This window comes from Triturus cristatus, chromosome 5_1 (genome assembly GCF_964204655.1).
Source record: "Triturus cristatus chromosome 5_1, aTriCri1.1, whole genome shotgun sequence".
In the NCBI taxonomy this organism is placed as follows: domain Eukaryota; kingdom Metazoa; phylum Chordata; class Amphibia; order Caudata; family Salamandridae; genus Triturus; species Triturus cristatus.
In genome coordinates, this window is record NC_140587.1 from 762037618 (window position 1) to 762181796 (window position 144179).

Consider the following 144179-nt stretch of genomic DNA (forward strand, 5'->3'; position numbering starts at 1 on the left):
GCGACTGTGCCATGCCAGTGACGCATTGCTCAACAAGTCTGTACTACATGCACACATGTCAAAGGTGTGAAGGGGATGTGTGGCATATAGTGCACCTTGACACATGACATGTGTACACAGCTCATCACACATCTATTGGGTTCAAACATGAGGAGATTTGTGCCACATCACAGCCTGACACACCTAGGCCCGATACATGTAGGACTGCACTGACAATGACTTGATGTCCAGCCTCGGCCAAGTATGACAGCTCAATTCCTTTCTGTGTGCCGCCTGTCACCAGTGTAAGGTGTGAAACGCACCGTACACATGCTCTGAGGGCGTGTGTAGGGTCCTTATCACTATGGTTGTGTCGCCGTAGGCGTACGCCCTAGGGATGCGGTCCGTACACGCGTGTGTAGGGTCCGTACCACTATGGTTGTGTCGCCGTAGGCGTATGCCCTAGGGATACGGTCCGTACACGCGTGTGTAGGGTCCGTACCACTATGGTTGTGTCGCCGTAGGTGTACGCCATAGGGATACGGTCCGTACATGCGTGTGTAGGGTCCGTACCACTATGGTTGTGTCGCCGTAGGCGTACGCCCTAGGGATACGGTCCGTACAGGCGTCTGTAGGGTCCGTAACACTATGGTTGTGTCGCCGTAGGCATACGCCATAGGGATACGGTCTGTACACGCGTGTGTAGGGTCCGTATCCCTATGGTAGTGCAGCAGTAGGTGTATGCCCTAGGGATACGGTCCGTACACGCCTGTGTAGGGTCCGTACCACCATGGTTGTGTCGCCGTAGGCGTACGCCCTAGGGATACGGTCCGTACAGGCGTCTGTAGGGTCCGTACCACTCTGGTTGTGTCACCGTAGGCGTACGCCATAGGGATATGGTCCGTAAACGCGTGTGTAGGGTCCGTACCACTATGGTTGTGTCGCCGTAGGCGTACGCCATAGGGATACGATGCGTACACGCGTGTGTAGGGTCCGTACCACTATGGTTGTGTCGCCGTAGGCGTACGCCATAGGGATACGGTCCGTACAGGCGTCTGTAGGGTCCGTATCACTATGGCGTACGCCTACGGCGACACAACCATAGTGATACGGACCCTACACACGCGTGTACGGACCGTATCCCTAGGGCGTACGCGTACGGCGGCACGACCATGGTGATACGGACCCTACAGACGCCTGTACGGACCGTATCACTGGAGTAGTGGTGCCCTAGGGGCGTGGAACGCACCGTACCTGTGTGTGTATAGTGAAATTACATAGGGGACACATGAGGGACAATTATAAGGGCCTAAATGCATGCTGGTTGTCATGGAGACCCAGTTTCAAGTTCAAATTTTTTCAACAGGTGGCCAGCAGAAGTTGGTTGGAGACCATACACAAAGTTGCAAAGTGGTTGTTGACTTGACATCATGCTCATTTTTTAAAACATGCAAAGGCACCCACTGGGGTAGGTTTAAAGGGATTGGAGGAAACGTAGGATGCAAATGAGATTGACCAATCACTCTGTACTCCTGTAAATGTAACTGGCCAGCAAGGCAAATATAAGGCAGCCAGGCCCCATGAGAGAGCACTTGCCTGCACAACCTTTCATTCCACACCACTGCTGCTGCTCGTGATTCCTCTGGCACCATGTCCAGGTCTGTGGAGAGGGCCCAGCCATTCACCCAGGAGGAGAACCAGGCCCTGCTGGATGTGATCTTCCCACAGTACCCTTGCCTGTATGGGAGACCAGGGGAGCAGGTGAGTGCTGACTCCATTAGCTTAGACTTTGCCCCTTTTTCGTGACTGTCACTTCTGGCATTGTGTCCAGGTGTGACAGACATGCAATGTTCTTTGGAGTGGGTCCCGGGGGGGGGGGGGAATGCCTCATGTCTCCCGTGCAGAGCATGCTGTAGTGCATGTCTGCACTCCTCACTTGCATAGTGCTTACTGTGACAATCACTGCATGGTGCATGCCACATTCAGCCTGACTAATCCTCTTGGGAATGTTGTTTCTACAGTCCTGATGTGATTCTGTGGTCCCCCCCAGTGTGACAGGTGACTGTACCCACAGATGTGTGTGAGTTGAGTGTACCTGTGGTGAGAGTGTCCAAATGATGTGTTCGTCCCCTGGACATTGGTGTGTGTGTAAGTCCCCTGTCATGTGGGTGAGTGTCTATGTGGAGTGTTGCACCCCAGCTGCATGAGGGATGCATATACCCTACCCATCTGATGTGTGCAGGGAGCAGTGCTGTATGTCTGACGTGCTGAGCCTGCCCCACACCTGTAACACCCCCCAGTCTAGTGGCACATGTGCAGAGTGATGTTTGTACCAGCTGTTGCCAATGGCAGGTGATTGTCCTGTGCCTGTGTGTGTCTGTGTACCCTGCTGAGGTTGCGTCAGTGGCCTGGGGCATGTGACTGCTTTGAGGTGCTGTAAATATTCATGGTGTAACTTGTGATGCACAGTGTGAGCCGGGATCAGTGATTGTGTTGCACCCCTCATTCCACCTGTGTACTTTCAATGCCACGTAGTGCATTTGGCTATCCCCAGAGGATGATGTCCCAATGACAAAGGTGCAATGAGTTTGCTGCATACTATGCCCTGTTCAAACCAGCTAAATTGTTCAAATGTGTGTCTCTGTGACATGGAGCAAGTGTATTGATGTTGTCTCACTTTTCATCCTCACAGGTAGGCGTCTATGCCAAGGGGGAGATCTGGAAGCAAGCCGTCAGTGCCGTGAGGTTGGTAGAGGGTCGGAGGCGGCGCCTCGCCCAGGTGAGGAAACGCTGGCAGGATATCCGGTGCTGGACCAGGAGGATCGCCCAGGTCCTGCTGGGGGACTCACCAGAGAGCCATAAGAACCGTTGTTGCCGGCGTCTGACCCACCAGATGAAGCGTGTCCTGGCGGTGGTCTTCCCTGACTTGGATAGGCGCTTAGCGGAGAAGCAGCAGCAGGAAGGTGGTAGGTACATGTGTGTTTGTTGTGTGTCACCAGCTTTTGGAAGTGCGCAGTTGCATGGATACACTGCCAGGGTTCATATGTGCAGTACATATCCTGTTCCCCCCAGTTAACCGGTGCTTCTTCCTCCCTTCCCCTCCTTGACATGTGTTCCCTGGTCTGTGTGTAGTCACTGTTGCACAAGGTTATCTAGGCTGCCAGTTAATACAAGTGCCCAATGCTTGCAGCATCATGTGTGGGGGTGGTGTGTAACATGTGTTGGGTCCTTGCCTGTGCCCTGGCCAGTTCAGTCAATGTGGGGTCCATGTTAGTTGGCACTGATGCTGAGTCCCGACATAGGAGTGTGTCTGAAAAGTGTACTGCCTTACAGCATGCATGACCAATGTTGTGCCCTCAGACATGATGTGCATGAGTGGGAGATATGCATAGTGCAGGGACGTTTGCTTCTGTTGCAGTCATATCCATCCAGGACCATGGAGGTGTGTGGCCACTACAGTTCCCTGGGGCACCTTTTCCTAGGTATCATGTGTGTCACCCAACAATGTGGACATTCTCTGTGTCTTCAGCATAGGTTGGGCTCTGTGGCATTGTACCCTGGCCTCATTTGTATTTACGTTAAGTGTGCTACATGTGTCCACTGTACAGGGTGACACAATTTGGCTTGTGCATACTCACAGTGGCCGGTGCCTGTGTGTTTTGGTACAACTATCTGATGATGGTTGTTTGTCAATTATATGTGTGGACAGGCGCACAAGGGTTAGTTCGTGTACATTCAGGATTCATTGAAGGGCATTTTAGTAATCCCCGAATAAGAGGTGTAAGTACTTCCTCTGTGTCACTCATATTGTCTCAGGTAGGGGGTGGTTTGTGCGGGCAAGGCCTACATGTCCAAACCGTATGTGTCCTTGCCAGGTCTGGCCTGTGTGTGATGATTGTCTGAACATACACTCAACATGCAGTGACCCAGTAATGTTGGGCAGGGTTTAATGTATTTGCTAAGCAGCATGTGCCAAAAGTTAAAAGACATGGTTCCTGCTCATCCCTTTTTTGGCTACGGTGTGTGGTCCAGATGGAGTACTCGACTGTCTCCAGAGGCTAGCTCCTCTGTCTAATTTGATATCAAGTTCGTTGCTGTTGTGTCATGCTCTCCATTGTGGCATGGTGGGTCAACCAATTGTGTGGTGCAGGGCCTACATATGTGCGTAGTATTGTAGATGTTACTCATGTTGCTTTTCATGCTATGCACTATGACCTATGTAGTTTTGAATCATGTGTCAAATGTATACAGGTGTCTGATTATTTCCTGTCTCTTCACCTTGCCCACAGAATCGTTGGGGGAAACCGAGGGAGACACTGGCATGGACCTTAAGGAGGGATCCAGCAGCGGTGCCACCAGTGCTGGCGAGTCTGGCTCAGCGAGTGGCACGGAGGCGGAGGGGAGTGCGGCGGAGGACCTGTCCAGTCCCACCACCGACTATGACGCTGACGGGTCCGAGGCTGAGCTCCCAGAGGGGGCGGACGCTGCTCCCAGAGCTGAAAGCAGCACTCCATCTGTCGCCGCCCCCTCCATTCCCATCACCCGCCTCCCAGTTGCTCTGGTCCCTTCCCTCCGTGCTAGGCGCCAACAGGTCTCCTTCGGGCCAGGCACCGCACCCCCTGCCACTGTCTCCCCTGCTGCCGTCAATGCCGAGTCTGTGGACATTCTGCGGCAGTTGCAGGTTGGTCAGACATCGATGCTTACTGTCCTCCATGGCCACACCACATTGCTGACACAGATGGTGTCGTACTTGGAGGGCATGTCAGCAGCGATGTCTGATCAACGGATGTTGCTGAGGTCCATAGACTCATCCCTGACTGCATCAGTGGATCTCCAGCAGCGCTCCGTCCCCCCTACCCCTGCACCATCCACACTTCCCACTCCCATGCCTGTCCCACGCACACCCAGACGTCCCATTTGCACGCACCCCACCAGACACAGGCAGAACACCACCAGGGAAGGCCAAGCGCACTCCTCCAGTCATGCACACACAGGGGGAAGTAGGCACACTCACTGGGTCTGGGGGCAAACGGCAGGCACGGAGCCACAGTGGGAGTCCGCAGTCCTCAAGACCCACTTCCTCCAAAACCACACCCCTTAGCTCCCCTGCCAACAGTCAGACAAGGAGTCCTTCATGGCCAGTCTGTCCCTCAGCCCCAGTGTGACACCACCCCGCAAGCGGTCGAGAGAGTCCCCGGGCAGGGGAGTTGAGTCCCCCCCCGTCCACACCCTCCCCCAGTAGCGCTGCAACCCATCTGTTAGACCCGGCCCTCGTAACATAGTCAGACCTGACCCCTGCACCTCACACCAGCCCTGAGCCCCTGGCCTGGCCGATCCTTCCCACCAGAACACACACACCCGACCCGGACTTCCCCCGTCCGTAGGCCTTCCCCCCTTCGGCCACCCCGGGCCCGCGTGCCCACTTCATGCACCAAGATGGCCGCCCGGCCCCAGCGCGACCCTAGCCTACAGGCGCCACTCCGGCTGGAGGACATCGCGCTCCCCTTGGGATGAGAAAGGGAGGAGCAGTTTCCATCACACCTCTGCGCTTCCCTGGGAAGGTGGGTTTCGATCGACCCGCCGGCCTCCCCGAGGGCTGGCTCCACGCCTGCTGGGTGTCTGGGGCTCCTCCCGACCCGGCCCTGAAAGGATCAAAGGACAATGGCAGGAAACCCCCAACAAGCGACCCCCAGGTGACAAGACCCCTGCCTGCACAGACTCCGGACATCAAAGGGGAGTAGCCCTATAACAAGGGGTGCCCTGGGACTGTCCGGCAGATTCGCCTTGGAAACACCTGAGCCCTGCTGAGTGACTCGCGGCTCCCTGAAGATCGTAAGACCTCCGAACCTGTGCTTGAGCCCTGCTGAGTGACTCGCGGCTCCCTGAAGATCGTAAGACCTCCGAACTTGTGCTTGAGCCCTGCTGAGTGACTCGCGACTCCCTGAAGATCGTAAGACCTCCGAACTTGTACTCGAGCCTGCTGAGTATCTCGCAGCGCCCCCAGACTCCCTTGGTCCCTCCGGAGGCCACGACGACAAGCGCATCCCCCAGCTCGAGGATTGTGAGCTGTGCACCGGATACGCTCCTGCCTTTGATCCATTCCCCCAAAGACTGTCCCGCTACCTCCTAACCACCCTCCAAGACTTTGTGAGCCCGCGCTCTACTTGTATATATATTGCCTTGCTGATCATAAAGATCTTACCACTCCGACCTGATAAAGATTTGTTCTTAAGAACTCTCGGTGTGGTGTCTCTTTGTCGTGTGGTGCCGAGTGTACGATCCTAGATACGAGATTCCTCCCCTGAGGAGTCTCCCGCCAGTGCCCGGCTACGATACCTCGAGGGTTGGTCTCAGGACACTCAAACAAGAAGGAGGAAAGGAGGGGCTTTTGCAATAATAAACTAACTAAATGATATTGCAGGTCCAGCATACATGCCCAACAATCAATACTTAACAAGAGGGTATGCAGTTCCTAATAATAACGTAGTGTGTGTTAGAATCACTAGGTCCCAAGGTGATGGTGTGAAACAGTCTAGTTACGCGGAGTAAAAGGTACTCCTACTGGAAATGAAGACCCTCACACACCCAACAAGCGGGTGTCTTGCTTCATCACCGGGTCTTTGCTCCTTATCGGGCCGGCGGTGCAATGCCCGATCAGGCACCCCAAGGGGGCCTTCCTGTCGGAGATCTTTATTTCCAAACGCCGGTGAGTGAGATGTGTGGGGAAAACGGTTAGTTGGTATAACTAGTGTAGGTGCAAGTGGAGTGAAAAGTAAGTGTACTAAAACAGGGTAGGTGATCCACTTCAAACAAATTTAATAAAGTATGGTCAACACCCTGATTAAAAACAATCTGCACATCTCTCACCATTAGGTGTATGAGTGATATGTGCTACAACAATAATAAAAAAGGTCAACATGTTTCTTGCCTGGATATTAATTAAATGGCAATTCTTCAGGACCAATATATACGGCTACCTGCACCTTTTTGGTGGTGGCCACAACCTCTAAGAGGTGTCAATGGTAGCCACACGTACAGCACCCTAAAAACGTGTGGTGCCGTGTAAATCAAGAACACACAACCTGTGAAGGAAAACACACAATTTTAAAAAAACATTGTTATTGTACATCAGTTCGAGGCATCTGGTTCAGTTAAAGCAACAAATTATGTCAAACATGAAACCGTGGCATGCGTCGAATGTGAGCAGGTATTAAAAGGACTTTGTCGAGGCAAACAGCAGAATCTTATAGGCGGACTTAATCTACACTTCTTAGAAGGCATGGTACTCTTGGTTATATGCAAAACTCACCCCATTAGGCTGTGGAGACAATGTGGTCAGGGTAGGAACACACTAATTATTAGTGTCCTAAAAAGGAGGAAGAGAAATAACAAACAAACAACAAGTGCGTCAGAAAAATCCGCGTCAAGTGTACTCAGAATCAGATGGAAAACCCATATGGTAATTATTCTCATGGGGAACAACAGCATATAAAGTTGTTTGAAATGCAAAAAGATATATGTAAAACAAACTCCCGGAAGCACTCTGGTAGATGTTTACCACAGTTATCACAAATACTTGAACATATTGAAACAGTGCCAGCCCAGTGCTAGTAGCGCGGGTGCAAACCCTGTCAGTGCTACTTATATAGCATCGCCCATGCATGGGACTTGAAAAGTGGCAGAATTGGTCTTCGCGTGTTGAAAGAAGGCGTACAGCGGTTGTAGCAGCCAGTAAATCAAAAGATTTACACACGCAATTGGTGATGGGAAAGTAAAGATGGACTAATCTAAGCCCGAGACACGAGAGCGCTGTGGAAACCGCCGACAGCAGTGACTGTACATGCTCTCTACGAACAGTATCACCTTTGAAGCGTGGTGAAAACTAAGCTCAATGAGCCGCATACCAATTCCCTCGGTCATGCCGAAATTGACGAGAGAAACAAATTAAATATACTCACGGTTGCGTTGAACTAACGTTACCGTCAACCTATGACCCCGCCAGCCGCTCAAGTCTGGTGAAGGTCCAACAGGGAGGCTCCCACATATACGAGCCGTTAAGCGTGTTTCGTCACTCCGTCACGGACGGTAACCAGTGTAGGGGGCGTGGCTACGTCCCAGAAACTAGACCACCACCCGTTATGCCTGTACAGAATGTCCGAGACGCCGGAAGTGATACTATGGGGATTTTGTTACAAGAAAGTCTCCCCCTCTTCCGCGAGAATGACGCGTGAGGGCGGGGACCCCATTGACCAATACGGTGGTCCCCTCAAGGATTATCAAAGAGTGTTTACTAATGTGATGTTGTCATGTTAGCATAGTGGTGACGCGTGCTCACAACAACCAGACATTGCACCCAAAAGTGAGGTTAAATGATGTCTAACTGTACGCTGTAGTGTTCAGTAAATATCACGCGCAACATATACTGATGGAGCGCGGAGCGCAATATGCACACAGTCTTGGCAACCCTAATGTTCGGGAAAGGGCTCGTGAGTCCTAAATATAAAAATTCATATCAATATTTATTATATGACCACTAACCGACTTAAAAGTCAAGAACAACCGAAATCAAAGGCATGCTCAGCAATGGTTGTTAAAAATATCATAATGGCCAAAAAGAATACGCATTATTGTGCAGAGGAAAGGCTCATCGAGTATGGATATAAATAAAGTTACATTTACAGGAAAAAACTAGTCTAAGTCAAGTTAGACTACTCCACGGAATGTCCTCATTCAGGCCAGTTGTATCAGCTGTCAATCTCAGGACCCAACGTTGTTCAAGTCTGAAGAGGGCGTTTTTTGACATGTGGGGGTGAGATTCCAGAACCACCCATTTGAAAGAGGTGGGTGCATGACGTACCAAGTTGTAGTGGGTCGTCATTTTGGTGTTGGTCTTGGCGCATCTGAAATTACTTTTGTGTTCCAGCATACGCGTTTTAACTGCGCGTGTGGTCATACCTATGTATGGTAAGCCACATGGGCATGTCATCAAATAAATGCAATTTGTTGAATTGCAATTTGTATGCTTATTGATCTGCCATGTCACGTCATTAGGGAGTGCCAGTTCTTTACTGATTTGTGTCTGGGGACACATCGAGCACATCCCGCAGGGGTAATGACCCTTAACTGGGGGAAGGTTCCATAGTAGTCTCTGAGACCCAGTAGCTGGTTTCTTAGGCCTAGTGTGTATTAGAAGGTCCTTAAGGTTGCTCGTGCGTTTAAACGCAAATCTGGGGACTTCCAAATCTAGATCTCCAGTGTTGAGAATACCCCAGTGTTTTTTAATGATCGCCTTAATCCTGTTAGAATCAGGGGTAAAGGTGGTGACACAGGTTAAGGATTGATCAAGTTCTTTAGTGTTAACTTCTAACAGACTCTCTCTGTTGTTATTTCTCGCTCGTTTGCGAGCACGAGACACAACCTGTGCGGGGTAGTCGCGCTTGATTAAGTCATTCATAAGCGTTAAGGACTCTTTCTGATAATCAGCCACAGAACTACAGTTCCTTCTGATTCGTAGAAACTGACCAAAAGGTAAATTTGCTCTTAACGCTTTGGGATGGTAACTGCTGAATAAGAGAAGGCTGTTTCTGTCAGTGGGCTTACGATACAGACTCGTGGAGATTGTACCCCCTTCCAGGTGGATGAGTAGATCCAAGAAAGGTACTTCTGTAACAGAGATGGTATGGGTGAATCTCAAATAGGGATTAAGAGTGTTGATCCACGTACAGAATTCTGTGCAATTCGTATAGTCTCCCTTCCACAGAACCAGGATGTCGTCGATGAACCTTTTCCAGAGCAGTACATTCGCAGAGTAGGGGTTGGAGGGATGATGTATCACCCTACTCTCGAAAGCTGACATGTACATGCATGCCAGACTCGGCGCGAATGTACTGCCCATGGAAGTGCCCTGGGTTTGATGGTACAATTGTGTGTTGTACTCGAAAAAGTTCTGTGTCAAAGCCAGGCTAGCACATTCCATGATGAATGATACTGGTGTGTTGGAGCTAATCTCACTGCTGCTTAATGCATCCTCGATAACTTGGAGGGTTGCTTGTTGGGGTATGTTGGTATACAACGCCTCGACATCTAGTGTCAGCAAGAGATTTATTTCCTGTGGGTATTGGAACCCTTCCAGAAGACGGAGAATATCAGATGTATCCTGGATGTAGGAGGGGGTTGCTTTAACCAGGGGCTGGATAAAATGGTCAACAAATTGTGATAATGGTTCCAAAATAGAACCTATACCAGAAACAATCGGACGTCCTGGAACAGGGGATATTCCCTTATGAATTTTAGGCAGACAGTAAAAGAAGGGGATCACTGGTTCTTTAGCTATAAGAAAATTGGCTTCTTTTTTAGTAATCCACCCTTCTAACTCAGCCGTAGAGACCATAGAGCCTATGGTACGTGTAAGGCGCGGGGTCGGGTCTTCTTGGATGGGTGTGTAATATCTAGTATTGGTAAGTTGCCTGCGGCATTCAATGTCGTAGTCAACTGCAGACATGATAACCGTCGCCCCACCCTTGTCAGCTTGTTTTATGACGATGGTGTTATCGTTTGCCAGGTCTCTTATGGCTGCCTTCTCACTCGTGGATAAATTCTGAAAAGGAATGGGACCAGTATCTGTATTGAGATCCTTCAAGACTGCCTATTCAAAGGTCAGTACTTCCGGTGGAACCATGCTCCTTGTGGGCGTGAAGGTAGAAGGCCTATGGAGGCCAGAATCTTCGTGATTGGGCGGTGGATGATCTTGAAAGAATGCCTTTAACCTGATTTTGCGGAAAAGGTTCTGGATCTCACACGTGTCACGGAATCTATCTGTTTTGGGTGTGGGGACAAACCCTAACCCTTTCTGGAGCACACTTACTTCCACTGGGTTGAGTGGTCTAGAGGACAGATTCAGCATCAGTCTCTCTTGTCCCTGGTCTGGCTCCTGGTTTCCACTGTCCTCGGCGGTTGTTCCTGCCATTGGACTCTTTTTTGTTGTCGCCCTCTTCTGCGCCCTCTTCCTCTGCCCCAGCCTCTGTCTAAAAAAGGTTGATCATTCCTGGGTTGGAAAAAGGGCGGAGGGGGGCCTTGGTGGTACATCGGATATTGCCAGAAGGGGGGTGGTCCCTGAAAAGGAGGCATATTGTATGCTGGGTAGCCTGATTGTTGGAAAGGTCTAGTCTTCCTATTGTTGTTATTCCAACTACCTGTACTTGAGTCACTGTTAGTTGAGGAACCTCGTCTTGAAGGTCCTGAGTTTTCATCTGATGAGTAACTAGTGACTGTGGACGTATAGTCTGCCTTCAAGTAGGGATAGACCTTTTCTTGCGAAAACTTCTTGATATCTTTTTGAAGTTTAGTTATTTTCTGCTTCATCAGATATTCCCTATTTTCAGCAAGTTCGGCGTTGATCTCAGCTAATTTCGTCTTGTATGTGGTTGTTTGAATAATGACTTTAATAGCTCCCTCTGCTGTTTGGATCTTAATTAATAAAGCATCTGCTATTCTTTTTGCTGTATTTATTATAAGAATAAGCCAGTCCCTGGTGCATTTCCATGCTACCAGGGACCACTCCTTCTTAAATAGTGCATCTTCCAAAAACAAGCGAGGAAAATTGTTTACAATGAGTCCATTGGGAGCTATGTTTGCCCTTAAATATTCCGTCATCATGGCTCCATGGAGTGTTACTTTGAGCCACTCATGTTTGAGGTTAGACAGTGAAGTCCAATCTTCTGTATGGCTCCCAGAGGCAGCACTGCCATCGGCAGCCAACAGTGATGGTGTTCTAAGAATAGCTGCTGCTGCTTCATCATCGAAGCTCAGCCCTTGAAAGTCCTCCATCTACAACCGCGAGATGGGGTCCGCAAGGACCGATATTCAAAAGAAAAAAGAAGACAAGGACACGACTGAGTTCTGCCTACTAGTAAAATGGTCCAAACAGATACATTCAGCTGCTTGGTATCCTAAATTTCCCACGGGACGAACCCGTGCAATGACTCTCAAACAAGAAGGGGGAAAGGAGGGGCTTTTGCAATAATAAACTAACTAAATGATATTGCAGGTCCAGCATACATGCCCAACAATCAATACTTAACAAGAGGGTATGCAGTTCCTAATAATAACGTAGTGTGTGTTAGAATCACTAGGTCCCAAGGTGATGGTGTGAAACAGTCTAGTTACGCGGAGTAAAAGGTACTCCTACTGGAAATGAAGACCCTCACACACCCAACAAGCGGGTGTCTTGCTTCATCACCGGGTCTTTGCTCCTTATCGGGCCGGCGGTGCAATGCCCGATCAGGCACCCCAAGGGGGCCTTCCTGTCGGAGATCTTTATTTCCAAACGCCGGTGAGTGAGATGTGTGGGGAAAACGGTTAGTTGGTATAACTAGTGTAGGTGCAAGTGGAGTGAAAAGTAAGTGTACTAAAACAGGGTAGGTGATCCACTTCAAACAAATTTAATAAAGTATGGTCAACACCCTGATTAAAAACAATCTGCACATCTCTCACCATTAGGTGTATGAGTGATATGTGCTACAACAATAATAAAAAAGGTCAACATGTTTCTTGCCTGGATATTAATTAAATGGCAATTCTTCAGGACCAATATATACGGCTACCTGCACCTTTTTGGTGGTGGCCACAACCTCTAAGAGGTGTCAATGGTAGCCACACGTACAGCACCCTAAAAACGTGTGGTGCCGTGTAAATCAAGAACACACAACCTGTGAAGGAAAACACACAATTTTAAAAAAACATTGTTATTGTACATCAGTTCGAGGCATCTGGTTCAGTTAAAGCAACAAATTATGTCAAACATGAAACCGTGGCATGCGTCGAATGTGAGCAGGTATTAAAAGGACTTTGTCGAGGCAAACAGCAGAATCTTATAGGCGGACTTAATCTACACTTCTTAGAAGGCATGGTACTCTTGGTTATATGCAAAACTCACCCCATTAGGCTGTGGAGACAATGTGGTCAGGGTAGGAACACACTAATTATTAGTGTCCTAAAAAGGAGGAAGAGAAATAACAAACAAACAACAAGTGCGTCAGAAAAATCCGCGTCAAGTGTACTCAGAATCAGATGGAAAACCCATATGGTAATTATTCTCATGGGGAACAACAGCATATAAAGTTGTTTGAAATGCAAAAAGATATATGTAAAACAAACTCCCGGAAGCACTCTGGTAGATGTTTACCACAGTTATCACAAATACTTGAACATATTGAAACAGTGCCAGCCCAGTGCTAGTAGCGCGGGTGCAAACCCTGTCAGTGCTACTTATATAGCATCGCCCATGCATGGGACTTGAAAAGTGGCAGAATTGGTCTTCGCGTGTTGAAAGAAGGCGTACAGCGGTTGTAGCAGCCAGTAAATCAAAAGATTTACACACGCAATTGGTGATGGGAAAGTAAAGATGGACTAATCTAAGCCCGAGACACGAGAGCGCTGTGGAAACCGCCGACAGCAGTGACTGTACATGCTCTCTACGAACAGTATCACCTTTGAAGCGTGGTGAAAACTAAGCTCAATGAGCCGCATACCAATTCCCTCGGTCATGCCGAAATTGACGAGAGAAACAAATTAAATATACTCACGGTTGCGTTGAACTAACGTTACCGTCAACCTATGACCCCGCCAGCCGCTCAAGTCTGGTGAAGGTCCAACAGGGAGGCTCCCACATATACGAGCCGTTAAGCGTGTTTCCCCAGACACAAATCAGTAAAGAACTGGCACTCCCTAATGACGTGACATGGCAGATCAATAAGCATACAAATTGCAATTCAACAAATTGCATTTATTTGATGACATGCCCATGTGGCTTACCATACATAGGTATGACCACACGCGCAGTTAAAACGCGTATGCTGGAACACAAAAGTAATTTCAGATGCGCCAAGACCAACACCAAAATGACGACCCACTACAACTTGGTACGTCATGCACCCACCTCTTTCAAATGGGTGGTTCTGGAATCTCACCCCCACATGTCAAAAACGCCCTCTTCAGACTTGAACAACGTTGGGTCCTGAGATTGACAGCTGATACAACTGGCCTGAATGAGGACATTCCGTGGAGTAGTCTAACTTGACTTAGACTAGTTTTTTCCTGTAAATGTAACTTTATTTATATCCATACTCGATGAGCCTTTCCTCTGCACAATAATGCGTATTCTTTTTGGCCATTATGATATTTTTAACAACCATTGCTGAGCATGCCTTTGATTTCGGTTGTTCTTGACTTTTAAGTCGGTTAGTGGTCATATAATAAATATTGATATGAATTTTTATATTTAGGACTCACGAGCCCTTTCCCGAACATTAGGGTTGCCAAGACTGTGTGCATATTGCGCTCCGCGCTCCATCAGTATATGTTGCGCGTGATATTTACTGAGCACTACAGCGTAAGTTAGACATCATTTAACCTCACTTTTGGGTGCAATGTCTGGTTGTTGTGAGCACGCGTCACCACTATGCTCACATGACAACATCACATTAGTAAACACTCTTTGATAATCCTTGAGGGGACCACCGTATTGGTCAATGGGGTCCCCGCCCTCACGCGTCATTCTCGCGGAAGAGGGGGAGACTTTCTTGTAACAAAATCCCCATAGTATCACTTCCGGCGTCTCGGACATTCTGTACAGGCATAACGGGTGGTGGTCTAGTTTCTGGGACGTAGCCACGCCCCCTACACTGGTTACCGTCCGTGACGGAGTGACGAAACACGCTTAACGGCTCGTATATGTGGGAGCCTCCCTGTTGGACCTTCACCAGACTTGAGCGGCTGGCGGGGTCATAGGTTGACGGTAACGTTAGTTCAACGCAACCGTGAGTATATTTAATTCGTTTCTCTCGTCAATTTCGGCATGACCGAGGGAATTGGTATGCGGCTCATTGAGCTTAGTTTTCACCACGCTTCAAAGGTGATACTGTTCGTAGAGAGCATGTACAGTCACTGCTGTCGGCGGTTTCCACAGCGCTCTCGTGTCTCGGGCTTAGATTAGTCCATCTTTACTTTCCCATCACCAATTGCGTGTGTAAATCTTTTGATTTACTGGCTGCTACAACCGCTGTACGCCTTCTTTCAACACGCGAAGACCAATTCTGCCACTTTTCAAGTCCCATGCATGGGCGATGCTATATAAGTAGCACTGACAGGGTTTGCACCCGCGCTACTAGCACTGGGCTGGCACTGTTTCAATATGTTCAAGTATTTGTGATAACTGTGGTAAACATCTACCAGAGTGCTTCCGGGAGTTTGTTTTACATATATCTTTTTGCATTTCAAACAACTTTATATGCTGTTGTTCCCCATGAGAATAATTACCATATGGGTTTTCCATCTGATTCTGAGTACACTTGACGCGGATTTTTCTGACGCACTTGTTGTTTGTTTGTTATTTCTCTTCCTCCTTTTTAGGACACTAATAATTAGTGTGTTCCTACCCTGACCACATTGTCTCCACAGCCTAATGGGGTGAGTTTTGCATATAACCAAGAGTACCATGCCTTCTAAGAAGTGTAGATTAAGTCCGCCTATAAGATTCTGCTGTTTGCCTCGACAAAGTCCTTTTAATACCTGCTCACATTCGACGCATGCCACGGTTTCATGTTTGACATAATTTGTTGCTTTAACTGAACCAGATGCCTCGAACTGATGTACAATAACAATGTTTTTTTAAAATTGTGTGTTTTCCTTCACAGGTTGTGTGTTCTTGATTTACACGGCACCACACGTTTTTAGGGTGCTGTACATGTGGCTACCATTGACACCTCTTAGAGGTTGTGGCCACCACCAAAAAGGTGCATGTAGCCGTATATATTGGTCCTGAAGAATTGCCATTTAATTAATATCCAGGCAAGAAACATGTTGACCTTTTTTATTATTGTTGTAGCACATATCACTCATACACCTAATGGTGAGAGATGTGCAGATTGTTTTTAATCAGGGTGTTGACCATACTTTATTAAATTTGTTTGAAGTGGATCACCTACCCTGTTTTAGTACACTTACTTTTCACTCCACTTGCACCTACACTAGTTATACCAACTAACCGTTTTCCCCACACACCTCACTCACCGGCGTTTGGAAATAAAGATCTCCGACAGGAAGGCCCCCTTGGGGTGCCTGATCGGGCATTGCACCGCCGGCCCGATAAGGAGCAAAGACCCGGTGATGAAGCAAGACACCCGCTTGTTGGGTGTGTGAGGGTCTTCATTTCCAGTAGGAGTACCTTTTACTCCGCGTAACTAGACTGTTTCACACCATCACCTTGGGACCTAGTGATTCTAACACACACTACGTTATTATTAGGAACTGCATACCCTCTTGTTAAGTATTGATTGTTGGGCATGTATGCTGGACCTGCAATATCATTTAGTTAGTTTATTATTGCAAAAGCCCCTCCTTTCCCCCTTCTTGTTTGAGAGTCATTGCACGGGTTCGTCCCGTGGGAAATTTAGGATACCAAGCAGCTGAATGTATCTGTTTGGACCATTTTACTAGTAGGCAGAACTCAGTCGTGTCCTTGTCTTCTTTTTTCTTTTGAATATCGGTCCTTGCGGACCCCATCTCGCGGTTGTAGATGGAGGACTTTCAAGGGCTGAGCTTCGATGATGAAGCAGCAGCAGCTATTCTTAGAACACCATCACTGTTGGCTGCCGATGGCAGTGCTGCCTCTGGGAGCCATACAGAAGATTGGACTTCACTGTCTAACCTCAAACATGAGTGGCTCAAAGTAACACTCCATGGAGCCATGATGACGGAATATTTAAGGGCAAACATAGCTCCCAATGGACTCATTGTAAACAATTTTCCTCGCTTGTTTTTGGAAGATGCACTATTTAAGAAGGAGTGGTCCCTGGTAGCATGGAAATGCACCAGGGACTGGCTTATTCTTATAATAAATACAGCAAAAAGAATAGCAGATGCTTTATTAATTAAGATCCAAACAGCAGAGGGAGCTATTAAAGTCATTATTCAAACAACCACATACAAGACGAAATTAGCTGAGATCAACGCCGAACTTGCTGAAAATAGGGAATATCTGATGAAGCAGAAAATAACTAAACTTCAAAAAGATATCAAGAAGTTTTCGCAAGAAAAGGTCTATCCCTACTTGAAGGCAGACTATACGTCCACAGTCACTAGTTACTCATCAGATGAAAACTCAGGACCTTCAAGACGAGGTTCCTCAACTAACAGTGACTCAAGTACAGGTAGTTGGAATAACAACAATAGGAAGACTAGACCTTTCCAACAATCAGGCTACCCAGCATACAATATGCCTCCTTTTCAGGGACCACCCCCCTTCTGGCAATATCCGATGTACCACCAAGGCCCCCCTCCGCCCTTTTTCCAACCCAGGAATGATCAACCTTTTTTAGACAGAGGCTGGGGCAGAGGAAGAGGGCGCAGAAGAGGGCGACAACAAAAAAGAGTCCAATGGCAGGAACAACCGCCGAGGACAGTGGAAACCAGGAGCCAGACCAGGGACAAGAGAGACTGATGCTGAATCTGTCCTCTAGACCACTCAACCCAGTGGAAGTAAGTGTGCTCCAGAAAGGGTTAGGGTTTGTCCCCACACCCAAAACAGATAGATTCCGTGACACGTGTGAGATCCAGAACCTTTTCCGCAAAATCAGGTTAAAGGCATTCTTTCAAGATCATCCACCGCCCAATCACGAAGATTCTGGCCTCCATAGGCCTTCTACCTTCACGCCCACAAGGAGCATGGTTCCACTGGAAGTACTGACCTTTGAAAAGGCAGTCTTGAAGGATCTCAATACAGATACTGGTCCCATTCCTTTTCAGAATTTATCCACGAGTGAGAAGGCAGCCATAAGAGACCTGGCAAACGATAACACCATCGTCATAAAACAAGCTGACAAGAGTGGGGCGACGGTTATCATGTCTGCAGTTGACTACGACATTGAATGCCGCAGGCAACTTACCAATACTAGATATTACACACCCATCCAAGAAGACCCCACCCCGCGCCTTACACGTACCATAGGCTCTATGGTCTCTACGGCTGAGTTAGAAGGGTGGATTACTAAAAAAGAAGCCAATTTTCTTATAGCTAAAGAACCAGTGATCCCCTTCTTTTACTGTCTGCCTAAAATTCATAAGGGAATATCCCCTGTTCCAGGACGTCCGATTGTTTCTGGTATAGGTTCTATTTTGGAACCATTATCACAATTTGTTGACCATTTTATCCAGCCCCTGGTTAAAGCAACCCCCTCCTACATCCAGGATACATCTGATATTCTCCGTCTTCTGGAAGGGTTCCAATACCCACAGGAAATAAATCTCTTGCTGACACTAGATGTCGAGGCGTTGTATACCAACATACCCCAACAAGCAACCCTCCAAGTTATCGAGGATGCATTAAGCAGCAGTGAGATTAGCTCCAACACACCAGTATCATTCATCATGGAATGTGCTAGCCTGGCTTTGACACAGAACTTTTTCGAGTACAACACACAATTGTACCATCTAACCCAGGGCACTTCCATGGGCAGTACATTCGCGCCGAGTCTGGCATGCATGTACATGTCAGCTTTCGAGAGTAGGGTGATACATCATCCCTCCAACCCCTACTCTGCGAATGTACTGCTCTGGAAAAGGTTCATCGACGACATCCTGGTTCTGTGGAAGGGAGACTATACGAATTGCACAGAATTCTGTACGTGGATCAACACTCTTAATCCCTATTTGAGATTCACCCATACCATCTCTGTTACAGAAGTACCTTTCTTGGATCTACTCATCCACCTGGAAGGGGGTACAATCTCCACGAGTCTGTATCGTAAGCCCACTGACAGAAACAGCCTTCTCTTATTCAGCAGTTACCATCCCAAAGCGTTAAGAGCAAATTTACCTTTTGGTCAGTTTCTACGAATCAGAAGGAACTGTAGTTCTGTGGCTGATTATCAGAAAGAGTCCTTAACGCTTATGAATGACTTAATCAAGCGCGACTACCCCTCACAGGTTGTGTCTCGTGCTCGCAAACGAGCGAGAAATAACAACAGAGAGAGTCTGTTAGAAGTTAACACTAAAGAACTTGATCAATCCTTAACCTGTGTCACCACCTTTACCCCTGATTCGAACAGGATTAAGGCGATCATTAAAAAACACTGGGGTATTCTCAACACTGGAGATCTAGATTTGGAAGTCCCCAGATTTGCGTTTAAACGCACGAGCAACCTTAAGGACCTTCTAATACACACTAGGCCTAAGAAACCAGCTACTGGGTCTCAGAGACTACTATGGAACCTTCCCCCAGTTAAGGGTCATTACCCCTGCGGGATGTGCTCGATGTGTCCCCAGACACAAATCAGTAAAGAACTGGCACTCCCTAATGACGTGACATGGCAGATCAATAAGCATACAAATTGCAATTCAACAAATTGCATTTATTTGATGACATGCCCATGTGGCTTACCATACATAGGTATGACCACACGCGCAGTTAAAACGCGTATGCTGGAACACAAAAGTAATTTCAGATGCGCCAAGACCAACACCAAAATGACGACCCACTACAACTTGGTACGTCATGCACCCACCTCTTTCAAATGGGTGGTTCTGGAATCTCACCCCCACATGTCAAAAAACGCCCTCTTCAGACTTGAACAACGTTGGGTCCTGAGATTGACAGCTGATACAACTGGCCTGAATGAGGACATTCCGTGGAGTAGTCTAACTTGACTTAGACTAGTTTTTTCCTGTAAATGTAACTTTATTTATATCCATACTCGATGAGCCTTTCCTCTGCACAATAATGCGTATTCTTTTTGGCCATTATGATATTTTTAACAACCATTGCTGAGCATGCCTTTGATTTCGGTTGTTCTTGACTTTTAAGTCGGTTAGTGGTCATATAATAAATATTGATATGAATTTTTATATTTAGGACTCACGAGCCCTTTCCCGAACATTAGGGTTGCCAAGACTGTGTGCATATTGCGCTCCGCGCTCCATCAGTATATGTTGCGCGTGATATTTACTGAGCACTACAGCGTACAGTTAGACATCATTTAACCTCACTTTTGGGTGCAATGTCTGGTTGTTGTGAGCACGCGTCACCACTATGCTCACATGACAACATCACATTAGTAAACACTCTTTGATAATCCTTGAGGGGACCACCGTATTGGTCAATGGGGTCCCCGCCCTCACGCGTCATTCTCGCGGAAGAGGGGGAGACTTTCTTGTAACAAAATCCCCATAGTATCACTTCCGGCGTCTCGGACATTCTGTACAGGCATAACGGGTGGTGGTCTAGTTTCTGGGACGTAGCCACGCCCCCTACACTGGTTACCGTCCGTGACGGAGTGACGAAACACGCTTAACGGCTCGTATATGTGGGAGCCTCCCTGTTGGACCTTCACCAGACTTGAGCGGCTGGCGGGGTCATAGGTTGACGGTAACGTTAGTTCAACGCAACCGTGAGTATATTTAATTCGTTTCTCTCGTCAATTTCGGCATGACCGAGGGAATTGGTATGCGGCTCATTGAGCTTAGTTTTCACCACGCTTCAAAGGTGATACTGTTCGTAGAGAGCATGTACAGTCACTGCTGTCGGCGGTTTCCACAGCGCTCTCGTGTCTCGGGCTTAGATTAGTCCATCTTTACTTTCCCATCACCAATTGCGTGTGTAAATCTTTTGATTTACTGGCTGCTACAACCGCTGTACGCCTTCTTTCAACACGCGAAGACCAATTCTGCCACTTTTCAAGTCCCATGCATGGGCGATGCTATATAAGTAGCACTGACAGGGTTTGCACCCGCGCTACTAGCACTGGGCTGGCACTGTTTCAATATGTTCAAGTATTTGTGATAACTGTGGTAAACATCTACCAGAGTGCTTCCGGGAGTTTGTTTTACATATATCTTTTTGCATTTCAAACAACTTTATATGCTGTTGTTCCCCATGAGAATAATTACCATATGGGTTTTCCATCTGATTCTGAGTACACTTGACGCGGATTTTTCTGACGCACTTGTTGTTTGTTTGTTATTTCTCTTCCTCCTTTTTAGGACACTAATAATTAGTGTGTTCCTACCCTGACCACATTGTCTCCACAGCCTAATGGGGTGAGTTTTGCATATAACCAAGAGTACCATGCCTTCTAAGAAGTGTAGATTAAGTCCGCCTATAAGATTCTGCTGTTTGCCTCGACAAAGTCCTTTTAATACCTGCTCACATTCGACGCATGCCACGGTTTCATGTTTGACATAATTTGTTGCTTTAACTGAACCAGATGCCTCGAACTGATGTACAATAACAATGTTTTTTTTAAAATTGTGTGTTTTCCTTCACAGGTTGTGTGTTCTTGATTTACACGGCACCACACGTTTTTAGGGTGCTGTACGTGTGGCTACCATTGACACCTCTTAGAGGTTGTGGCCACCACCAAAAAGGTGCAGGTAGCCGTATATATTGGTCCTGAAGAATTGCCATTTAATTAATATCCAGGCAAGAAACATGTTGACCTTTTTTATTATTGTTGTAGCACATATCACTCATACACCTAATGGTGAGAGATGTGCAGATTGTTTTTAATCAGGGTGTTGACCATACTTTATTAAATTTGTTTGAAGTGGATCACCTACCCTGTTTTAGTACACTTACTTTTCACTCCACTTGCACCTACACTAGTTATACCAACTAACCGTTTTCCCCACACACCTCACTCACCGGCGTTTGGAAATAAAGATCTCCGACAGGAAGGCCCCCTTGGGGTGCCTGATCGGGCATTGCACCGCCGGCCCGATAAGGAGCAAAGACCCGGTGATGAAGCAAGACACCCGCTTGTTGGGTGTGTGAGGGTCTTCATTTCCAGTAGGAGTACCTTTTACTCCGCGTAACTAGACTGTTTCACACCATCACCTTGGGACCTAGTGATTCTAACACACACTACGTTATTATTAGGAACTGCATACCCTCTTGTTAAGTATTGTCTCAGGACAGTCAGGGCCCCCCTCCGGGCCCCTCTGAGGTCGCCTTCTAACATTGGTGGCAAGCGACGGGATACGGGCCCATAATCTAGAGATCGTACCGTGAACGGCTGACGCACTACCGACAAAGATGGCAGAAGGAAACGCCGTGGCTCTCGTAGAAGACGACGCCAGTACCGTGTTCCAGGTGGAACAGCTGGAAGAGTACACTCACAGGGAACTAAAGCAATTCTGTAAGGAACTCAGAATCGCTACCACTGGTCTCAACACCAAAGAAGATATGCAAAAGGCACTGAAAGCTTGGGTGGATTCTGGAGCCTCCCGCCCAGAAGGAGCGGTGGAGCCCCACGACGAAGCAGGACCCTCCCAAGGAGAACGCAGCAGCAACCAAGTGCGAGGCTTCGTACCAGACGGGGGCCTATCCCCGGAGGAACTCGCAGACAGAGAAAAAAGTCGCCATCACGAGCTCGAATTAGCCAAACTCAAAATTGAGGGCGAGTTGAAATTAGCCGAGAAAAAGCTAGCAGAAGAACAGTTGCGAGTGCAAGGAGAACTGGAAGAGAAGAAACTCCAACGAGAACACGAGGGAAGGAGACTTCAACTATAACATGAACGCAGTTTGAAGGAAATAGAACTGAAAGCAAGAAGCGAAGAAGCGCGGCCCCCGGGGAACCGAGAGGCGGCCGCCCCGACGGAACAGAAGGTCCACATCCCAAGGATATGGTCAAGGAATATTACAAGAATGATGACATTCAGCAGTGGTTTCGGGCCTACGAGGTCGCCATGACCTCCCATCGGGTCCCGCAGAAAGATTGGGGGGCTGGGTTATGGGGACGGTTCCTGAGCGAAGGAAGAGACACCCTGCTCGACCTACCCACCTCCATGCAAACCTCATATGAACACATGAAAGCGGCCCTCCTCACAAGGTACGGCCTCACCCCGGAGATGTACCGCCAGCGGTTCCGGGACTGCCGGAAGATCCCGGGTACCACCTGGGTGGAATATGTGAATTTCTTCAGCCGTGCCTTCGATGGGTGGATCAAGGGCAGCAAGGTAACCACCCTGGAAGAACTAACTGACCTTATGTTATGGGAACACCTGGCTGCCAACTGCTTTGTGGAACTACGCCAGCATCTGCTCGACAGCAAGCTCACGGACCCGAGAAAGCTGGCTGTCGAGGCGGATCGCTGGACCAACACCCGGGTCTCCCGGGGCCCTGTAGGAGAGTACCCCCGAGCCAGTCAGGGACCACCCCGCCAGAGATGGGGGGGAAACCAGGGAGGGCAGAGAGAGCCCCAGACTAGTCCCCCGAAGTCCCAACCTCCGCCTTTCCCGGCACCCCCACCGGGCATTACGCCAACGACCCTGAATGCCCCATGGCCCCACGCACCAACCAGGCAGCACCCCCCGCTAGACAGATAGCTAATGTAGCCCTGGGGGAGGAGGTTGAGGAGGCCGAGGAGTGGGAACCCGCCGCTACGGCCCTAGTGTCCTTAGGAGATAGAGAGATGGTCCCTGGGAGCCTCCTGCCCTCGAACACAAAGAAATATGGGCAGCTCGTCACGATCAATGGCCACCAAGTAGAAGCCCTCCGTGACACCGGGGCCAGCATCACCGGTGTCCTCAGCCATTTAGTCCACAAGGACCAGGTCCTCCCCAACGTATTTTGCCCGGTCCTTTCAGCCGACAACACAGAAAGCCTATGTAAGGTAGCCCTGGTGCCTTTCGAGTGGGGAGGGGTGGTCGGTAAACTGAAGGTCGCAGTGAGAACATCCCAGCCCGTCGACTGTCTCCTGGGGAACGACCTGGAAAGTTCCCCCTGGGGGCAAGTTGAGCGCAAGACCCACCTAAGGATGATGGGCCTCCCTGAGTGGGTGTGCGCCACCACTCGATCCATGGCGGCTCGACTGACCCCCCTGAGGGACGTCAACGACGCCCCGACCCCTGAAGATGGGATGGTCCCGGCCGAGGGCCCCCACATTCCCCCACCGGAAGAGTCGCTCGCCAGTGACGAGCCGCCGCCTTCCGACTCCACCCCAGACACCGAGTTAGGCGACCTGCCCAAATTAGCACAGTGGCGCCACGAAGGGGGCCCCTCCCGAGAGGAGTTCTGCCGAGAACAGGCTACCTGTCCCTCCCTGGTCGGGCCCCGGCAACAGGCAGAGGCACATGCCGCAGGTGACCAGACGGGGACGCACCGGGTCTATTGGGAGAATGACCTTCTGTACAGCGAACAGAAGTCGGTGGAGCTAGGGTCCGGCCGAGTGCTGGTGGTACCACTACGCTTCCGAGACCTCCTCCTGGGCTTGGCCCACGACGTCCCCCTCGCAGGCCACTTGGGTCAGGACAAAACATACAGTCACCTCGTGACTCACTTCTACTGGCCCCGAATGAAAGCAGATGTAGAAGCCCACTGCAAGTCCTGTCCCACGTGCCAGGCCAGTGGGAAGAGTGGAGGGAAGCGCAAGGCTCCCCTCCAGCCCTTCCCTGTCGTCAGTACCCCTTTTGAGCAGGTCGGGATCGACATTGTAGGACCTCTGGACCCCCCAACTTCCCAGGGGCACCGGTTCATCCTCGTCCTGGTGGACCATGCCACTCGTTACCCTGAGGCCATCCCCCTGCGCACCGTCACGGCCCCCGTGGTGGGCCGGGCGCTGATGGGGATCTTCTCCCGCATGGGTTTTCCCCGCGAGGTCGTGAGCGATCGCGGTACCAACTTTATCTCCCGATACATGAGGTCCTTATGGCAACAGTGCGGGGTGTCCTACAAGTTCACCACCCCGTACCACCCCCAAGGAAACGGCCTGGTAGAGCGGTTTAACTGGACTCTGAAGGGGATGATCGCGGGCCTGGAAGAGCCCCTTCGGCGTAAGTGGGACCTCCTGCTCCCCTGCCTCCTATTCGCATACCGAGAAGTTCCCCAGAAATCCTTGGGGTTCAGCCCCTTCGAGCTACTCTACGGGCACCCCGTCAGGGGGCCCCTCAGCCTGGTCAAAGAAGAGTGGGAGGCGGCGCCCCGAGGCACCCCCCGAGACGTGTTCCGTTACGTCCTGACCCTCCGCAATCAGACCAGGAGGTTCCGGGAAATGGCAGAGGCCAATCTGGAGGCGAGTCAGAAGGAGATGAAGCGCTGGTACGACCAGAATGCCGCGCTCGTCGAGTTTCAGCCGGGCCAGCGGGTGTGGGTCATGGCCCCCGTGAAACCCTGCGCTCTCCAGGATAAATGGACCGGGCCCTTCAAAGTAGTTGAGCGAAAGAGCCCGGTCACGTACTTGGTACACGTCCAGTCACCCCGGGACCCCCTCCGGGTCCTCCACGTGAACCGCCTCAAGCCCCACTTTGTGCGGACAGAGCTGAGCCTCCTACTGGCCACTGACGACGGGTCCGAAGAAGAGTCGGATCCTCTCCCCGATCTTCTATGCACCAAGGAGAAGGACGGCTCCGTAGAAGGAGTGAACCTCTCCCCGTCCCTCACTCCCCAGCAACGTGAGGATTGCCGCCAGCTCCTAGGGCAGTTTCCGGACCTTTTCTCCCTGGTCCCCAAGGTCACCGACTGGTGTGTCCATGATGTGGATACCGGAGACAGCCCACCAGTGAGACACCGAGCCTACCTGTCCCCGATCGGGTCCGGTCCTGTATCCAAGCCGAAGTCTCGAAAATGTTGACCCTAGGCGTGATCAAACCCTCAGACAGCCCCTGGGCCAGCCCCGTGGTCCTGGTCCCAAAAGCAGCCACCCCCGGGGTCTCCCCGGAACTCCGCTTTTGCGTGGACTACCGGGGGCTCAATGAGGTCACCCGAGCCGATGCCCACCCCATTCCCCGAGCCGACGAGCTCATTGACCGGCTCGGAGCTGCACGGTTCCTCAGCACCTTCGATCTCACCTGCGGCTACTGGCAAATTGCGCTCACAGAGGGAGCCAAGGAGCGGTCCGCCTTCTCCACCCCGGATGGGCACTATCGCTTTCGCGTAATGCCCTTCGGGATGAAAAATGCCCCGGCCACCTTCCAGCGACTGGTAAATAGAGTCCTGGCAGGGCTGGAAAAATTCAGCGCTGCATATCTCGACGATATCGCAGATTTTTGTTCCGAATGGAGCGAGCACCTCCAACACCTCCGGAGGGTGCTAACCGCCCTACGCCAGTCGGGCCTCACCGTGAAAGCCAGCAAATGCCAGATTGGGCAAGGTTCGGTAACCTACCTGGGGCACCAGGTCGGAATCGGGCAGGTCGCCCCTCTACAGCCCAAAATCGACGCCATCCTAGCTTGGGAACCTCCCACTACCCAAACAGAGGTCCGAGCCTTTCTGGGCCTCACGGGCTACTATCGGAGATTCATCCGGAATTACGGCAGCCTGGTCGGTCCCCTCACGGGGCTCACGTCCAAGAAGCAGCCCAAGAAGGTACAGTGGTCCCCTGCCTGCCAAGAGGCGTTCAATGCCCTGAAAACGGCCATGTGTACGGCCCCCGTCCTCCAGGCCCCCGACTACTCCAAAGAGTTTGTGGTACAAACTGATGCCTCCGAGCATGGCATCGGGGCCGTCCTCTCCCAAGTAAATGACCAGGGTCTGGACCAGCCCGTGGCCTTCCTCAGCCGACGGCTGTTGCCCCGGGAACAGAGATGGAGTACCATCGAGCGCGAGGCGTTCACAGTAGTCTGGGCCCTCAAGAAACTACGCCCTTACCTGTTCGGCACCCATTTCAGGGTCCAGACCGACCATCGCCCCTTGCGATGGCTCATGCAGATGCGAGGAGAAAACCCCAAGCTTCTGCGGTGGTCAATCTCCCTCCAGGGGATGGATTTCACCGTGGAACATCGCCCTGGTACGGACCACGCCAACGCCGATGGCCTCTCCCGATTCTTCCGCCTCAGCGAAGAGAACCCCCAAGAAGATGGGTAGTTCTCTCCGGCTTTCAGCTGGGGGGGACGCGTGTTAGACCCGGCCCTCGTAACATAGTCAGACCTGACCCCTGCACCTCACACCAGCCCCGAGCCCCTGGCCTGGCCGATCCTTCCCACCAGAACACACACACCCGACCTGGACTTCCCCCGTCCGTAGGCCTTCCCCCCTTCGGCCACCCCGGGCCCGCGTGCCCACTTCATGCACCAAGATGGCCGCCCGGCCCCAGCGCGACCCTAGCCTACAGGCGCCACTCTGGCTGGAGGACATCGCGCTCCCCTTGGGATGAGAAAGGGAGGAGCAGTTTCCATCACACCTCTGCGCTTCCCTGGGAAGGTGGGTTTCGATCGACCCGCCGGCCTCCCCGAGGGCTGGCTCCACGCCTGCTGGGTGTCTGGGGCTCCTCCCGACCCGGCCCTGAAAGGATCAAAGGACAATGGCAGGAAACCCCCAACAAGCGACCCCCAGGTGACAAGACCCCTGCCTGCACAGACTCCGGACATCAAAGGGGAGTCGCCCTATAACAAGGGGTGCCCTGGGACTGTCCGGCAGATTCGCCTTGGAAACACCTGAGCCCTGCTGAGTGACTCGCGGCTCCCTGAAGATCGTAAGACCTCCAAACCTGTGCTTGAGCCCTGCTGAGTGACTCGTGGCTCCCTGAAGATCATAAGACCTCCGAACCTGTGCTTGAGCCCTGCTGAGTGACTCGCGGCTCCCTGAAGATCGTAAGACCTCCGAACTTGTGCTTGAGCCCTGCTGAGTGACTCGTGGCTCCCTGAAGATCGTAAGACCTCCGAACTTGTACTCGAGCCTGCTGAGTATCTCGCAGTGCCCCCAGACTCCCTTGGTCCCGCCGGACCCCACGACGACAAGCGCATCCCCCAGCTCGAGGATTGTGAGCTGTGCGCCGGATACGCTCCTGCCTTTGATCCATTCCCCCAAAGACTGTCCCGCTACCTCCTAACCCCCCTCCAAGACTTTGTGAGCCCGCGCTCTACTTGTATATATATTGCCTTGCTGATCATAAAGATCTTACCACTCCGACCTGATAAAGATTTGTTCTTAAGAACTCTCGGTGTGGTGTCTCTTTGTCGTGTGGTGCCGAGTGTACGATCCTAGATACGAGATTCCTCCCCTGAGGAGTCTCCCGCCAGTGCCCGGCTACGATACCTCGAGGGTTGGTCTCAGGACAGTCAGGGCCCCCCTCCGGGCCTCTCTGAGGTCGCCTTCTAACACCATCCCTCCGACCCCCCCCTCCTTGGGGCCTGTGGTGCATTTGGGTGCAGGGGAGACGCTGGGAGACCTTGCCACCGTATGCAGCGCCATCCTCACCACCACCTTTGGTGCTGCCCCACCCCCTGTGGTGGAGTCGTCCGTCCTTGCACCCACAACACCTACCCTTGCCCCTCCTGTCCCTGCGGTGCCTGGTCCTTCCCCCCCATGATGCCCCCCTTCTGTGGATGAAATGGAACAGTGAACTGTGCAGGCAAGCTAGGGGAGACACGTCCCTAAGTGTCCCCCACCCCTCCTCTGTCTGGGCACTGCTGGGGGGACTCTGCACACACCCCTCCTATGTCTGGGCACTGCTGGGAGGACTCTGCACCTACCCCTCCTATGTCTGGGCACTGCTGGGAGGACTCTGCACCCACCCCTCCTATGTCTGGGCACTGCTGGGAGGACTCTGCACCCACCCCTCCTATGTCTGGGCACTGCTGGGGGGACTCTGCACCCACCCCTTCTATGTCTGGGCACTGCTGGGAGGACTCTGCACCCACCCCTCCTATGTCTGGGCACTGCTGGGGGGACTCTGCACACACCCCTCGTATGTCTGGGCACTGCTGGGAGGACTCTGCACCCACCCCTCCTATGTCTGGGCACTGCTGGGAGGACTCTGCACCCACCCCTCCTATGTCTGGGCACTGCTGGGGGGACTCTGCACCCACCCCTCCTATGTCTGGGCACTGCTGGGAGGACTCTGCACCCACCCCTCCTATGTCTGGGCACTGCTGGGAGTGATATGCACCCACCCCTCCTATGTCTGGGCACTGCTGGGGGAACTCTGCACCCACCCCTCCTATGTCTGGGCACTGCTGGGAGGACTCTGCACCCACCCCTCCTATGTCTGGGCACTGCTGGGAGGACTCTGCACCCACCCCTCCTATGCCTGGGCACTGCTGGGGGGACTCTGCACCCACCCCTCCTATGTCTGGGCACTGCTGGGAGTAATAGGCACCCACCCCTCCGATGTCTGGGCACTGCTGGGGCTGATGGCCACACCCCCCTATGAGTCTGTCCTCTGGCATGGTACGAGCCGTACCCACATCCTACGGCCTGGGTATGGGCCCTACCCCTACGGCACCCCAACAATGGCGGGACGGCCCGTACCCATGCCTTTTGGACGTGGGTACGGGTCGTATCCCCATTGTTGGGGTGCCGTAGGGGTACGTGCCGTACCCATGCCTTTAGGACGTGGGTACGGCTCGTACCAAGCGTACCCCTACATCACCACTGCAATGGTGGTACGGGCTGTACCCATGCCTTTGGGACAGGGTACGGGCCGTACCACCATTGTGGCGGTGACGTAGAGGTACGGCCCATACCCAGGCCTTGAGGATGTGGGTACGAGTCGTACCCCCATTGTTGGGGTGCTGTAGGGGTACGTACCGTACCCATGCCTTTAGGACGTGGGTACGGCCCGTACCACGCGTACCCCTACATCACCACTGCAATGGTGGTACGCTCGGGGGCCTGGGTACGGGCCGTGCCACCATTGTGGCAGTGACGTAGGGGTACGCGTGGTACGGGCCGTACACACGCTCTTCAGGCGTGGGTACGGTTTGTACCCTTACGTCACCCCAACAATGGCGGTACTGCCCGTACCCATGTGTTAGACGGCGACCTCAGAGGAGCCCGGGAAGGGAGTCCTGACTACCCTGAGACCCACCCTCAAGTATCGTAGCCGGGCACTGGCGGGAGACTCCTCAGGAGGAGAAGTCTCGTATCGAGGATCGTACTTCGGGCACCACACGACACAGAAACAACACACCGTGCGTTCTCAGGAACCAATCTTTATCAAGTAGGTTAGCACTGCAAATATGTACAAGGAGAGCGCGGGCTCAATGAGTCTCGGAAGGGATAGGGGGTAGCGGGACAGTCTTTGGCACAAAGGTTCAAGGTAAGGATGTACCCGGCGCACAGCTCACAATCCTCGAGCTGGGGGGTAGGCTGGTTGTCGTGGGGTCCGGCGGGACCGGTGGAGTCTGTGGAAGCCGCGAGTCACTCAGCGGGCTCAGGTACAAGTTCGGAGGTCTTACGATCTTCAGGGAGCCGCGAGTCACTCAGCAGGGCTCAGGTACAAGTTCAGAGGTCTTACGATCTTCGGGGAGCCGCGAGTCACTCAGCAGGGCTCAGGTACAAGTTCGGAGGTCTTACGATCTTCAGGGAGCCGCGAGTCACTCAGCAGGGCTCAGGTACAAGTTCGGAGGTCTTACGATCTTCGGGGAGCCGCGAGTCACTCAGCAGGGCTCAGGTACAAGTTCGGAGGTCTTACGATCTTCGGGGAGCCGCGAGTCACTCAGCAGGGCTCAGGTAGTTCTAAGTTCCAGGAGCCGCGACCGCGTCAGCAGGCTCTCGTTGTTCCAGCGTCGAATCTGCCGGACAGTCCCAGAGCACCCCTGGTTATAGGTCGACCCCTCTTTGATGTCCGGAGTCTGTGCAGGCAGGGGTCTTGTCACCTGGGGGTCGCTTGTCTGGGGTTTCCTGCCATTGTCTTTTGATCCTTTCAGGGCCGGGTCGGGAGGAGTCCCAGACACCCAGCAGGCATGGAGCCAGCCTTCTGGGAGGCCGGAGGGCCGATCAAAACCCATCGTCCCAGGGGAGTTCAGAGGTGCGATAGAAACTGCTCCTCCCTCTCTCAACCCCTGGAAGCGTGATGTCCTCCAGCCGGAGTGGCGCCTCTAGGCCCGGGTCGCGCTGGGGCCGGGCGGCCATCTTGGTGCATGAAGTGGGCACGCGGGCCCGGGGTGGCCGAAAGGAGAGAGGCCATGGACGAGGGTGTCCGGGTTGAGTGCGTGTGTTCTGGTGGAAAGGCTTGGTGAGGCCGGGTGATTGGGGCCGCCGGCACCAGGTTAGGTGGTGTGGGGACCAGTAGAGCCATGTTACGAGGCCGGGTCCAACACGCGTCCCCCCCAGCTGAAAGCCGGAGAGAACTGCCCATCATCTTGGGGAGTTCTCTTCGCTGAGGCGGAAGAACCGGGAGAGGCCATCGGCGTTGGCGTGGTCCGTCCCCGGACGGTGTTCCACGGTGAAATCCATCCCCTGAAGGGAGATTGACCACCGCAGTAGCTTGGGGTTTTCTCCCCGCATCTGCATAAGCCATCGCAAGGGCCGATGATCGGTTTGGACTTTGAAATGGGTGCTGAACAGGTAAGGGCGTAGTTTCTTGAGTGCCCAGACCACGGCAAAGGCTTCGCGCTCAATGGTACTCCATCGCTGTTCTCTGGGTAACAGCCGCCGACTGAGGAAGGCGACGGGCTGGTCCAGGCCTTGGTCATTCATCTGGGACAGGACGGCCCCAATGCCATGCTCGGAGGCATCGGTCTGGACTACAAACTCCTTGGAGTAGTCGGGAGCCTGGAGGACGGGGGCCGTGCACATGGCCTTCTTTAGGGCATCGAACGCCTCCTGGCAGGCGGTTGTCCACTGAACCTTTTTTGGCTGTTTTTTGGATGTGAGTTCTGTGAGGGGGCCGACAAGGCTGCCATACCCCTTGATGAATCTGCGGTAGTAGCCAGTGAGGCCCAGAAAGGCTCGGACCTCCGTTTGGGTGGTGGGGGGTTCCCAGGCCACGATGGCGTCGATTTTTGGTTGTAGAGGGGCGACCTGGCCACTCCCCACCTGGTGCCCCAGGCAGACTACTGATCCTTGTCCAATTTGGCACTTGCTGGCTTTTACTGTCAGGCCTGCCTGGCGCACGGCGGTTAGCACCCTCCGGAGGTGCTGGAGGTGCTCACTCCATCCGGAACTGAAAACGTCGATGTCGTCCAGATATGCCGCGCTGAACTGTTCCAGCCCGGCCAGGACTCTATTTACCAGTCGCTGGAAGGTGGCCGGGGCATTTTTCATTCCGAAGGGCATTACGCGGAAGCGGTAATACCCATCTGGGGTGGGGAAGGCAGACCGCTCCTTGGCCCCCTCGGTGAGCGCAATCTGCCAGTATCCGCAGGTGAGGTCGAAGGTGCTGAGGAACCGTGCTGCCCCGAGTCGGTCAATGAGCTCGTCGGCTCGTGGGATGGGGTGGGCATCGGCTCGGGTGACGTCATTGAGCCCCCGGTAGTCCACACAGAACCGGAGCTCGGGGGCGACACCGGGGGCCACTGCCTTCGGGACCAGGACCACGGGGCTGGCCCAGGGACTGTCAGATGGCTCGATCACTCCCATGGTCAACATCTTTGAGACTTCAGCTTGAATGCAGGACCGGACCCGGTCGGGGACCCGGTAGGCTCGGTGTCTCACCGGCGGGCTGTCCCCGGTGTCCACGTCATGGACACACCAGTCGGTGACTTGGGGGATCAGGGAGAAGAGGTCGGCAAATTGTCCTAGTAGCTGGCGGCAGTCCTCTTGCTGCTGGGTAGTGAGAGCTGGGGAGAGATTCACTCCCTCCACGGAGCCATCCTGCTCCTTGACACACAGGAGGTCCGGGAGGGGATCGGACTCATCTTCGGCCCCGTCATCGGTGGCCAGCAGGAGGCTTAGTTCTGTCCGCACGAAGTGAGGCTTGAGGCGGTTCACGTGAAGGACCCGGAGGGGATCCCGGGGCGACTGGACGTCCACCAAGTATGTGACTGGGCTCTTCCGCTCAATCACTTTGTAGGGCCCGGTCCACCTGTCCTGGAGGGCGCCTGGCTTCACGGGAGCCATGACCCATACTTGTTGGCCCGGCTGGAACTCGACCAGAGTGGCATTCTGGTCGTACCAGCGCTTCATCTCTTCTTGGCTTGTCTCTAGGTTGGCCTCGGCCAGTGCTCGGAACTTCCTGGTCTGGTTCCGGAGGGTCAGAACATAGTGGAACACATCTCGTGGGGTGGTCTGGGGTGCCGCCTCCCACCCTTCCTTAACCAAGCTGAGGGGACCCCGGACGGGGTGTCCATAGAGCAACTCAAACGGGCTGAACCCTAGGGACTTCTGGGGGACCTCTCGGTAAGCGAACAAGAGGCAGGGGAGCAGGACGTCCCACTTGCGCCAGAGGGGCTCTTCTAGGCCGGTGATCATCCCTTTCAGAGTCCGGTTAAACCTCTCTACTAGGCCGTTCCCCTGGTGATGGTACGGGGTAGTGAATTTGTAGGACACTCCACATTGTTGCCACAGGGACGTCATGTACCTCGAGATAAAATTAGTGTCGCGATCGCTCACGACCTCGCGGGGGAACCCTACCCGGGAAAAGATCCCCATCAGGGCCCGGTCCACTACGGGGGCCGTGACGGTGCGTAGGGGGATCGCCTCAGGGTATCGGGTGGCGTGATCCACCAGGACCAGGATGAAACGGTGACCTTGGGAGGTGGGGGGGTTCAGGGGCCCCACGATGTCGATCCCGACTCGTTCAAAGGGGGTACTGATGACCGGGAAGGGTTGGAGGGGAGCCTTGCGCTTCCCCCCACTCTTCCCACTAGCTTGGCACGTGGGACAGGACTTGCAGTGGGCTTCTACGGCTGCTCTCATCTTAGGCCAGTAAAAATGGGTCACGAGACGGCTGTAGGTCTTGTCTTGACCCAGGTGGCCGGCAAGGGGGACGTCGTGGGCTAAGCCCAGGAGGAAGTCTCGGAAGCGGAGGGGTACCACCAGCACCCGTCCGGATCCCAGCTCCACCGACTTCTGCTCACTATACAAAATGCTATTTTCCCAATAAATTCGGTGCGTGCCAGTTTGGTCGCCTGCGGCTTGGCCCTTGGCCTGGCGCCGCAGTCTGACCAGGGAAGGACAGGTGGCTTGCTCCCGGCAAAACTCCTCCCGGGTGGGTCCACCCTCGTGGCGCCATTGGGCCAACTCGGGTAGATCGCCTAACTCAGGGACCGGGGCGGTGTCGGACAGGTAGGGCTCGTCGCTGGCGACGGGCCCCTCCGATGGGGGGACGGGAGGACCCTCGGGGGTTACTGCTCTGACTTCTTCGGTCGGGGCGTCTTCGACTTCTCCCAGGGGGGTGAGTCGGGCTGACATAGATCGGGTGGTGGCGCACACCCACTCGGGGAGCCCCATCATCCCTAGGTGGGCCTTGCGTTCGACGTGCTTCCAGGGCGAACTCTCCAGGTCGTTCCCTAGGAGGCAGTCGACCGGCTGGGAGGTTCTTACGGCCACCCTCAGTTTACCTATTACTCCACCCCACTCAAACGGCACCAGAGCTACCTGACACATACTCTCTCTATTATCGGCGGAAATGACTGGGCAAAAGACGTTGGGGAGGATCTGCTCCTCGGGGACTAAGTGCCTGAGGACACCGGTGATGCTGGCCCCGGTGTCCCGCAGGGCCTCTATTTGGTGGCCATTGATCTTAACGAGCTGCCCGTATTTCTTCGTGTTGGAGGGCAGGAGGCTACCAGGGACCATCTCCCTATCTCCCAGGGATACTAGGGCCATGGCTGCGGGTTCCCATTCCCCGGCTTCCTCAACCTCCTCCCCCAGAGCTACGTTGGCTATCTGTCTTGCAGGGGTGTTTTGGGTGGCCATGGGGCACTCTGGGTCATTGGCGTAGTGCCCGGGCTTCTGGCAACGGAAACAAGTGACGGTTACCCTGTGTCCCCGTCTCCCGGGGGGTCCGGTTACTGGTGGGGGGGCGCTGGGAAAGGTGGAGATTGGGTCTTCGGAGGACTAGGCTGGGACTCTCTCTGGCCTCCCTGGTTCCCCCCTCCTCTCTGGCGGGGTGGTCCCTGACTGGCTCGGGGGTATTCTCCTACCATGCCCCGGGTGACCCGGGTGTTGGTCCAGCGGTCTGCTTCCACCGCCAGCTTCCTGGGATCGGTGAGTTTGCTGTCAAGCAGATGCTGGCGTAGTTCCACAAAGCAGTTCGCAGCCAGGTGTTCCCACAATAGGAGGTCGGTGAGTTCCTCAAGAGTGGTGACTTTGCTGGCCTTGACCCACCCATCGAAGGCCCGACTAAAAAAGTTTACATATTCTACCCAGGTGGTGCCCGGGATTTTCCTGCAGTCCCGGAATCGTTGACGGTACATCTCGGGGGTGAGACCGTACCACGTGAGTAGAGCCTCTTTCATGTGGCTGTAGGAGGTCTGCAGAGAGAGGGGTAGGTCGAGCAGGGTGTCTCTTCCTTCGCTCAGAAATCGCCCCCACAACCCTGCCCCCCAGTCCTTCTGCGGGACCCGATGGGAGGTCATGGCGACCTCGTAGGCCCTGAACCATTGCTGAATGTCATCGTTTTTATAATATTCCTTGACCACATCTTTGGGGATGTGGACCTTCTGCTCCGCTGGGGAGGTCGCCTCTCGGTTTCCCGGGGGCCTCCCTTCCTCACTTCTGGCCTTGAGTTCGATTTCCTTCAAGCTGCGTTCGTGCTCCAGTTGGAGCTTCCTTCCTTCGTGTTCCCGTTGGAGCTTCTTCTCTTCTAGCTCGCCTTGCACGCGCATTTGCTCTACTGCTAGCTTTTTCTCTGCTAACTTTAATTCGCCTTCGATTTTGAGCTTAGCTAACTCGAGTTCGTGATTGCGGCTTCTCTCTCTGTCCGCGAGTTCCTCCGGGGATAGGCCCCCTTCTGGTACGATGTTTCGCACCTGATTGTTGCTGATTTTGCCTTGGGGAGGTTCGGCCTCGTCGGGGCGCTCCCCCGTGTTTTCCGGGCGGGAGGCCCCGGTATCCACCCAGGCTTTCAGTGCTTTCTGCAAATCTTCCTTGGTGTTGAGACCGGTGGTAGCGATTCTAAGTTCTTTGCAGAATTGCTTTAGTTCTTTGTGTGTGTATTCCTCTAGTTGTTCCACCTGGAACACCCTGTTGGCGTTGATTTCTGCGGGGATCACGGTGTTTCCTTCTGCCATCTTTGTTGGTAGTGCGTTCGTCGTTCACAGTACGATCTCTCGGTGATGGGCCCGAATCCCGTCGCTTGCCACCAATGTTAGACGGCGACCTCAGAGGAGCCCGGGAAGGGAGTCCTGACTACCCTGAGACCCACCCTCAAGTATCGTAGCCGGGCACTGGCGGGAGACTCCTCAGGAGGAGAAGTCTCGTATCGAGGATCGTACTTCGGGCACCACACGACACAGAAACAACACACCGTGCGTTCTCAGGAACCAATCTTTATCAAGTAGGTTAGCATTGCAAATATGTACAAGGAGAGCGCGGGCTCAATGAGTCTCGGAAGGGATAGGGGGTAGCGGGACAGTCTTTGGCACAAAGGTTCAAGGTAAGGATGTACCCGGCGCACAGCTCACAATCCTCGAGCTGGGGGGTAGGCTGGTTGTCGTGGGGTCCGGCGGGACCAGTGGAGTCTGTGGAAGCCGCGAGTCACTCAGCGGGCTCAGGTACAAGTTCGGAGGTCTTACGATCTTCAGGGAGCCGCGAGTCACTCAGCAGGGCTCAGGTACAAGTTCGGAGGTCTTACGATCTTCGGGGAGCCGCGAGTCACTCAGCAGGGCTCAGGTACAAGTTCGGAGGTCTTACGATCTTCAGGGAGCCGCGAGTCACTCAGCAGGGCTCAGGTACAAGTTCGGAGGTCTTACGATCTTCGGGGAGCCGCGAGTCACTCAGCAGGGCTCAGGTACAAGTTCGGAGGTCTTACGATCTTCGGGGAGCCGCGAGTCACTCAGCAGGGCTCAGGTAGTTCTAAGTTCCAGGAGCCGCGACCGCATCAGCAGGCTCTCGTTGTTCCAGCGTCGAATCTGCCGGACAGTCCCAGAGCACCCCTGGTTATAGGTCGACCCCTCTTTGATGTCCGGAGTCTGTGCAGGCAGGGGTCTTGTCACCTGGGGGTCGCTTGTCGGGGGTTTCCTGCCATTGTCTTTTGATCCTTTCAGGGCCGGGTCGGGAGGAGTCCCAGACTCCCAGCAGGCGTGGAGCCAGCTTTCAGGGAGGCCGGAGGGCCGATCGAAACCCATCGTCCCAGGGGAGTTCAAAGGTGCAATAGAAACTGCTCCTCCCTCTCTCAACCCCTGGAAGCGTGATGTCCTCCAGCCGGAGTGGCGCCTCTAGGCCCGGGTCGCGCTGGGGCCTGGCGGCCATCTTGGTGCATGAAGTGGGCACGCGGGCCCGGGGTGGCCGAAAGGAGAGAGGCCATGGACGAGGGTGTCCGGGTTGAGTGCGTGTGTTCTGGTGGAAAGGCTTGGTGAGGCCGGGGGATTGGGGCCGCCGGCACCAGGTTAGGTGGTGTGGGGACCAGTAGAGCCATGTTACGAGGCCGGGTCCAACACCATGCCTTTGGGACGTGGGTACGGGCCGTACCGCCATTGTTGGGGTGCCATAGGGGTATGGCCTGTACCCATGCCTTAGGAGCATGGGTATGGGTCGCACCACGCCCACCCCTACGTCACCCCAACAATGGCGGTACGGCCCGTACCCATGCCTTTGTGACGTGGGTACGGGCCGTACCGCCATTGTTGGGCTGACGTAGGGGTGGGCGTGGTACGACCCGTACCCACGCTCTTAAAGCGTGGGTACGGTGCGTACCACAATAGTTGTGATGCCGGTTCGCGTCCATATTGACTTCCGTTGTGGCGGACGCAGGCCTTGGTGGAGACGCCCCCAGCCCCGAAGTGACCAGGCCCTGGGGGTCAGGTATGTACAGGGCATGTGTGATTTTGGTCTTGGGTGGGGGTTATGTTTCCTGCTCCTGCCCCCCCTTTGCCCCTGGGTGTTGTTCTGACCTTCTGCGGCGTCTGTTCCTGTACACAAGGTGGACTGCTATGAGGGCCGGGATGACACTTAGGTTGGGGTCCATGGCTGTCCGTCACGTACAGGTGCTCTTTCTGCGCGTCATCCTGATTTCCCAGCAGTTTTTGGCTGCCGTAAAATATTGTCCGTGCGGAGTGACGTCGGCACAAATCGTACTTGCTGGTTCGTGAAACGTTGCCTGACTCCGTCCGGACGTCACGTCCGCGGTGTCCCGGATCGGAATTGTGGGTATTTTTAGGTCGGTCCGTGTTTCTTACGATTCGTACGCAAATGGTGTTTGCGTACGAATCGTACTTGCATGTTTGTAAGGTATTTTTCCCGGGTACGAGTAAGACGGAGAAAACGCTCCGTCCGACGGTTCGTACCCGGGTTTTAACGGATCGGAATCGGCACCTATATTTTTAACATCGATATTTTTTTCCGTTATTTTTGTACTTACTTGTTTAAGTATAGGGAGCCCATATTTTTGCATTCTATATTTTTTAATCTATATTTTTGTGATACATGTTTTTTTACATCGATTTTTTGTCAGTGAACCGTTTGGCACATTTTACTGGATTCAATATTGACATTGTGATGCTCTGAAGCTGCGGAGACCCCATCTAAATGGCAAAGGGGCCTATTCTGATCCAGGACGGAAAGCTCTCCAACCGAGCCGGATCCGGAGTGTTTTCCAACCGAGCCGGAGTCCTGCAGTCCGACCGAGTGAGTACGATGCGGTTCGGTCGGACTCCCATAGAAGTCAATGGGAGCCGGTCGTACAACACGTACATGGGCTCCCATTGACTGAATGGGAACGTCTCGCACAAGGGCGCTCCCTACAGTGGGTACGCGTTGGTGCCATCCGCACTGTACATGCCTGTGTTGGGGGGACCCTTGGGTCTCCCCCTGTGTCCAAGTCGCAGGGCTGCGGGTGACAGGGGGTTCGACGCGGACCCCCAAATTCAACTTCCCGTATGTTTTGCGACCCGGACACTCCGGCTCGCACCAGCTATTTGACACATGCATCGTACTGGCTCGGTCATAAATCTCATCCATTGCATGCCACGGTTAGCTTACGCCCGAGAAGTACAGAGCGGTTCAGACCAGGAAATGACTTGGTCGGTGAATTTCACGTAGCTCGCATCGTACATGCTCGCTCGTACAGCTGTATGAGTCGGGCGGAAAACACGCGTACGGCTCGTAGTTTTTCCATCCGGATCACGTACGGTGCCCTTCCAACCCGGATCTGAATTGGCCCCTTAGTACTGTAATCAATTATCTGTACCATGGGTGGTTCTTATTTATTATTATTATGCTGAATGATCAAATGTTACAAAGGTACACATAATAATAACTATTGTACAAAACAACCATGAGTGACAATTAGGTCTAGTGAAACAGCAAACAACAGGTGACAAATTTACAAATCTTTTTAAACTTAATTCATAAGGCTGAGTTGTTAGGGTTACGCAGTCACAGAGGTAAAAGAATGGGATCATATTTAAATTGATCAAAATAAAAGAGCAGTACACTATGGTATGAGTAATGAAGGGATACAGTTTGTCTCTCAAGTAAAAGTACAAAGTGGTGGTTGAGAAGATGGTGCAGAATGCATTGACTACTGTAGATGTGGCTTCATTCTAGGTGCACATAAAGATCATTTGAATGAACCTTATAGCCTTATGGTTCTATTTTCATGAATAAAACACACCTCCTCAGTCAAGACAGTTTTCCTTATTGGAAGATTTGGAAGGAATACAGAATTTGGAGGCACACTGGTTTTTATAAATAATGCCCTGAATATTTTCACTTGGGTTCTTATCATCAATGTTCTGTAGAGTCATACACCAAAATATTTTGCACTCAATATATTGTAACTCCTTTTATCAGAAGTTATTTCATATTTAATTTTCAGATATTAGCAGTTTTAATTGTTGAATTCTGCAACTAATGTGCTTCATTTCTTAGTCGAAGCTGGTGGACAATATCTTCAGAAGTCTCTTACTGGTTTTATAATCATTTTAATATATGTAAGGTAACATATATTAAAACTACAACTGTTAGCTTCCCAAATTTGGAGGACAATTTGATGATCAGTGCAGATCCAAGCATTTACAGCACTATTTTTGGTGTTCCTCTCTCTTCAGGCCAACAGATCTTGGCCACCGTGGCAGAATGGAGCTGTAAAGTCAGCATAAAATAAACAGAGTGTTCCATGATTAAATAGTCCCTATCTTAGTCTAAGGGCGTAATTATGATGTCGGTCGACCGACATCGCAGTGGAAACGGACTGCCCGAAAAGGAGTCAGCAGTTCTGTTTCCACAATTAGGATGCAACTGCCTTCACGGGGGTCACAAAGTGTATATTTTCTATTGAGGCTTGTGTTGCGGGTTACAGCACCAGCCTCAAAAGAAAATATACACTTTTAAAACACCCCTGCACTGTGTGGCAGGCACCATGTTGTGCCTGACATTCAGTGCAGGGATGTTTAGGGAAGCATCACAGGTGCCCCCCAGGCCTTATAGTGGAGGACACGGGGGAACCCTGCTCGGGCCCCCAAATTTACTTTCCGACAGCCTTTCCTTGTCAGAAAGGCCAACATGGAAAGGCTAAGGGAAACAGACATCATAATTCCAACAGGCGGTGTCTGAGCAGGTGCTGCCACCATTTGGGGATTATTAGTCCTTCGATGCTCGGATTGGCTCCTTGAAGTGCAGCGGAATCCTCCTGCAGGTTTCCCTCCAACTGCCGGTATTGTAATAACGCTGTCGGAGGGTAACCATTGATGTTGGGCTCATAGAGTCCTAACCTAAATAAGAATCCATAAAGAGTTCACTTGGAAAATGTTAGAAGGCGACCTCAGAGGGGCCCGGAGGGGGCCCTGACTGTCCTGAGACCAACCCTCGAGGTATCGTAGCCGGGCACTGGCGGGAGACTCCTCAGGGGAGGAATCTCGTATCTAGGATCGTACACTCGGCACCACACGACAAAGAGACACCACACCGAGAGTTCTTAAGAGCAAATCTTTATCAGGTCGGAGTGGTAAGATCTTTATGATCAGCAAGGCAATATATATACAAGTAGAGCGCGGGCTCACAAAGTCTTGGAGGGGGGTTAGGAGGTAGCGGGACAGTCTTTGGGGGAATGGATCAAATGCAGGAGCGTATCCGGCGCACAGCTCACAATCCTCGAGCTGGGGGATGCGCTTGTCGTCATGGGGTCCAGCGGGACCAAGGGAGTCTGGGGGCACTGCTAGATACTCAGCAGGCTCGAGTACAAGTTCGGAGGTCTTACGATTTTCAGGGAGCCGCGAGTCACTCAGCAGGGCTCAAGCACAAGTTCGGAGGTCTTACGATCTTCAGGGAGCCGTGAGTCACTCAGCAGGGCTCAGGTGTTTCCAAGGCGAATCTTCCGGACAGTCCCAGGGCACCCCTTGTTATAGGGCGACTCCTCTTTGATGTCCGGAGTCTGTGCAGGCAGGGGTCTTGTCACCTGGGGGTCGCTTGTTGGGGGTTTCCTGCCATTGTCCTTTGATCCTTTCAGGGCCGGGTCGGGAGGAGCCCCAGACACCCAGCAGGCGTGGAGCCAGCCCTCGGGGAGGCCGGCGGGTCGATCGAAACCCACCTTCCCAGGGAAGCGCAGAGGTGTGATGGAAACTGCTCCTCCCTTTCTCATCCCAAGGGGAGCGCGATGTCCTCCAGCCGGAGTGGCGCCTGTAGGCTAGGGTCGCGCTGGGGCCGGGCGGCCATCTTGGTGCATGAAGTGGGCACGCGGGGCCGGGGTGGCCGAAGGGGGAAGGCCTACGGATGGGGGAAGTCCGGGTCGGGTGTGTGTGTTCTGGTGGGAAGGATCGGCCAGGCCAGGGGCTCGGGGCTGGTGTGAGGTGCAGGGGTCAGGTCTGACTATGTTACAAGGGCCGGGTCTAACACGCGTCCCCCCCAGCTGAAAGCCGGAGAGAACTACCCATCTTCTTGGGGGTTCTCTTCGCTGAGGCGGAAGAATCGGGAGAGGCCATCGGCGTTGGCGTGGTCCGTACCAGGGCGATGTTCCACGGTGAAATCCATCCCCTGGAGGGAGATTGACCACCGCAGAAGCTTGGGGTTTTCTCCTCGCATCTGCATGAGCCATCGCAAGGGGCGATGGTTGGTCTGGACCCTGAAATGGGTGCCGAACAGGTAAGGGCGTAGTTTCTTGAGGGCCCAGACTACTGCGAACGCCTCGCGCTCGATGGTACTCCATCTCTGTTCCCGGGGCAACAGCCGTCGGCTGAGGAAGGCCACGGGCTGGTCCAGACCCTGGTCATTTACTTGGGAGAGGACGGCCCCGATGCCATGCTCGGAGGCATCAGTTTGTACCACAAACTCTTTGGAGTAGTCGGGGGCCTGGAGGACGGGGGCCGTACACATGGCCGTTTTCAGGGCATTGAACGCCTCTTGGCAGGCAGGGGACCACTGTACCTTTTTGGGCTGCTTCTTGGACGTGAGCCCCGTGAGGGGACCGACCAGGCTGCCTTAATTCCGGATGAATCTCCGATAGTAGCCCGTGAGGCCCAGAAAGGCTCGGACCTCTGTTTGGGTAGTGGGAGGTTCCCAGGCTAGGATGGCGTCGATTTTGGGCTGTAGAGGGGCGACCTGCCCGCTTCCGACCTGGTGCCCCAGGTAGGTTACCGAACCTTGCCCAATCTGGCATTTGCTGGCTTTCACGGTGAGGCCCGCCTGGCGTAGGGCGGTTAGCACCCTCCGGAGGTGTTGGAGGTGCTCGCTCCATTCGGAACTAAAAACTGCGATATCGTCGAGATATGCAGCGCTGAATTTTTCCAGCCCGGCCAGGACTCTATTTACCAGTCGCTGGAAGGTGGCCGGGGCATTTTTCATCCCGAAGGGCATTACGCGAAAGCGATAGTGCCCATCCGGGGTGGAGAAGGCGGACCGCTCCTTGGCTCCCTCTGTGAGCGCAATTTGCCAGTAGCCGCAGGTGAGATCGAAGGTGCTGAGGAACCGTGCAGCTCCGAGCCGGTCAATGAGCTTGTCGGCTCGGGGAATGGGGTGGGCATCGGCTCGGGTGACCTCATTGAGCCCCCGGTAGTCCACGCAAAAGCAGAGTTCCGGGGCGACCCCGGGGGCAGCTGCTTTTGGGACCAGGACCACGGGGCTGGCCCAGGGGCTGTCTGAGGGTTCGATCACGCCTAGGGTCAACATTTTCGAGACTTCGGCTTGGATACAGGACCGGACCCGATCGGGGACTCGGTAGGCTCGGTGTCTCACTGGTGGGCTGTCCCCGGTATCCACATCATGGACACACCAGTCGGTGACCTTGGGGACCAGGGAGAAAAGGTCCGGAAACTGCACTAGGAGCTGGCGGCAATCCTCACGTTGCTGGGGAGTGAGAGACAGGGAGAGGTTCACTCCTTCTATGGAGCCGTCCTTCTCCTTGGTGCATAGAAGATCAGGGAGAGGATCCGACTCTTCTTCGGACCCGTCGTCAGTGGCCAGTAGGAGGCTCAGCTCTGTCCGCACAAAGTGGGGCTTGAGGCGGTTCACGTGGAGGACCCGGAGGGGGTCCCGGGGTGACTGGACGTCTACCAAGTACGTGACCGGGCTCTTTCGCTCAACTACTTTGAAGGGCCCGGTCCATTTAGCCTGGAGAGTGCAGGGTTTCACAGGGGCCATGACCCACACCAGCTGGCCCGGCTGAAACTCGACTAGCGCGGCATTCTGGTCGTACCAGCGCTTCATCTCCTCCTGACTCGCCTCCAGATTGGCCTCTGCCATTTCCCGGAACCTCCTAGTCTGATTGCGGAGGGTCAGAACGTAACGGAACACGTCTCAGGGGGTGCCTCGGGGCGCCGCCTCCCACTCTTCTTTGACCAGGCTGAGGGGCCCCCTGACGGGATGCCCGTAGAGTAGCTCGAAGGGGCTGAAACCCAAGGATTTCTGGGGAACTTCTCGGTATACGAATTACGCCGGAGGGGCTCTTCCAGGCCCGCGATCATCCCCTTCAGAGTCCAGTTAAACCGCTCTACCAGGCTGTTTCCTTGGGGGTGGTACGGGGTGGTGAACTTGTAGGACACCCCGCACTGTTGCCATAAGGACCTTATGTATCGGGAGATAAAGTTGGTACCGCGATCGCTCACGATCTCGCGGGGAAAACCCATGCGGGAGAAGATCCCCATCAGCGCCCGGCCCACCACGGGGGCCGTGACGGTGCGCAGGGGGATGGCCTCAGGGTAACGAGTGGCATGGTCCACCAGGACGAGGATGAACCGGTGCCCCTGGTAAGTTGGGGGGTCCAGAGGTCCTACAATGTTGATCCCGACCCACTCAAAAGGGGTACTGACGACAGGGAAGGGCCGGAGGGGAGCCTTGCGCTTCCCTCCACTCTTCCCACTGGCCTGGCACGTGGGACAGGACTTGTAGTGGGCTTCTACATCCGCTTTCATTCGGGGCCAGGAGAAGTGAGTCACGAGGCGACTGTATGTTTTGTCCTGACCCAAGTGGCCTGTGAGGGGGACGTCGTGGGCCAAGCCCAGGAGGTCTCGGAAGCGTAGTGGTACCACCAGCACTCGGCCGGACCCTAGCTCCACCGACTTCTGTTCGCTGTACAGAAGGTCATTCTCCCAATAGACCCGGTGCGTCCCCGTCTGGTTGCCTGCGGCCTGGGCCTCTGCCTGTTGCCGGGGCCCGACCAGGGAGGGACAGGTAGCCTGCTCTCGGCAGAACTCCTCTCGGGAGGGGCCCCCTTCGTGGCGCCACTGTGCTAATTCGGGCAGATCACCAAACTCGGTGTCTGGGGTGGAGTCGGAAGGCGGTGGTTCGTCACTGGCGAGCGACTCTTCCGGTGGGGGGATGTGGGGGCCCTCGGCCGGGACCATCCCATCTTCAGGGGTCGGGGCGTCGTCGACGTCCCTCAGGGGGGTCAGTCGAGCCGCCATGGATCGAGTGGTGGCGCACACCCACTCAGGGAGGCCCATCATCCCTAGGTGGGTCTTGCGCTCAACTTGCCCCCAGGGGGAACTTTCCAGGTCGTTCCCCAGGAGACATTCGACGGGCTGGGATGTTCTCACTGCGACCTTCAGTTTACCGACCACCCCTCCCCACTCGAAAGGCACCAGGGCTACCTTACATAGGCTTTCTGTGTTGTCGTCTGAAATGACCCGGCAAAATACGTTGGGGAGGACCTGGTCCTCGTGGACTAAATGGCTGAGGACACCGGTGATGCTGGCCCCGGTGTCACGGAGGGCTTCTACTTGGTGGCCATTGATCGTGACGAGCTGCCCATATTTCTTTGTGTTAGAGGGCAGGAGGCTCCCAGGGACCATCTCTCTATCTCCTAAGGACACTAGGGCCATAGCGGTGGGTTCCCACTCCTCGGCCTCCTCAACCTCCTCCCCCAGGGCTACATTGGCTATCTGTCTAGCGGGGGGTGCTGCCTGGTTGGTGCGTGGGGCCATGGGGCATTCAGGGTTGTTGGCGTAATGCCTGGGCTTCTGGCAACGGAAACAAGTGATGGTTACCCGGTGCCCCCGTCTCAGGGGGGGGGGCGGATACAGCTGGTGGGGGTGCCGGGAAAGGCGGAGGTTGGGACTTCGGGGGACTAGTCTGGGGCTCTCTCTGCCCTCCCTGGTTTCCCCCCCCTCTCTGGCGGGGTGGTCCCTGACTGGCTCGGGGGTACTCTCCTACAGGGCCCCGGGAGACCCGAGTGTTGGTCCAGCGATCCGCCTCGACAGCCAGCTTTCTCGGGTCCGTGAGCTTGCTGTCGAGCAGATGCTGGCGTAGTTCCACAAAGCAGTTGGCAGCCAGGTGTTCCCATAACATAAGGTCAGTTAGGTCTTCCAGGGTGGTTACCTTGCTGCCCTTGATCCACCCATCGAAGGCACGGCTGAAGAAATTCACATATTCCACCCAGGTGGTACCCGGGATCTTCCGGCAGTCCCGGAACCGCTGGCGGTACATCTCCGGGGTGAGGCCGTACCTTGTGAGGAGGGCCGCTTTCATGTGTTCATATGAGGTCTGCATGGAGGTGGGTAGGTCGAGCAGGGTGTCTCTTCCTTCGCTCAGGAACCGTCCCCATAACCCAGCCCCCCAATCTTTCTGCGGGACCCGATGGGAGGTCATGGCGACCTTGTAGGCCCAAAACCACTGATGAATGTCATCATTCTTGTAATATTCCTTGACCACATCCTTGGGGATGTGGACCTTCTGTTCCGTCGGGGCGGCCGCCTCACGGTTCCCCGGGGGCCGCGCTTCTTCGCTTCTTGCTTTCAGTTCTATTTCCTTCAAACTGCGTTCATGTTCTAGTTGAAGTCTCCTTCCCTCGTGTTCTCGTTGGAGTTTCTTTTCTTCCAGTTCTCCTTGCACTCGCAACTGTTCTACTGCTAGCTTTTTCTCGGCTAATTTCACCTCGCCCTCAATTTTGAGTTTGGCTAATTCGAGCTCGTGATGGCGACTTTTTTCTCTGTCTGCGAGTTCCTCCGGGGATAGGCCCCCGTCTGGTACGAAGCCTCGCACCTGGTTGCTGCTGCGTTCTCCTTGGGAGGGTCCTGCTTCGTCGTGGGGCTCCACCGCTCCTTCTGGGCGGGGGGCTCCCGAATCCACCCAAGCTTTCAGTGCCTTTTGCATATCTTCTTTGGTGTTGAGACCAGTGGTAGCGATTCTCAGTTCCTTACAGAATTGCTTTAGTTCCCTGTGAGTGTACTCTTCCAGCTGTTCCACCTGGAACACGGTACTGGCGTCGTCTTCTACGACAACCACGGCGTTTCCTTCTGCCATCTTTGTCGGTAGTGCGTCAGCCGTTCACGGTACGATCTCTAGATTATGGGCCCGAATCCCGTCGCTTGCCACCAATGTTAGAAGGCGACCTCAGAGGGGCCCGGAGGGGGCCCTGACTGTCCTGAGACCAACCCTCGAGGTATCGTAGCCGGGCACTGGCGGGAGACTCCTCAGGGGAGGAATCTCGTATCTAGGATCGTACACTCGGCACCTCACGACAAAGAGACACCACACCGAGAGTTCTTAAGAGCAAATCTTTATCAGGTCGGAGTGGTAAGATCTTTATGATCAGCAAGGCAATATATATACAAGTAGAGCGCGGGCTCACAAAGTCTTGGAGGGGGGTTAGGAGGTAGCGGGACAGTCTTTGGGGGAATGGATCAAATGCAGGAGCGTATCCGGCGCACAGCTCACAATCCTCAAGCTGGGGGATGCGCTTGTCGTCGTGGGGTCCGGCGGGACCAAGGGAGTCTGGGGGCACTGCGAGATACTCAGCAGGCTCGAGTACAAGTTCAGAGGTCTTACGATCTTCAGGGAGCCGCGAGTCACTCAGCAGGGCTCAAGCACAAGTTCGGAGGTCTTACGATCTTCAGGGAGCCGCGAGTCACTCAGCAGGGCTCAAGCACAAGTTCGGAGGTCTTACGATTTTCAGGGAGCCGCGAGTCACTCAGCAGGGCTGAAGCACAAGTTCGGAGGTCTTACGATCTTCAGGGAGCCGCGAGTCACTCAGCAGGGCTCAGGTGTTTCCAAGGCGAATCTGCCGGACAGTCCCAGGGCACCCCTTGTTATAGGGCGACTCCTCTTTGATGTCCGGAGTCTGTGCAGGCAGGGTCTTGTCACCTGGGGGTCACTTGTTGGGGGTTTCCTGCCATTGTCCTTTGATCCTTTCAGGGCCGGGTCGGGAGGAGCCCCAGACACCCAGCAGGCGTGGAGCCAGCCCTCGGGGAGGCCGGCGGGTCGATCGAAACCCACCTTCCCAGGGAAGCGCAGAGGTGTGATGGAAACTGCTCCTCCCTTTCTCATCCCAAGGGGAGCGCGATGTCCTCCAGCCGGAGTGGCGCCTGTAGGCTAGGGTCGCGCTGGGGCCGGGCGGCCATCTTGGTGCATGAAGTGGGCACGCGGGCACGCGGGCCCGGGGTGGCCGAAGGGGGAAGGCCTACGGACGGGGGAAGTCCGGGTCGGGTGTGTGTGTTCTGGTGGGAAGGATCGGCCAGGCCAGGGGCTCGGGGCTGGTGTGAGGTGCAGGGGTCAGGTCTGACTATGTTACGAGGGCCGGATCTAACACGGAAAAGAGCAAGATTCTGGAGCATTTAGTTAGCCAAAGATTGAAACCCTCATAAAAAGTAGTTCAGGAAACTCCGCTGAGTTCCCTAACGAGTTGCAGTAGCAACCTGTAAATTAAATCAAAGAGTAATCACAGCAGTAGCTATGATCAGTTGTAGGAGAAAAATCTCCCTTTCAAAAGATCAGAATACTAGAAAATCGCTGTTAGCAGTGGCACACAGCAATCTGGACAAGAATAAAGAAGAAATAATGCATAAAGCATTGAGAGTAAGGTGGCAAAGGGAAAGTGAAAAAGAAAGGCGTTCCCTCTCTAACTAGGAACATGTAGACATAAAAACATTTGCAACATCGAGTATGGGTTGTCCAATAGAAACAGGTCTTCCAATGGTCTGTTGTCTCTTCTCCCATTTCTCACAGTAAAATGCACACCAGTGAGCAGTTATCTGAAAGATTCTAATATGTCTTGCATAAGATAGATGAGGAAAAGGTTTCATGAGAACTTTTGCAGGCCTATTCTGTTAGCTGTTGTTAGTATTTAATTGTATGGACAAAGGACTAGTCAAAAGCAATGAAACATTTCTATCAGTAAGTCTTGATGAGACCACACAAACAAATATCTTCAAAAGTTCAATATAACTAATGCTCTAATTCTTATACAATATTGCAGAATATATTGTTTAGTGAAATAAGGTGAATCTTATGGTGTGAGAAAACAAAAGAAAGACATCATATGATGTGAGGAAGCAAAAGAAATACATTTCTCATGGAACAGCACATTTTAATGTGATGAACGGTCGTACAGTTAAAGAATTACGTCAGCAGTTTCTGAAAGGCATTGTATTTGCGATGTCAATCAGTAGTCAACAATATGTATCTCTGGCCTAGTCGTAGTAGCACATTAGGTATGAGAGCCTACTGCTTTTCTAAGCGGCACGCTTATTTTTTGCACATTCAAAAAGCATCTTTTCCTGTTGTTAAAGCTACATTATTTCTTTAGCACATTTTAAAGAATAATTTTCTGTGTTTTACATTTTCTTCCCTATAGATATAATAAAATGACACCCTGCTGCTGTCAAAATCCCCAATGTGTATGCAGCGGGTGTTGGACCAGTTTACCAATTTCTGTAAAAAAAGGAACCTGGTGGTCAACATAGGTAAAACAAAGTATATGGCTTTTAACGTAAAATCCTCCAATTATCCACACCCCAAAATGGAAGGTATCGCCCTGGATCGGGTTTCCATATTTGAGTACCTAGGTCTGACCCTGAACGATAAAATGGGATGGTCCCCCCAAATGCGTAAAGCTAATTTAAAACTTAATCAGGCTGCGGGGGGCATCCTTAAAGTTTACAAGAAATGTCGTTCAAAAATCATAAGTGCCCCTCTTGAAATCTACTGTGTGCAATCTAGGTCCTCTACACTGTACGGGGCTGAATTATGGGGCCATACCCGTGCAAATGACCTGGTCAGTACGGAAAACAATTTTATCAGGAAACTCTTAACCCTTCCAAACAAGACGCCGCTTATGCCATTGAGGTTGGATCTCAACATTCGTTCCATCTCAGAGGTCGTTGCCGCCAGGCCGGTGAGGTACTGGAGAAGGCTCTGGAGTATACCAGAGCTGGCGTGCTACAGAGACGAATTGAAAGTAATCCTGGGTTCACTTGGGGCCGATAAGATCCCTTGGCTCCAGCATGTTAGGCAGACATTAACTCACATTGGCCTTGCTCATCTCTGGGTTAACCCAGAGAATTCTACTTTAGGCATCTCCAAAAAATCTCTTGCCTTAACATTTAAAGATTACTTTTTAATGAAAGTTTATAGCTCAGTTAAACCATCTAGTCTGACTGATGCTTTCTTAGATGTTAAATCATACTACGCCTTTGTACCCGACCTTGATGTTATCCAGCCTATTCTAGCAAAGAAGCTATATCTACAGTTTAGATATGGAACCCTCCCTCTTTATTCATTTACCGATCGATGGGTGGGCGGTTTCCAGCATACCTGCCCTGGTTGCTCAACCGAACTGGAAACTATGATCCATGTCGTGCTTTTCTGCCCAGCATATATCGGTATTCGGAAAAAATGGATCATACAGTTATGTTTAAACTTGGGTATTAGGAGTTACCTTGACTTCTTTAGGATTCTGAGAAGCGATACAAATCCACTTGTTGTGGTTGCAGTTTCCAAGTTTTTGTTTGCAATGTGGATAATTCGTAGGAAATTAATAAGTAATAATACTGATTGATTTATTGGTTTTAAAAGGGGTCAGCCTACTGATAAATTACCTTGATACCCTGATCTCTGACACTGGCTTTTTGTATTAACTGGAATATGTACTCTAAATGAATTCTGTTTTATGACTGTACTTTTATGATTTTAAACAATCGCAATAAAGTATTTTGGAATTGGATAAAATGAAACACATTTTTTAAAGTCAAGCACATTTTCTTCATTGTTAACCAAGGCAAATTTTATGGATAATTTGAATTTTCACACCGCCCTCTTTGGTGCAATTAATTGGTTGGTTGTTGTTATTTAATTGCTATTGCTAATGAAGCTAAAATACAAAATTTTACCACCTCATTATAATGAGAATTTGCTGATCTATAGGAGACTTTAATACAGAATGCATTTTAGGATATCAATTCTACTGCAACTTTCAGCATAAATGTCAAGGTTTACATGTATTTCATTTTGAAATTCTAAAGTATAGTGATAACAAGTTAAATCTACTTCCCAAGCCTGTAAACACAATGTAACCCAAAAACGTCCCCCTTAGTTTTAATCCCAACCATAACCCTAAACCCCTCACCCTATCTTATCTTGGCTCTAAACCCGATTCTTACCCTAACCATTAAAACATTCTTTACCCTAGCTCTCATCTCATCCCTTATACTAACACTAATCTTAATCCTAGCATTAATTCTAATGCTAAAACTAACACTAATCTCAAATCCTAGTCATTGTTGTAATCCTTAACCCTAGTCTTTATCTCACTCCATTGTTTATCTTAAACTTTACTCTTTAACCCTAGCATGCACCATAAGCCAATATCATGACCTAACCCTGAACCACACTTTAAATCATAGCTTTAAACCTAATTTATAACACTATATTAATTGAAAATTTTAATATTTGTGTAGCATTTTGTCTTTATTAAGAAACATAGTAAATATATGCATCACAAATTGGTAGAAAAAATTGCAAATATATTGTCAATAACAGATATAAAGTACACAGTGGTGCCGATCACGATCCTGTAAAAACCGGGTACGAACCGTCGGACGGAGCATATTCTCCGTCCGACGCGTACCCGCTCGTCAAAATATACCAACATGGAATTACCATTTCCGTACGAATCGTACAAAACCCCGACCGACCAAAATAAACATACAAATGCGATCCGGGAAAGTGCCGACGTGACGTCGGGACGCACGCAGCCTGCCATTCACGAACCAGGAATTACGATTCGCACCGACGTCATGCCGCACGGTGAATATTTTCCGGCTGCCAAAAACTGCCGGGAAATCAGGACGGCGCGAACAAGGAGTACCTGTACGCGACGGACAGACATGGACCCGAACCTACGTGTCATCCCGGCCCTCATAGCAGTCGACCTCCTCTACAGGTTCCGACACAGATGCCGCAGAAGGTCAGAACAACAAAGGGAGGGGGGAAATGGGGGGGGGTGGCAGGACCAGGGCAGGCCACAAAACCCCCACCAAAGTCACACAGCACACATGCCCTGGACATACCTGACCCTCAGGCCCTGGTCACTATGAGGGGGTGGGGGCGTGTCCAGCTAAGCCAGCGACCGCCACAACGGAAGTTCTTGATGACGCGAACCGGCAACACAACCAGACAGGTACGTCCCGTACCCACACCTTAAGAGTGTGGGTACGAGTCGTACCACGCCCTCACCTACGTCACCCCAACAATGGCGGGACGGCTCGTACCCACGTGGCAAAGGCCTGGGTACGGGCCGCACAAGTTTCACATAGCGTGGGGACGGATATGTACGGACCGTACCCCCACCCCGTATGCATGGAGCGTACCCCCCACCCCAACAGTGTAAGTACGACACGTACCCCCACCCGCATATGCAAGGAGCGTACCCCCCATGCCAACAGTGTAAGTACGACACGTACCCCCACCCGCGTACGTATGGAGCGTACCCCCCACCCCAACAGTGTAAGTACGACACGTACCCCCACCCGCGTATGCAAGGAGCGTACCCCCCATGCCAACAGTGTAAGTACGACACGTACCCCCACCCGCGTACGTATGGAGGGTACCCCCCACCCCAACAGTGCAAGTATGACCCGTACCCTCACCCGCATACATATGGAGCGTGCCTCCCACCCCAACAGTGTATGTACGGACCGTACCCCCACCCCAACCGTGTATGTACGACCCGTACCCTCACCCGTGGACGTATGGAGCGTACCCCCCAACCCAACAGTGTAAGTATGACCCGTACCCTCACCCGCGTACGTATGGAGCGTACCCCCACCCCAACAGTGTATGTACGGACCGTACCCCCACCCGCGTACGTATGGAGCGTACCCCCACCCCAACAGTGTAAGTATGACCTGTACCCTCACCCGCGTACGTATGGAGCGTACCACCACCCCAACAGTGTATGTACGGACCGTACCCCCACCCGCGTACGTATGGAGCGTACCCCCACCCCAACAGTGTAAGTACGACCCGTACCCCCACCCCAACCGTGTATGTACGACCCGTACCCTCACTCGCGTACGTATGGAGCGTACCCCCCACCCCAACAGTGTAAGTATGACCCATACCCTCACCCACGTACGTATGGAGCGTACCGCCACCCCAACAGTGTATGTACGGACCGTACCCCCACCCCAACCGTGTATGTACGACCCGTACCCTCACCCGCGGACGTATGGAGCGTACCCCCCACCCCAACAGTGTAAGTATGACCCGTACCCTCACCCGCGTACGTATGGAGCGTACCCCCACCCCAACAGTGTATGTACGGACCGTACCCTCACCCGCGTATGTATGGAGCGTACCCCCACCCCAACCGTGTATGTACGTACCGTACCCCCACCCCAACAGTGTAAGTATGACACGTACCCCCACCCACGTATGCAAGGAGCGTACCCCCATGCCAACAGTGTAAGTACGGACCGTACCCCCACCCGCGTACGTATGGAGCGTACCCCCACCCCAACAGTGTAAGTACGACCCGTACCCACACCCGCGTACGTATGGAGCGTACCCCCACCCCAACAGTGTAAGTACGACACGTACCCCCACCCGCGTATGCAAGGAGCGTACCCCCCATGCCAACAGTGTAAGTATGACACGTACCCCCACCCGCGTACGTATGGAGCGTACCCCCCACCCCAACAGTGTAAGTACGACCCGTACCCACACCCTCGTATGTATGGAGCGTACCCCAACAGTGTAAGTACGACCCGTACCCTCACCCGCGTACGTATGTAGCGTACCCCCACCCCAACCGTGTATGTACGGACCGTACCCCCACCTCGTATGCATGGAGCGAACCCACACCCGTGTATGTTCTAAGCGTACATATCCTGAAATAGGAGGGGTGTGTGCAGAGTCCTCCCAGCAGTGCCCAGACGCAGGAGGGGTGTGTGCAGAGTCCTCCCAGCAGTGCCCAGACACAGGAGGGGTGGGTGTAGAGTCCTCCCAGCAGTGCCCAGAGACAGGAGGGGTGTGTGCAGAGTCCTCCCAGCAGTGCCCAGAGGCAGGAGGGGTGGGTGCCTATCACTCCCAGCAGTGCCCAGAGACAGGAGGGGTGTGACCAGAGTCCTCCCAGCAGTGCCCAGAGACAGGAGGGGTGTGTGCCAATTGCTCCCAGCAGTGCCCAGAGTCAGGAGGGGTGGGTGCCTATCACTCCCAGCAGTGCCCAGAGACAGGAGGGGTGTGTGCAGAGTCCTCCCAGCAGTGCCCAGAGACAGGAGGGGTGTGTGCCTAACACTCCCAGCAGTGCCCAGAGACAGGAGGGGTGTGTGCAGAGGCCTCCCAGCAGTGCCCAGAGACAGGAGGGGTGTGTGCAGAGGCCTCCCAGCAGTGCCCAGAGTCAGGAGGGGTGGGTGCCTATCACTCCCAGCAGTGCCCAGAGACAGGAGGGGTGGGTGCCTATCACTCCCAGCAGTGCCCAGAGACAGGAGGGGTGTGTGCAGAGTCCTCCCAGGCGTGCCCAGAGGCAGGAGGGGTGGGTGCCTATCACTCCCAGCAGTGCCCAGAGACAGGAGGGGTGTGTGCAGAGTCCTCCCAGCAGTGCCCAGAGACAGGAGGGGTGTGTGCCAATCGCTCCCAGCAGTGTCCAGAGTCAGGAGGGGTGGGTGCCTATCACTCCCAGCAGTGCCCAGAGACAGGAGGGGTGTGTGCAGAGTCCTCCCAGCAGTGCCCAGAGACAGGAGGGGTGGGTGCCTATCACTCCCAGCAGTGCCCAGAGACAGGAGGGGTGGGTGCCTATCACTCCCAGCAGTGCCCAGAGACAGGAGGGGTGTGTGCAGAGTCCTCCCAGCAGTGCCCAGACACAGGAAGGGTGTGTGCAGAGTCCTCCCAGCAGTGCCCAGAGGCAGGAGGGGTGGGTGCCTATCACTCCCAGCAGTGCCCAGAGACAGGAGGGGTGTGTGCCGAGTCCTCCCAGCAGTGCCCAGAGACAGGAGGGGTGTGTGCCTAACACTCACAGCAGTGCCCAGAGACAGGAGGGGTGTGAGCAGAGTCCTCCCAGCAGTGCCCAGAGGCAGGAGGGGTGGGTGCCTATCACTCCCAGCAGTGCCCAGAGACAGGAGGGGTGTGTGCAGAGTCCTCCCAGCAGTGCCCAGAGACAGGAGGGGTGTGTGCCTATCACTCCCAGCAGTGCCCAGAGACAGGAGGGGTGTGTGCCTAACACTCACAGCAGTGCCCATGAAACGCAAAGGGTGGAGTAGCCACAGATACCATGCCCACAAATTTCAGTCAGGTGCACAAAGACCCTGCAGTACATGTACCACATGTGTGCGAGGCTGGGAGTATACGCATGCATAGCGCAGAAAAGAATACATGTACACATGAAGTCATGTCAATAGTCCACATACACAAGTACAATGACTACCAAGAATGCCACGAATGATGCAGGTGGAGACATCGCTCAGCATGCATGTGCAAAGTAGAAGGAGTCCGTCACACACCCAGCTAATGTGCACACAGCTCTGCGCTAAATATTAGGAACACCCTGCAGGGAAGATGTCAGGGTACACAGAGGAAGGAATACACCTTTGGACAATTTCACTATGCAGCAACTGCTTACATGAACACAGAAACCTAGCTAACACCGTGTGATGGCACACAGATCCCAGGGTCCCCCCTATGACCAGCACACTACTACATTTCCCACACAACCAACACATGATCACCACCCAAAATCATGTAGCAGCCCCGCCAAAAGCAATATCAGAAAAGCAGTAGTGTTCAAAGGAAACAAAAATGGCTTTAATCAGCATGATCAAAAATTGTATGTCCGTAGAAAGTTCAATATTTACAAAGCCCATAGGGCAGTCCAGAAGTCACAGCTGGATGGGGGACACAGTGGGAAGCGTGTCCCCTAGCTTGCCTGCACAGTTACATTCCGTCGTCTTCCACAGGGGTGAGGGCATCATGGGGGGGGAAGAAACAGGCACCGCAGGGACAGGAGGGTGAAGGGTAGGCGTCGTGGGTGCAGGGATGGAGGACTCCACCACAGGGGGTGGGGCAGGGCCAAAGGCGGAGGCCAGGATCTCGCTGCACACCTTAGCAAGGTCCTCCAGGGAATCCCCTGCACCCGAAGGAACCACAGGCCCCAAGGAGGGGGGGTCAGAGGGATGGGTCGCAGCACCACTGGGGGAGGGTGTAGACAGGGGGGGGGAATCAACCACCCTGACCGAGGACTTCCTTGACCGCTTGCGTGGTGGCGTCACTGTGGGGCTCAGGGACAGAGCGACCATGAAGGAGTCTTGGGGGAGATGTGGCCAGGAGAGCTGAGGGGAGGGGATTTGGAGGCAGTGGATTGGGTGGAATGCGGACTCCCACTCTGGCTGCGTGTCACACGTTTGCCCCCCGACCCAGTGGGTGTGCCTACTTCACCCTGTGTGTGCGTGTCAGGATGTGTGCGGTGGACATTCCCTGCTGGTGTGGTGCCTGTGTGTGTTGTGGTAGGCGCATGCTGACGTCTGGGTGTACGTGGGACAGGCATGGGAGTGGGAAGTGTGGATGGGGCAGGGGTAGGGGGTGGGACGTAGCGCTGCAGGAGACCCACTGCTGCAGTCAGTGTCGAGTCTATCGACCTCAGCAAGCTGCGTTGGTCAGCCTGCGATGAATGAATGCCCTCCAAGTATGCCTCCATGTTGTTGAGGACCTGGCTGTGGCCATGGAGGACATTAAGGATCGCAGCCTGACCAACCTGCAACTGCCGCTGGATGTCCACAGACTCGGCATTGGCGGCAGCAGTAGAGACAGGGGCAGGGGGTGCGGTGCCTGGCAGGAAGGAGACATGTGGTGACCGGGCACGTTGGGAAGGGACACGAGCAAGTGGGAGGCAGCTGATGGCAATGGAGGGGGCGGGGCGAGATGTAGTGCCGCTGTCAGCTGCTGGTGCAGCCGCCGCCCACTCGGAGAGATCATCCTCGGACCCGTCAGCTTCATACTCTGTTGTGCCAGTCGACAGGTCCCCGGCTTCACTCTCCTCCGCCTCAGTCCCACTTGATGTGCCAGCACCGATGTCACTGCTGGCACTGGTGCTCGGTCCCTCTGCTCCATCTGTGCCCATGTCTCCCTCCGTGTCCCCCGACGATGCTGTGGGCAGGGTGAAGAGACAGAAATTAATCATACACCTGTATACATATGTCACATGAGTCCAATCTACATAGGTCACAGTGCATAGCCTGAAACAAAAGAAGAGTTACATCTACAAAACAAGGTACATATGTAGGGCATGCAAGACACAGTTGTTTGACCCACCATGCCACCGAAAAACTATGGAGAGCATGACACAATAGCAAATGAGATGGAATGGAATTTTGACTGAGGAGCACGGCCCTGGGGACAATCCAGCACTGCATCTGCACCACACAGCGTGGCAGTAAATAGGGATGAGCAGGGACCATATCCAGGAACAAGAGGCACATGCAGCATAGGTTAAACTGAAAACATGCCCACCATGACTGGCCCACTGCACCTTGTGTGCATGTCCAGACAAACATCACACACTGGCCAGTCCTAGCAAGGAGATATCAGGTTGTGACATGAAGGCCATGGCTGCACCACCCACCCCCTACATGAGACTATTATTTGGAGACACAGGAAGCACTTACATCCCTTAGTCTGGGTGAAATACACATGGGATGCAACAAATCAAGGTTGCACACAAAATACCCAAGGTGCGCCTGTCCAAATAATCATGTACAAATGGGCATCATCAGATGATTGTAACAAGACACACAGGCAATGTCCACCGTGAGTATGAACAAGGAAAATCAGGTCAGTCTGTACAGTGGACACTTGTACTACATTTCACGTCAATATACATTTGGCCAGGGGACAATGGCACAGAGCACAACCTATGCTGTAGACACAGAGATTGTCAACATATTCAGATTACACACATGATACCTAGGAAAATATGCCCCTGGGGACAGTGGTGGCCACACAACTCCATGCTCCTGAATGGGAATGACTGCAACACACGCTACCATCCCCGCACTATGCGTACTGCACACTCATGCACATCATGTCACAGGCCACCACATAGGACATGCGTGCTGTAAGGCCTCACACTTGAGAGACAAACTCCCATGTCTGGACTCAGCATTAGTGCCAACTGACATGGAACCCACAAGACCAGAACTGGACAGGGCACAGGCAAGGTCCCAAAACATGTTACACACCACCCCCACACATGATGCTGCAGGCAGTGTACACGTGGAGAAGGTGCCAGGCTACATAACCTTGTGACGGAGTTACTTCACACAGACCAGGGAACAAATTGTAAGGAGGGGAAGGGAGGCAGGAGAGCACTGCAATACTGTGGGTAACAGGATCTGCACAGCACCATTAAACCCTGGCAGTGCATCCATGGAACAGTGCACTTACAAATGCTGGTGAAACACAACAAACACACATGTACCTACCCCCTTCCTGCTGCTGCATCTCCTGTAAGCGCCTATCCAAGTCTGGAAATACCACCGCCAGCACACGCTTGTGGATTTGGGAGAGATGGCGGCGCCCGCGGTTCTTATGGCTCTCAGGTGAGTCCCCCAGCAGGACCTGTGCGATCCTCCGCGTCCAGCACCGGATATCCTGCCAGCGTTTCCTCACCTGGGACAGGCTCCGCCTCCGACCATCCGCACTCCTCACGGCACTGACGGCGGTCAGCCAGATCTGCTCCTTGGCAGAGGCGCCTACCTGTGAGGATGAACAAGTGACACTACATCAATACACCTGCAACATGTCACAGAGACACATATGGGAACAAATTAGCTGGTTACAATAAGGCATGTCATGCAGCCAACGCATTGCACCTTTGCCATAGGGACATACTCCTCTGGGGAAGGGCAAAAGCAGTACGTGCCAGTGAAAGTACACAGGTGGAATGAGGGCAAAGACACAATCAATTATCAAGGCTCACACTGTGCATCACACCCACCCCTCCTGTCACTGGGCACTGCTGGGAGTGATAGGCACCCACCCCTCCTGTCTCTGGGCAGTGCTGGGAGTGATAGGCACCCACCCCTCCTGTCTCTGGGCACTGCTGGGAGGACTCTGCACCCACCCCTCCTGTCTCTGGGCACTGCTGGGAGTGATAGGCACCCACCCCTCCTGACTCTGGGCACTGCTGGAGTGATAGGCACCCACCCCTCCTGTCTCTGGGCACTGCTGGGAGTGATAGGCACCCACCCCTCCTGACTCTGGGCACTGCTGGGAGTGATAGGCACCCACCCCTCCTGTCTCTGGGCACTGCTGGGAGGACTCTGCACCCACCCCTCCTGTCTCTGGGCACTGCTGGGAGTGATAGGCACCCACCCCTCCTGACTCTGGGCACTGCTGGGAGACATCAGGCATTCCCCCCCCCTGAGACCCCCCCTACAGTACATAGCATGTGTGTCACACCTGGAAACAATGGCAGAAGTCACACTCACCAAAAAAGAGACACAGTCTGTGCTAGTAGCTCTGCACTCACCTGATACCCTGGTCGCCCATACAGCAGGGGGTACTGTGGGAGGATCACATCCAGCAATGCCAGGTTCTCCTCCAGAGTGAATGGCTGTGACCTCTCCACAGACCTTGACATGGTTCCAGGGAATCACGAGCAGCAGCAGTGTGGTAGATTGGAAATATGTGCAGGCAAGTGCTCCCTCATGGGACCTGGCTGCCTTATATCTGCCTTGCTGTCCTGTTTCATGCACATGAGAACAGAGTGATTGGTCACTCACATTTGCATCCTATGTTTCCTCCAATCCCTTCAAACTTAGCACAGTCAGTGGTTTCTTATTGTGTTTTTTCTTCAGCATGATGTCAACCCCACAGACACATTGCAACAAAGTAGATTCATTCCAACTGACTTCTGCTGTGCACCTTCCAGAACAAATTCAAAGTTAAAACGTGGTCTCCTTGACAACCAGCATGCATGTAGGCCTTAATACTTGTCCCTCATGTGTCCCCTATGTAAAATTGAGCTTCACCCACAGGTACGGTGCGTTCCGGGCCCCTAGGGCACCCCAAATGCATAGCAACGGCCCGTACACGCGTGCGTACGTTCACTATCACCATGGGTGTCCTCGCGTATGCGTACTCGTACTGGTACGGCCCGTACACACGCCTGTATGCTCCCTATCACTACGAGTACGCATACGCGAGGACACCCATAGTGATAGTGAGCGTACAGGCGTGTGTACGGTCCATACCACTATGGGTGTCCTCGCGTATGCGCACTCGTACTGGTACGGCCCGTACACACGCCTGTACGTTCACTATCACTATGGGTGTCCTCGCGTATGCGTACACGTAGTGATAGTGAACGTACAGGCGTGTGTACGGGCCGTACCAGTACGAGTACGCATACGCGAGGACACCCATAGTGGTACGGCCCGTACACACGCCTGTACGCTCACTATCACTATGGGTGTTCTCGTGTATGCGTACTCATAGTGGTACGGCCCGTACACATGCCTGTATGTTCACTATCACTTTGGGTGTCCTCGCGTATGCATACTCGTAGTGATAGTGAACGTACAGGCGTGTGTACGGGCCGTACCAGTACGAGTACGCATACGCGAGGACACCCATAGTGGTATGGCCCGTACACACGCCTGTACGCTCACTATCACTATGGGTGATCTCGCGTATGCGTACTCATAGTGGTACGGCCCGTACACACGCCTGTACGTTCACTATCACTATGGGTGTCCTCGCGTATGCATACTCGTAGTGATAGTGAACGTACAGGCGTGTGTACGGGCCGTACCAGTACGAGTACGCATACGCGAGGACACCCATAGTGGTACGGCCCGTACACATGCCTGTACGCTCACTATCACTATGGGTGTTCTCGCGTATGCGTACTCATAGTGGTACGGCCCGTACAAACGCCTGTACGCTCACTATCACTATGGGTGTTCTCGCGTATGCGTACTCATAGTGGTACGGCCCTTACACACGCCTGTACGCTCACTATCATTATGGGTGTTCTCGCGTATGCGTACTCATAGTGGTACGGACCGTACACACGCCTGTACGCTCACTATCACTATGAGTACGCATATGTGAGAACACCCATAGTGATAGTGAGCGTACAAGCGTGTGTACGGTCCGTACCACTATGAGTATGCATACGCGAGAACACCCATAGTGATAGTGAGCGTACAGGCGTGTGTACGGGCTGTACCACTATGGGTGTCCTCGCGTATGCGTACTCGTACTGGTACGGCCCGTACACACGCCTGTACGTTCACTATCACTATGAGTACGCATACGCGAGAACACCCATAGTGTGACGGACCGTACACACGCCTGTACGCTCACTATCACTATGGGTACACATACGGCAGCACTCCCATAGTGATAGGGAACGTACACAGGCCCTCTTAGCGAAAGTACGGTGCCTTTCACACATCACAGTGGTGACAGGCAGCACACAGGAAGGAATAGGGCTGACATACTTGTCCATGGATGGACATCAAGGCATTGTCTGGGCAGTACTACATGTGTGGGGCACAGGTGTGACAGGCTGTGATGTGGCACATTACTCCAGAGTCGAGAAGGCACCAGATGTATGATGAGATGTGTACAGATGTAATGTGTGAGGGTGCAATGTGTGCCAGGCATGCACTTGACTCCTTTGACATGTGTGCATGTCGTACTGCACACTTGGGATGAGCGACACTGGCATGGCACGGACACCAACACACGGAAGTGTCCCCTGATGCCCGGTACAGGGGTTACCACACCTGACTTGTCACTACCCACGGTGCACGAAGTGACTATGTCATGTATGTGTGGGGGTTTCCCAATAGGTTGATGTTGGAGCACCCTCAAAAGCTGCAGCTGTTGCAGCAACCAACATGTGTCTTTGTGTAGATTGACATTGCACACTGTTCCGCACACCATGCCACATGTGGTATCGGATGTGAGGTGCGTATGTATGCATGGGACACGGAGTAGCGTAACAAGGACATGTCTGCATCCTCTCTATGAATGTGTGGTGAGTCATGACATGTGCACCTTCATGGCAAGGTGTGTGGGCTGTCCTAGTGTAATGTCATGTGACCTGTGGCTCTAGTGTTCCGCTACCAGTCTCTGCAATCGACATCCTATTTCTGCTGATGTGTGGGTGTATGTCACTCCTGTCTTGCGTCTGGCTGTTCACTTGCACTGGGACACAGCTGATCCCATGCCATGTCATGTGGAGGTTCTCAATCTCCGTGTGTAGCTGGGTCTTGGTAGGAGTGTCACCTGCCAGCCATACGTGTCCAGGGCATGTGGCACATACCTGACTCCGTATGTAGCATATGTGTATAGATAGATTAACATGTGCTCAGTACAACTTATTTGTTGTTGTGGTGCACTCACTCTTCCTTGTCACTTCCAAATTACTGCTGAGCGCCGCCTCTTCCCCGAGCAATTCCGGACTTGGCTGCCATGCGGGAGAATGATCGTATCCGGTGCTACCGCTTCCCCCAATGGTTGATTCTGGAGTTGACGGCGAGACTGGCACCACACCTGCAACCGCTGCACAGGTATCCTACGGCACTGACACCCAAGCTGAAGGTAATGGCAGCCCTACATTTTCTAGCCACGGGTACCTTTCAAAATACCATAGCTCATGTTGGTGGCATGTCCCAGAGCATGTTCTGCCATGTGCTGCATGATTTCTTAGAGGCCATGTTGATTCACCTGGATGACTTCATACATTTCCCTACCCCAGAAATGTTGACTGGGGTCAAGCGTGGATTCTATGCCCTGGGAGGGATGCCCCATGTCATTGGGTCCATAGATGGGACACATGTTGCTTTGGTAACACCACAGGCACAGGAGGTAGCGTACCGCAATCACAAGCACTACCACTCCATCAATGCCCTTGTGGTGTGTCTGTCCAACATGGTGATTTCACATGTCTGTGCTCGTTTTCCAGGATCAGCACACGATGCCTACATCATGAGGCGTAGCAGGGTGCCTGAAATGATGACGCAGCTACGCAACGAACGAGCATGTGTTGTTGGTGGGTACACTCTGTCTGTCCTGTATTTTGCGTAGACTACCAGCATGACCACTTCTCCTGTTCTAACAATGTCCATGTGGTTCCCATGTAGGGGACGCTGGCTATCCCAACATGCCATGGCTGATCACACCTCTCCGCAACCCCATCACGCCGGCCCAGCTCCTCTACAACACCGCCCATGGCCGGACAAGGCGAGTGATAGAGAGGACGTTTGGCCTGCAGAAGAGCCAATTCAGGTGCCTACACAAGACCGGCGGCGCGCTCCCATATGCCCCGGCGAAGGTCTGCAAAACCTTCATGGTCTGCTGCATGCTGCACAACATGGCAGTTGAGAAAGCTGTGCCACTCATCCTGGATCAAGATGACGAGGACCATCCACCCGTGGAGGACGAAGGGCTTGGCAATGGGGCTAGTGATGTGGAGGATGTGGAGCCGCAAGAGGACATCCGGACTCGGCTCATACGCGACTTCTTTGCTTAGTGGTGAGTACCAGTGTCTGAGTGTGCACGCATTGGTCCCGGTGTGGCATGTGTTGTGATGTGTGTCTCCACCTGCATGTATGGCACGTGAGTCAGAGGTGTGTGTGGGTGTGTCACTGGAGTGATGGTTACCACAGAAAGCTGCTCCTAATGAAGTGTGACCCTACTACAGTTAAAGACCTATTGTGAGTTAGGGCATCTCACAAAAAGTGACGGACTGATCTCACACACCACCTGGTGTCATGCTTCATCATCGGCCAGTCCTCGCCCTCCAAAACCTTCGTTTGATGGAGGGCGGGCATATACCTGGAGACAGGGATGCACTTCTAAACTAAAGAGTGGGGGCCCGTGAGGTGGAACGTGAAGTTAAAAATCATTATAGTTACCAGAGAAATTTTTAATGTGGCCAATAACTATATGATGCTAAAAACAAAAGGACGGTGAGTGGGGTATTTAGTGTCCCCTAACCGTCTTGTGAAAGGTCGACATGTTTCTGCCTAGTTGGCCCGAGTGGGTCCAGGGCATTCATCAGGACCTAAGTTTAGAATTGGGGCTCCGTTCTTACCAACAGGTAGCAAGAAAGTACCACTGTGCGGGTGTGGCGAGGGCCGCACTCCGCTTCCTACTTGGCTTCCAACCGTCAAGCCCTAGTTGAAACAACTACTTGCCACATGGGGGGAGGGGGAGGGGGCACTCCTGTTCATTTGTCTCAGGGAAAGTATCCAGTGTTCAGCCTACGGTGTTGTTCCCGGTCCTCCCGAAAGTAGCCAGTGGAGTGATGGTGCCAGTGATGGTTGTATTTCCCCAGTCATAATTGTGACCTAGCATGTTGTCATCTGTTGGACAGGCCACATGAAGGGCTTGCTCCCTCCCCGCATGACATGGCCCAAGCCCCGGCCCTCCAGGTGTGACCCACAGGACCAGCCCGCAACCCGTCTCCAGACGGAACTCCTGGCCCCGGACATCTGTGTATCATGGGGCCGACCCACTCCCGGCTCCCCCGTCCGGACCAGCCGCCATCTTGGACACTGCACCACGAGGCCGCGTGTCCTCAGCTCGACCCTAACCCTGGGCCTGGCCAGGCCCCGCCATCCCGGCACCACCATCCACCCAGGAGGCGAACGGACCACTTGGCAGGTCGATGGGAGAAAGGAGTGTTGATGGCTCTCCCCTGCCAGGTGCCGATCGCCCTCCAGCTCCCCCGGGCGCTGGCTCCACCCCCTGCTGGGTGTCTGGACTCCCTCATCCCGGACCTCCCGACCTCCAAGTGCGAGGGTCCGGACATCAAAGGGCGCCAGACCTATAACTAGGGCAGCTCCAGAGCAGGGAGGCAGTTGTATCCTGGAGTCGAGAGACACCGCGAAGAACTCATCCTTGTCGGACTACCGGCGCTGCCGTAGCCCTGCCTTGTGACCTATCGTCCTGCCTGCTGGCGCTGCCGCGGCCTTCTACATCCTCCATCCTCGTCGGGACCTGCTGGCGCTGCCGCGGTCCGCTGTAACCACCATCTTCATCGGGACCTGCTGGCGCTGCCGCGGACCGTGTAACGACCATCTCCATCGGGACCTGCTGGCGCTGCCGCGGACCGTGTAACGACCATCTCCATCGGGACCTGCTGGCGCTGCCACGGACCGTGTAACGACCATCTTCACCGGGACCTGCTGGCGCTGCCGCGGACCGTCCAAGCTAGAACACCAAGCTCGAGGATTGTGAGCTATCCATCATTGCATCTACCAGATTGGTAACCAGACTGTCCCGCTACCCCCTTTCCCAAACCCAGAGACTAAAATCGAGGGGACCCCGGAGTCCAGACCTCCTTGTACCATTCCATCGTACCTTAAGAAACTGCTTATAAAGAGCGTTAAAGCCTATCCTTGTGTGGTGTACATCTGTGGGGGGGAAGTTACTTGTCTGTACGATCGCTGGAGACGGCTCTCCCCGGAGACCTCTCCCCTTGTCCTCGGCCGACCCTCCCGGTCCGTCTAACATTGGTGGCCAGCGGCGCGATCCGAATCAACGCGTAATCGTACAGAGAGTAGCTCACCCCACGACAAAACCACAATGTCAACCAAAGAGAGCGGATCTACCGAGAAATTCCAGATGGATAAATTGGAAGAGTACAGCCATCGTGAATTAAAACAATTCTGCATGGAACTAGGCATTGCTACCACCGGCCTGAGTACCAAAGACGATTTCAAGCACGCCATTGAGTCGTGGGCAGAAACCGGGGTCACCAGATCCCCAGACCGAAACAGTGCAGCGTCAGAGAGGATCGCCACGGCTCCCGAGGAGCGAGGAACGGGCCTTTCACAGGAAGAGATCCAAGAAAGAGAAAAAAACAGACTACATGAGTTAGAAATGGCACGACTCAAAATGGACGGTGAACTAAAATTAGCCGAGCAAAAACTGAACCTGGAACATCTGCGGCTCCGAGAAGAACGGGAAGAAAAACAGAGGCAGAGAGAGCTCGAAGAAAAAAGACTAGCGTACGAACACGAGCGCAAACTGGCAGAAATAGACCTACGGAAGCAGAACAAAGAACCGGAGGTGCCCGAGCGACCGCGCACCCCGGGAGCAACAGAAAAGAAAGTCCACATCCCCAAGGATGTCGTTCGAGAGTATGTCCGGGAGGACGACATACAACAGTGGTTCAAGGCCTACGAGATAGCCATGACCTCCCACCGGATCGATCGAAATGACTGGGGAGCCGGCCTATGGGGGAGGTTCGTCAACGAAGGCCGTGATGCCCTGCTACAGCTCCCAGACCATCAGATGTCATCCTATGACCACATGAAGGCTGCCCTCCTCACCCGATATGGGCTCACGCCCGAAATGTACCGCCAGAGGTTTCGAGACTGCACCCGGATCCCGGGTACAACTTGGGTGGAATATGTCAACTATTTCAGCCGAGCCTTCGAGGGTTGGATCAAGGGAAGCCACGTAACGACCTACGAGCAACTTTTTAATCTTATGGTATGGGAGCACCTCTCGAACAACTGCTTCGTCGAGCTCAGGCAGCACCTCCTCGACAGTAAATTGACTGACCCCCGGCAACTCGCTGCCGAAGCTGACCGGTGGGAAAGCACCCGAGTGGGCCGGAGAGGGCCACACGAGCAGAACCGGAACCACCAAGGTCAGCACCGTCCCCGAGGAGGAGGAGGAGGCCAGGGGCGAGGGAGAGACACCACCCCAGCCACTCCCGCTGCCAGCACCCCGCCCCCGGCCGGCCGGGGCAACCCCCCGATGCGCCCGGGGTTCCGAGCCAACGTCACGTGTCACCGATGCCAGCGAGTCGGCCACTACGCCAATGACCCGAATTGCCCGCAGAACCAAACGCAAAACCCCGCCAGGTAGCTGCCGCCGCCCTGGGGGGAGAACAAATCTCCGAGGAACAAGAAGAATATGAGCAGGCACAACAAGAGTGGGAACCGGCCGCCATGGTTCTAGCGTGCCTAGGGGGAAGAGACATGGTCCCGCGGGCTCCCCTACCCGCCAACACCAGAAAATATAGCCAGTGGGTGAACATTAATGGGCGCCGGGCCGAAGCACTACGTGACACAGGGGCCAGTGTGACGGCCGTCCGCTGTCACCTGGTAAAACCAGAGCAGATCCTGCTGAACATTCTCTGCCCCGTCCGTTCGGCCGACAATTCCGAAAGTCTATGTCGGATGGCCTGCGTCCCCTTCGAATGGGGAGGAGTCTCCGGCATGTTGAAGGTGACGGTCCGAGATGATGCCCCCGTGGACTGTCTCCTGGGGAATGATCTTGAGAGTTCCCCGTGGGCCGCCGTCGAAAGGAGAGAGCACTTGGGGATGTTGGGCCTCCCGGACTGGGCGTGCGTAACCACCCGGTCCATGGCCGCCCGTACCATCCCCCGACCAGAAGAACCAGAGTGGCCAGCACCTCCTCCCCCGATCGCTCCAGTAGAGGACACCGACGATACCGACCCCCCAGAGCAAACCCCCGAAGGGGTCGCCCAGCCCCAGGACCTTCCCGACCTAGCTCAGTGGCGTCAAGAAGGGGGGCCCACCCAGGAACAGTTCCGTCAAGAGCAAAAGACCTGTCCCTCCCTCGGGGGACTCCGCCAGCAAGCCCTCGCCCAAAGCGCAGGGGACACCACCGGAGCCCATTGGATCTATTGGGACAACGACCTACTATACAGTGAACAGAGAATCGCGGAGTTAGGGGCCAGCCGAGTGTTGGTCGTGCCCCTCCGTTTCAGAGACTTCCTGCTAAATTTGGCCCACGATGTCCCTCTGGCGGGACACCTGGGCCAGGACAAAACCTACAGTCGCCTGGTGACACACTCTTTTGGCCGAAGATGAGAAACGACGTCCTCAACCACTGCCGGTCCTGCCCCACGTGCCAGGCCAGCGGGAAGAGCGGCCGCAAACTCAAAGCACCTCTGCAACCCTTCCCAGTTGTCACCACCCCGTTCGAGAGGGTGGGAATAGACATTGTGGGGCCCCTGGACCCCCGTACAGCACAAGGACATCGGTTCATCCTGGTACTGGTGGACCACGCCACCCGCTACCCCGAGGCTGTGCCCCTGCGAACGGTAACAGCCCCGGTCGTCGGCCGGGCCTTAATGGGGATCTTCTCCCGGGTGGGCTTCCCCCGCGAAGTCGTCAGCGACAGAGGTACGAACTTTATCTCGAAATATATGAAGTCCCTCTGGCAACAGTGCGGGGTCACCTACCGATTCACGACCCCCTATCACCCCCAAGGAAACGGACTAGTCGAGCGGTTCAACCGCACGCTCAAGGGAATGATTGGGGGGGTTGGAAGAGCCCCTCCGTCGCCAGTGGGATGTACTACTTCCGTGCCTCCTCTTCGCCTATCGGGAAGTTCCCCAGAAGTCCCTCGGCTTTAGCCCGTTCAAACTCTTGTACGGGCACCCTGTGCGAGGGCCCCTCAGCCTAGTCAAAGAAGGTTGGGAGATGGCCCCCCTAAAGGCCCCTCCAGACGTCTTCAAGTACCTCCTGACACTACGCAACCAGACCCGGCGGTTCAGGGAGATGGCTAAAGCAAACCTTGAGGCCAGTCAGGAGGACATGAAAAAATGGTACGACCGCAATGCCTCCTCCATCGAATTTGAACCAGGTCAGCAAGTGTGGGTGATGTCCCCCACCGAACCATGTGCCTTGCAGGACAAGTGGACAGGGCCCTTCAAAGTGGTCGAACGCAAAAGTCCCGTCACCTATCTCATCGATATGGAGTCTCCCCGGAACCCCCTCCAGGTCCTTCACGCCAACAGACTCAAGCCCCACTTTGTGCGCTCAGAGCTCAGCCTCCTGATGGCTACAGACAGTGGAGCAGAAGAAGACTCCGAGCCTCTCCCGGATCTCCTGACGACTCAGGAGAAGGATGGTTCCGTGGACGGGGTTCGGCTCTCCGACGCCCTCACCCCAGAACAGCGCCAAGGCTGCCGGGACCTCCTGCTGCAGTTTTCTACCTTGTTTTCCCTTACCCCAGGGGTCACCCCCTGGTGCTTGCACGACGTGGACACTGGGGACAGTCCCCCTGTCAGACACCGGGCCTACCGCGTACCAGATCGGGTGCGGGCCTGCATCTAGGAAGAGGTATCCAAGATGCTCACGCTCGGGGTCATCGAGCCCTCGGATAGCCCCTGGGCCAGCCCGGTCGTGCTAGTCCCCAAAGCTGCTGCCCCCGGCACCATTCCTGAACTCCGATTCTGCGTCGACTATCGGGGCTTGAATGCTGTCACCAGGACCGACGCCCATCCCATCCCCCGAGCGGATGAATTGATCGACCGCATGGGGGCTGCCCGCTACCTCAGCATCTTCGACCTGACAGCGGGCTACTGGCAGATCGGCCTCACACCCCGGGCCCAAGAACGTTCCGCCTTCTCTACCCCCGATGGCCACTACCACTTCAAGGTCATGCCCTTCGGCATGAAGAATGCCCCAGCTACTTTTCAGCGACTAGTGAACCAGGTATTGGCGGGGCTCGAAGAGTTCAGCGCCGCCTACCTGGACGATATCGCTGTGTACAGCCGCCACTGGTCCGACCACCTCCACCACCTCCGAGAGGTCCTGCAGGCCCTCCAGCGGGCCGGTCTCACAATCAAGGCCAGCAAGTGCCAAATTGGTCAGGGATCCGTGATCTACCTCGGACACCAGGTGGGGAGCGGTCTGGTGGCCCCTCTGCAACTCAAAATTGCTGCCATCCAGTCCTGGCAGCCCCCAGTCACGCAGACCGAGGTCCGAGCCTTCTTGGGGCTCACCGGCTACTACCGGCGGTTCGTGAAAGACTATGGCAGCATTGTGGGGCCCCTCACGGGACTCACCTCCAAAAACCAACCGAAGAAGGTTAACTGGACCCCCGACTGTCAAGCGGCCTTCGAGAAGCTGAAAGCCGCCATGTGCACTGCCCCTGTGCTCCTGGCCCCCGATTACAGTCGGGAATTCATTGTGCAAACGGATGCCTCCGACCATGGCATCGGGGCGGTCCTCTCCCAGCTGAACCCCGAGGGGCTGGACCACCCGGTGGCCTTCATTAGCAGGCGCCTCCTGGCCCGAGAACAGCGCTGGAGCACAATCGAGAGGGAGGCCTTCGCAGTGGTGTGGGCCCTCAAAAAGCTCCGGCCCTATCTCTTCGGCACCCACTTCCGGGTGCAGACAGATCATCGACCCCTGCAGTGGCTAATGCAGATGCGGGGGGAGAACCCCAAACTATTGCGCTGGTCCATCTCCCTGCAGGGGATGGACTTCACTGTGGAACATCGTCCGGGCCAAGACCACGCCAACGCAGATGGCCTGTCACGCTTTTTCCGCCTCGACGAGGAAAGTCCCCAAGAGGATGGGTGACTCTCCCCACCTTCAGCTGGGGGGGACGCATGTTGGACAGGCCACATGAAGGGCTTGCTCCCTCCCCGCATGACACGGCCCAAGCCCCGGCCCTCCAGGTGTGACCCACAGGACCAGCCCGCAACCCGTCTCCAGACGGAACTCCTGGCCCCGGACATCTGTGTATCATGGGGCCGACCCACTCCCGGCTCCCCCGTCCGGACCAGCCGCCATCTTGGACACTGCACCACGAGGCCGCGTGGCCTCAGCTCGACACTAACCCTGGGCCTGGCCAGGCCCCGCCATCCCGGCACCACCATCCACCCAGGAGGCGAACGGACCACTTGGCAGGTCGATGGGAGAAAGGAGTGTCGATGGCTCTCCCCTGCCAGGTGCCGATCGCCCTCCAGCTCCCCCGGGCGCTGGCTCCACCCCCTGCTGGGTGTCTGGACTCCCTCATCCCGGACCTCCCGACCTCCAAGTGCGAGGGTCCGGACATCAAAGGGCGCCAGACCTATAACTAGGGCAGCTCCAGAGCAGGGAGGCAGTTGTATCCTGGAGTCGAGAGACACCGCGAAGAACTCATCCTTGTCGGACTACCGGCGCTGCCGTAGCCCTGCCTTGTGAACTATCGTCCTGCCTGCTGGCGCTGCCGCGGCCTTCTACATCCTCCATCCTCGTCGGGACCTGCTGGCGCTGCCGCGGTCCGCTGTAACCACCATCTTCATCGGGACCTGCTGGCGCTGCCGCGGACCTTGTAATGACCATCTCCATCGGGACCTGCTGGCGCTGCCGCGGACCGTGTAACGACCATCTCCATCGGGACCTGCTGGCGCTGCCGCGGACCGTGTAACGACCATCTTCACCGGGACCTGCTGGCGCTGCCGCGGACCGTCCAAGCTAGAACACCAAGCTCGAGGATTGTGAGCTATCCATAATTGCATCTACCAGATTGGTAACCAGACTGTCCCGCTACCCCCTTTCCCAAACCCAGAGACTAAAATCGAGGGGACCCCGGAGTCCAGACCTCCTTGTACCATTCCATCGTACCTTAAGAAACTGCTTATAAAGAGCGTTAAAGCCTATCCTTGTGTGGTGTACATCTGTGGGGGGGAAGTTACTTGTCTGTACGATCGCTGGAGACGGCTCTCCCCGGAGACCTCTCCCCTTGTCCTCGGCCGACCCTCCCGGTCCGTCTAACATCATCCATACATGTGTCGAGTACATGCACATGCAAGTGGCTGTGCTTTTTGTGGCTGACTTCTTGTGTGTCTCTCTTCCCCAGGTACTTGCGCATGCCGTCTGCTGCTTGCATTGTTGTGGCACTGCTTTTCCTCATAGACACGTCATCGTGTGCTGACTAGGCCTGGGCGGTAAATTCCGTTCCGTTCGCGGAATTTGCGGAATTTGGGTAATTTCGCGTTCCGCGGAGAACGCGAAATTGCCCAAAAATCTGCATTCCGCGACTTCGCGAAATTTTTTGCTTGTTCGCGTTCTCAATATGCGTGTTCGCGAGATATTTCACCCCGAGCACGCAAACAGCGATCGCGAACAGGAAAAAAGTATCGCGAACAAGCAATTCCGCGTGTTCGCGGAATTTCTGCGTGTTCGCGGAGATTTTTTACCGTTTCGCGGAGATTTGCGTAACACGATTACGCAAATTCCGCCCACCCCTAGCTGCTGACTCAGCGTTACAGGCACGGACACGTTTGGAAGTCTCCTTGGGGTAAGGGATGCATCAGGGGTGTATTGGGTGTGGCAGTTGTTCACGATGTATGCACACTGCCCCTGTCGATGTTTGGTTCCTATGCAGCCATGTTGCATCACCATGGTACACATGACATGCAGCTGTGTACACCTGAATAGATGGTCAGACTTGTTGACAGTCATCAGTGATGGGATAGTGGATTGTGATGATGGCATCAATGTGTGTAACACTGCCCTCGGACACATACGGTTTGCATTGGCTTGACATGGTGTGGGACTTCAACATCAGCGGATCAATGGTGTATGGCAGTCTCTCCGTGAGCAACTGTGGGTGTTTAGCTGTTAGCCGACACTTGTGTGCCACTTCCATGGCTATCACGCATTTGTGCTGCAGAAGGGGGGTGCCTATGTTGGACCCACATGTTACTCCACATGAAGTGTTCATGTGTACTTCAAGTTGCCTCTGCAATCCCGAAGACATGACTAATAAAGGTGTCCCTATGCCTGCAAGATGCCTCTTCTCAGTCAATGCTGGTGTGTTGCCACGGTGCATCCAGCATGTCTGGCATGGTTTTCCGTGATAGTGGCTATGTGTCTATGTGTCGAGAAGCAGGATGCGAGCTGTGTGTGTGGGATGAGAGTGTGTATTGTGCATGATGTCCATGACTGTGTGGGTATTGTGACATGTGCCATCCCCATGCATCCAACGTTGGCCAGGCCCCCATTATCTGCATCCAGCGGACTCAAGCTTGCAGGACATGGTTCTGCCACCTGTCTACACATACCTGGGTGCCCCCCAGGACACTGGACAGGATCCCTGACCTCTGCGCATGACTGTTGCTGTACTCAATGTGTCTGTCAGCACGGTTGTGCTGCCGACCCCTCAGCTGGTTGGGCCCATCACGGGTGTGTATGGTGCTCCATGTCTGTCTTGCCTAATACACTGTGACCCGTGTGTCCTGTGCCAGACTCAGGCCCCAGGGTGTGGATGGTTGAAATCAAAAGAGAACTCAGGCATGTTTAGACTTTACAAGACACATGTAAGGTAATAATGCAACCAGCAGGCATCTTCTCTTCATGGTGTGACTTTTTATTTAAGTGGGGGGGGGGTATGACATGAGGGGCTTTCCGGGTGTTTGGAATCCAAAGTTCAGTAGGGGAGTTGGTGTCCTTGCCATTGGAAATCCTCAGAGTCCATGCCACAGTCTTTGTCAACATTGGTCAGACAGTGACCAGCAAGGCCATGTGGCAGAGAATGTCTTTTGATGCTGTGCTGCTGTTGCTCCAGTGGGCCAGGTGCCAGGCCAGGTGTCCTGGGAGATGGTGCTGTAGCGCCGACCCTCACGTTTCTTTTCTGTGGACGACCCGGCCTCCTGCGGGGACCCTCAGAAGCAGGCCGTGACGATGTTTGGGATGCTCCATCGGATGTTTCCTCCTCCTCCTGATCCCTCCCTGTGGGTGGTGATGTTCTACGCCTTCTGGCACAGGGAGGGTTGCCCATGTTGTCGGCCATCCGACGGAGTGTATTGTGAATTCCCCTGAACACCGTCACGAGCTCAGCCTGTCTGTCCTCCATCCTCCGTTGGTGTTGCAGTAGACAGGCATGTTGCTGGGCCTGCTGGGTCTTGATCTCATCGAGGGTCTCCTTCATCTCATTGAGGGTGGACACAACCTGGGCCATGCCCGTGGTGTCCTGCCGGTATGTGTCCAGGATGTTTCGGACATGGGAATATACCGGTTCCCCAGCCAACTGGTCAGGCTGGTGCCTCCGCCGTCCTCCACTCCCACCACCCCTGCCCACTTGCACCTGGCCTGCCTTGTGGGCACATCGGGTCTCCGGGACCCCTGAGGGGTGGCATTGGCGTTGTCGCCTGCCTCCTCCTGGGTGCCCGGGACACCGTGTCCCTCCTGGCCAGCCTGGCTGCTTTGTGGTGGTGAGGCAGGGATCCTGGGTGTCTCCTGGGATGTGGCAGGAGTGGGGGTGGTGGTTGGCCCCGTTGTACCTGACGCAGGTGCTGCAGGTCGTTGGACACCAGAGGGGCCAGGTTGGTCGGGGTCGTCCACAGAGTGGTGAGAGTCGTCGCTGCCGGTGGGATCGGCCTCCCGCAGAGCCGGGTCCTGTGAGTCTTCCCCCCCACGGGGGTTGAACCACGAGGTTGACCTGTTTGTGAGAGAGACAATGTTAATTTTGGTCCATGCAACATCCATGTTTCATCAGTTTCAAAGTTGGAACATTTCCTCTGGGAATTAGGATCTGTCTTGCATTCCACTCACAGTGCACTTGTGCATGGGTGTGTCCCTTGGGCACCACTTTGGCGCCTTTAACTATGTGTGGCACAGTCTTACTTGCTGCGTCAAGTGTGCCTGCAGTCAGCAGTGGAGTGGGCAGGTGTGGCGAGCCATGCATTGGCGCCTTCCGTGTTGCACTGTACGTGGGCACATGGAGTGGTTCCACACACTTATAAGATGCAGGTAGCTGTCGTGCTCGTGCACAGGTTGTGACATGGCCCTGTGTTTTGCCATGGAGGCGAGGGGGGGGCTGGCACTGGCCACCCTTGTCTACATGCACGCAGTCCACCTGCTGACGAGCAGACATTCCCACACACCACAAGGCTGATTTGCTCTCCCTGTGTCTCCCTCCCTCTGTGTCCCCCTCTCCCTCCCTCTGTGTCCCCCTCTCCCTCCCTCTGTGTGTCAGCCTCCTCCCTCTGTCCGTCTTCCTGTGTCTCCCTCCCTCTGTGTCCCCCTCTCCCTCCCTCTCTGTCCCCCTCTCCCTCCCTCTGTGTCCCCCTCTCCCTCCCTCTGTGTGTCAGCCTCCTCCCTCTGTCCGTCTTCCTGTGTCTCCCTCCCTCTGTGTCCCCCTCTCCCTCCCTCTCTGACCCCCTCTCCCTCCCTCTGTGTGTCAGCCTCCTCCCTCTGTCCGTCTTCCTGTGTCTCCCTCCCTCTGTGTCCCCCTCTCCCTCCCTCTCTGTCCCCCTCTCCCTCCCTCTGTGTCCCCCTCTCCCTCCCTCTGTGTGTCTGCCTCCTCCCTCTGTCCGTCTTCCTGTGTCTCCCTCCCTCTGTGTCCCCCTCTCCCTCCCTCTCTGTCCCCCTCTCCCTCCCTCTGTGTGTCAGCCTCCTCCCTCTGTCCGTCTTCCTGTGTCTCCCTCCCTGTGTCCCCCTCTCCCTCCCTCTGTGTGTCAGCCTCCTCCCTCTGTCCGTCTTCCTGTGTCTCCCTCCCTCTGTGTCCCCCTCTCCCTCCCTCTGTGTCCCCCTCTCCCTCCCTCTCTGTCCCCCTCTCCCTCCCTCTGTGTGTCAGCCTCCTCCCTCTGTCCGTCTTCCTGTGTCTCCCTCCCTCTGTGTCCCCCTCTCCCTCCCTCTCTGTCCCCCTCTCCCTCCCTCTGTGTGTCAGCCTCCTCCCTCTGTCCGTCTTCCTGTGTCTCCCTCCCTCTGTGTCCCCCTCTCCCTCCCTCTGTGTGTCAGCCTCCCCCCTCTGTCCGTCTTCCTGTGTCTCCCTCCCTCTGTGTCCCCCTCTCCCTCCCTCTGTGTCCCCCTCTCCCTCCCTCTCTGTCCCCCTCTCCCTCCCTCTGTGTGTCAGCCTCCTCCCTCTGTCTGTCTTCCTGTGTTTCCCTCCCTCTGTGTCCCCCTCTCCCTCCCTCTCTGTCCCCCTCTCCCTCCCTCTGTGTGTCAGCCTCCTCCCTCTGTCCATCCTTCTGTGTCTTCCTCCCTCTCTGTCCCCCTCTCCCTCCCTCTGTGTGTCAGCTTCTTCCCTCTGTCCGTCTTCCTGTGTCTCCCTCCCTCTGTGTCCCCCTCTCCCTCCCTCTGTGTCCCCCTCTCCCTCCCTCTGTGTGTCAGCCTCCTCCCTCTGTCCGTCTTCCTGTGTCTCCCTCCCTCTGTGTCCCCCTCTCCCTCCCTCTGTGTCCCCCTCTCCCTCCCTCTGTGTGTCAGCCTCCTCCCTCTGTCCGTCTTCCTGTGTCTCCCTCCCTCTGTGTCCCCCTCTCCCTCCCTCTCTGTCCCCCTCTCTCTCCCTCTGTGTGTCACCCTCTGTCACCTCAGCCCAGCTTCCTGGGCACACACTGTTAGCAGTTCTTTGAATGGCCCTTGGATTGTTGCTGTGAGTTTGTTTCTGATCTCCAGGCACCCATTGGGTGTAGTGTCTGTGTCTGCGCTGCTGCTGTGGTGGTGTGTGCTGCCACTCTTTCACAGTGTTGGCTGTTCATTAGCTGCTGTCATGTGCAAAAACGTGCCTTCACCGCCATTTGTGTTAATGCAAGGCGTCCGCCATTTGCTGGCAAGACTTTCCTGTGTGGGGACACACTGTTTGTCTGGCTGTGACCTAGGCCATATGGGCAGAGGGCATTGTTGTCTGCTTCTGAGTTGCACTATGTGATTTTTTGGGGCCCACCCTCCCGCCATCCGGGTTACCGTGTCATGTGTTGGTGTCTTCTGTGGCCTGTGACTTGACATTGTCCAGCTGGGTGCATGGGGCATGGTGGCGCCAGTGGCATGTGCGTGTTCATGGAGTGTGGTTGGGTCATGCGATAGCTTGGGGTGGTTGCGTGCCTGTTTGTGAGTTTGGTTGTGGATGACGTTACCCCCATGTGAGCTGCGTTGTTTGTGTACTCACCCGGGTCTCGGAGTCCTCCTAATCCCTCCACTGTCTCCACCGGCAGTATGGCCATCACCCTCTCCTCCCAGGGATGGTAGTGTACGGGTCTGCGGGACGGCCCTCCTCCAGTGACGTTGGCCTGGTTGTGTTCGTCCGTCATCTTGGCTCGGACCCTCCTCCGCAGATCGTACCACCTGGCTTGGCATTCCTGCTTGTTCCTTCTGGTGTCCGCAACAGCATTCACAGCATCGACGATGGTCTGCCACATGGCTGTTTTTTCTGACATGCTGGTCTGTCTGACCAATGTTCCAAAGAGGTGTGGCTCGACTCTGAGGATTTCATCGACAAGGACCTCCAACTCTCGGTTACTGAACTTTGGATTCTTGTTAGTGGGCATGGTGAGGGGTGTGGGTGTGGATGGTGGGGGGGGGGTGTGGATGGTTGTGGGTGTGTGTGTGTGGTTGTGCAGGTGTGTGTGTGAATGTGATGAGGGGGTGTTTGTGAAGGTGGTTGTGTGAAGGTGTGCAAGTGTAAGGTGTGGTAAAGCTTCTAGTTTGGTGCTGTAGGTTGTTTGTGGGGTCTGGCAGCAGTGAGTCTGTTGCAAAGGCTTATGGTTTGAGTGTGTGGGCCCTTTTTATTGGTCCATTGGTGGGTGTGGCTGTGTTTGAAGTTTGGGTGGGTGTGTTATAAGGAGTGGTGGTGTTTGGGCCCTCTGTTTGTTTTTGGCAGTTGCAGGTCAGTGAATGTGTTGTTTTAGTGGTTGTTGGACATGTTTAGTGGCTTTGTGCCATTCGAATGGTGTATTCTTGTGTTGTTTTGATTTGTCCTGGTTGTGTACGTGCGTTTTTAGCGTGTGTACGGGGTGTACATGGGCCATTTTGTTGTACAGTGCTGTCCTTGTGTGTGGCTTGGTACGACTCGTACATGCGGTTGTGATGTTGGGGCCTGGGGTGCGCTCCGTACTTAGGAGGTTGTGGTGGCGGTGCGACTCTGACGTACACGGGTGTACATACACGGGTGGGGGTACGACTCTAATGTACACGGGTGCACATACACGGGTGGGGGTACAACACGTACACGGGTGTACATACAGGGGGGGTACGACACGTACAGGGGTGTACATACACGGGCGGGGGTACGACACGTACAGGGGTGTACATACACGGGGGGTATGACACGTACAGGGGTGTACATACACGGGGGTACGACACATACAGGGGTGTACATACACGGGGGGTACGACATGTACAGGGGTGTACATACACGGGGGTACGACACGTACAGGGGTGTACATACACGGGGGTACGACACATACAGGGGTGTACATACACGGGGGGGTACGACACGTACAGGGGTGTACATACACGGGGGGTAGGACACGTACACGGGTGTACATACACGAGGGGGTACGACACATACATGGGTGTACATACAGGGGGGGTACGACACGTACAGGGGTGCACATACACGGGTGGGGGTACGACACGTACAGGGGTGTACATACACGGGGGTACGACACGTACAGGGGTGTACATACACGGGGGTACGACACGTACAGGGGTGTACATACACGGGGGTTACAACACATACAGGGGTGTACATACACGGGTGGGGGTACGACACGTACAGGGGTGTACATACACGGGGGTACGACACGTACAGGGGTGTACATACACGGGGGGTAGGACACGTACACGGGTGTACATACACGGGGGTACGACACGTACAGGGGTGTACATACACGGGGGTACGACACATACAGGGGTGTACATACACGGGGGGTAGGACACGTACACGGGTGTACATACACGGGGGTACGACACGTACAGGGGTGTACATACAGGGGGGGTACGACACGTACAGGGGTGTACATACACGGGGGTACGACACGTACAGGGGTGTACATACATGGGGGTAGGACACGTACACTGGTGTACATACACGAGGGGGTACGACACGTACATGGGTGTACATACAGGGGGGGTATGACACGTACAGGGGTGCACATACACGGGTGGGGGTACGACACGTACAGGGGTGTACATACACGGGGGGGTACGACAAGTACACAGGTGTACTTACAGGGGGGGTACGACACGTACAGGGGTGTACATACACGGGGGTAGGACACGTACACGGGTGTACATACACGGGGGTACGACACGTACAGGGGTGTACATACACGGGGGTACGACTCGAACGTATGGGGGCTGGGGGGAGTGTTGGGCGCGTATGCGGGCACATGTCTCCATGGTTGCTATGGGAGTTCGGTGCGGACGGTGTTTTTTCCATACTGTTGTAACATCGGACGCACTGGATGGATCGTGATTCCTCGGTCGGACTTCACTTTTCACATTTGTACGGTAAATCGTCCGAGGACGTGTCGGACACATTTTCCGACCCGAGGACGTGTGGGGAATAATTCCCAATGCGATTCGTATGGTCTTTTTCCCATGCGAATCGTAATTGGCAGTTTGTACGGCACTTGTACGATTCGTACGGTAAAAAGACCGGATACGAGTCGTACGGGGAATTTTTTTACCGGATCGTGATCGGCACCAGTATCTCTACATATCATACCTCCTGTTAGACCTGGCACCATTGGCGTGGGTCACCCTTCCATTTTTGTCTGTGCCTCAATGTGTTTTTGTGTTGGTGTTGGCTGCTCAGGGCACTGTGCCACTGCCATCCAGTGCCACAGTGCAAGTGCTCCCTATGGTAAAATGTATCATGTGAATTGACTTCCACGTTTGGCATATTTGGTTTACTATCAGTCCCTAGCAGAGTGCACCAGGGGTGCCCAGGGCTTGTATATCCAAATGCTGCTAGTGGGCTTGCAGCACTGATTGTGCCACCCACCGAAGCAGCAGGGTAAAATGTGTCTAGGATCTGCCCCTGCAGAACCTGCGCGCGGTCTGGTACCGTCGCGCTGACTGAGCAAGTGTCCCCACTTGCCAGTCCCTAAACCTTCCCTTAACTACATGTTAGTCACCCCTCTGGTAGGCCCAAGCGCAGGGTGCATTGTAGGCATAAGGTAGGACATGCCCTGATGTGTGTGGCATGTCTTAATAGTGAATTACAGCCATTTTCGTTTTTCACTATTGAAGGCTACCTGCTCTCCGTAGGCCAGAATGGGCTGCTGGGATCGCTACACGCTGTGACCCCAGTGGACTCAGAGAGCATGGTAGAAAGTCATGTTTAGTATGCCTGAACTCGGGATAATAAAATACATCTTTTAGTAAAGGTTATTTTAATATCCTGGGTTTGCAAATGCTACTTTTAGAAAGTTAGCCTTTGCGTGCCTGACCATCTCAGTCCACCTCTGCTGTGGGTGTGGGTTCTGGCTAGCAACAGTACAGGAGCAGGGCTGGGGGATTCCAGGAGACAGGTTGGCTGCCAGGTGGTGGGTAGAGAGATCGCACCAGGATGGGTGGGAGGAGTACACCCTGACTCTTGAATAGACCTGTGCTCTGCCACCACAAAGCTGGCTCCGCCCCCTGTGGAGCGGCTGATGTCTCTGCCCTGCTGCTGAAAGGAAAGAGCAGAGTCACCAAAACAAAGTACTCCAGAACTGGACTGAATCCCTGTATAAAAGTAGGAGCCTGGCTCCTAAGAAATCAGATCCAGATTGAACCACGAAGGAACTCTTCCCGACTAGAAGGACCTGGAAGAAGCTGAAGGAGGAGTAACTTTCCCTGACCTAAGGGATTGGCCTGCAGTAGGTGCCTTGCTGAGGAAGGAGAGGAAAAAGGCTAAAAGAGACTTTTGCACTTTGTTCTTCAACTATCTCCAAGGGCTTGGAAGAAGAGCTTGCCCCCTGAACTGAACCCAAGGACCAGTGGGTTCACCGTGTCTCCGCTCGTCTGAGAACTCGAGCCGTGTGCTTTCTCCCGCCGGAGTGCTCTGCGCACCTTGCCACCCCTCCTAGGGCCGTGACACCCAGAAGCCTGGCCGCCTCCCCTCGCCGAGAGCCCCGCTCTACCTGAGTCGCTCTGGACCCATCGAGTCTGGCCGTCCCGCTTCCCTGTCACCTGCCTGCTACTGGAGCGCGCTTGGTGCCCTCTCGCCCTCCCGCCGGATTTCTAGTTGGGAAGTGAAATCAAGCCTCGGACGGCCGCCCGTACGTCGTAACGTATCTGGCCGCCCCGCTTCACCTCCCAGCCTGAGTCTGACCGTGCCGCCCTCCGCCGTGACCTCCCGCACAGTCTGTGTCGGAGGCCCTGGGCCGCACCTGTCTACTGAGAGCCGCCCGCTGAATTCTTGATCCGGAGACCCGCGAGGTGCAGAACCTGCATCTCCCCCGAAGACTCTTCCAAGCACATCGCACGTTCCCAGGTACAGTGAACTCTCTATCGGACTCGGGGTCCGCAACGTTCTGATTTCCCCGTATCACTGTACCCCGGGTGCACTGCGCATCATCGTGACTGGACTGACTCAACCGAGCCCTGTGAAGCGCTCGTGATCGAATAAGTTACCAAAGAAAAGAACAGTGCCTAATTATCATCTTGTGGCTTCCATTTCGCAACCGTTATTGATGGTCTTGTACATGCCTGCGTAACAAAGAATCTTTTATATAAAGCATCCGTATTTTTGATACAACTTACGCCTGGTGTCCATTTGTGGGGGATCGTTGTGATTTACTGTGTGTGATCATAAATGCTTAACTGATTAGCGCCCTGAAGTTTAGCCCTGACTGCTCGCGCCACACTACCTATAGGGTGAGCAGGGGTTGTTCTGAAGGGGTAATTCTCTCGCCCTGAATAGAAGAAGGGACCACTGCTTGTCACAAGTACCTACCTGTGCCAACCAGAGGTTCCCCATTCTAACACCTCCTAAATGTTAGTAGCTAATTATCTGCTGTAAAAACTGTGTTAGACAAACTTCATACCTGCACCAAGGCTTGGTACAACCCCGACTTGCAGAGCCCACAGATAGTGCTGGTTGCACCTGGAGAATATGCAAATGTACTCGGAGAAACATATTACAGAATGATGCTTGGTACTCTCTCCTGCAGCTGAATGGATAATGGTTCGGTACTCTGTCTCCAGACAAAGTATTATGCACTTTTGTATTTATTGTCAAAGAAAAGAAAGAAGTGTATGAGAAGGTGTTTTCCTGCTTATGGTGTGAGGGAAAACAAGCGTTTGAATTCTAGGTGAAAATGAATTCACTCGTGGAGTTCACTGACCATTACATTTGTCTTATATGCCCTAATAAAAGGAATTAAGTACACCATACATATACACACTCACAATATTTAAATTAAATTATTAGTAAGCTGCAATTATGACTTTACTTTTGTATTCCACATGATTTTACAACTATATTTGCTGCAAAACGATGACGCCAAATCCTACACTGTGGTGATCTTGTGCACTTTTCACTTGTTCTACTTTTTTCAAAAAGCAGCTACTTGCATTTACCTGAGCATGGTGCTGTATTTCGGACTTGTGGAGCAAGGAAGAACAGCTCGAGCTAGGGAAATTGTGCCCCTGCATCTAGTTACTTTAGTACAGCTTACCGACATTTTCATTGGCACAACTGTACAATAGATAGAAATAGCCATAGTTTTTCTGGTGGGCATATACCAGTAATTTGCCAAACTAGTTTTGTACTCACTACCTATAATTCTAACTGCTTTGGGCCACCAGGCTTTTCCTGCATCATACATAAAGCTACCCTGGCCTGCAGCTCAGAAAGTGGGTGTGAGATGTAGGGACAGGGCTGTTCTAATTCAAAATGTTGCAAGAACCTCTGGTGTGCAATAAGGATAATTCCAGAAGGGGTTGTAAGGTTCTGAATGTCTCTCAATGGCAGAGTACTCTTGACGGTTTGAGAGAGCATGGAAGAGTTTTTACGCAAAAGACAAGCTACTCTTTCAAAAAGGCTCATACCATTACACTTGTGTTGGTGTCTTTAATGCCCTACTGTTGTATCCATGGTATTGTTGTAGGTTCGAGACCCCTTGCTTGTTGGGCTCATGGTCCATCTCGCATGGAATGCGCAAAGAGAATGGTGTGAGGCATTCCATGAGAGACAGTTGTGGAGCCGGCGGAGGTGAGGAGGTGATGCTGGTCTTCATGATAACGGTTAAATTACATTGGGGGATATTCTCAAGAACGTGTGATAACTTCCGCAAAAGTAGCTTAACGCAACTCTGCACATCGCAGTAAAATAACACAGTGTTAAAGTGGTATTCTCAACACGGCGGCACCATGCGATAGATCCAATACAACATGTCAAATGAATGCGTTAAAATCAAAGTGATGCCGCAAAAATACGAAACATCAACAAGAAAAAAGTGACGATGACGCAAATCGCGATACAAAAATCAGAGAAAATCAGCCACAGACCTGCAATCCCCACGCGACATGCGGGAAAATGCACTATAAACGTTGGGGAACAAACATACAGAAGCCAAACAGCAGCGAAGCACAATAGAGTCAGCCGGAGCAGGTGCAAAGGACAACCAGGACCCCACAAGCCTCACGGAGGACCAGCCTGGGACCTCGGGGTCAGGGAAGGGCAAGGAGAAGAAGAGTAGAAAGAAGCGGTTCAGTCCACAGGAAAACAGGATCCTGATAATGGAGGTGATAGAACACCATCAACTACTGTTCGTCACCTCCACTGTGTCACTGCCAACTAAAAATGGAGTATGGCAGACCATCGTGGACAAGGTGAATTCAGTCGGAGTGCTGAAGAGGACAATGGAAGACGTCAAGAGACGCTGGAATGATGTCAAGCGCAAAACCAAGCAGAAACTCAACCAGAAGGCAGCAATGCAGACTGGAGGTGGGAGCCCAGCGCCACAGGAGGAGCTGGACGAGATGAAGGAAATGGTGTCCACAGTCATCAGTGGGGAGACGGTGGCAGGAGTTGGGGGCCCGGACACTGCTCAACATGACCAGACACAACAACAACAGGGTGAGTAACGACCAGGGACTGGTGGGACAAGGGGAGATGGGCACAATGGCACACATGCACAAGTAAGCATAGCACAGCTGCAGACAAACCATGCCCCAGACCCCTAACTCCCACCAAGAGACCAATGCACCTAAGTGTGCAACATCTCAGCACTGTATAAGCACAGAAGTCAGAGGCACACCCCATGTAAGGGATAAGGGGCAGCCAAATCAGAGCTGCAGGAGCGACTCCCCCAAAATGCGGCACACACACATCACATGCAGAGCACATCAACATTGACAACGATGTGGCACAATCCGCAACATGTCCACACCAGAACAGAGGACACAGCTGGTGCTGCTTGTGTGCAGAAACTGGCCAATCACATATGGCATCGCAGGGAAATGTGAGTTGACAATGTACAAGTACAAACACACATCCGTGATGTAGTCAAAATGTCAACTGTCCGGCATCAAATAGCCAGCTCCTCCCGAACAGTCACAATGTACACTGTCATACAGTCTGAATGTAAACATGTACAATGCATCAACATACATGTGAACACAATGTTAAACTGCATCTCCCCTTCACATTGCAGAGGGAAATTCAACACCTCCTGCAGAGCAGTCCCAACCTCTCTTCTCGGATGATGAAGAGGACCACCACACATTCGACTCTAATGCCCTCCGACAGCTCATGTGGAGCCTCCGCGGCCCACTTCCAGGAGCAGGGCAGCCTTGCTGCTACAAGGAGAATCTCCCCCTTGCACAGAACACACAGCAGGCAGCACCCACCACAACGGCTGCCTCCTAGGACCCCCACGATGAACACATGGCCTTCCAACGCCATGTGTTGGGGTGCCAGGAGAAGCTGGCTGAACAGGTGCAGGTGGGGTTCGACCACATGGCAGACAAACTAGACACTATCCGTTGGTGCCTTAGTCCCATCAGGGACCACTCACCAGAGTCCTGATTCTACGCCAAGAACGACTGTCTAGTCAGATTGGCTCCAGCGATCTCGCTTGGCAGTTGGGACTCATGCGGAGGCTCATGGAGAACATTGAGTGGACGCATGCGGAAAGAGCAGCTGCCACGGCTGCACACCAATGAGAGGTATCTGGGTCCCTCAATGCCATAAAGACCCTCCTCATGGCATTGCTGCCACAAGACCTGGCGCTGATGCATGCTGCTGCTACCACTCCATCCACATCTCCAGCTCCTGATGTGTCAGTGCCGCACAGTGCGGCGGACATTCCTCCTCCAGCCCCTGAGGTGTCACTGCCACACAGTGCTGGAGACCGAACACCATCACCCACATGTGAGGCACCTGAAACAGCAGAGGACGAAGATGTGGATGAATCTGCCCTCATGGTCAGAAGGAAGCGGAAGCATTCATCTCTGCCATATGGCCTGTTTCTGCTTGGTTCTGCCCTCTCCATCATCACCTTCCACTGTCCCCCAATGCACTCTGTGACACCCACCTTGGACCTCGACATGGACTGCCATATTCTGTTTGGTCACCAATGACACAGCTATCAGACTGTGGACTGAACTCCTCCTCTACTGATGTACTTGTCATTCCCTGAAGGACTCTGGTTGGCCCTCCACGGGCTAACAATGTAAAGTGGGGTTTGCATGGCCCTGTACTGCTCCAGCTGCAACACTCCACTGAATGTGCATAAACAATCATTTTCACACTGAGGTGTCATGTCTATGATCTTGCAAGTGTGGCGGTATGGATGAACGTATGGTCAATGATTTCCCCTTATGTCTATGTTGCTCATGTTGTGGGACTTGAGTCACAGGGTGACACATTGCTGAATGCTTGGTGGGTGGTGCCAACACTAGAACAGAGACACACGCACTAGTTACTTCCTTGTCCAGCCCAGAATGGAACCACACCAAGAGCCCAGGGGTCATTGTCCACACCCTTAAGCTGGACTGGCATATGCCAGGCCAGCCCACTCCGCTTACACTCACGGGGGGGGGACAACACTACATGTCCCAGGTCTACCCTGTAGGGATCTGCTGCTCACAGGTCTAGTTGCCAGCATAGGGTCTAGCCATGTAACAAAAGTGACTGTGAATTGGTAACACTCCCTCAAAGAAATTTCAGAGAGTGAATTAGGTAAACGAAGATCCCTTGATTAATACTCATGAAATCATCCAAGGGCAGATCCCTTTATAGGACGTAATTACGTCCTATAAAGGGATCTGCCCTTGGATGATTCAATGAGTATTAATCAAGGGATCTTTGCTTACCTAGTTCACTCTCTGAAATTTCTTTGAGGGAGTGTTACCAATTCACAGTCACTTTTGTTACATGGCTAGATTCTAGGATTTCTATATATTTGGTATTAGTTATTTGGGGAATAATACTTAGTGGTCTTTAAAACTTTTCCCTTGGACCCTCCTTTTTGAACTGCATTGTTTTTCACTAGTTGTCAGCATGCCACAGCCACTCCCTCATGGCTGGTTTACACCCACACCACACCCATCCAGCAGAGCCGTCAGAGGACATGTGACCCTGCCAATAAAAAGGGCCTGACGCAAGTGCTGGACGCCTTTTCCACTCTGCAACTGGGTGTCTCCGTGTGGTTCTCATTTATGCATGAGGGCCTAGGGCCCTGCCACACCACATTGCAGAGTGCAGGGGGGGACATGATGGCGTCCGCACCACGAGACTCAATCATAAAGGGTCCATGGCTTGCGGTGCACAGACTTGGTGGCACCGGATACACTGCGGCAGGCACACCGCCACAGGATGGTGTCTTTCGGTGCACTGAGGTAGGGGGACCTTAAGTGCTGAGCGGGTGTGCAGCCTGTGATGATGTGCCATCCAGGCGGTCCAGAATGGTGGCATTATTGTGAGCCCTGCTGGACCGCAGTGTAGGCCTGAGCCAGCGGGCAGTGTCGGCCTACCACCACGTGGCGTCAACTCACGGTTCACAGAGTTAGTGGCACCTCTAGGGCTGAGTGGGTGCGCAGCCTACGATGAGGCCGGGTGCACTGATATGTTCTCTGCCATAGTGAAATCAAGACCTAGAATCAAGTGTGTGACCTGGGGGCCCGCGGTGAAGGGCTGCATGAAGTGGAGGGTTCCATGGTCACAGGCCCTGGGCTTGGGGCTCCCACCGGCCCGTGGTGGGCCCTCTTGGAGACACGCCGGTGGTGGAAGGGGAGCACGGAGGCCTGGTTGCGCAGGGGTGGTCAATCTCAGCTGGGCAGCAGGAGGGGCTGGGGTGCAGCAGCCTATGTGCGCAGGGGCAGGCAAGCGATGATGGTGTGTGCTACTGTATGGACTCTGCCATTCATGTCTCTGGCAACTGTTTCAGATGAGGGACCTGGAGGACTGCAGCATGTACCGGCATGTGTTTGGAGACACACAGGTGGCTGCAGGCGAGCAGTGAGTCCTGAGTCTGCAGTGTCAGCTCTCTCTCTCCCTCTCTTTCACTCTCTTTCTCTCTCCCTGTCTTTCTCTCTCTTTCTCTATCTTTCTCTCTCCCACTCTCCCCCTCTCTCTTTCTCTCTTTCACTCTCTCCATACTTTGATGGGCGCATGACACACTTTCTTGACTGTATTTCTGTCTTGCAGGCTGTGACTTACAGAATGCCCAGAGAAGACCCGCCGTGCCTCTTCAAGATTGTTTTATTTTAAATCTGTAATAAATGTTTTATTTGGATTACATGATAGGAATGTATGATCTCCATTTTTCTGACCACACCTTTATGTTAGGTGTTGTGAATGTGCGACTTCAGGCGATTTGTTTGGTTCATGGTTTTGTGGGGTTGATGTGCATTCTCTTTGTCCAAAGGGAGGGAGAGGGTGGGTGGTGGGGTCCGGGGCGGTGGATGTTGTTGCCCTATTGGGACTCCGGGCTGCATGTTTAGCTCGGTGGCATCTGTGGTTCTTCATGTTTGGCTATGGGCTGTGCGCCCTTGGCTGCTGCCGGTTGTCGTCCGACTTTATAGCAGGTCAGAGCAGGTGTTAAATCCTGCTGCTAAAGCACCTTATCGCCTGTTTTGTGATCTTATCGCCAATCTGGCTGATTGTTGAGAATGTTGTGGAGTGGTGTTGTCGTGGCTTTTTGCTTGGGAACGCCTACTCTGCATCTCATTAGCGATAGTTGCCGGGGTCATCCGTGGCGATGTTTTTTGAGGATGCTATCGCCGGAAAACTGGTGATATCGGCCGTTAGTACCAGCTTGTGAATGGGGCGATATATTTATCGCAACTTTGGCTGCGATAAAGTGCCAATAACTCAGCGATAGGTCCTTTTGAAAATGCCTCATTGTCCTTCACTCATTGTTTCATGTCTTGTCAGTAGAACCCAGCATGATTACTGGCAACGTGATGGTGGTGTGAAGCCCCGGCCATTCCTGCAACGTGCCAATATGCTCATCATGAATCCGACAACCTTGTGGGCAGTTTGTTTGGAGCCGTATCTGGGAGAGGTGTCGCTGGGGGTGACACTTGGGCTGTGAATAATGAGTGTGCTTTCAGGAGAGCGTATTCGGCAGGGGAGGCCTACTGGTGGCGCATGTACAGGTGCGAGAGGAAGCTGCCTAGCACGTGACAGTACCGTAGGGAGGTACACACGTCAGGCAGACAGTCAGGAGCAGCTCCGTGGGCACGTTTGAAAAACATGCTTTATGTTGAGTGGCCATTTTGGATGTCCCTCCCTCATTACAATGTTAAACACAGCATTTGTGACCCCATATTGAAGACTGGGCTAGTCTTCACATTTCTTCTGGCCGTTCTTGGAGTAGTGCTTATTCGGTGATAAGCACACCCTGTAATGATGTATTTAAAGTGAAGTGGGTCAGAAGAAGTACTATCCACTTGAAGAGGCTATTTTAGGGCCTGCAATTTCGTTGGCAGACACACCAGTATTTATTGTTCAAAGTACAGTTAAGTGTTTAAATGAGCAGTCAGCGACTACGGAGTCAGGTACCCCCATATTAATTGTTCATTTTCATTTAGAGGCAGACGTAATCTGTTACTGGCACATCTACACTTATTTTTGAACATTTCGTATCTAGTTGACTGATATATACTATACTAACTGGTGCTATTCTGATCTGTTGTTCATCAGTGATATATTCCGGTACTTTTGTTGTTATTTTGGGCACTGGCTTTGGTGAATGAGGGCATTTAAGTGTCAGACTAATCAAAGCATTCAAACGACCATACGTCTAGTGTGTTGTCGATTTAATCAGCAGGTACTATGGACTCACAAGAATTTATTGCAAAACCTCAGCCATTTTTACACAGTCTTCTGGCAAACCTGGTGCAAAGTGACGTATGTGGTTTCGAAACTTTGGGAACTACCTGTTTGCCATTGATGCCAAGACATTTCATCTAGAAAGAAAGAAGGGACTTTTATGAAGTTGTTTAATAACTGCTGCTCAAAAAATCTTTTGGTAACTTGCATGAGAGGGAACCGCCTGAGGAAAAGTCATAGGATCTTTTTCGTGAGGCTGTTGCTAGATTGGATGCACAGTTTGGGGAGCAACCCAAAGTAATTATTGAGAGGTTCACGTTTTTCCCATGGAAGCTGAATAGTGATTAATCGATTGATGAGTTCATTGTGAATCTCAGGATTTTAGCGGCATCTTGTGACTTTGTTGGCAGCATGGATACTTATCTTCATGATCAACTTGTGTTGGGTTGGTTTAGTAAAAAGATTCAGGAAAGTCTCTAGTGCAAGTGCAATCCCTCTTTTACGCAGCTAGTTGAGACTGCTAGAGGTATTGAGAGATCAATGGTGTTGTCAATAATACTTTCATCAGGTACTAGTAGAAGTTTATGTTGGAGGTGTGCGCCTTGAGGTGATAAAGGAGAGTGACAGTAATGTTCGAGACAGTTCCAAGACAGGTCACTGTTTTAGTTGTGGCTAACATTCACATTTTGTGAATGCTCCCAATTGTCCAGCTGTAGAACGCAAATGTTTATAATGTGGCAAAGTAGGCCACTTTGCCAAGTTTTGCAGGTCAAAGGATGGTCGGAACATCCTTGGAAGTAAAAAGAAGTATAATAAAAGTATGAGTGTTTCTGATATAAAGGTTGAGGAGGAGGAAGACGATTTGGGTGGATGTCTTAAAAACTTCAAGAACATCATTCTCATGATCGCTGCTGATGGTAAAAACATGGTCAGGGACCTTTTTGCAGCATTATTTATTTATTTATTTTTATTGTTTATATAGCGCAAACTAGACCCCGTGGGGTATCAGAGCGCTTCACATTACAACCATATATACACAGTTTCTATTGTACATTTCGCACAAAAGCATTTACTGATTCATAAATCATATCATTAACTTTATTCAGCGACGAAGACTCATGCACATTCATAGAATGCAAGTCTATTGGATCACATATTGCAAATTAGTTTGTTGACATCATTGACTATAAACCCCTAAAAAATATTGGGTGGGATGGGACCTTGGTATGAGATGTTCATGGGTGGTTCAAGCGCGGAGTATATAGGTGAGGGTGCGAGATTAAATGGAAAAGGTTACGGGAGGAGTTTGCTCATTAGAAATATCTTGGTTTCTTTCTTGAATCTTACGGCGTTTGGTAATCTTCTGATGCTTGGAGGTAGCGAGTTTCAGATTGCCACAACAAAGAATGCTCTGTCATATCTTTTTTTCTTCTGGAACATTAGTGGCTTCAGTAGTAGATCTCTGGTGCTCCTGAAAGATCTGATACCCATGTAAATCACCAGTTTCTGAGCTAGATACCTTGGTGTATTGAGGTGTAACACTTTGTGTGTGATACATGCTATTTTGAGTTCAATTTTTACTTAGTATGGTAGCCAGTTCAGGGCCTTCAGGTGAGGAGAGATGTGGTTGAATTTGTTTGACCCTGTTATGTTATATTTCATATCGGTGCCCTACTATAGGTCCTTGGAACATCGTACACTTTTCCTACATCAGCTCCCATTATTTGAACGAGCCTTATAAGGACATAACTCCAAATAAGGACAGAATGCCTTCTAGGGACATCACACCTTAAAAGGACTATAGCCTTTTATGTACTAAACCTTTCACCTAGTTCCATGCCAAGGGTGGGTTTGTCCCAATCGATATTTTTAAGACGTCCTTAGCACATATGAATAATTGATGAGTACACTCTCCAAGAGGTATACTTCACCTCTCCCATCGATGCACAAAGTTTAATCCTTAACGTCATCCTCATACTGAACAATGGGTAACACACGTACATAGACTGTATAAATACAGCACCTCTTGCTATCAGAAGGCAGGAGGGACCCGAGACTTCAAGGCCGACACACTGACCAGAGACGCTGCGGCTCCAACATGACATCGCTCTAGCTGACAGTGGTCTGACTATCCCTTGCGGGGTGTCCAGCTCAAGTCCAGGGCGAAGTTCCACATTCTCACTATCCAGGTATGGGGGTTTGACTCAATCCTAGCGGGATTCTTGGCTCTTTGATTCTAGAATATTAGGCTTTTAGGCTCAGTAGCTTTTTCACACCTACTTACATGCTAGGTACACTGAGGTACATATAGTCAGGCATCTTAGGAGTACACACTTTATTTTTATAAATGCATTTCATATTAATGTATATGTTCGTGACTATTGCAAAATGGTAGAACAGTACTATTCCTTTTTATTCATTGTTCTGCTGGTTCTATATCTCTGCTACTGTGTTACAGTTGTGACAGTGCATTTATTCTACATGAGAAGAACTACAGTACAATAAATTCTTATTGTAAAAACGCTCAACTGTTTCTTCTATGTATCTCTCTGAGAGCAAAACAAGCAAGCACGAGGGACTGGGTGAAAGGTAAAATATTGTTTCCATGAGTATGAGATTATTGTGTTCTGAGGTTGCAAACACTAATCTCTCTGATAACAGGAGATTCTATTAGCACTACCAGCTAGCTAATGCAAAAACAGGCTAACATATTTGGTGGAGGTGTACAGAGTCAGTCTGCCACCAGGCCCACACTGTATGTTATCCGCAAATGCGTAGGTCCTGCATAAAGGGTACTATTGAAACTACACTACAGTTATAAACCTTGTTACTGCGTTTAGGCAGGCTTTTAGAGGAGCAGTTGTAATCTTGGGAAGCCCAGAGAGTGTAGTGCACCCATATTTAATCCTCGAGATTACTAATACCTGGACTGCCATTTTGATGTCTGCGGTTCCATGAATGATCTCAATTTCCTAATATAATTTAAGTAAAAATGGGCATTCTTAGCTAACAAGTTGATGTGGGCTTACATATTCAGTAGTAATTCCTAGTGATTTGATTGAATCCACCATATGTGGGGTGCAGTTAAGTGCGTTGATAGAGCAGGTCCATTCTTTTACAGCGGTCAAATTGTTTGTGGGGGATATAAGGAGGAATTCTGATCTTGGCATGTTTAGTTCGAGCTGATTTCTGGTTAACCATAGCATTGTTGCCTTTAATGCTTCGTTCACTGACTTGATCTCCTCCAAAGATGAAACCTTCATGTAAATCTGAGTGTCATCAACGTACATGTGGAAAGAGATGTTGGCAAGGCGCAGTATCTCTGTAAGTGGTTCCATGTAAAGGTTGAAAAGTGACTGGCATTGGTGCAGTTTTATGTCATGAAGAGAGAGCGTTGAGCCTTGTGGAACTCCGATCTGATTGGGGTAAGAAGCTGATAGGTTATGATTCACCAGTAATCTCTGTGTTCAGTTCCTCAGAAGGACTCGAACCATTCTAGAACTTTCCCTGAAAGGCCAATCCTGGTTTCCAGACGATCGAGCAACAGCTTGTGGTTGACTTTCGAATGCCGATGATAGGTCAAGAAGGATTAATAGGCATATTTTGTTCTGGCCGAGGGCAAGTATTGCATCATCTACTATATGTAGTATTGCCATTTCACCACTATGATTAGGTCTAAATCCCGATTTTATTAGCAACTATATGTAGTATTGCCGCTTCAGAACTATGATTAGGTCTAAATCCCGTTTTTATCAGCATTAGCATTGGTATGGTAAAGTTAGCAGTTAGGACCGATTCTGGCTCACCCATAACTATATTGGATCAGTCTACATTCGCAGATGAGCAGAGGGATGTGGAGTTAAAGGAGTGTGATATTTCACATAAAGTTTTTGGTGGGTTTGAGATTAAAATGTTGGGTTGTTGTGAGGATGTGGTGTCATTTGAAGGTAGGAAGATTGTAACTAAGGTATATGTGGCAGTTGGTGGTAAAGATGTCTTTGGGTGGATGGACCAAGCCAGACTAGGTATTAGTTTAAAACCGGAAGCTGTTGTTACTGTGTAATTGGATCCAAAGTGGGTGGAGGAGGAGTTACAACAGTCCAAGTTGGTCAACTCTAAACTGTCTATTATGAAAATTGACTGTGTGTATGGAGAGGATATTAATGTGTTACTTAAAGAGTACAGTGCTGTGTTTAAGGATGAAGTTGGCTGTGTCAAGGGGTTCCCACATGACATTTAGTTAAAGGGAAAGGTTATACCTACTCTGCACAAGGTCAGAAGTCAGCCTTTAAGTGTGATCTGAAGGGGATGTTGGCTAAAATGTGTTTAGAAGACATTATTGCTCCAGGGGAGTACTCAGAGTGGGGTTCAAGTATTGTTATCACTCATAAAACAATGGGGAGATTAGGTTGTGTGCTGTTCTCCGCTCACTTAACAGAAACCTTTTTGTGAGTGTCAGTCCCTTTCCAAGATTCAGGAGAACTTGGTGCAAATAGGTGATGCATGTATTTTTAGCACAATTGATTTGAAGGCCGCATATCAACAAATTAGACTAACAGACAAATCCCAGTTATTAATCACTTTCATTACTCTGTCTGGAGCATTCAAATATTTGAGATTACCATTTGGCTTGGCATCAGCTGCTTGCTTCTTGTAAGAGACTTATGGAAGGTGGCTTGTTTAAAGATGTGACGGGTGTGATGACATATAAGGATGATATACTCATTTTTCCTTCCACTTTAGCTCAGAATGATGATATCCTATGCCAGGCTTTGAGTATTCTTTCGGATTGAAGAATGACTGTACACACAGATAAATGTAGATTTAGAGTGATGGAGAGCAAATATTTAGGTCACTTCATCTTGAAGAGAGGCATTGAGCCCAAAGAAGATTTATTGATGGCAATTAAGGATGCCCCAATTCCAAATAGATAAAGACAGCTTACGTTCCTTCATTGGTTTAAGTGAGTGCTATGCAAGATTTGTCTGTGAATTTGGTGTGGTGTCAGAATGGTTAAAACAGTTGTTGAGGAAAAAGGAGAAGTTTTACTGGACTGAGATACAAACCAAGGTGTTTGAGGAGGTGATGCATTTAATTTTACAGTGTGATTCTTTTAAACAATTTGTACATGTTAGAGTTTGTGAAATTACAGTGGATGCCAGTGCTACTGGCATTGGTGCAGTTTTATGTCAGAGAATTTAATGGAAAGAACAATTGCTTTTGTATACCCTACCCTGAATGGTGCTGAGTTGAAGTACACTACTATAGAGGGGGAGACTTTTGCTTGCATATGGGCTGTAAGCAAATTCAAGACATATTTGTGGGGACAGAGGTTTAGGATCTTTACCAATCATAAACCATTACTGTATCTTATAGGGGACAAAGGTGTTTGTAAATCATCTTCCAGACTAGTCAGGCTAATCATTTCTTTACAAGAATTTGGCTTTGAGATTCTTCATGTTCCAGGGAGTTTGAATGTCCAGGCTGATTACTTGTTGCTGTTGCCTGTACAATGTTGAGAAGAATGTGATGATGTGTGTGGTTGCAGCAATTGATGTGGTGGAGAGTTGTAATTTTGCGATTTAGGCTGAGGAGTGAGGCAATGAGGGTATCACAGATGTGCAGTATCAGAAACTGATCAGACACAGCAATAGTGGAGGTGTTAGAGTGTCAACATCAAAAAATGTTATCATGTGTTGCCTGAGTTAAGCATGGAGTCAGGCATTGTGTTGGAAGGTTGTTTATTTGTTCCACCTGAAACTTTAAGAGGAAGACTTATCACAATTGCCCATGAAGGTCAACTTGGAATCACTTATGAAAAGAAGATTCTGCTTAACCATTATTGGTAGACTGGTGTGGACATTATGGTGGATAACTACTTATGAGTTTGTCAAGAGTGCCTTTTTTAGCAGATTAGAGTTGTCATGTGAGTAAAACCATGTTGATCATTGTGGAGATGCAAGAGCAACCTCGGGTTAAAGTGGCAATTGATTTATTTGGGCCTTTTTATTGTTTACCTTTTGACCAGAGGTATTTCATAGTCATAATTGATTATTTTTCCAAATAGATTCATTATAAGGCTGTGGCGGGAATTACTATTGAGTCGATAATTGAATTTTTGAAGGCTGCTTTTTCTTTGGAGGGTGCTGCAAAGGTGTTAGTGTAGAATAACAGCACACACTTGGTTTCGACAAAAATGTGCACTTTTCTAAAACAAAATTCATTAAACCTTTCTTAGTGGCTCTATATTCCCCACTTTCAAATGTTTTGGTAGAAAGGGCTAATAGGCTGATTAAAGGATGTGTCCAAACTGCTATCTCATCCAGTTTAGATGTAACTGAGTATTTGAGGTTTAAAATTAGCAGCTAATGTAATAGGCCTCCCTTTACTACTAGGGCATCACCTTTTGAGTTGCTACGTAAGCATCATGGATTTTCTAAAACAGTTCCTCTATGGATGAATTTGGAGGAAAATGTGGTTAAGGACTTATTTGAAATTAGAAAAAAAACTGTTCAAGTATCTCAGCCTTAAAGGAAGATGTACTATGATAAGAAATGTAATGTGAAAGACAAAAAATGTTTATTTGGGAGATTGGGTATTAATACAAAAGTCCAATTTGTACCCAAAGGTGCTTCCAGGTTTTAGAGACACATTTTTGTTGAAAGGGTGGGAAGGAACTCAGTGATTCTGAGAAACAAATGTTGGTGGAATTTAAACAAAGCCATTCTCTTTTTTTTTTTTTTTTTTTTTTTTAATTTTCCCAAACCTTTATTAAACAAAAAGCTGAATCACAACATTGCTTGAAATGCAGGCACGTACAGAATAGGGGTATACAATAAGAGCAATTCAAGAATAATTTTTTTAAACACATTTATCGATAATTTAAGAAAAAGAGAAAAAAAAAAAAGGGGAGAAAAAAAAAAAAAAAGAAGCCAGCCAAAAATGCGGGGAAAAAAGGGTAGAAAACCAAACTAGCAGGCAGTCAAGAATTTTAACTTTAGTTGCTTAAATCATCCACCCAATCGCTAAATAATCTCCAGATCTTTAATCCCTTAAGTTTCCTTCTCTTCCCTTTTTGAGCATAAAGGGCATTCTCCAGGTGAAATGCATGTAGCAGACGCATTTTCCATTGCCCAAATGTAGGAGGTTGTGGGTCAAGCCACGAAGAAGCAATACATAATCTAAGTATAGACATCCCAATAAAAAGAAACTCCTTGTCCTTATCCTCTAGAATTGATACCCCGAGTAGCATAAATTGGGGAGATAACAATACCCTTCTGTTCAAAACATGTTGCAGAAACATAGTGACCTCTAATCTAAGTTTGTCAAGCTCCGGGCATGTAGAAAAAATATGTACCAGGTCTGCGCCCAGAGTTTTACACCTAAAACAATGGATACCCTCCAACCCGCCCCATTTAATAATTTTGGCGGGAGAGATATAGAGATCAAAGAATGTTTTGAAGCACTGAGCGCGAAGATTAGCTGTAGACAATACAGTATTAGCTAATACAATAGCACTTTCCAGGCACGAGTCAGTGACCTCGAGCCTTTCCTACCATTTATTAGAATGCTTTTCTATATCATCAGGTACCCCTTCCAGGAGTATCCCATAAAGCTTCGAGATAGTAAGAGGGTCACTGCTAATGATGACCTCTAGCAGCGGAATCACAGTAAACCCGGTTATACCCCCAGCTTTCTTAATAATGAAGTCCCTGATTTGTAGGAACTTAAAAAAGTCACTGTTAGTAAGGTTAAACCTGTTTTTAATAGTTTCAAATGTGGCTAACTGGTCTCCATCTAGGAGATCTGCTATATTGCGAACTCCAGCCCTTAACCAACGATCGAAATAGCCGTCCAGCAGTGATTCAGAGACCTGACTATTATTGAAGAAAGGGGTGTATCTACTAAACCTGCTCATACCTAATTTTTTCCTCACCCTAGTCCAAATTTGATATGCTGTAATCAGAGTCTTGAATCGGGTTCTTTTATAGTAGCTGGGCTCATACATTTTTAAAAAGCAGCCACACACTCCCGGGCCCATTAGCATCTCATATATAGTGGGCAGAGCATTTGATGTCATAATACTATTTTCGGCGGGTCGGAACAGGGGCCAATAATATTTGAGTGATGCTGCCAGGTAGTATAATCTGATATTTGGTAGTCCAAGTCCTCCTCTTTCAGCTGGTAGTGATAAAAAACAGTTTGCACGGCGCGTTTTTTTATAGGACCAAATAAATCTCGCTATCTCTCGCTCAATCTGTTGGAACCACATATTATGTATTTCCAAGGGTATTGTACGGAAAATATAAAGTAGTTTAGATAGGACTACCATTTTTATCAAGTTACATCTACCAATAATAGATAATTTCAGATTATCCCATCGGCCCATGTCTTTCTTAATTTTGTGTATTATAGGGGTTAAGTTTGCCTCTACTACCTCCTCGATTTTAGCCCTAATTCGGATACCAAGATACAGCGCCTCCTCCACTATTCTATCATCTGTAGAAATCATAAATTTATTAACTACAATCTGGGTTTTATCTCTATTAAGCCTATAACCAGAGACTCGGCCGAACTTCTCGGCCAGCATTTCGACTTCGGGCAGTGCAGTGGATAATTCCGACGTAACAACAGCGACGTCGTCGGCATATGCCAAGATTTTAATCTCCATATGATTTAGTCTAAAGGGGGAAATATTCTCTGAAGCCTCTAAGAGCTTAAGGAATGGATCCATATAGAGCGCATATAACAAGGGCGAAGATGGGCATCCTTGTCTTGTACCGCGCTCTATGTGGAAAGCTTCAGAAGAAGCACCCATGATCTGTACCTGCGCTGATGGTTTATAGTAAAGAGCCTGCATTGCCCTGATGAAGCCTTCTCCTAGGTTGTTAGCTTTAAGACATTTCCATAAATAATTCCAAGAAACACGGTCAAATGCCTTTTCGGCATCTAGGAAGGCCACTGCTAATGGGAGTTTTAGAACATCAGAGGCATCAAGCATTGTAATAAGTCTCCTTATATGGTCCTCTGTCCCCCCCCCCTGTATAAATCCATGCTGCCACCGGGAAACCAGTTGCGGCATGACTCCGTTAAGACGAGAGGCAAGAATCTTAGAATATAGCTTGGCATCGCTATTTAAGAGTGTTATAGGTCTATAAGAGCCCATATTTAGCGGATCCTTATCTTTCTTTAAAAATATAACGATATTTGCCGAGCCCCAAGTTACCGGTGGTGTATCTCCACCCTTAATTGAGTTAAAGAGATCAAGAAGCTCCGCCCTTAGCTCCTTGAAGAACGTTTTGTAGAATTCAAATGGTATAGCATCTATACCGGTGGCTTTAGATGATGGTAAATCATATAATGCCTTCTGGAGTTCTTCATCTGAAAACTCTACTTCGAGATGAGACACATCTTCATCTACCAGTTTTACTTTAGGCAAAAGCAAAGGGTCCCAGCCATCGCTAGGAATCATATCTGCAGCATATAGAGCCTGATAGAAATCTTTAAAAGAATCTCTGATCTCACCCTCATCTGTAATTAAAATACCATTCATATCTTTTATTTGTTTTATATGTCGGGCAGAACTTTGTTGTCTAGTCTTAACTGCAAGTAATCGCCCAACAGATTCACTATATTCATAGCATTTTTGCTGCTTAGCTAAATATAAACCTGCCAGTTTGTTTAGATAAAGATCATTTAGAGTAGACTTAATTACTAAAATTGAATCCAAAATTTCGGTTAGTTCAGTTTTATCTCTTATTTTTGCTATTAATTCAGTCTCGAGTTGGGCAAGTTTCTGATAATGGATCTTCACCTGGTCATTATACCTCTTCCTTCTGCCTGCACCAAAGCTAATGGTTTCCCCTCGTATCCAAGCCTTAAAAGTGTCCCAGACCACTCCTGGAGATGCCGTACCCTTATTAATGCTAAAAAATTCACCTATTCTGCCTCTCATGAAGTTTCTGTAGTCTTCATCTAAAAGTATAGCCCTTTCAAATGACCATTTTTTATGTTTATTTATCATACCATCAATGAGGAATTCGAAAATCAAGGGGTTGTGGTCAGATAGAACCCTGGGGAGTAATTCGATTTTTGCATCCTTTAATAAAGATGGTGAGACCAGAAAGTAGTCCAGCCTGGCGCATTTTTGATGAGGGGCTGAATAGTAAGTAAAACCCGGATCCATACCCCTTAATTTAGGCCAGACATCTACAAGCCCCATACCAGTTATTAGATCAGTTAATGCCGAGTGCACTTGCGGTTGAAAATCAACCGGAAGAAATGGGGGAGATGACACCTTTCGAGCCAGACACAATCCAGAAAGCAAAGGTACAAGGGTATCTGGGGGGTCTTCCTGTCAATAATATACAAGATCAACTAGCATGGGACTATTCTTTCACCAGCAGCGCTGCTGATATAATTACTGGGCAAGGTAGAGCCTTAGGTCCCGCTGGGGAGCAGGAGGCTCCTAAGGAAGTCACCCTTCAGTCTATTTACCAGCTTATCACGACACATAGAGCGGAGACTAGGGCAGAAAGCTTAAGGGCCCAGAGTGCCTGCCGCAAATTACAGAACTCAATTAAAAGAGTGGCTAAAACCTGTGCTGACATTGCAGCTAGAACCTGTGAGGTTGAGGAACGGGTCTCAAAACTTGAGGATGAATTGAGTGCACAGAGAGGGGTTACGGAGGGCCTGAAAAGTCAGAGGGAGGACGTCACCTGGAAGCTCACCGACTTAGAAAATCGAATGAGAAGGAACAACCTTCGCATTCTTGGGATACCGGAAGGCCTTGAGACCTCAGACGTGCGTCAGTTTGTGGTGGAGCTATTCAATGAAGCATTCTCGGACTTAAAGAAGTGGGACTGGAACTCCGAAATATCTAGAGCCCATCGCTTCCCTTTTAAGCCGCGACAACAGTCAAATCAAGACAATGTGTTACCTCGTGCTATACTGATTTCTTTCAATAACTTTCTGGCTCGGGAAGCAGTATATAATGCAGCTAGACCCAATCGGAAGAGAAAGGGAAAGGGTCAAGAATTTTTTGTTAGGCCAGATTTCTGTCAGGCTACAGTTGAGCGAAGGTGGCAGCTTCGATCACTAATGCCATTGTTTCAGGCGAAAGGTGCTCAAGTATTTTTGCTTAATCCCGCAAAATTGAAAATATTTCATCAAGGCAAACAGTTTTTTTTCTTGTCAGAAATCCAGGCCAGAGAATTCTTAATTACATTATAATTATCTGCTGTGCTCTGGGATGCTCCACTTTTGGGGCAATAACAATTACGTGATCTTAGTTTGTTAATCTATTAATTCTTCTCTCTTTTTCTGGACCAGTCCAGTCCAGTTAAGTCATGTTACCATTATGTGCTGGTGTTTACCTAATTTTTTTCTTTTGGGGATATCTTCAGGGGGGCCCACCTGCTCCACATCACTAGGGACCCACTGGTCCTGTTGCCGCATTTAAGGGGATGGAGGGGGGTATTGGGGTGGGGAACAGGGAGGGTGAAGCCCAGGGTGGCTTGGGGAGGGAGAGGGGGGAGGGGGGGGGGGTGGAGGGGGGGAGAAAAGTTTAAATTTTTGTCTAGCTTAAATGTTGTACACTTTGTATGTCTGGCAAGCACAGTACAGCTAGGGGGAGGTAAGGTTTCTTTACAAATCCTCTATTTGAATGTTAAATTTAGCAGGATTATCTATTCTTATGACAAGTCTGTGAACAGGGTAGGCCTTGGTCAGCAAAAAAATAAACCGTATCAGAAGGAATCTATTATATTGAGGGGAGCAAGAGTAATAAGGTATGGCTAGCTCCTATCTTCGCATAGCCTCTATCAACATATGTGGGCTCAATGATAAGAATAAGAGAAGAAGGGCACAAGAAGACTTTAAACTGTTTGGGGCAGATCTGTTATGTCTGCAAGAGACGCACATCTCCAACAAAGACTGCCATTTGTTAGATACTCTGGGGTTCAAGAGACTAGCGCACACTACTCAGGATTGTAGGACGAAAGGAGTCGCTGTGCTATCCAGAAATAGTAGGCTGATCTGCGACCATAAAAGTGTGGATAAATTGGGCAGATGGACCCTTATGGTTATCAAATATGGATCAGGTCATCTCACACTGGGCTCAGTTTACTCTTCAGTGCTAGATGATCCTTCAGTTTTGAGATTTTTATCTAGTGAGCTTCCGTCCTGGCCAGAGCCCTATATATTATGTGGAGACTTAAATATTAATGGGACTAAAAATGTTGGTAGCACTGGTATTAGTGGTACTAGTGATCGTAAACAAAGCCATTCTCATTGATGAAACACAAGCTCCAATATTAAATAAAGTGGGGGAAGGTGGTCATGAGCATCCAGATTGTACATCTGCTCAAAGTGGGCCTGTTGTTCAGAATGTTTCTGATGCTTCTGCACGGAATGTAAACAAAGGTATCCAGGACTGTGTTGTTAGATCTGGCAGCAGAAGTGTTTTATCAAGTTTATATAAGGACTTTAAAATGTGAGTTATTTACTTATTATTTTTGTTGTTTTTGTTCAGTTTTTAGAAGAGTAGATGTTGTATCCATGATATTGTTGTGGGTTCGCATGGATTTTTGGGCTTGTTGTCGGTTTCGCATTGAATGCACTAAGAGCATAGTGTTATGCATTCCACAGAGGCAAGGAGGCGATGCTGGGTGCGGGGCTTTATGATAGCAATTACACTGTGTTGTCCTTCACTTACCGTTTCACGTCTTGTCATTAGAACCCAACACCTACCTTCAAACAAGCTGAGACCCTAAGTGTTTGGTATCACCTGGTAACCTAGCAATGAGGTTTTGGGAGCATCCCAAGGCCCATCACTCCATCTACTGACATGACTCTGTGACCTCAATATGAACTTTTCATCCGAAACAATGATGCCGACTGTCTGAAACAGTACTTGAATATCTTACATATTAAGACTGAGTTTAAAATATAATCATCTTTATAATAATGCTATGGTTTCATGGCTGGATGAAACAGATATTGGACAGTGGTGTTATGCAAAATGATGCCCCCCTCCTATGCCCTTTAAATTGCGATGAGGAAGCCCTGAGTCTCCCATATCTCAAAGACATTCATTGGTCTTGGGCTGAATTGGGGCCTCATGAAGGGCTAGTGGCTCCCCTACAACATGTGCTGCAGGGGCTTGTGCTTCGCCGCTGAATATTGGATTGCAGGCTAGAGAGTTTGCTATTTAATAATAGAAGCCCTCGTGGACACATTCTTGCATGCAAAGAGTTCATCTCAACCACAAATATTTGCAGATATCTTGGTTTTCTTTGACTCGAGTCCTTCGAATTACACTATTTTGCAGATGTTTTTAGGCTGTCCTTTTTGGAGACGATGAGATCGAGAATCACCCCTTTATTATTTGTATTAGTGTGCAATGTTGTCTCAGTTCATAGTCATTGAGAGTGTCAAGTCAGTGTACTGGAAGGCCAAATGTATTAATTATCTCAAAGAAGATTATAATATTCAGTAAAAATCCACCAGCAGTGTTATGATATTGTCAATATATTGTTTTATAAAACAGCTTAAGTGATATATGCTCGTCATTGTTGGGGGTTTAGAGGAGTGTGTTTGAATATCTTGGACTAAAGTTCTGATGTGGAAGCAGCCTCTAAAGGGGAGAAAGCGAGAGAGAGAGAGAGACAGAGAGAGAGAGAGCGTGTTTGTGTGTGTGTTTGTTTACACACACACTTTGGCTTTTGGTGCATACCTGAATTCACAGCACCTCACCACTACATTGTTTTATTGCTATTTCACCTAGTTTACAGCCACAGCTCCTTCAAGTGTTGCTCTTTGCAACTCAGATCTTGATAATATTGATAATTTCAGACCAAACTTTAAAGGAATGATCACATGAAGGCAATACATTCACTAGATGGCGGGATCAAACCAAAATTGATCCTTTGATTGTTAAAGTATGGGCAAAGTTGGGGTCGAGCTAGAAGCGCAAATCAAGGACATGGACATTGGTAAGAATTGCAAACATCTTAAATTGGTCCAATAATAGATTGGATCTATCTAAAAATAAATGTATAATGGAGGAGCCAAAAGCTCCCATTATCATTCACAAAATGCAAAGTTAAACCTCCCCCTTGATGTTTGGCAGAAAGAGCACATTTCTGATGTATGTAGTGGGTTTAGTGGGTAATCTCAACCTTTTGAGTAGTAGTGGTGACAAATGTAGCAGAATTCGATGTACCCCTTAGTTATTTATCAACTAAAAAACACACTTGCATCTCAGATTCCTCACCTTACAAATAGTTTTCACCAGGTAGAATGTGTAGACGATGCTTGCATATCCATCAGAGTATTGCACTAGAATTCAGTTACAAAATAAAATAAAAGACTAGAAATGCATATAACAAAGTGCTCCATGAATTTGTGGTTCAAATAGTACTACACAAAAAAATCCCCAAACAAATCATTGCTTATCAGAGTAGATCACCTTGTCAACACTGAGAGGACCTTTTGTTCTACAAATAAAACATCTCCAAGATATAGAATGTCATCAACAACAACTGAACACCCTCACCTTTCCAGCCTATCAACACTCCTCTGGTTGTGTCATTTTCCACCACCTTCCATTCCATGACTCAAGAGGAGCAGTCAAGGATGACAGAAAAATATAACTATATAAAAGCCCATAATTTGCCAAAGTAAAGTTGCTCAGCGAAACATTTTCTCCCATGCATCAAGGGAGTCTGGATTTTAAGATGGACTCCTCCTTTCAACTTGGATTCTATCCAAGCTACTTAGGAAAGAATATGTAATGCCTCTCTTTCAGAACACATCAGTCAACTTAAAGATCCTGAGCAAATATCATCTGATCTCCAACTTACCCTACCACTGTATGATCATCATAGGTTCAAGGCCGCTTCAAGAGTAAGTGGAGGTAAACCACATTCTGCCTAACCATCAGTCCATGCCTGGCCCTACACGCTCTACCCAACCTGGCCAATATCCTTTAAGGATTATTCCTGCCCTTGAATGAAAACCAGAACTATAGTCTCAAACACTTCCAAATCTGGACAGCCGATAACCTAGTGAAATGTGACATCATGTTCAAACGTTTCAAAGTGTGGAGCAGAGTATATGTATGGACCCTAGGATGGACCATTTCTTACTCTTCAACCACAGGCAACTCGTTTGACCTACAATTGAACGATTAAGATTGGGACTTGTAATCGAAGAGCCGTGACCACTCATCACCAACCAGGCTCAAACATTTACTGCTCACTCATCGCAACACACAGGGCCCAATTCACAAAGGTAAACTGTGGCAATAGTCTAACTTTATAACTTTCGGTATTCACAAATGGCATTTACGAGTAGTTAAGTTAGGCTTTTGTCTCAGTTAAACGTAGGTTTTGGTCTTAAGTTTAACAGAGGCAAAAAGTGAGACAAAAGTCTAACTTGACTACTCGTAAATGCCCTTTGTGAATACCAAAAGTTGTAAACTTAGACTATCGTCTCAGTTTACCTTTGTGAATCGGGCTCACAGTCTCTTCATATCTACAGAGAGCATAAGAATGCAACAGTCAAAATGGAGCACACTCCAAAACGTGTTAAATAAATACATAAATAAATGCATTGCTGGTAAAAATAAATGCAGATAACTGTAGCACTAGATTATTCTCCTGATATTTTATGACTCAGACTACACTACATAGAAGTTTCTTAAAAACTTTCCTGAACTTTTTGTGACAAAGAGGGTACAAAATAGGATTAATCGAGGAGTTAACCCATGGGAGACACCATGTTATGTCAATCACAACCGTTGGAATGCATGGTACTGGACAGATCGCTTGAATGAGAAATGTCAAAATGAATGGAAGCCAACACAAAAAATACACACCCACAATGATTGCGAGAGACTTTGCCACCTGCTTATCTTTTTTCAGTTTAATTTGCTGGGCAATGTCTGTCTGATTGTCACTGATTACTGGAGTCGTTACTGAAGCAATTTTTTCTGTGGTAACTTTGTTGTTCCAAAGTTGAATTTTTCTGATGTAAAACGTTTTTTTGTGAACTTTTGAAAGGCTGACCATCCTGGACAATGTATGATCCTGATGCGAATAGTCACTTTCTTCTGTGGAGGAAACAACAGCTATTTTATTGCCTACATCCATTTTTAAGGTATTCCTTCGGTTTACACTGCGCTTTCTGATGTTCCAATAGATGCTTAAATTAAAATATGCAACACTAAGGAACGGCACCCAAAAATCCAGTACTGAAGAGCTGATTAAGAAAGGCCAAGCATTTCTGTATTCATAAACGCAGATTCCCTCTGGTACATCACTGTAGCCTCCAATAATGTCCCAGAAGAAAATTGCTGGAGCAGATAGAAGAAATGCCACAATCCATCCTATGCATATTTGGAGCAATGCTCTCTTGGCAACTTTGTCTGTTCCTTGTAGGAGTCTGTAGGACACCTATATATAGAAGACACACATTTAAATGAGCACGTCATATGCAAAGACATTGCTAGTACTCTGGTATAAATCACAAACACTTGGCACAACAAAAGCAAGACTATTCAGCAAACAGAAAACAATCAGTGAGGTTTACATGCTGATAATAGGTTTTGTAAGAGGGGATAAAAAGAATCCTGTTATATAATACAACTGTATCATAATAAAAGTTGACGCAGACCATAGCCAAAAGTACTTTTTGGAGAGGTGTGACCATCAACAATAAACTACAAGCGACCGGTGGCAAAGCCTATATGGCTCACTGTATTGATAGCGATACTCAACTTTTTGGCTTTGGCTAAACTTTTTGCCGATGTGGGAGCAATAGACATGAAATCAAAAAAGGCCACTTTATGTTAGTTATCTGAAGTTTTATGAATTCACTTGTCTTTGATTCCAACATGGTGGCTGCTTCCTATTTTCTGACTGTAAGGCACCTACGGACAGATGTGCGCATGGTTAGGAATAGCGATTTCCTGCGAGTAACAAATAGGAAATCGCTATTCCTAATGTATGAAACTCTTAAAGGTTTCATTAGCGAGTCCAGGTGGGTCGCAAATAGGCCTACCTTATGTATAGTAATAAGGTAAGTTGCAATTTGTGACCCACTAGGAACTGCTGCCATCACAGATATATATGGTGGCTGGGTGGGGTTAGCAGACTACCCTGTCTGTGATTGCTTTTAAAAATAGCAATCCACGTTTAAGTTTAATTCTTTTTAAAGTAGATAGTGGTCGGTGAGACCACTGCCTGCTCTTAAAAATATTTATTCAACCATTCTCAAAGGAACAAGGGGTCGGGACCCCGTCCTATTTCAAATGGGTTATCTCAAACTTTGAATTGGCGTTAAATTGTGAATGTTTTGCCACAACATTTTGGATCTCAAAACATTAGCATATGACACTGCGAACCAGTATTTGGAAGGGACATCCTAAACACGCCCCTTCCAAATACTGAATCGCAAAACCCAAATTACTGTTTGGTAACAAGTTGCCAAATCGCAATTTGGGATTAGTACATCAGAAAAAGTATTTTTTGCTCTTGCAATGTGCACAATACGCAGAATCGGGCCATTTGCGACTGTAAAAATGATTGACACATCTGGCCCTTAGTAATTTGTGTTTTGAGTCACTGGTTCTGTAAAACCTTATGACATTTTTCATGTCTGTTGTGCTTGACTTGTGTTGGCACAATGATCCCCTTTCTCATACTTGTTTGGCACAATGTTGTGCATCACAGATTTTGCCACTGCCATAATTGATTAAACAGCATACTTGACTAAACAGCATGTGCACAGACATCAGCTTAAATGACAGGTATGCAGGGGGTATCACATTGCATTCAAGATGCAAAGCTTTATAATAGCCGAAGCTCAAACATAAAATTCCACTCGGCCATAGTATGAACAAAAAATGAAAGGGTACATTTACTGTTAGCAAATCAAGTAGCATTTTATTCTTTCAAAGAATATTGCATTTTGTTTGCCATATCTAAAGCCATTGTTCTTGTTCTTTTTCTTGTAGCTGTTCTGACACCCAATACATTTTGTGCATACAAAGATAAGTGAAAGATTTAGGTGCCGATCACGATCCTGTAAAAACCGGGTACGAACCGTCGGACGGAGCATATTCTCCGTCCGACGCGTACCCGGTCGTAACAATATACAAACATGGAAGTACGATTCGCACGGAAATACCATTTCCGTACGAATCGTACAAAACCCCGACCGACGAAAATAAACATACAAATGTGATCCGGGAAAGCACCGACGTGATGTCGGGACGCACGCAGCCTGCCATTCACGAACCAGGAAGTACGATTCGCACCGACGTCATCCCGCACGGACAATATTTTCTGGCAGCCAAAAACTGCCGGGAAATCAGGACGACGCGAACAAGAAGTACCTGCACGCGACGGACAGACATGGACCCGAACCTACGTGTCATCCCGGCCCTCATAGCAGTCGACCACCTCTACAGGTTACGACGCAGACGCCGCAGAAGGTCAGAACAACAAAGGGAGGGGGGAAAGGGGAGGGCAGGAGCAGGGGCAGGCCACAAAACCCCCACCCAAGTCACACAGCACACATGCCCTGGACATACCTGACCCCCAGGCCCTGGTCACTACGAGGGGGTGGGGGCGTGTCCAGCAAAGCCAGCGTCCGCCACAACGGAAGTGCTTGACGACGCGAACCGGCAACACAACAATACAGGTACGTCCCGTACCCACGCCTTAAGAGCGTGGGTACGAGTCATACCACGCCCAAACCTACGTCACCCCAACAATGGCGGGACGGCTGTACCCATGTGGCAAAGGCCTGGGTACGGCCTGCACAAGCATTCCATAGCGTGGGTACGGATATGTACGGACCGTACCCCCACCCCCGTATGCATGGAGCGTACCCCCCACCCCAACAGTGTAAGTATGACCCGTACCCTCACACGCGTACGTATGGAGCGTACCCCCCACCCCAACAGTGTAAGTACGACCCGTACCCTCACCCGCGTACGTATGGAGTGTACCCCCCACCCCAACAGTGTAAGTATGACCCGTACCCTCACCCGCGTATGCATGGAGCGTACCCCCCACCCCAACAGTGTAAGTACGACCCGTACCCTCACCCGCGTACGTATGGAGCGTACCCCCCACCCCAACAGTGTAAGTACGACCCGTACCCTCACCCGCGTATGCATGGAGCCTACCCCCCACCCCAACCGTGTAAGTACGACCCGTACCCTCACCCGTGTACGTATGGAGCGTACCCCCCACCCCAACAGTGTAAGTACGACCCGTACCCTCACCCGCGTACATATGGAGCGTACCCCCCACCCCAACAATGTAAGTACGACTCGTACCCTCACCCGCGTACGTATGGCGCGTACCCCCCACCCCAACAGTGTAAGTACGACCCGTACCCTCACCCGCGTACGTATGGAGCGTACCCCCCACCCCGACAGTGTAAGTACGACCCGTACCCTCACCCGCGTATGCATGGAGCATACCCCCCATGCCAACAGTGTACGTACGACCCGTACCCCCACCTCGTATGCATGGAGCGAACCCACACCCGTGTATGTTCTAAGCATACATATCCTGAAATAGGAGGGTTGGGTGCAGAGTCCTCCCAGCAGTGCCCAGACACAGGAGGGGTGGGTGCCTAACACTCCCAGCAGTGCCCAGTCACAGGAGGGGTGTGTGCAGAGTCCTCCCAGCAGTGCCCAGTCACAAGAGGGGTGTGTGCAGAGTCCTCCCAGCAGTGCCCAGACACAGGAGGGGTGGGTGCCTAACACTCACAGCAGTGCCCAGACACAGGAGGGGTGGGTGCCTAACACTCACAGCAGTACCCCTGCAAAGAAAAGGGTGGAGTACCCACAGATCCAATGCCCACAAATGTCAGTCAGGTGCACAAAGATCCTGCAGTACATGTACCACATGTGTGCGAGGCTGGGAGTATACACATGCATAGCGCCAAAAAGAAAACATGTACACATGAAGTCATGGCAACAGTCTACATACACAAGTACAGTGACCACCAAGGACGCCACGAATGATGCAGGTGGAGACATCGCTCAGCATGCATGGCCCAAGTCTAACGAGTCCGTCACACACCCAGCCAATGTAGACACAGCTCAGCACCACATATTGGAAAGACCCTGCAGGGAAGATGTCAGGTTACACAGAGGAAGGAACACACCTTGGGACGATGTCACCATACAGTAACTGCTCACATGAACAAAGTTATGTAGCCAACAGCTTGTGATGGCACACAGATACCAGGATCCACCCTATGACCAGCACAAGACTACAATTCCCACACACCCAACACATAATCACCACCCAAAATATTGGGGCAGGTCGACCAACAGCAATACCAGACAGACAGTAGTGTAGTAAGGAAAAAGAAATTGCTTTATTCAGCATCCAAAAATCTGTTTGTCCCTTGAAAGTTCAAAATGTACAATGCCCATAGGGCAATCCAAAGTTCAAATCCAGGTGGGGGACACAGTGGGACGCGTGTCCCCTAGATTGCCTGCGCAGTCAGACTCCTTCGTCTTCCAGAGCGGGGAGGGCATCATGTGGGGGGGAAGGACCAGGCACCGCAGGGACATGAGGGCGAAGGGTAGGCATCGTGGGTGCAGGGATGGAGGACTTCACCACAGGGGGTGGGGCAGGGCCAAAGGCGGAGGCCAGAATGGCGCTGCACACCTTAGCAAGGTCCTCCAGCGACTCCCCTGCACCCGAAGGAACCACAGGCCCCAAGGAGGGGGGGGGGCCGGAGGGATGGGTCGCAGCGCCACTGGGGGAGGGTGTGAACAGGGGGGGACTCAACCACCCTGACCGGATACTCCCTTGACCGCTTGCGGGGTGGTGTCACTGTGGGGCTTAGGGACAGAGCGGCCATGAAGGAGTCTTTGCCGGATATGTGGCCAGGAGAGCTGAGGGGAGGGTTTTGGAGGGAGTGGATTTGGTGGAATGCGGACTCCCACTCTGGCTGCGTGGCTTACGTTTGCCCCCGACCCAGTGGGTGTGCCTACTTCACCCTGTGTGTGCGTGCCAGGAGGTGTGCGTTTGACCTTCCCTGCTGGTGTGGTGCCTGTGTCTGTTGTGGTGGGTGCATGCTGACGTCTGGGTGTATGTGGGACAGGCATGGGAGTGGGAAGTGTGGATGGGTCAGGGGTAGGGGGTTGGACGTAGCGCTGCAGGAGACCCACTGCTGCAGTCAGTGTCGAGTCAATGGACCTCAGCAAGTTGCGTTGGTCAGCCTGCGATGAGAAAATGCCCTCCAAGTATGCCTCCATGTTGTTCAGCACTTGGCTGTGGCCATGGAGGACATTAAGCATCGCAGCCTGACCAACCTGCAACTGCCGCTGGATGTCCACAGACTCGGCATTGGCGGCAGCAGTGGAGACAGGGGCAGGGGGTGCGGTGCCTGGCAGGAAGGAGACATGTGGTGACTGGGCACGCTGGGAAGGGACACGAGCAAGTGGGAGGCGGCTGATGGCAATGGAGGGGGCGGGGAGAGATGTTGTGCCGCTGTCAGCTGCTGGTGCAGCCTCCGCCCACTCGGAGAGATCATCCTCGGACCCATCAGCTTCATATTCTGACGTGCCAGTGGACAGGTCCTCGGCCTCACTCTCCTCTGCCTCAGTTCCACTCGATGTGCCAGGCACAATGTCACCGCTGGCACTGGTGCTCGGTCCCTCCGCTCCGTCTGTGCTCATGTCTCCCTCCGTGTCCCCCGACGATGCTGTGGGCAAGGTGAAGAGACAGCAATTAATCATACACCTGTATACATATGTCACATGAGTCCAATCTACATAGGTTACAGTGCATAGCCTGAAAAGAAAGATCAGTAACATCTACAAAACAAGGTACAGATGTAGGGCATGCAACACACAGTTGGTTGACCCACCATGCCACTGAAAAACTATGGAGAGCATGACACAATAGCAAATGACAGGAAATGGAGTTTGACAGAGGAGCCAGGCCCTGGGGACAATCCAGCACTGCATCTGCACCACACAGCGTTGCCGAAAATAGGGATGAGCAGGGACCATATCCATGAACTTGAGGCACATGCTGCATAGGTAATACTGAAAACATGCCCACCATGACTGGCTCACTGCACCTTGAGTGTATGTGCAGACAAACATCACACACTGGCCAGACCTAGCAAGGAGATATCAGGTTTTGATATGTAGGCTTTGCCCGCACCAACCACCCCCTACATGAGACAATTTGTTGAGACACAGGAAGCACTTACATCTCTTAGTCTGGGTGAAATACACATGGGCTGGATAAATGCAAGATTGGACACAAAATACCCAAGGTGCGCCTGTCCAAATAATGGGCATCATCAGATGATTGTAACAAGACACACAGGCACTGGCCACCGTGAGTATGAACAAGGAAAACCAGGTCAGGCTGTACAGTGGACACTTGTACAACATTTTACGTCAATATACATGGTGCCAGGGGACAATGGCACAGAGCACAACCTATGCTGTAGACACTGAGAGTGTCCACATTTTGTGATGACACACATGACACCTAGGAAAGTATGACCCAGGGGACAGTAGTGGCCGCACAACTCCATGGTCCTGAATGGGAATCACTGCAACACACGCCACCATCCCTGCACTATGCGTATCGCACACTCATGCACATCATGTCACAGGCCACAACATAGGACATGCGTGCTGTAAGGCATGACACTTGAGAGACTAACTCCCATGTCTGGACTCAGCATCAGTGCCAACTGACATGGAACCCACAAGTACTGAACTAGACAGGGCACAGGCAAGGTCCCAAAACCTGTTACACACCACCCCCACACATGATGCTACAGGCATAGTTCACGTGGAGAAAGTGCCAGCCTACATAACCTTGTGAAGGAGTGACTACACACAGACCAGGGAACACACTGCAAGGAGGGGAAGGGAGGCAGGAGAGCACCGCTATACTGTGGGTAACAGGATCTGCACAGCACCTTTAAACCCTGGCAGTGTATCCATGCAACTGTGCACTTACAAATGCTGGTGACACACAACAAACACACATGTACCTACCCCCTTCCTGCTGCTGCTTCTCCTGTAAGCGCCCGTCCAAGTCTGGAAATACCACCGCCAGCACACGCTTGTGGATGTGGGTCAGACGGCGGCGCCCACGGTTCTTATGGGTCTCAGGTGAGTCCCCCAGCAGGACCCGTGCGATCGTCCGCGTCCAGCACCGGATATCCTGTCAGCGTTTCCTCACCTGGGCCAGGCGCCGCTTGCGACCGTCCGTCCTCCTCACGGCACTGACGGCGTTCATCCAGATCTGCTTCTTGGCAGAGGCGCCTACCTGTGAGGATGAACAAGTGACACTACATCAATACACCTGCAACATGTCACAGAGACACATATTAGAACAAATTTGCTGTTTACAACAAGGCATAGTATGCATCCAACGCATTGCACCTTTGTCATAGGGACATGATCCTGTGGGGAATGGCAAAAGCAGTACGTGCCATTGAAAGTACACAGGTGGAATGAGGGCAACGACACAATCAATGATCCAGGCTCACACTGTGCATCACAAGCTACACCAGGATAATGTGCAGCACCTCTAAGCAGTCACATGCCACAGGCCACTGACGCTACCTCAGCAGAGTACACAGACACACACAGGCACAGGACATTCACCTGCCATTGCCAAATGCAGCGACAAACCTCACTCTGCACATGTGCCACTAGACGGGGGGGGCTCACAGGTGTGGGGCTGGCTCTGCACGTCAGACACACAGCACTGCTCCCTGCACACACCTGTACGCTCACTATCACTATGGGTGTGCTGGCGTATGCGTACCCATAGTGATAGTGAGCATACAGGCGTGTGTACGGTCCGTATCACTATGGGTACGCATACGCGAGCACACCCATAGTAATACGGACCGTACACACGCCTGTACGCTCACTATCACTATGGGTACGCATACGCGAGCACACCCATAGTGATACGGACCGTACACAAGCCTGTACGCTCACTATCACTATGGGTACGCATACGCGAGCACACCCATAGTGATACGGACCGTACACACACCTGTATGCTCACTATCACTATGGGTACGCATACGCGAGCACACCCATAGTGATAGGGAACGTACACAGGCCCTCTGAGCGAATGTACGGTGCCTTTCACACATCACAGTGGTGACAGGCAGCACACAGGAAGGAATAGAGCTGACATACTTGTCCATGGATGGACATCAAGGCATTGTCTGGGCATTACTACATGTGTGGGGCACAGGTGTGAAAGTCTGTGATGTGGCACATTACTCCTGAGTCGAGAAGGCACCAGATGTATGATGAGATGTGTACAGATGTTATGTGTGACGGTGCAATGTGTGCCAGGCATGCCCTTAACTCCTTTGACATGTGTGCATGTCGTACTGCACACTTGGGATGAGTGTCACTGGCATGGCACAGTCAACAACACTCGCAAGTGTCACCTGATGCCCGCTACAGGGGTTACCACACCAGACATGTGACTACCCACGGTGCACGATGTGTCTATGTCATGTATGTGTGGGGTGTTCCCATTAGCTTGATGTTGGTGCTCCCTCAAAAGCATCAGCTGTTGCAGCAACCAACATGTGTCTGTGTGTAGATGGACATGGCACACTGTTACGCACACCAGGCCACATGTGGTATCGGATGTGAGGTGCGTATGTATGCATGGGACACAGAGTAGCGCAACAAGGACATGTCTGCATCCTCTCAATGAATGTGTGGTGAGTCATTACATGTACACCTTATTGGCAAGGTGTGTGGGCTGTCCTAGTGTAATGTCATGTGACCTGTGGCTCTAGTGTTCCGCTACCAGTCTCTGAAATCGACATCCTACTTCTGCTGATGTGTTGATGTATGTCACTCCTGTGTTGCGTCTGGCTGTTCACTTACACTGGGACACAGCTAATCCCATGCCATGGCATGTGGAGGTTCACAATCTCCGTGTGTAGCTGGGTCTTGGTAGAAGTGTCACCTGGCAGCCATACGTGTCCAGGGCATGTGGCACATACCTGACTCCGTATGTCGCATATGTGTATTGACAGATTAACATGTGCTCAGTACAAATAAATTGTTGTTGTAGTGCACTCACTCTTCCTTGTCACTTCCAAATTACTGCAGAGCGCCGCCTCTTCCCCGACCAATTCCGGACTTGGCTGACATGCGGGAGAATGACTGTATCCGGTGCTACCGCTTCCCACAACCGTTGATTGAGGAGTTGACGGCGAGGCTGGCACCACACCTGCAACCGCTGCACAGGTATCCTACGGCACTGACACCCAAGCTGAAGATAATGGCAGCCCTACATTTTCTTGCCACGGGTACCTTTCAATATACCATAGATCATGTTGGTGGCATGTCCCAGAGCATGTTCAGCCATGTGCTGCATGATTTCTTAGAGGCCATGTTGCTTCACCTGGATGAGTTCATCCATTTCCCAACTCCTGAACTGTTGACTGGGGTCAAGCGTGGATTCTATGCCCTGGGAGGGATGCCCCATGTCATTGGGTCCATAGATGGGACACATGTGGCTTTGGTACCACCACAGGCACAGGAGGTAGCGTACAGGAATCGCAAGAACTACCACTCCATCAATGCCCTTGTGATGTGTCTGTCCAACATGGTGATTTCACATGTCTGTGCTCGTTTTCCAGGATCAGCACACGATGCCTACATCATGAGGCGTAGCAGGGTGCCTGAAATGATGACGCAGCTGCGCAACGAACGAGCATGTGTTGTTGGTGGGTACACTCTGTCTGTCCTGTATTTTGCGTAGACTTCCGGCACGACCGCTTCTCCTGTCCTACTTATGTCCATGTGCTTTCCATGTAGGGGACGCTGGCTATCCCAACATGCCATGGCTGATCACACCTCTCCGCAACCCCATCACGCCAGCCCAGCTCCGCTACAACACCGCCCATGGCCGGACAAGGCGAGTGATAGAGAGGACATTTGGCCTCCTGAAGAGCCGATTCAGATGCCTCCACAAGACCGGCGGCGCCCTCCCATATGCCCCAGCGAAGGTCTGCAAAATCTTCATGGTCTGCTGCATGCTGCACAACATGGCAGTTGAGAAAGCTGTGCCACTCATCCTGGATCAAGATGATCAGGACCATCCTCCCGTGGAGGACGAAGGTCTTGGCAATGGGGCTAGTGATGTGGAGGATGTGGTTCCGCAAGAGGACATCCAGAGTCGGCTCATACGCGACTTCTTTGCTTAGTGGTGAGTACCAGTGTCTGTGTGTGCACGCATTGGTCCCCGTGTGGCATGTGTTACGATGTGTGTGTCCATCTGCATGTATGCCACGTGAGTCAGAGGTGTGTGTGGATGTGTCACTGGAGTGATGGTGCCAGTGATGAGTGTATTTCCCCAGTCATAATTGTGACCTAGCATGTTGTCATCCTTACGTGTGTCGAGTACATGCACATGCAAGTGGCTGTGCTTTTTGTGGCTGACTTCTTGTGTGTCTCTCATCCCCAGGTACTTGCGCATGCCGTCTGCTGGTTGCATTGTTGTGGCACTGCTATTCCTCATGGACACGTCATCGTGTGCTGACTCAGCGTTACACGCACGGACAAGTTTGGAAGTCTCCTTAGGGTAAGGGATGCATCAGGGGTGTATTGAGTGTGGCAGTTGTTTACGATGTGTGCACACTGCCCCTGTCGATGTTTGGTTCCTCTGCAGACATGTCGCATCACCATGGGATACATGACATGCAGCTGGGTACACCTGAATAGATGGTCAGACTTGTTGACAGTCATCTGTTTTTGGATTGCGGATTGTGATGATGGCATCAATGTGTGTAACACTGCCCTCGGACACATACGGTTTGCATTGGCTTGACATGGTGTGGGACTTCCACATCAGAGGATCAATGGTGTATGGCAGCCTCTCCGTGAGCAGCAGGGGGTGTTTAGCTGTTAGCCGACACTTGTGTGCCAGTTCCATGGCTATCACGCATTTGTGCTGCAGAAGGGGGGTTCCAGTGTTGGACCCGCATGTTACTCCACATGACCTGTTTATGTGTACTCTGAGTTGCCGCTGCATTCCCGAATACATGAATAATAAAGGTGTCCCTATGCCTCCAAGGTGCCTATTCTTAGTCAATGCTGGTGTGTTGCCACGGTGCATCCGGCATGTCTGGCATGGTTTTCCGTGATAGTGGCTATGTATCTATGTGTCGAGTAGCAAGATGCAAGCTGTTTGTGTGGGATTAGACTGTGTATTGTGCATGATGTCCATGACTGTGTGGGTATTGTGACATGTGCCATCCCCATGCATCCAACGTTGGCCAGGCCACCATTCTCTGCATCCACCTGACTCAAGCTTGCAGGACATGGTTCTGCCACCTGTCCACACATACCTGGGTGCCCCACAGGACACTCCACATGATCCCTGACCTCTGCGCATGGCTGTCGCTGTACTCAATATGTCTGTCGGCACGGTTGTGCGGCCACCCCCTCAGCTGGTTGGGCCCATCACGGGTGTGTATGGTGCTCCATGTCTGTCTTGCCTAATACAATGTGACCCATGTGTGTCCTGTGCCAGACTCAGGCCCCAGGGTGTGGATGGTTGAAGTCAAATGAGAACCCAGGCATGGTTAGACTTTACAAGACAGATGTAAGGTAATAATGCAAAATGTAGGCATCATCTCTTAATCGTGTAACTTTTTATTTTGGTTGGGGTACTTGGGGGGGGTATGACATGAGGGGCTTTCCGGGTGTGTGGAATCCAAAGTTCACTAGGGGAGTTGGTGTCCTTGCCATTGGAAATCCTCAGAGTCCATACCACAGTCTTTGTCAACATTGGTCAGACAGTGACCAGCAAGTCCATGTGGCAGAGAATGTCTTTTGCTGCTGTGCTGCTGTTGGTCCAGTGGGCCAGGTGCCAGGCCAGGTGTCCTGGGAGATGGTGCTGTTGTGCTGACCCTCACGGTCTTTTCCGTGGACGACCCGCCCTCCTGCGGGGACCCTCAGAAGCAGGCTGTGACGATGTTTGGGATGCTCCGTCGGATGTCTCCTCCTCCTCCTCCTGATCCCTCCCTGTGGGTGGTGATGTTCTACGCCTGGTGGCACAGGGAGGGTTGCCCATGTTGTCGGCTATCCGACGGAGTGTACTGTGAATTCCCGTGAACACCGTCACAAGCTCAGCCTGTCTGTCCTCCATCCGCCCTTGGTGTCGCAGTAGACAGGCATGTTGCTCCGCATGTTGCTGGGCCTGCTGGTTCTTGATCTCCTCGAGGATGGACACAACCTGGGCCATGCCCGTGGTGTCCTGCCGGTATGTGTCAAGGATGTTTCTGACATGGGAATATACCGGTTCCGCAGCCAACTGGTCAGGCTGGCGCCTCTGCCGTCCTCCACTCCCACCACCCCTTCCCACTTGCACCTGGCCTGCCCTTGTGGGCACATCGGGTCTCCGGGACCCCTGAGGGGTGGCATTGGCGTTGTCGCCTGCCTCCTCCTGGGTGCCCGGTACACCGTGTCACTCCTGGCCAGCCTGGCTGCATTGTGGTGGTGGGGCAGGGATCCTGGGTGTCTCCTGGGATGTGGCAGGAGTGGGGGTGGTGGTTGACCCAGTTGTACCTGACGCAGGTGCTGCAGGTGGTTGGACACCAGAGGGGCCAGGTTGGTCGGGGTCGGGTTCGTCCACAGAGTGGTGAGAGTCATCGCTGCCGATGGGTCCATCATCGCGCCGAGCCGGGTCCTGTGAGCCTTCCCCCCCAGTGTTGGGGGTGATCCACGACGTTGACCTGTGTGTGAGAGAGACAATGTTAATTTTGTTCCATGCAACATCCATGTTTCATTCGTTTCTAAGTTGGCACATTTCCTCTGGGAATTTGGATATGTCTTGCATTACACTCACAGTGCACTTGTGCATGGGTATGTCCCTTGGCCACAGCTTTAGCGACTTTACCTATGTGTGGCACAGTCTTACTTGCTGCGTCAATTGTGACTGCAGTCAGCAGTGGAGTGAGCAGGTGTGGCGAGCCATGCATTGGCGCCTTCCCTGTTGCACTGTACGTGGGCACATGGAGTTGTTCCATACACTTATATAATGCAGGTAGCTGGCGTTGTGCTCGTGCACAGGTTGAGACATGGCCCAGTGTTTTGCCATGGAGAAGAGGGGGGGTTCAGGCACTGGCCACCCTTGTCTACATGCACGCAGTCCACCTGCTGACGAGCAGACATTCCCACACCCCCCAAGGCTGAATTGGTCTCCCTGTGTGTCCCTTTCTCACTCCCTCTCTGTCCCCCTCTCCCTCCCTCTGTGTGTCAGCCTCCTCCCTCTGTCCGTCTCCCTGTGTCTCCCTCCCTCTCTCTCCCCCTCTCCCTCCCTCTGTGTGTCACCCTCTGTCACCTCAGCCCAGCTTCCTAGGCACACACTTTTTGCAGATCTTTGCATGGCCCTTGGCTTGTTGATGTGAGTTTGTTTCTGATCTCCAGGCACCCATTGGGTGTAGTGTCTGTGTCTGCGCTGCTGCTGTGGTGGTGTGTGCTGCCACTCTTTCACAGTGTTGGCTGTTCATTAGCTGCTGTCATGTGCAAAAACGTGTCGTCACCCCCATGTCTTAATGCAAGGCGTCCGCCATTTGCTGGCAAGTCTTTCCTGTGTGGGGACACACTGTTTGTCTGGCTGTGACCTAGGCCATATGGGCAGAGGGCATTGTTGTCTGCTTCTGAGTTGCACTATGTGATTTTTGGGGCCCACACTCCCGCCATCCGGCTTACCGTGTCTTGTGTTGGTGTTTTCTGTGGCCTGTGACTTTGCATTGTCCATCTGGGTGCATGGGGCATGGTGGCGCCAGTGGCATGTGCGTGTTCATGGAGTGTGGTTGTGTCATGCGATAGCTTGGGGTGGTTGCGTGCCTGATTGTGAGTTTGGTTGTGGATGCCGTTCCCCCCATGTGAGGTGCGTTGTTTGTGTACTCACCCGGGTCTCGGAGTCCTTCTAATCCGTCCACTGACACCACCGGCAGTATGGCCATCACCCTCCCCTCCCAGGGATGGTAGTGTACGGGTCTGCGGGGCGGCCCTCCTCCAGTGACGTTGGCCTGGTTGTGGTCGTCGGTCATTTTGGCTCGGACCCTCCTCCGCAGATCGTACCACCTGGCTTGGCATTCATGCCTGGTCCTTCTGGTGGCCGCAACAGCATTCACAGCATCGACAATCCTCTGCCACATGGCTGTTTTTTCGGACATGCAGGTCTGTCTGACCAATGTTCCAAAGAGGTGTGGCTCGACTCTGAGGATTTCGTCGACAAGGACCTCCAACTCTCGGCTAGTGAACTTTGGATTCTTGTTAGTGGGCATGGTGAGGGGTGTGGGTGTGGATGGTTGGGGGGGCGGTGTGTGGATGGTTGTGGGTGTGTGGGTGTGGTTGTGCAGGTGTGTATGTGAATGTGATGAGGGGGTGTTTGTGAAGGTGTGTGTGTGAAGGTGTGCAAGTGTAAGGTGTAGTAAAGGTTCAAGTATGGTGCTGTAGGTTGTCTGTGGGGTCTGGCAGCAGTGAGTCTGTTGCAAAGGCTCATGGTTTGTGTGTGTGGGCCCTTTTTATTGGTCCATTGGTGGGTGTGGCTGTGTTTGAAGTTTGGGTGGGTGTGTTATAAGGAGTGGTTGTGTTTTGGGCCTCTGTTTGGGATTTTGGCAGTTGCAGGTCAGTGAATGTGTTGTTTTTGTGCTTGTTGGACATGTTTTGTGGCTTTGTGCCATTCGAATGGTGTATTCTTGTGTTGTTTTACTTTGTCCTGGTTGTGTACGTGCGTTTTTAGTGTGTGTGCGGTGTGTACTTCAGGAATTTTGTTGGACAGTGCTGTCCTTGTGTCTGGCTTGGTACGACTCGTACATGCGTGATGTTGTGTGGAGGTGCTGGTGTTGGGGCCTGGGGTGTGCTCCGTACTTAGAATGTTGGGGTGGGGGTACGCTCCATACGTACGCGGGTGAGGGTACGGGTCGTACATACACGGTTGGGGTGGGGGTACGCTCCATGCATACACGGGTGAGGGTACGTGTCGTACATACACAGTTGGGGTGGGGGTACGCTCCATGCATACGCGGGTGAGGGTATGTGTCGTACATACATGGTGGGGGTGGGGGTACGGTCCGTACATAGACGGTTGGGGTGGGGGTGCGCTCCATACGTACGCAGGTGAGGGTACGGGTCGTACATACACGGTTGGGGTGGGGGTACGCTCCATGCATACGCGGGTGAGGGTACGTGTCGTACATACACGGTTGGTGTGGGGGTACGGGTCGTACATACACTGTTTGGGTGGGGGTACGCTCCATACGTACGCGGGTGAGGGTATGGGTCGTACATACAAGGTTGGGGTGGGGGTACGCTCCATGCATACGCGGGTGAGGGTATGTGTCATACATACACGGTTGGGGTGGGGGTACGGTCCGTACATACACGGTTGGGGTGGGGGTGCACTCCATACATACGCGGGTGAGGGTACGGGTCGTACTTACACTGTTGGGGTGGGGGTACGCTCCATACGTACGCGGGTGAGGGTACGGGTCGTACATACACGGTTTGGGTGGGGGTACGCTCCATGCATATGCGGGTGAGGGTACGTGTCGTACATACAAGGTTGGGGTGGGGGTACGCTCCATGCATACGCGGGTGAGGGTACGTGTCATACATACACGGTTGGGGTGGGGGTACGGTCCGTACATACACGGTTGGGGTGGGGGTATGCTCCATGCATACGCGGGTGAGGGTACGTGTTGTACATACACGGTTGGGGTGGGGGTACGGTCCGTACATACACGGTTGGGGTGGGGGTACGCTCCATACGTACGCGGGTGAGGGTACGGGTCGTACATACATGGTTGGGGTGGGGGTACGCTCCATACATACGCGGGTGAGGGTACGGGTCATACATACACGGTTGGGGTGGGGGTACGGGTCGTACATACACTGTTGGGGTGGGGGTACGCTCCATACATTCACGGGTGGGGGTACGTCTCGTACATACACGGGTGTACATACACGGTTGGGGATTCGACTCGTACATAGGAGGGCTGGGGGGAGTGTTGGGCGCGTATGCAGGCACATGTCTCCATGGTTGCTATGGGAGTTCGGTGCGGACGGTGTTTTGTCCATACGGTTGTAACATTGGACACACGGGATGGATCGTACTTGCGCGGTCGGACTTCACTTTTCACATTTGTACGGTAAATCATCCGGGGACATGTCGGACACATTTTCCGACCCGAGGACGTGTGGGGAATTATTCCCAATGGGATTCGTATGGACTTTTTCCCATGCGAATCGTAGTTGGCAGTTTGTACGGCACTTGTACGATTCGTACGGTAAAAAGACCGGATACGAGTCGTACGGGGAATTTTTTTACAGGATCGTAATCGGCACCATAGTCTCTGAAGCGCCCGTCATTATCTATTTTAAGCCCGCTGGTGTAGGCCAGGCCCCTGGGGGGGGCACGGAAAGAAATTTTATTAGGGAGGAGAGCATGCAGTCTCCCTCCGTGCACCATTTTTAGACACCTGGGAACCCATCCCCCTGGGGTCACCTTCACTTTTATGGGAAGAGGGCATGCAGCCCTCCCTGCCAGAGCTATTTAATGGCTCCAGAAACCCCATTCCCAAGGCCAGTGCTAATTTTAATGGGATGGAGCATGCAGCACCCCTTTCTGAGCTTTCTGAAGGCCACAAGGACCCCATTCTCAGGGGCCAATTTCTTTATTTTTCAGGGGTGTGGAACAGCCCCTAAGGACCCCATCCCCAGGCCTCAATCTATGTCTCCCTCCTCTGATGGGTGAAGTAATGCTCCAGCCACACAGGAGCAGAGATCTCCTTTTCTTCCTGACCAGCAAGCATGGGCACAGAAGAATATTTGCACCTGCTGTGTAAACAGAGCTGATATCTGCCCCCGCACTCAGGAACATAGGTGTTGCCAGCTCTTGCCTGCTCCCAGAATGGGTGCTTGCCAAGAAACTGGCATTAGGCCTGGACAGCGGGTCAATCATGCTGGAGTAATCAAAGTAAGTTTGGTGATTCCATGTTACGCTTTGACGTAGAAATTTTGATAATCAAGCAATTATTCCTTCTTGTAAAATTAGGAGTAATTTGGGTGAATAATCATATCAGAAGAGCACATTTAGTGGGTGCGAGCAGCCACTCATGTTGGCTATTCATGTTCTGCTGCATTTAGCTCTGTTTCTTAGTGCAAAATACATCCTTGCATTCATTTTGGAAGTGACAGTGCATTTTGCACTAAGAAAATAGCACTAAAGGCTGGTAGTAAGTTGGGGGAACACTATTCAAAGAGCACATTTAGCAAACACAAGCAGCTGCTTGTGCTAAATATTCAGGTTCTGTTGGCACAAAATGCAACCTCATGTACAGTTAGAATGCAATCAGGCATTACTCTTGTGGAATTCTTAGGTAATTCTGCATAATTACACTACACCAGGGGTCTCCAACCTCTTCAATACTAAGAGCTACTTATGATTAACCAAAATCATCCCAAGCTACTAAAAGTTTTGCTGTAGTAGAGTCCACCTTTTCAAGATTGTCAGCAGTGATCACACCAGTGCAACTGCAAGGTTACTATAAGTAAAATAAGAATCGTCATCAATTTGGAAGGCCTCTGCATGGGCAATACATAACAGCTATAGGTGCAGTGCCCCTGGCACCAAGGTAATAATATGAGTATAAGTTTTTCTAACGCTACATGATTTATCACTCAAATAATACCTTTACAGTACAAGTTCATTTTGGTAATTCAGCCATTTGTCTTCACACTTCCGAGTATCTGTGCGCTGAATAAATTAAAATAACATAACATGACATAACATAACACATCAGGTTATGTGCTCTAAAAATATAACCATTTTCGTATCGTGTACACATTTTTCCATTTTTGGTATGTATATATTAATTCAGTCAAGCAAAATATTCTATATTATTAGCCTGGGCTGCTCTGCACACAGTAAAGCTACTTTACAAGTAGCTGGAGAGCTACCAGTACCTCACAAGCTACTCATTGGAGATGCCTGCGCTACATAGAATTACACTAATTAGGTCTACCCCCAGCCAGCATGGGCCACCGGGCTTTGGGTCTCCCCTTTTGGCCAACAATGTATATTACAGATGTTTTACCCAGGGTGTGTCTGGGACACCCACCGAGAAAAAGTGTGGGGCTCCGGCTGCTACCAGCAATGGGTGCTGCCCGGCGAGTCATGGGGGCAATAGGGTTCCCCCTTAGGCCCCAAATGTAAAATAAGAAAAGTTGTGGGTGCCCTGAGTGGCACCGGGCCCCATTAATAATAAAAAAATAAAAAATTAAGAATAATAAATTAGCAACTGTTTGTGTATTATTCACTGCTTCTGGACTGTAGCACCCCATGATGCTCTCCGAGGGCAAATATGCATATTGTACCTCGTTTGTGATGTCCTAATCTGACCAGGGACACCAAGGTGATGTTAGAAAAGTAAAGAGGGAGCTGCTTCAAGTACAGCAGCCACCCCAGAAAGACTCGAAAAAATAACCCTATTTTTCATGGGGTCTATAGAACTTGGTCCCAGGAAAAAATAGATGACATTTTTAAGCATTCCCAGAGCTGGAGCTTTTGTTCTCCAGCTTAGGTATTCAAAGGTCTGGTTTGATTTAAAGCTGCATTATGTGGTTTAAAAATGTAGAAAAAGGATTTTAACAACTGTTTAAGCTTGATGTGACTAAAAATGCTTTATGTAAATATGAATGGGTAAATAGTCCAAAGAACTTTGGACAAAGCCAATAGGTCTACCTTTATTATATTGAGAATTACCCACATCAAAAAGCTAGTAATTCACTGAAAAAAACAAAGATGAAAGGGACAGTTATTGCTTGGTATTAAAAAATTCCTTTGAAATTAATTGAAACATATCAGAGTTTAAAGTGGGGTTATAATTAGGTGACAATGATAGTTGAAACATAACATTTTAAACTTAACAAAATGCTGAAATTCACCAGTTATAGTTAACTGAAGTATCCATAGCTCGAGCCCTCATGTAACTATAGCTTAGCCCTTGCCATGCACTGCTTATAACTCCCATATATTACAACACTAATCACGTTCACACAGACAGCATTGAGAACATCACTGATGGCATTTGAAATGTCATAATTAATGACACCACTGTGCATGGTGAGGCACAAATATATATATCGCACAAGCCCAAACCTCAAACCATTTTTCAATACTGATGCATATATGAGTGTGAGGAACATCCTTATTTGCCACACAAACAGAAATCCTCCAAACTAAATTTGTGTACTACAGAGTGTGTGCTGCAATCAATATAATTAAGGCTATGACATCTAACAGAAATTTAGCCACCCAACCTATTTCGTCTAGCATCCTTATTCATGGGAATACATGTGCTCAACAGTACACAGACTTAAAGTGCAATGCAATAAAAAACAAACAAAACATTGACAGGGATGCAAAGAACACTACAACATGGGTGCTATCATTAAATGTGCAAATGACCAAATAAAGCCTTGTAACCAGCTTGTCTTAATCAGTCATGCAACCATTATACATCATAGTGCAATTAATATGATATAGTTCATTCACTAACTCAAATGTTAATAAAACACTTAATATTTGATAAACATATTAATGCATAATACCCATGTGATCATGTACATTGCTAAATTAGTGGTGTGTTATCTACATCGACAAAAAAGTGTAACAATGATACAGGGTCTAATATACATAAATACATCACAAAAAATGGACAGAAACATTAAGTAATTTTGAATAAAAGAAAGTAAAATATACTTTTACCATATTTGTTACTTAAGTTTCTTGAAAATAATTATGTACTTTTAATTAAATGAAATATAACATTCCTTTCATGAAGATAGCAATCATATTATCAAATCAACTATAAATTCTTTATAACATATAATAACTGAACTATATGTTAATGAATACTTTAAATTAAATATCATGTCATTTATTTAGTGTTAAAAGAACACATTAACAAGTTAATTTTTGAAACATTATCTAAGACTTTATGATTTTTTTTTATATTAATAAGCAATTTTTAAATCAGTTTAAATTCCTTAACTAGTTTATTTTACTTTCAATTTTTTAGCTTTTTTTTAAACAAAATTATATTGTTTAATCTTATTTTTGTCTTCTGTATTCAGAGGCAGTTGACAACAATAGTGTTTCCAGGAAAGTGGCATTGTGTTTCAGTTAAGGATTTTTTTTCAGTTGTTAGAAGCGGTTTCAGAAGGTCTCCAGTAAGATTAGTGAAACAATGATTTTTAGTTATATTGGATTGGTTAGTCAGGTTAAATAAATCATCATAGAAAGCTTATCATCATCATGTAATGAGGTCTGCAGTTATTGTAGTGTAGTTAGATTATTCGGTGGTATGCATATTATCTGCTGTGTTGTTGAATTTGGTTATTCTTTGTTACATTGATATGTTTTTTGGTTACAGGTACTGTCAGCTATTGGGAAGAAGAGTTTTTGATCGAGAATGCACTGTTCATTTTCTTTAAATGTTTTGGTTTTCCTGTAGCTTTAGTTTCTGAAAATGTATTTGCATTTTGAAGGAGTTCATAGGGTTTTATATTGACATTTTCTATGCATTCCTTTTTATTCTCCAGCATATTTTTGCATTTTTTGTGATTGTGTTTTTGCTCTCGATTTCTACATGTGGAATATAATGTTTGCTAAGACAATCTTTGGCTACTAACAATGTAATTTTTAATTATGTCATTACAGCCAACATATTGGGTGTGATAGAGTCAGGTTTTTAAATTATTATGTTTATGTTGATGTGTGCTTATTTGTTGCTAGTCTAGTGGTCTTAACCATGCTTTGTATTGTGTGTTTTGTATTTTTAATTGATGATGATTATTATTTACATTTTTTATTATACTTTCATAATATAATTATTAACAAATAATTATATTTCCTACTTTTACTTTGATTAGGCCTTTCATGCTTTTATTACTTTCATAATATCAAAAATAAATTAGAATTTTATCAGTTTACATATTTTAATTAAAGAGTGGGTATGTATCAATTGGTCTGTTGCTTTACAAAGTATGTTGTGTAGATAGTGGTTTAGGTTTTAGTGGAGTTTGAACAATTCTTTATGGGTAGTGTAGTCCTGGGTATTTTGCATAGATTAGGACTGTGGCAAATAACAATGCATGCATTTAGCGGTTCTGTTTGGAAAGCTAAGGAAAAAATAGTTGTGCTATGGCTTGCCTTTGCCATAGTTCCTGTTAGTTATGCTCATTTTTTATATTTCTATGAAGTAACATAATATAGGTTGCCTTCTTCAAGAATGTCTTGCAAGGATTCTTGGCATCAACTGCATTTTTAGTTTTGGTTTCCTGCAATTGGATACTGTTGAACACTTTCTACCAGGATATATGGAACTCAGGTTGGCATTTGTTTTCTGAATGGTGCATGAATGCACCCCAGTTGTCTTTCTAAGAAGGGAGACCGTTTTTTTCAAATTGGTCAAAAAGAATGGGGTTTCTAGTAGAAAGACATTATGTTTTGTAATCTCTGTTGATAGTACAAATGATAGCACTATTTGACTATCAGTAGAATAGCCTATACTCATTGTGGATTTTTGGAGGTGTGTTCATAAAGTTTGAAATTGAGATAACATCTTCCTGTTACTGCTCTGTCAAGGTATATTTAAAGTACTGTTTACATTTTTTTGTGGGTAGTAACTATTAGTCTTTTCTTTATACTTATTAGTAATTCATAATATGTGGTGATTTGTTAATTGCATAAGAGTGCATAAATTAGTGCTATGTTAATGTTTTGCTAATGCCCCTGATGCCCCTGGATACAGTACATCTGGGCAATTGGTGGTCGACTAGAATTAAAAGCTCCATCCTTTAGTCAGATAGAGCATTCTTTCAAGTCAGTATTTTTTTACTGTGCTTACAATTATAATCTTTTTTCATTATTTCATTATCATAGAAAATTTAGTTTTACTTTCTTTGAGTTCTTAGTAAGTCACCAGCTCACTAACTACATTTCATTGTCAGAAGTGTACTGCAAATTGTCACTCTCATTAGATCATGCCATCAGTAATGTCATCAATGTTATCATTGAACATGTAATATGTGAAGGCATAAGCCGTGCATGGTGGGGGGTGCAAGTTAGACTTAGCTCAGTAACTATGATTGGTGAATGTTAGTTTTTATTTTTAGATAAAATCGTATTGTTGAATGTCATATTAATGACACTCTAACCTTTTTTCAGTGAATTTCGATTTTTTTTTTTTTTTACAAAAAATATAATATTACTACCAGTCCCAACTATAATGGCACTTTAACCTTTGGATCTTACTATCATACCTAACTATACCGTCACTGACCTGTGGAGGATAGGTCCTGCCCTGAACCCACCTGGGTGGTCAACCCTCTGTGCACAGCAAGCCAATTAGAGCACTCATCACAATATAAAAGGGTATCATTTTAAATAATACAGGACCACTGGCTTTCCAAAGGGGTCAACAGATCAAAATATAACAGGCAGGCCTATTGGCTTTGTGAAGAGGTAACCAGGCCAATATAAAAGGTAAGCCTATTTGCTTTGTAAACGGGTCACCACATCATTATATAAAGGCTTCTCTATTGGCTTTTCAAATACAAAAGAGGGTCACTGAAACAACTTAAATAGAACTGGAGAAGAATTCAGGTAAGGACACTAATAGCAGAACAAACATTGACTCCTCCAATTAAATACATACAGAAAAATATGTTTACAATATTAAGAAACCAAAAGTCAGACCAGTACATTTTATAATTTATTTTTCATCAATGTAACTTTTTGTATTTTGCATTAGACAAAATAATTTTTTGGGAATCAAGGAAATATATACATAGATGAACATAGATTTTTTGACCTCCACATTGGTTCAAAACATACATAGAAAAAACCAAGACAAAGGACATAACAACATTGTGTGTTTAAAAGAAACAATTTTATCCATTTATACTGTGCATCAAACAAACATATCAAGACATTAGACACAGATATCTCTTAATAAGTATTTCAAATTATAATTCAGATTGTCAAATAGCTTTAACACTTATTAAATCCTTTTTTTAAAAAGTGAAGCCAATAAAGACAGAAAAATGTTAACGCGTGTTTCGGAAGTTAGAAATTGGTTGAAGAGGATGGTGCAACCTTCATCATGGCACTGTTTGTATTCAATAGTGGGTGGCCACTGCCATCCATACTGGGATAGTTAGAACATTAGGGGGCCCACATTAGGTTTGAAGTACTGGTCTGAAAAAGGAAAATATATAACCTTAATTTATACATTAAAAAAGTGGACTAGAAGTAAAGAAGAAGATCCAAGAACCTTTAGTGTCCCAGAGGTGCTCATAAATGTATGGGATCTCTGACCCACATGCTTCATAGGGACAGTGCATACGTGTGTACCATCGTGCTAGCCTAAAAGGACATAAGAAGTGAATAAAAAGACAGAGGATGTAACCTTACAGCTAGATCGGCCAACGTCGAGGCTGGGGAACTGAGTTTGAGTCTCCGCAACGACGCTCAACATCCAGTGATTCTGGATAAATCACTTAATCTATCCTGTGCCTATCAAAAATTAATAAGTCATCATGTAACAAAACTGGTGCTATGTAAAGAGTAACAAGAAACCAGCTACAATGTCAACTTTCTCAGGTTTATATGTAATTGTGTATATGAAGTTGTGCATACGCATAGAAATATGAGCAATTCTGGATGAAGCATTAGCTGTACTCTCCGTGGTCAATAATTTTACCACAGACTTAAGGTCACTTTGTATCATCACAGGTCTTTCCCAAACAAATGCATGGAAATGCTCCAAAGCACATGCTAAGGCTTCCTTTTCAATAGTGGGATACTTTTCTTCGGTGGGAGACAATGATCTGGAAGCAAAAGCTATCAAGTATTCTAAACCTTGTCTACCCACCTGAGAAAGCATGGCTCCCAAACTCTTATTGATTGCATCTGTGGAAACAACACAATACAACGTGGGATCAAAGCTATGCAGCTTGGTGACATTGGAAATAGCATCCTTAATAGTTTTAAAGTAATTCTCACTGTTAGACCTGTCAGCCCTAGGGTGGTCTATCCCGTTTTTTTTGCCCTTGTTGCCTCATTTTTTCCGCCATCTTTTTGTTGGCCCTAGGTCTCTGGGCGCCTTAGCACTGCTAACCAGTGCTGAGGTGCAGGTGCTCTCCTCACAACATGGCTGCCACAGGCCCCTGCTACTGCGGAGTGGCCATTGCACGCACATACTAGTAGTCAGGAGCAGGCTGGGACAGTGGGATACAGTATCTTTTTCCCTCCCGCCTTTTTGTCCCATGGACTAGTATGTGGAAGCTCCTGGAACCTTCCAGCCCTGGGAGGGATCTCGCTTTGCCGCCTTTGCAGGAGGGTCACCTGACCTGGGGGTATAAGGGCAAAGCAGGGAAACCTGACTAGTCAGTTGGAGCACCACTGGATCTGGGGGAACCTCTGCCGGAGCGTAGGCGGTTGGGCCTAGGGGAGGAACCTACACTACTGGGGACTGACTGAGTCTAGGCCCTGCTGTACCCAAGTTAGAAGAGGGACTCTGCCTGCCTACTGATCTTGCCTGGTGAGGGGGCAACCCAGGGGACCATCTCCAGCGTGCTGCAGGGACCCATCCTGCCTTGGATGCCTGCCAACTCAACACCCCTTCTCCCCCTCATAGCCTGCCAGGGGGACCTGCCATCTTCTTTCCCCTCTAAAAAAGTGCTGCCCTGGAAACATGGACTCTCGCGGTGAGCGTGACACGAGCCACAGGTAAAGCGCTGTGTCCACCTAGGGCTGTGCTGCCAGTACTGTGCCCCTGGAGAACTCCGTGGCCTGCCGTGGAGCGCTGTGTCTCCTCTCAGCGCTACCTCTCTGCCCCACTGCTGGATCGCTGCTGTGCCTCTGCCTGTTCAAGCTCCCCCAGCGCTGGGTGCACTCCTGGCACTACAAAACCCTAAAATTCCTGAATCACTGGGCCCATGGGTGTGGCGACCTCTTCGCGCTGCTGACGCCGAGCACTGCAAGCCCTGTTTACCGCAGCTGCCCGGGGGCATGCGACCTAGCGCTATGGTGGTGGAAGCGCAAAGTGCCCAGAAACACTGCCTCGAGCCTCTGCCTCGCTGATCGAAACCTGCTTCGGCGCCCGCCGTCACCGCTGCGGCCCAGGACCCGCCTATGGGCGCGTTACCGCGGTAAAAGCTCACCTGGGTGAAGTCCACCGCCGCGGCCCCAGTGCTGCTCCGGCACTACATTGCTTAAGGCCGCCGCCGCGGCCCCCTGAAGTTGGGGAGGGCCGCCGCGGTCACGAGGGAGGCCGCGCTAGGCCGGAGAGTGACGGCGGCCGTTCCCTGTGGGAGACGCGGCCCCATTGGTCCTGGGGACCGCGCCCCCTGAGAGCTGATCGCTGATTGGCTCCCGCAGCCCTGCCCCAGAACGCGGTACACGTACTCGACCCTGGGCCGGGGGAAGGCCCGGGACCTGCGGGGGACACCGTTGAGGGGGCTCCGAAGACAGCAGGAGCCCACAATCGCACCCCCCCGCCTGGGACGGAGCCGCGTGGGCCGATAGGGGCCTCCAGCAAGCCAGGTAAACACCAGCGAAGCCGAGCTCGGAGGGGGCGTCGGGGCTGCCGAGGAGCCTCGCGCGAACCGTGTGGCAGCCCTGTGACCGCCCTCACCTCCCAGGAACTGCAACCAGGCCTCGGGGCCCCAGGTACACCGTAATCCCCCGCTGATGGGCTAAAGTGAACATCAGGCTGCCAAAGCGGGTGAATTGAACAAGTAGACTGTTATCCTGGTACAGGTTACCGGCATGAAGTAACTGTTGCCCCGAAATGTACTGGTGTATCTATAGGTTGCCTGCATGAGGTAGTTGTTGCCCAAGAAAAGTATTGCTTTATCTACAGGTCACCTGTCTGAGTTAGTGGATGCCCTGAAATGCATGGGTCCATTACCGAAATGAGTTAGTCCATGGCCTGATTTGCATTGCTTTGTTACAGGAATGAATTAATTGTTGCCCTACCAGCCCCTGATTCTGGTGGCTAGATGAATTGTTTGACCCACTGAAATGCACTGTTTCACTTACCAGGAATAATTGCTGTTGTCCCGAAATGCACTGATTTATTCCCCGTGTTGAATTAATGGTTACTCTGCTGTTCATTGATTTACGTAACTGAATGAAATGGTTATTGTCCTACGATTAATGAATGTAGATACCCAGATGAATTTACTGCTGCCTTGCTAAGTAACTGCATTATTCCCGAAATGAGTTGATTCCTCGCTATTTGAAATAGATAAAGAATCTGGTGTTTTACTAAACATTCTGTTGTGGTGTCCTTCATTGCGTGCGCGTGGCTGAGTCCGTGTGGGTGAGTGCTGCGCCAGTGCTTCATACATTGCCTGCGGGTGCTTTCCTACCTCGCGCCAAGCTACTGTGTCGGAATTGTTGACCCCAGTTCTAACACTCACAATGTAAAGACCATTCAAATTTACACCCTTGTTTCAACAATTGGCAAATGTGATCGCATTTTTCAGAAAATGTAGGTGTGAACCTAGCACAATATTCCGCTAAGCCAAGAAAAGACCTCACATCATCTTTGGATTTAGGTGTAGCTGAATCCTTAATGGCTTAAACTAAGGAAGGTTTGGGTTTAACTCCTGCTTCTTCTTTAATATGACCTAAATAGGTAAAACGTTTTTCAGCAATCTTTCACTTGTCATATTCAATGGTAAGTCCTTTACTTTCAAGAATAGACAAAGCTTTCATCAACTTTGCATCATGTTCTTCCTTGTCCTTTCCAAAGACTAATATGTCATCTTGGAAAAACAACAGGTTCTTTTCTTTAGAAAATAAGGAGAACTGCAGCAGCAGAAGCGAGCCCGAATGGCAACCGCTTGCACGGAAAACATCCATCAGGGGTAATAAATGCAGTATCATTCCTAGAGTCAGGAGTCAAAGAGACCTGATTGTATGCAAAGGACAGATCGATGGTGCAGAGCCACTAAGCTCCTTTTAGTAGTGTTACCATTTAATTAATTTTAGGGAGTGGAAACTTATTGATCATGATATTATCATTCAAGTAGTGCAAGTCCACACATAATCTGATTTTTCCATTATTGCTTCTAGTGATCACAATTGGATAAATCCACTCTGATACAGTCACAGGTTCAATTAATCCTGGATCCACTAGTCTTTCTAAATCTTTAGATAATTCCTCCTGTACAGCAATAGGTGCATTTTAACTTTATGAATATTTGGGCAAGCATCTTTATTTTAACAAATTCTATGCTTAAACTCTACTAAATTCCCAATTGTCTTGCTAAAAACTTTGGGGAATCTCTTATGTATTTAATTTGTAACACATGTTCCTCATCAAGGATTAGAGCTTGTTCCTTGCTATTATGATCTAAGATAATGTGGATATCCCTCTGATCTAGGCATCCTAGAATAGATGGTCCCCTCTTTGCAACATACAATTTCCCCTGTGAAGTTTTATATGCTTAAAGGTAAACCACCGAAAACTCCAAATCTGAATTTTTTCTTCCCCCAAACCTTCTGGATTTATGTCAGCTTCCAACAAATATTCACCAACCTTCTCTACAAATCTTTTCTTCCATATTTCTTCACTCACTATGGTTTAGGGAGACCCAGAATCTGCATACCTGGTTAATCCTACACCTCCAATAGACATCCAACATTCAGGTTTTCCTTTGCAGTAACCTTCACTCACATTTAAAATTAATTTTTCTCTAACATCCATTACAAAATTCAATGTGTCATTCGCTTCCTCCAGCTCTTCAACACATACTTCTTGCACATATTTAACATGTTTCTTTTTTTTATACTTTAGCATAATGGAATGGCCCTTTATCCCACAATTACAGCACTTCACATTTATGGCAGGGCAACTCTTACTGTAAGTCAAATGCTCTTTACTCTCACATCTGTAACATCTGCTTCCTTCACCTTTAATTCTGAACGTACTAACCTCCTTGCTTCCTTTGGTGCTGTAATTCTCAAACACCCTATTAACGGAGCAAGATTATTTATCATTAACCTGTAAAGCTAGGGCATTTTTTTCAGGCATATCAGCTTTCCCAATTAGGGCTAAAATTGTGTCCAAAGGGGCATCCTCATTAATCCATAATCTTTCCTAATTTGCAGGATTGCTAGCGTGCATCACCACTTGGTCTCCAATAAGATCATTAAGTAAGTCCCTAAACTTACAATCTGCCCCAAGTTTTTGTAAATTTGCTACATGCTCATCCACCGTTTCAATCTTAGATTGCTTGCATTGATTTTTTTTTAATCTACAGATACCTATGCAAACCTTTGGTGCAAAGGTCTTATCAAGATCATTAGAAGCATTAACAAAGACATTACTGTCTCCCAAAACAGGTGTTTTAGATATGCGAGAGAACATTCTTAACCCAATTGGTCCTAATGAATGTAATAGAATACTTTTCTCCTGTGCCATGGACATCTCTCCTACAATGTCAGTCAAATCAATGTAATTAATGAAATACCCCTTCCATTCAATTCATTTAAGTTGTGGTTTATTTCCTGAAACCCAAAACAGCTGAGAAGGGCTGATCATGAAGTTTGGAGTACTCATGATTTAATGTACTAGTTCAGTGTTCTACTTCTGGGAAATCACCTGTCCTTTCTTCACCATTAAAACAAAATAATCAGGAATTACTTAATTGGAGGAGAACTGGCAAGTCAAAGTAAATAATTAAGTGGTATAAACTACTTCAGTAATAGGTTTACACAGTAGAAAATGCTATAATGACGGGCAGACTTGTGTATAACCAAGGCATAATCATACTTGTGACACAGTAAAGGAGTTACCACTGCTAGGCAACGTGCCAGCAATACTTTGCGTACCTTGCTGTGTGTAATAGGAACAATGCCACAGCAGCAAGGCAACATGTACACTGCTCCTTTGCTCACATTGCTAATTGGGTGACGACCCCTGCTGATACACAACAAAGGCAATGAAGGTGAGCGGTAGCAATTGCACGTAACTGAAATACCATTGCCACAGCTAGGCAATGTGTACTTGGCTCCCTTGTGTACGTTGCTATGAGGTGATGTCAACAGCAATGAAAGAATGCACTTATGGGCGGCAGCCTGTAGAATAAATCCAACTCATCCAAACAAACTCCGAGGAAACAGGCGAGAGGTGAATACTTCCACAGAATGGTTACCCTTCCAGGTGGCTAACTCTGTAAGTGACTTCTAAAAAGAAATGAATTTCTGCCAGCCAGTTGAAGAAATTGAAGCTTCATGGACTGGAAAAAAAGGTCCGCATTGTGCCTGAGTCTGTAGGCTACATTTGTGAACACTCGTCGTCAATTTGAAGAGATAAGGCACACAAAGGTCAAGTAGACGTAATTTATTTCTCAAGTGCAGACACAGGGTAACACATCCATACAATGCAGTCTCCAAGCAACTGTGTCCAACTCCCTCCCTAATATTCTTCGAATCCCGAACCTAATACAAACCTAAACACATAGCGTACACACGGCTATTGCACAACATACACTAAGCGCGAGACAGGCAAGCGCGAGCCACAACACATATCTAAATATAAATCAAGACGATTGGCTTTGTCAGGAAGTCAAACACACAAAGGTGATGGTAGGATGATTGCAATACATCTAACCACTGGCAATCGCTCTGTGCAGCATTCCAACCCATTGTTCTTTTGTCCACCATTCCGCCCAGATTAGACCCAGTCATATCCAGATCAGTCTTGAACTTGCTCCAATAGCAACAGTCTAGCTCTAACCGACAAGCCAGATCCTCTCTGAGGTGGAATACAAGCAAACCAAGACTAGTATCACCCTGATTGGGGTCTACAGTCTGGTGCAGCTCGGTTCCAATGTACATACGCAAGGGACCCACATCTGGGCATACCCTTGACCACTTAGTGTGTTGCATCAAACACACAAAAGGTGATAGAAAGCATGCGTGTAATAACTCTAACCACTGCCAATTGCTCAGGGTAACATTGCAGCCCATCAGCCTCAGGGGGTACTTTTAATAAATGATTTCTGGGAGGCTGCTGCTCCCACTGCAGCCACTCACAACAGTTTTGGAACATGTTGTGGCAGCTTCATGGGCATGGACCTGACCTTTCTGCAGGGCCACCCCAAATGTTCTGCCTTCACCCCTCCTGATTTTCTGTAATTGTATTTATTGACTATAGAACTCTGTGCACTTTACCACTGCTAACCAGTGCTAAACTGCTTGTGCTCTCTGATTAAAACAAGTTAAATTTGGTCTACATCTGATTGGCACTTTTAATTTGATTGTAAGTGGGGTGGCAATAATTACTATGCAAACCACTAATATAGCAATTTAAAACATGCCTCAGAACTGCCATTGCAGCTTGAAGTTCAGTTTTAAACTGCAATTTTGATATGGGAAAATAAACCTTTTTCTAGGCCTAAACTTTTTTTTTAATACTTATACATCACCCTTAAGGTGTACCCTAACAGCTCATATTGCAGGGTGCATGTTAATTTAGAAGTAGGGCAATTGGGTTTAAGTTTTACATGCCATGGTAGTGAAAAACTCCCAAAGTCGTTTGTCACTACTGTAAGGCCTGTCTCAACCATTGGCTAACAATGGGTTACCTTATTACATTTAATATGTGCTAACTTTGGTTTAAAAGCAGAGAAATATATGCTGTTTAGACTAGGGGTGGGCGGAACACGCAGTGTTAAATAAAAACTATGCGAGAATTCTGCGGAATTCTGGGAGCGGATGGAATTCAGCACGATGTACTGCTCGCACTGATTTTTAGTGCCAGGAGCTTGTTCTGCACTGTAAAATCAGCGTGAACTGCACCATGTGGTGTGCCAAGGAGCGCTGCTTCTTTCTGCCACTTGAGCAGATTTTCTACTTGAGCAGCAGCTTTCTCAACATGAATGGTCATGACCTGCCATGATTGGGTTCCTGGTTGGCAGAGGTATGCACCCTGTCCAAGTAGGAACCACAATCCTTGTCAGGGTAATTCAGATACACACTCTAAATTAACCTGTGCTCACCCTCTGGAAGCTTGGTACATATTAGTCAGGCTTAACTTAACAATGTGCAAAGTATTTGCACAACACTTCAAAGAGTAAAACAGTGAAAACATCACACAAAAAGATATCACACCTGGATAGAAAAATATAGCGTGATATAATTATCAAAACAATACATAAATGACAAAGATCCAAAAAGTATAACCGGAGAGGACTTTCGGAAATGCATGAAATGCAAAGCCTGCAAGAATGGTGAGACTATGTCCAAAATCCTTACCTCATTCAGAAAACACCATCAAAATTAAGGCAAATTTGGTGTCAAGGCCAGTTTTGTTGTTTATGTCCTCAAATGCCCATGTGCAAAATTATATGTGGGCTTTACTACTCTACCTGTACATAAATGCATATATTCCAGCATATTAGAGCAATCACAAGCAAAGACTGTAGTTACTCTGTTACATGCCGTTTTGAGAAAAATCACAGCAGCAACCCCACTGAATTGAAATACAGCTGCCTAGCACAAATTCCCAGGCACAGAAGATGGGGAAATAAGGAAAAGGAACTCCACAAATTAGAAACATACTTCATATTGGAGTTAGAAAGCAAAGAGCCAAATGGCTTTAACATGAATGAAGAGATGAATACTTGCCTATATTGATATCTGTCTCTCTCATGTGCACCCTTAGAGTGCAGCTGTGTGCAGTATTAATTGTTTTTAATAAGATGATTGGAGCAAAGTTATCCTAATATTTAGATTTTTAGTTCACATTGTTAAGCACTTATAGTTTTGTAATATCACACATGGTTTTATGCACAATGTCAAACATCTGTCAAGTAACAGCTTTAATTTTCATGTTGGACTTAGAGCCATTTTCACACCACAAGGTTTACCCACGTGGGACCTGTAGATTATTGCTATATGGATTCTAGGACCCCAGTTATAATATGGAGGTCTTGTATCTATAGTTGTTACCCACTTGGGATTGTACTAATGCCTCCCGATTAGCCCATGATAAGTTTTTTTTTAATATATGAAAAAGCATATAACATTGCTTATCTCTTTTGTCCATATAGCAGATACCAAAAAGCTGATTGGAATACAAGATACACCATTTCCTTTCAAATTGTGATGCCTGTATGAGTGCAAAATGATATTCACCATTTCATGTCAATAGTGATAACATTGACTGTGATGAAACTTTGCACAATTGGTCAATATCGTTAGTATGATTATTGCTATTCCATTCTTTTCAGCATTTACGTTTTTAATGATGGTAATGTTAAATTGCACCTAAGGTATTACATGTCAGAAATCATGAATTACAATGATTGAATATGTTCAAAGATGGTGACTATTATAAATTGATCCTACATTGCCACCCCTTTGTTTCTATGTCTTCACACCATGTGACACAATATAAGCTGGAGTTGTAAGGGTGCTCACTGTCGTAAACAAGGTTGTAGTTGGACATCTGAAATGCGTTAATTTTTGCTCTTTCCTGAAATAAAACTTCCTTGGGATCCATTAGTTGGAGTGCTGTTCTTTTCTTGTTTTGAAATTTTAAAATTAGTTTTTTGCATATATACATATATATATATATATATATATATATATATATATATATATATATATATATATATATATATATATATATATATATATATATATATCCTCTCCGCGTCTCCCTAGTGCATCGTCGTACCAAAACAGGAACACGGACGCTTCAATCAGCTGTTGCCAGAATATTTATTTAGTTTAACATGATGTGTACAAACGGTGCTGCCTCAGACACTTGGCTGTGTCCTTGTTATATATAAAATGCGATGCAGTGCGCGCAACGAAATTCACTTTATTTATTTATTTGTTTACTTACCTCAGTTCATCCATATTCTGGTGTTTACTACCCCCCACCCTGCCCCTCCCCCACCCTGCCCCACCGCCCCACATAACTCCCTCCACGGGCCGCTACTGCTCCGAAGGCATACATCCATGAAAGCCTCCTCTATATAGTGAGGTTCTTTTCTTTGCATTTCCCCTATTCAGGTGGTGTGGTTTTCCCTCTGTCAGTGTTCAAATTGGTGTTTCTATTGGTTGGTTTGAAGCAAAAAAAATTAGGATGGCCATTGGAATGAATGGGAGTGGTTCTTGATATGCCAATTTGTCTTCATCAAGTCAACCAAAATGGATTTATCTATTTTTCTCATCAAGACTGAAGGAGGGGTGTCTGAAATTTGCATAGATGGCTTTTGTGTGATTATGCAAAATGACAGCAAAATTATGTAAAATTCCACAGCTATGTAAAATGAAATTCCATCCTTTCTCACTATAGTTTAGCACAAAATATGTTCCCATGTCAGTGTTTGGCATGAAATGCATTAAAGAGCACAGTGAATAACAGTCTCTCACATTCTGTTTTCTTCACATTGTTTAGTAAATGTATTACTGCAAATTGCACTTGTTCTACCTAATCTTTACTGTGAATGGCACATATTTACGCAAAGTTGTGTAATTTCAGGAATTTTGCGTAAGAAGCGTAAATCGTATCTACTAAAATTATGTGAAATATGCCAGCATAATTTTAATTTTCACCCAGGCCTAGATTGAAGACTACTAACATGAGCTTTTAAAAAAAAAATTGGGTTTGGGTTTGCCAATTGTAATTTTGGAATGTGATTTATAATTGCTTGGGGGTCAAGGATTCAGAAATGTGTGGGATGGTAGTTGGGGTAATTGGGGTGAGGATTGTTCTTATGATTTAAAAATGTTCGATTTAACTGTCAAGTAAGTAAAATGAAGGCTGTTATTTCAGGAAGTAAGCGATTGGTTCGGGTTATAGACTACTTGTTTATACCTAAAGGTAATATACACATAACATTTCTACAATCTGTTGCACTTTGCTTTGTAATTGTGCATTTGTTCCTTGTGTTTGAGCAAATCTCTCCCTGCCTTTATTGTTAACATTTTTCCTATAAATAATTTTAGTAAAATGTTTATCCACTTATTCTGAGGGTTACAGAAGATAATGTTTAAGTTCTTTTAATTGAAAATATATTTTCCTACCTGATGTATTTTTTTGATGGGGAGCGTTTCTGAACTGTGCACCAGATTGCTTGGTAAATTGAAAAAACTATTCTGCTATGCTTGTGTATTGAAAGTCAGTGGAGTTCCCTTAGGTGAGGAGTGATTTGGCTTGGCATGGGAGATTGAGGACTAGCCTGACATCTGCTTTCTGGATGGTTTAGAGCCTTTTCATGAGTTTGTTTGTTAGTCCTGCATCTAGTATGTTCTTCTAGTCCAGTCTGATGCCGAGGAGGGATCAGGTGGCCATTTTCCTGATGTTGTTTGGTAACCGCTTGAAGATCTTTTTGAGCATCTTCAGGGTGTAAAAACAAGATGATGCAAATGTGTTAATTTGAGCAGACATGCACAGTTTGCTACCTATAATGATTCCGGGATTTCTAGCTTGTGTGCTGGGCATGGAAGCAGGTCCTAGATCTGTCAGCCACAAGGTAGAGTCCCACAGTGATGCATTCTTCCTGAAAATCATCATTTCAGTGTTATTCATGTTCAGCTGGAAGCAGTTGGACTTCATCCAGTTGGCAACCTCAGTGTATTCAGCGAAATTCTTCCTGCTAGTAGGTATTTTGTCAGAAAGACTGCCAGTTGCATCTCATCCACGTAGGTGCAGATGTTGACATTGCGAGACTGGATGACATCTGCCAGAAGGGTCACATATATTTTGAAGAGGATCAGACTGAGCTGAGAGCCCTGCAGGACTCCATCAATGAGCTCCCATGATTCTGAGGAGTATGGTGGCATGCTGATGATTTGGGTTCCTCTGGTAAGAAACATGCAGATCCACTGGAGTGTGTGCCCTTGAATGCCCGTGCCATGGAGTCATCCTATCAGAATGGGATGGAAGATGGTGTCCATGGCTGTGGAGATGTCTAGAAGGTGGAGGTCTCCATTTTCCCAAATATTGAAGATTATCCGGAACTTGTCTGTTGCTGCATTAAGGTTGGTCCCAGAGCTTTGGTTCTGTCTTAAGGCTAATTGTGTGGCCTCAATAAGCTGTTTTTTGGTGAGGTGGTTGGAGAGGCATATGTTATTGGCTTTCTCCAGGACCTTAGCTGGGTATGGAACGCAGGATATTGGTCGGTAGTTGGCGAGTTTGGTCGGGTTGCCTTAGGGCTTCTTCAGGAGGATGTTGTTGGATCCATGCTACGAAGAATAAGGAAAGGTGTCTGTGTTGATGGAGGTGTTGAAGACGGAAGTGAGGGCCTTGCTGATTGGGGTTGATCCTTTGTTGAAGGAATGATGGGGCAAGGGTCTGACAGGGTCCTACAGTGTATGGTATTTGGGACTGCTGTGGTTTGCTCCATGCTGAAAGGTGACTCATGAGGTTATTTTGTTTCTAGCAAGGTTCAAGGGTTCTGATTGTGGAGTGAAGTGGCTATGTATGGATGTGTTCTTGCTGCAGTAGAAGCCTGGGAGGTCCTTGCACAATTCTTGTGTTGAGTTGATATTACTTGAGACCACTTTGGGTGTGGTGAAACCCTTGAGAGTAGTGATTATTTTTTTTGCTGCATTTGAATCTGGCATAGATGTGTTCAGCTAGAGCCCTCCGCTTAGTATCCCGGATTTGCTGGTGGTACTGTCTAAGGGCAGATTTGAATGTGTATTTGTCCATTTCCTGGCTTATTCTCCAACTCCATTCTAGTTGTTTGCAGTGTCTTTGGTCATTCTGAATTCTTCTGCGTACCAGCAGGGTGTCGGCGCTTGTGGTGATCCATCTGTTGAAGTTGTCGATGTTGCGTGCTTGGTGGCCTGTGTGTTCTAGTTGCTTCTTGTGGAGGGTGTAAGCTCAATCCACCTTACCTAATTTGCTCCAGTGTTGGCATGCTGGGGCCATGGTGGTGGTTCTTCTGAGGTGACGGATGCTGACTGTGACAATGAGGATGGTATGGTTGGTCCAAGTGACCAGTGTGGTTGTGTTGACCATGATGTTGTTGACGAGAGTGAAGACAGGTCCAGGATGTGTCCTGCACCATGGGTGGTATCTGAGATGCGATTTCTTAGCACAATGTTTCTGAGGCTGTCTTGGAAAGCAGCTGAGTTGAGGTTTGTGATTTTCCCAAGAAGATACATTAGGAACTTTCACTGGTCTATCAATGGAACAGTTAGCACCTGTCTCAACCAAAAAGGATATGGAATAGCATTAACTTCTTCTTCTATTAATGGGGCATTCTCATCTACCTCTAAAACTGCACTAAGCATATAATTCCCTTTCCCCCTCAGGCACCATCATTAGACCTGGCTCATGTTTTTGTTGAACTTTGGGGGTAACATCAAACTGTGGAAATTAATCAATAACCACTGTGGTGTCACTTTGGGGGGAACAAAGTTTTGATGGGATTGAAAAGTATAAGCATTATGTGGCAATCCTGCTCTGTTATTCTACATCTGAGGTTGCACAACTAGTGACAAAGGCATATTTCCACTGAATTGCCTTGTATTCTGCATATGCTGCATGCATCGATAGGTTTGGGACTATTGATGTACTCCTCCCATTCTGTGCTACGGGAGTCATATTCTGTGGTATAGGGTTTTTGAATATTGTTTTACATTAAATCTACAATTTCTCTTCCACAACAATGCATCTGAAACAGCCATTGTACCCTAGACACAGTAACAATTATTGCTACCTCTGCATACTCTTTCTCAGGACTATCTCTAAGCTTTGAAAACTCTATTGTAAAAGTCCACAAATCCTGAGTGAGCCAAGGAACATGAACATAAGTCGGACCAAGGGTTCTTGCTACTGCTCTTTCTCACGTATGACTCTTTTCACCTCAACTTTCAAATGATTTTCAATCCAGTCTCTCATATACTTCTTCAAATTTTCCCAATGTTTCATTAACGGTATAGGTTATCCAAACTTGTTCCCTGCCTTTCAATGGGTTCTTTTTGCAACTCAAATGTTGCCTTTTAATCTTGTATGGCTTGAAAATTTCCATTGTATTCATAACCACTCTCAATTATTTGGCTAGACTCTCCAATTTTTCATGTGCACTACGAACTTGCATCGACGCATCCAAATTCAAAAACACTAGCTCCTCAAAAGTCAATTTCAGAATCTTGTAATGATTAAGATCTGATTCAATCAATTATTTTTAATTCATTTTCATGCATAGCCAGGTTTACTAGTCTCGGTAAATTTTGGAATGTGCCTAAAAGCATGGACAGATGCAGTGGGAACACCTATGGTCAACCCATGAAATGCCTTTTCAGCGCAAGGACAATGCAATCCATTGACAAATCTGGGACTAGGTCTTCATTATTTGGCAGTGGTCTTGTCAGCAATTTATCGAACAACTACTCTTCCTCTCCACAAGAACCATCTTTATAATTCTCTTTCTAATTTTTATTTTTATTCTCTTTTGTTTTATCCTTTATTTTATCGGCAGTGATCACAGGATATGGACCAAACGTTGCAAACACTTCCGTACACCATGTCTTTTTCCACATATGCAACCTAGCATCCATCCAATCATGTAGAGCTTTACCAATTCATTTCTAAAACTCTTTTTTGTGAGCTTTTGTATTGGGTCCTGTATCCCATTCCTTGAATACTTCAAACTGGGAACGTCTTGGTTGTGGATTAGTATCAAACAACTCATTAAGTATGCAATTTTCTTAACATCAAAATCTACCATTTTCAGGAAACTGTAATTTGGCTTTACTTTAAGCCATAAACAAGTGTGCATGCCACAGTTTATGACAATCTAATAGGCAGGACTTGCAATTGGTAGTGTAATCAATTTTAAATTTGACTTACCTGGATATGCACTCAGTTTAAAATCAAATCACTCTTCACAACACACAATCAGAGACAATACAAATGTACCTTAATATCCCCAAACACAATAATTCATTGAGACAAAACTACAATGCCTGTGTCTATGTACCAGGAAATGGGACTGAAATCAAACACACCACATGGGAAGTAGTACTGCAAGGCACTACACCATCACAAGCTAACTGATCTCAGCTTTTGACCAGCAATAACCTAATTTGCAATAGGTATAGTTTACCCTTGTGCACAGAATGAATCAACATTTTTACACTACTAATAATTGCTCACTCATAACTAGACTATTAAGAATCATAAACCTCAACTTAATTTTAAACCTGGCATGCCACATTTAAACCATCCACAGATATCTTGCTCAAACTCATGTTCTTCAAAACTCAATGTATTCTTTTAAAATTCACAATTAGCAGACAAATAAATCATCAACAATATTTAATAATGCACCGTCATTAACAGAACATTTTATGACACATACCACATACCATACATGACACAATATCCAAAGCACAACACAGGTGCAATCACTAAAACACAAAATATGTCACAAGACACACTGTGCAAGACCCTATTAATACTCACCAACCAAATGTTCTGAACTGCATCCCCACCATCAGACTCAGGTACCACAGCACTACTTCACCATGGGACAGCTTGAACTAAATTCTCAAATTGAGTGTCTAACTAATTAGCCTCACTAAGTTCCAAATATGTATTATCTGCTCACTTTGCCATGCCTTTAGCATTGTTTTTTACCAAAATGTTTACTGATTAGCTTGCTGAGTGACTAATTAATCAATTAGCCACTAATTACTTTGCATGCTGATTCTCTACCAAAATCTATTGCTGACCAAAACACCTAGGTGCCGATTCCGATCGGGTAAAATTATTTCCCGTACGACTCGTATCCATATTTTTTTACGTACGAGTTGTACAAGTCCCGTACAAACGGCGAAGTACGATTCGTACCGTAAAAATACATACGAATTGCATCGGGAAAAGTCTACGAGACGTCCCCGGACAGATTTACGTACAAGTCGTAAAACTGAAGTCCGAGCGCACAAGTCCGATCCGCACTAGTGTCCAGAATACACAAGCGTATGGAAAACGTCCCGTACGGAGCGAACTTTGTACGACCCCTACCCCGGGTACACTTGGGCCCGGGGCACGAGTCGTATGGCCCCCCCACCCCACCTGCGCATGTCCGTGCCATACCCCCCACCCCAGCACCCACGTATGTATGCCCCGTACCCCAGCACCCATGTATGTACACGCCGTACCCCCCCACCCCAACACCCGCGCATGTAGGCGCCGTACCCCAGCAAACACGTATGTATGCGCCGTACCCCCCCCAAGGACTTCTGATCTGGACTGGCCATGTGCCCCTTAGTAAATAGTGTCCTTTTATAATTTTGATTTTAATGCTGAATAAAGCATTTTCTTTTCACTTTGAACATTTCAGGTATTGATGTGGGTGCTGATGCCCCAGGAGTTGGGGTTGTGGTAATGTGTTATGTTTCAGGGAAATGTTGTAGTCTGATGCTCATGGGGCGGACCATGGTATCTGCGTGCCATCACAAGGTCTCTGCAAAGAATCTTTGGTCGTGTGTGCTATTTGTGTTTGGATACATTGTCCCAAGGAGTGTTCCTTCCTCTGTGGCACCTGACATCTTCCCTGCAGGGAGTTGCACAATTGTTGTGCTGACCTCTTTCTACATTTCCTTTGTTGGTGACGGATCCCTTCAACTATGGCCATGCCTGCTCAGCAATGTCTCCTGCTGCATCGTCTGTGCCATCCTTGCTAGTCACTGTACTTGTGTATTGAGTATGTTGTAATGCCTCAATGGCGAAATTCACCATTTTCTGCACTATGCATGTGTGTTATCCCAGCCTAGCACACAATTGGTACTTGTTCTGCAGGGTATTTGGGCACCTGACTGACAATTGTGGGCATTGTACCTGT